The sequence below is a fragment of the Anomaloglossus baeobatrachus genome, chromosome 8 (assembly GCF_048569485.1).
Source record: "Anomaloglossus baeobatrachus isolate aAnoBae1 chromosome 8, aAnoBae1.hap1, whole genome shotgun sequence".
Lineage (NCBI taxonomy): Eukaryota > Metazoa > Chordata > Amphibia > Anura > Aromobatidae > Anomaloglossus > Anomaloglossus baeobatrachus.
In genome coordinates, this window is record NC_134360.1 from 58,347,954 (window position 1) to 58,492,132 (window position 144,179).

General features: G+C 49.1%; 1 protein-coding gene across 4 annotated transcripts; it reads right to left on the reverse strand.

The window, feature by feature from the left end:
- Positions 1–32,611: 32,611 nt before the first annotated feature.
- SEMA3F (semaphorin 3F) lies at positions 32,612–118,296 on the reverse strand. Of its 4 annotated transcripts, none has more exons than XM_075321679.1 (19): positions 118,094–118,296; positions 91,991–92,115; positions 46,790–46,950; positions 45,853–45,915; positions 45,160–45,279; positions 43,323–43,406; positions 41,999–42,092; positions 41,439–41,558; positions 41,203–41,342; positions 40,225–40,339; positions 40,065–40,134; positions 39,843–39,987; positions 37,185–37,407; positions 36,900–36,988; positions 36,569–36,610; positions 35,947–36,104; positions 35,736–35,803; positions 34,943–35,076; positions 32,612–34,293 (listed from the first exon to the last, which is right to left on the reverse strand). In XM_075321679.1, the coding sequence occupies exons 2-19, from the start codon at positions 92,097–92,099 to the stop codon at positions 33,892–33,894; spliced, it is 2,337 nt and encodes a 778-aa protein (XP_075177794.1). In that variant the 5' UTR covers positions 92,100–92,115; positions 118,094–118,296; the 3' UTR covers positions 32,612–33,891. The 4 variants fall into 4 exon arrangements, with proteins under 4 accessions (XP_075177794.1, XP_075177793.1, XP_075177796.1 ...); XM_075321678.1 differs by having other exon boundaries at positions 35,935–36,104; XM_075321681.1 differs by lacking the exon at positions 43,323–43,406.
- Positions 118,297–144,179: the final 25,883 nt, after the last annotated feature.

The following is a 144,179-nucleotide window of genomic DNA, read 5'->3' on the forward strand; positions in this document are numbered from 1 at the left end:
GGTGCAAGCTCCCACTCAGCGTCTGACCTTGCTCTTCGCAGCTCTCCAGGGCAGATCAATCCTGGCAGGTTTATAAGCTATTAGGGCTGAGTATTCTCAGGGAACATTTATCAGGAGGACATTAAGAGGCCTCCATACTTAACCCCAGAAGGGGATCATTACACATCATATTAGGAGCACGCTGCAGCCCATCATCCCATTCTTCTAGGCCACAGGGACTGCATGGAGGAATCTTATTAGAATTTACCTGCAGTGATACATTGCAACAAACTATGAGAACAGGAGAGCTTTGTGTAAGGCCCCCTTCACACGTCTGTGAAAAACATGCACGTGTGTTACGGGCCGTTTTTCGGGTCCGTGTCCCGTTTTTGTGTCCGTTTTTATGGTCCGTGTGGCACCTGTGTGAATTGCGTATGCTAGCCGTGTTTGTGTGCAGAACGTCCGTGTGTGCGTGTGGAATTAACGTGTATGTGTACGTGTAATGTCCGTGTGTGTGATGCACAATGTCGTTTATAAATGTCGGCTGACAGCAGACAGAGTTGCGCGATGAGAATGAACTCGGGTGAACTTCACCCGACTTCATCCTCATACCGCGGCTCTGTCTGTGTCGAGTACTGATTAGCGGTCACCTGTGAAGGATTCACCGGTGACCGCTAATCCCCCGAGTGACTGAAGTTTCCCCCCCTCTCTCATACTCACCGTTCCTCGATCTCCGGCGCAGCGCTGCACGGCATTCACACTGCTGCGGCGGCTTTTACTATTTTGAAAAAGCCGGCCGCTCATTAAACAATCTCCTATTCCCTGCTTTCCCCGCCCACCGGCGCCTATGATTGGTTGCAGTGAGACACGCCCCCACGCTGAGTGACAGGTGTCACACTGCACCCAATCACAGCAGCCGGTGGGCATGTCTATACTGTGCAGTAAAATAAATAAATAAATAATTAAAAAAAAACGGCGTGCGGTTCCCCCCAATTTTAATGCTTACAGCAAGATGGAATTGCAGCTGTATATTGCTCAAGCCAAAAGACTACTACTTCTCCAGCAGGATACAGCTAAACCCCCACTAGGTGGAGGCAACACAGGTGCAGGTGGAGCCATTCACACTCACTTCCAAATATGGAGGAGGTGATGGCTGGATGGTAAAACTGCACACTGGTGGCTTGCATAGAGCACTGTTCACACTAGCAGACGCACAGTCACAAGCCCGCAGCCTATTAGGTGACGCCCATACTATTAGATCAGGCGGGCTGCCAAGCCGTACCCCCACTGCGCGCTACGTAGGGACAGAAACTCTGATAGCAAGGCCTAACAAAAAGGGGCCTGGCTGTATCCTGTACAAAAAAGTTTTTGAGGTTTTTTGTTAGCGTTATGGCCATAAGACGTAAGCCTACAACCCTCGTCACGGGAACCTCATGCTTGTAGGTCCCTACACTATATATAATATATAAAAGCAAAAAAGAAAATATCATTACTTACAGCAAGATGGAATTGCAGCTGTATATTGCTCAAGCCAAAAGACTACTACTTCTCCAGCAGGATACAGCTAAACCCCCACTAGGTGGAGGCAACACAGGTGCAGGTGGAGCCATCCATGCATGGAGGTGACCGGAGCTGCAGAATACACCGCCGCTCCGGTCACCTCCACGCAGGTAATGAAGACAGCCGCGCGATCAGCTGAGTTGTCACTGAGGTTACCTGCTGTCACTGGATCCAGTGACAGCGGGTAACCTCTGTGACAGCTCAGCTGATCGCACGGCTGTCTTCATTAGCTGCGTGGAGGTGACCGGAGCGGCTGTGTCTGCTGCAGCTCCTGTCACCTCCATGCAGCAGCGCTGGATGCGACGCTGGACCATCCTGGAGTACGCCGGACAAGGAGGGCTTTTTCGGGGCTGATTAAAGTGGTGAACCAGGGTATATGTGTGTGTTTTTATTTCTAATAAAGGATTTTTTCGGGCGTGTGTGTGTTTATTTACTGTAATTTACAGATTAATCATGGAGGGTGTCTCATAGACGCCTGACATGATTAAAGGGAACCTGTCATGAGAAATGTCCCCTAAAACCTCACAGATTCCCCCTCTGCAGCTCCTGGGCTGCATTCTATAAAGGTCCCTGTTATGATTGTGGCCACTTTCTGACCTAAAAAAAGTGTTTATAAAGTTGTACCTTTTTTGCTTCTGATTCTGTAAATACGTCCCGGGGGCGGGCTGCCTGATGGCCGTTAGTCTGCCCCCTGGTCCTGTATGCCGCCCCCCTCGCTGATTACAATAATGCTGGACACCGCCCCCTGCTACATCCATCGCCGCGCATGCCCAGTGCCCATCTGTCGGGGATGAGCACTGTGCCTAGCGTCACCGCTGGTGACGTGCACGCAAATCGGGAAGAGCCGGGTACAGCCCCAGAACTGTCGCATATAATGTATGCGGCAATTCTGGGCGGCTGCTGACTGATATTGTTAGGGTGGGGGGCTCCCCATAACGTGGAGCTCCCCATCCTGAGAATACCAGCCTTCAGCCGTATGGCTTTATCTGGCTGGCATTAAAATTGGGGGGAACCGCACGCCGTTTTTTTTTAATTATTTATTTATTTATTTTACTGCACAGTATAGACACGCCCACCGGCTGCTGTGATTGGGTGCAGTGTGACACCTGTCACTCAGCGTGGGGGCGTGTCTCACTGCAACCAATCATAGGCGCCGGTGGGCGGGGAAAGCAGGGAATAGGAGATTGTTTAATGAGCGGCCGGCTTTTTCAAAATAGTAAAAGCCGCCGCAGCAGTGTGAATGCCGTGCTGCGCTGCGCCGGAGATCGGGGAACGGTAAGTATGAGAGAGGGGGGGAAACTGACCGACAGACTGTGAGAGAGGGACAGACAGACAGAGAGACCGACAGAGAGACAGAGAGACTGACCGACGGACTCAGGGAGATTGACCGACATACACAGAAATAGAAAGAATAGCCGACATCACTAGAAATAAAAACACCAAACGGACACGGACTATAGGTAGATGCATACGTGTTTACTAACGTGTGTGCACATACCCATAGACTTTCATTGTGTCCACGTGTGCGTGCTCCGTGCAGATAACGGACATGCATCCGTGCCAAACGCAAACACATACGGATCACGGACACGCACACACGGACATAATGAAATAACGGACGTGTGACCACAATCATAGATTAACATTGGTGCACGTTTGGCCGTGTCTCCGGTATATACGGAAACGGACCAAACACGCACGTGTATCACGGACGTGTGAAGGGGGCCTAAGGCTGTAAGCACATGTTGCATTTTTTGTGAAATTTACACCAAAATCTGGATGCCTATCCTGATGTCAGTAAAGTCTAAGACATTTCTGAAAGGCTGTGCTTTTCTTTTCCCTTGCAGATTTGATGCAGAAAAAAATCTACAGCATGTCATTTGTTGTGGCATTTTTTGCCCTTCCAGCCACTCACTAAAAAAAAGCACCAAAAACGCACTAAAACTGCATGCGTTTTTTTTGTGCGCTTTTCTGAAGAAGGTGCAGATTTAATGCAGAAAATTTCTGCACCAAATCTGCAGTATGTGCACATAGACTAACTGACACAGGATCCAACCGCAACTACAACTTCCAGAATGCGCTGACAGCTACAGTGAAAGTGATTGGCCGGATGGTTATTCAATCCTAGATGTACATAACAGCCTCATTCACTCAAAGCAAACTGATATCTGGGGAGGAAAAAGGTCTCTTAGGCTGAATTCACAGGTCCAGTTATCATCTGTTAGAACAGATCCTGCAGCAATCCATTAGCAAAAAAAGTTCTGCAAAAACGGATCCGTTAGCTGATTGCTAATTAGTCGTCTGTTTTTATTTTGTAAAGGATCCGTTTTTTTGCTTACTGGATCAGTTTCAAATGGAAAATAAACAGCAATCCGTTAGTGGATCCATTTTCCATAGACTACAATGTTGAAAAAAAAAACGGATCCTGCAAAAATCTATTTTTTTCAAAACGGACAAAAAATGTTATTTGCACAACTTTTTTGCCAACAGATCCATTCTAACGGATGATTACTGGACATGTGAAGTCAGCATTAAAAAGTTAAAGAGCATCATGTATATCAGGATATACCAGCCATTTACTTACAGTCTGATAATTTGGATAAATCAGGTGTATATTGGGGTCTCGCTTGCAGTTTTGTGGATTTCTTTTCCATGGAACGTGATCCCTTGTTATTTTTGTAATTCTACAGGGAAAGTAAAGTCTTCACAGCAACCGGACGGTATTATTATGTGAAGCGCTGATGATTACACGGTCAACATTTGTAGGTCGTCTGCTCCCCTTCCTCGGTATTTATGAGCCCCTCGTATTAGTGTCTCATTAAATGTCACATTAACATCGACACTAAAACATTTCCCTGCAATCTGAGTCCGACTTTGCAAACAAATCTACGACCCCTGCCCTCATGTGGCGCTCAGGACAAACGAGGTCCATCTGGGCTAGAGTCAAATAGGGGGTGACCCATCCTGCGGCTCCATGTAATAGCGTGGGCTTCTTCTTGTATCACTGGAGGAGGCAGCTGGGTCTGTGATGACCCTCCATGTAACCTGGTCATGTCCACTCATAAAAACATTGGCAGACCACGGTCACAAAATTCCAAGGTAACTACTAATTAAAAAGGGGCATTTTTAATCTAAACTACCACCTCAGCTGCTGCTGAACATCTTTTTAAAATAGAATTCCCAATTTCATAGATATTGTCAGACATTGCTTGTAAAAACAAACTGTCATGGTTCTAATTTGTGGTGCTCTGCTCTCCTGAAGAGCCAATGCTATGTTGTTATATTGTTCTCTGGTGAACGGGTAGTTCCCAGGCCTTGGGTCCTGCATTAGTGCTGGGAGGGTTCTGTTCACAGGAGCCTCGTTCTGGGTGATTGCTCTGCTTCATTAAGAAGAAACCTCACCTGGAACGCCGACAGTTGTAGTTCCTGTTCTGCGGCAAGTGCTTCTGGCTCCCATAAGTGTACTGGTCTGATCTTGTCTCTCGACCCTGGACCTTAGTTACTCTTCTCTGCCCATGCCCTTGACGTTTCCCCCTGGCTCCTGACCTCCGGCTCGTACCCTGACCTTGGCTCCACTTTCTCCCTGTGTTCCATACGTGACTTCCTGGCTCCTGACCTCCGGCTCATACTCTGACCTGACCTCCGCTTTCTCCCTGGGTTCCATATGTGACTTCCTGGCTCCTGACCTCCGGCTCATACTCTCACCTTGGCTCCCCTTTCTCCCTGGGTTCCATACATGACTTCCTGGCTCTGACCTCCGGCTCATACTCTGACCTCGGCTCCGATTTCTCCCTGGATTACATATGTGACTTCCTAGCTCCTGACCTCCAGCTCATACTCTGACCTCAGCTCCGCTTTCTCCCTGGGCTCCATACGTGACTTCCTGGCTCCTGACCTCCGGCTCGTACCTTGACCTCGGCTCCTCTTACTCCCTGTGTTTCATACGTGACCTCCTGGCTCCTGCTCCCCGGCTTGTTTGACTACTCCTCTACTAGTTGTATTTAGCGACACCTAGTGATTGAGCATAACAAACATTTCTGCAATTTACTGCTTATAAAAATTTGCAGCCATTCTTGAGATATTAACACTTTTCTTTTGTTTCTAGCTCATTTCCTGGGAGACTGACCTTCGATGTTGTAAACACTGCGCTCTAGCTGGCTGGGATTAAAAGGTAACAGTGCTCCAGAAACCCTGGCAGCTTTAAAAGTGTTTACAAACTCAACGGAAAATGGCTTGTAAGCACTGCACATGTTCTACTGTCTGGCAGTGGTGGTCAGTCTCCAAGGCAACAAGATGTAAACAAAATAACTCAAAAACAGCTGAAAAATTTTAATAAGCAGTAAACTGTAAAATTGCTCGTTTCTACAATCACTATTCGACAATGTTAATTTATGTAGATGAGCATAACCTCTTTACGTAACATGAGCTGAGGGGTGTGCAGTATGGTGCTGGTGCAGTCAGACGTCCGGAGAGGCTGACAGCCTGTTATTAGTGCATGCTGGGAGTTGTAGCCTTACAACAGCTGGAGCCTAGTTTTATGTAGAAGTCATAGTCTATTATGTCACATTCAGTGTAGGGTCAGTGGTGCAACAGCTAATCAGCAAAATTCTGAATGCAGCTTGGGATGTGGCTCTAGAATAATATCGCAAAAGATGGTGGACGTAATCGGCCGGTTGCTTTCCTAAGTTACTGCTCGCGTCCAGGAGTTTCTCATTTTCGGAAAATATCTTATCCCTCAGCTGTGGATGTAACATTGGCCTCAGGTTACGTGGATCTGCAGTCAATCTGTGGCTGCTGCGGATTTGATGCTTCCACCTCGTCTCCCGTCACATTTTACTTTTATTGCAGCTTTGATGATGACCTGGTAAATGGGAATCAGGTGCGGCGAACAACAGCGTCCCCTGTCATGAAGATGTCGACCATCAAAATGTTACTTTAAACTTCTCAGTTGGCCACAGTGCCCCCCCCCCTCCCCCCAGGAATGACTGAGGGTCCTACAGCAACAACAGAGGATCACAGCACCCCCATCAAAATGACAAAAGGCCGCCGTGCTCCCACAGCAACGACAGAGGACGACAGCACTCCCTTAAAAATGACAGAAGACTGCAGCACCACCAGAATTACTAAGGGCTGCAGTGCCCCTACAGCGACTGGAGTCAGAATTATGTGGGGGTGGTATAATGGGAGCAGATGAAGGCTCAGTATTGTGAGGGAGCAGCATAATTGGGGGGGGGGTACAGATGAAGGCTCATGATTGTTTTGGGGCAGTATAATGGGAGCAGATGAAAACTTATGATTGTGTGGTGTTAAGTATAATGGAGCAGATGAAGGCTCAGGATTGTGCGTAAGTATAATGGGGGCAGATGAAGGCTCAGGATTGTGTGGGGGCAGTATAATGGGGGCATATGAAGGTACAGGATTGTGTGTGGGGGGTGAGATGAAGGCTAAGGATTATGTACTACAGTGGGGGGGGGAGGGGGCAGATAAAGGATCAGAATTGTTCGAGGGCATTGTAATGGGGGGTATAAAAAGGCTCAGGATTTTTCCAGGAGTTGTATAATGAGGGGCAATTGCAGTATTAGAATTGCGCAGGGGGCAGACGAAAGATCAGGATTGTGCGAGTGGCAGTATAGTGGGGGTAGATGAAGGATCAGGGTTGTGTGGGGGGAGTAGTAGGTTGTGTGAGGGGAAGATGAAGGATCAAGATTGTGTAGTGGGGCAGTATAATTGTGGGCAGGATTGTGTTTGTGAATGGGGGGCAAATAGTGGGGCAGATGTAGACTCATGATTGATTAGGGGTGTGCAGTATAATGGGGACAGATGAAGGACCAGGATTATGTGGGGTAAGAATAATAGGAGCAGATGAAGCATCAGAATTGTCTGGGGGCACTATAATGGGGGCAGATGAAAGCTTATGATTGTGTAGGTGTAAGTATAATGGGGGGGGCAGATGAAGGTTCAGGATAGTGTTGGGTAAGTATAATGGGGGGTAGATTAAGGCTTAGGATTGTAAGGGGGGCAGTATTATGGGGGCAGATAAAAAAATCAGGGTCAGGATTGTGTGTAAGTATAATAGGAGTCAGATGAAGGCTCTGGATTGTGTGTGGGCACAGTATAATGGGCCAGATGAAGGTACAGGATTGTGTGTTTGGGGGGGGGGGGTAATATAATGCACCAGATGAAGGCTAAGGATTATGTGATGGGTAGTACAGTGGGGGCAGATAAAGGATCAGAATTGTTCGGGGGCAGTGTACTGGGTGGTACATGAAGGCTCAGGATTTTCCCAGGAGTAGTATAACAAGGGGCAGATGAAGTATCATAATTGCGTAGGGGGCAGACGAATGATCAGGATCGTGCGAGTGGCAGTATAATGAGGACAGATGAAGGATCAGGATTGTGTGGGGAAGCAGTAGGTTGTGTGAGGGGCAGATGAAGGATCAAGATTGTGAAGTGGGACAGTATAATTGTGGGCAGATGAGCACTCAGGATTGTGTTTGTGAGTGGGGCGAGTATAATGGGGCAGATGAAGGCTCCGGATTGAGTTGGTGTGGGACTCATAATGGGGCAGATGAAGGCTCAGGTTTGTGTGGGGTAAGTATAATGGGGGTAGATTAAGGCTCTGGATAGTAAGGGGGGCAGTATTATGGAGCAGATGAAGGATATGGATTGTGTTGGACATGAATCTTCTTACTTTGATGGTAGATTTCTTCTGGAGCTTTAATTAAACAGTGTGCGGGCGTGGAAGGGGCAAGACATCAAAGGAAGATGCAGGAAGTTTACTGATGGGGGCTGTATACGGTGCGCCTCCATTGTCCTCACATGCACAGCTGTATACCGCATGCTCTGGGCACTCTGTATATTATATACAGATGGTTACCATGTATCGGCAGTATTTACATTAAGACCAAAATGCTCATTAGTGGCTCTAGGGGAGGAGGGGAGTGATACATGGTGCATGAGACGGGGTTAGATTGTGAGCTTCTGAGGAAGAGTAATACACGTGTTCTTACTTGTAAGGATAATGATCGCCTGCCGAAAATAAGGCCCCAAGAACATTCGTCAAAGACAGATGCATGGACGTATATCCACATTTCCCTATAAGAGCAATGTTCTGTGCATGTCAGTCCCAAAGTGCATTGTAAGGCCCCAGGATGCCATGATATCCCATCCAAGATTAGGGGCGCTGATAAATGTGGCCTCCTCCACGGTTAGGCTCCTCTGAGGCGGCTGTCACAGCTGACCATAGCATCTACAAGTATCTTCTACATCTGAGAGAGCAGTCAGTTGCTTTCTTCTCTGACTGGGGAGAACAGAGTGAAATGTCTCCGACAGAGAACTCGCAACTAAACTTCAGTACATCACTAATAGGAAGGGAGGCAGAGATGGATGGTTAGTCTCAGCAGGTTCGGTTGGCTTTAATGTGTTTGAGGGCCTAAAGGTCTAAAAGTGACAATTGGTAAAAGCAGATATCAGACACCAAAAGAAAAAAGGGGAAACTCACCACGATGTTTGTAGTAGTTTCAGTCCATGAGATGGGAAATGGGTGCCAGAGCCTCTGGTACAGAGTCGACCAGAAAGGTAGAAATGAAGGAGTGAAGGAACAGTATCTTCCAAGGAGCGATGAGGAAAATAAAAAAATCTTGAGATTTTTTGATTTTACTCATTGCTCCTTGGAAGATGCCGTTCCTTCACTCCTTTTGATATCAGACACCACTGTATGGTGGAGTCTCCAGCCCTGAGCTTGCTCCATAGGAGTGCAGTACATGTGAATATTGTAAAAAGCTCAAAAATTACCATCATATGGCTCCATAAATGTCCATTGGTCAAGATAGATATCTCTATTCCCTGTCAGCGACATTATTAGCAGTGTATTGGCTTTTAACCCCTGTGTGGCTACCGGTATTGCTTCAGAATTGTCTTTTACTGGTTTTGTTCCCGGCTGCACATCCCTTCCTTCCATCAGCCCTGTACATATGCAGAGGGACCGTCGATCACCTTGGTCAGGGATCTTCCACCTTTTCCTTTGGAATTTATTTTACAATAAAATGTCATATCTTTATACGAACAGGAGACTTTTTAATGGACTTGCGAGTTTAGGCACTAAGTTGCAAAAAGAAAAACATTTAAAGACAAGAAGAAAGACTATTGTTGATTTTGCACCAAATTCGTTTGTGCCATTTTGAAAAATGTGCCGCAAAAACATCAGTGAATGTAACAAGACAAAAAAAGAAAAGTGACTTCAATAATTTGCAAACAATATATCGGAGCCCAAGTGTTTAGAGGAAAAAAAAAACGTTATTTGGAGGCTGCATAACCGCTATAATATCGCCTTTACAGCTTCTGGAGAAATTCTTAAAGACAAAACCCTACGGGTATGGTCACATCTTGTGTTTTTGCTGCAAAAAAAGAGGGATTTTACTGTCCCAGCAAAGTGAATGAAGTCTCCTGCACATGCTGTTTATTTATTCCTTGCAGTTTTATATCCACAGCGTCGATTCTTTCAGTATTTTTGCACCATTTTTCACCTGAAAACCATATAAAAACCCTCCGCAAATGTGCGTAGTTTATGCAGTATTTTTCCTGCAGAAGAGACACCTTTTTGAAGCAGAAAAATCTGCAGAAAATATTTAATGTGTTCACATACCCTAAAACTTTCGGGAGATTGTGACATTTTCTTAAAGGGTATTTGGTACGCTACAAATCGTGGTATTAACAAATACGATCTGTCCTTTAGAAAAGTGGCGGAAATGAAACAAAACCCAAGTGTCTTCGTTCGAGGCTATAGCGCTGCTGTTCCCTGATACACTGCGTCTCTGCGGATAAAGTTACTGCATCTTCATTAGTGTCAATGGCCGATCAATGAGCCGCTGAACATGAGCTCCGGCCCTGAAATTCATCACTGCGCGCCGGTACACAGACACTTGAGTAACAGAGAGCGATCGGCAGCTTCTTCAGGGAGCAGATTGTTAGTGACGAGGAAGACACATGGCCTCGGCCGTACGAGCGTCTCTACATATTCACTGCGCAGAGCAGACATTTGTTCTGCAGAAACAACAGCGGAGAAAATATGTTCCCTTATTTGTAACAGACGCGGATCCCGATCTCCTGGGGAAAAAAATGTAGATTCCTTCATCTCACAGGACCAGAGCCGCCTCCTAAGTGAGAGGTTCGGAAACTAAAATTCATTTTGTATTTCGATCTTCACTGGTTACTGTTATTGAATGTGACCATCTAGAGAGTAAAAACCTGTCCTTATTTTAGTCCTGCTGAAGGAGCGGCTGTTACAATGTATCAGCGGAAACAATTATCAGCTAAATGGGAGCTGCACAATTCTCTTGTCTGTGATACCGCAGCATTATCTGGGCATTGCCCCTTTAAGTCATGCTCCCCATCTGCAGATTTTCCATTTTTGTGTCGCCGTTCTCACGGGTCTGGTCACTGAACTGACGGCCATCCCAGTGATGCTTTCCACGCACAGTGACCTCAATGTCTCACAGTCCATGCCATGGGGAGGAAATCACTGGAGCGCTAATTGAAAATGTCTGCTCAGTTCTCTGAGATCCACTGTCTTCTGGGTGAAGAGCTGCTCGGCTCACGTCCCCATCACAGAACATCCTTTTTCTGTGTTCTGGAAGCTCAGTGTCATCTTAGTGACATTGGTACCTCTACAAGACCTGAAAACGTATAAAATGGGAACGCACGTCATGTGGGTTAACATGAAATATGGCAGACAGCTGGAAATATCAACGGCAGACTGAAGTTTTGAAAATCTTTTCATTATGTTAAACTTTTCAGAGCAAGACTCTTAAAAGGGAGTTGGCCCAGGGTGATGATCGTACACTGCTCTCCAAGAGAACATGTACCACAGGGTGATGACCTTAGGATCTTGCTGCGTTACCGGTAGGAGCTTCGAGATGGTCAGTCGGTGTATGATGGCGCGGGTGGTGGATCTGCAGCCAGCAGAACCACGATCTTCAATGCTGGAGTCCTGGCTCGTGTGGAGACCAGACTCTTTTGCAAGTATTAACCGCAGGATTCCTGGACCTGTCCCTGCATGCCGCCGCTCGTCCCCATTAGAGATAAGCAGCGCCATTAGACTGACACAAAGAAGGGCATTTTGTTTACTTACCGTAAATTCCTTTTCTTCTAGCTCCAATTGGGAGACCCAGACAATTGGGTGTATAGCTACTGCCTCCGGAGGCCACACAAAGTACTACACTTAAAAGTGTAAGGCCCCTCCCCTTCTGGCTATACACCCCCCCGTGGGATCACGGGCTCCTCCTTAGTGCAAAAGCAAGAAGGAGGAAAGCCAATAACTGTTTTAAAGACAAATTCAACCCGAGAAACAACCTCGGAGAACTGAACTGTTCAACATGAACAACATGTGCACCCGAAAAAAACAAACTTCCTAAGAAAACAGGGCGGGTGCTGGGTCTCCCAATTGGAGCTAGAAGAAAAGGAATTTACGGTAAGTAAACAAAATTCCCTTCTTCTTTGTCGCTCCTAATTGGGAGACCCAGACAATTGGGACGTCCAAAAGCAGTCCCTGGGTGGGTAAAAGAATACCTCGTGATAGGGCCGTCAAACGGCCCTTTCCTACAGGTGAGCCACCGCCGCCTGAAGGACTTGTCTACCTAGGCCGGCATCCGCCGAAGCGTAGGTATGCACCTGATAATGCTTGGTAAAAGTGTGCAGACTCGACCAGGTAGCCGCCTGGCACACCTGCTGAGCCGTAGCCTGGTGCCGTAATGCCCAGGACGCACCCACGGCTCTGGTAGAATGGGCCTTCAGTCCTGATGGAATCGGAAGCCCAGCAGAACGGTAGGTGTGAAGAATTGGTTCCTTGATCCACCGCGCAAGGGTGGATTTGGAAGCTTGCGACCCTTTACGCTGACCAGCGACAAGGACCAAGAGTGCATCCGAGCGGCGCAGAGGCGCCGTGCGGGAAATGTAGATCCTGAGTGCTCTCACCAGATCCAATAAATGCAAACCCTTGTCAAATTGGTGAACTGGATGCGGACACAAAGACGGTAAAGTGATATCTTGATTGAGATGAAAGGAAGATACCACCTTGGGAAGAAATTCTGGAATTGGACGCAGAACTACCTTGTCCTGGTGAAACACCAGGAATGGAGATCTGCATGATAACGCCGCCAGCTCGGACACTCTCCGAAGAGACGTGATCGCCACTAGAAAGGCCACTTTCTGTGAAAGACGAGAAAGGGAAACCTCCTTCATAGGCTCGAAAGGCGGCTTCTGGAGAGCAATTAGAACCTTGTTCAGGTCCCAGGGCTCCAACGGCCGCTTGTAAGGGGGGACGATATGACAAACCCCTTGCAGGAACGTGCGTACCTGAGGAAGTCGCGCCAGGCGTTTCTGAAAAAATACGGATAGCGCGGAGACCTGACCCTTAAGGGAGCCAAGCGACAAACCTTTTTCCAACCCAGACTGCAGGAAGGAAAGAAAAGTAGGCAATGCAAAAGGCCAGGGAGAAACTCCCTGAGCAGAGCACCAAGATAGGAATATCCTCCACGTCCTGTGGTAGATCTTGGCGGAGGATGGCTTCCTAGCCTGTCTCATGGTGGCAACCACTTCATGAGATAAACCTGAGGCCGCTAGGATCCAGGACTCAATGGCCACACAGTCAGGTTCAGGGCCGCAGAATTCAGATGGAAAAACGGCCCTTGAGACAGCAAGTCTGGACGGTCTGGTAGTGCCCACGGATGGCCTACCGTGAGGTGCCACAGATCCGGGTACCACGACCTCCTTGGCCAGTCTGGAGCGACGAGAATGGCGCGGCGGCAGTCGGACCTGATTTTGCGGAGCACTCTGGGCAACAATGCCAGAGGTGGGAACACATACGGTAGCCGGAACTGCGACCAATCTTGAACTAAGGCGTCTGCCGCCAGAGCTCGGTGATCATGAGACCGTGCCATGAAAACCGGGACCTTGTTGTTGTGCCGTGACGCCATCAGGTCGACGTCCGGCATCCCCCAGCGGCGACTGATCTCCTGAAACACGTCCGGGTGAAGAGACCATTCCCCTGCGTCCATGCCCTGGCGACTGAGAAAGTCTGCTTCCCAGTTTTCTACGCCTGGGATGTGAACTGCGGATATGGTGGATGCCGTGTCTTCCACCCACGACAGAATCCGCCGGACTTCCCGGAAGGCTTGCCGACTGCGCGTTCCCCCTTGGTGGTTGATGTATGCCACCGCTGTGGAGTTGTCCGACTGAATTCGGATCTGCTTGCCTTCCAGCCACTGTTGGAAGGCTTGTAGGCAAGATAGACTGCTCTGATCTCCAGAACATTGATCTGAAGGGTGAACTCTTTCCGAGTCCACGTACCTTGAGCCCTGTGGTGGAGAAACACTGCTCCCCACCCTGATAGACTCGCATCTGTCGTGACCACCGCCCAGGATGGGGGTAGAAACGACTTTCCTTTTGACAATGAGGTGGGAAGAAGCCACCACTGGAGAGATTCCTTGGCTACCTGAGAGAGGGAGACCTCCCTGTCGAGGGACGTCGACTTCCCGTCCCATTGGCGGAGAATGTCCCATTGTAGTGGACGCAGATGAAACTGCGCAAAAGGAACTGCTTCCATTGCCACTACCATCTTCCCTAGGAAGTGCATGAGGCGCCTCAAGGGGTGCGACTGGCCCTAAGAGAGATTGCACCCCTGTCTGTAGCGAGCACTGTTTGTCCAGTGGAAGTTTCACTATCGCTGAGAGAGTATGAAACTCCATGCCAAGATATGTTAGTGATTGGGTCGGGGTTAGATTTGACTTTGAAAAGTTGATAATCCACCCGAAACTCTGGAGAGTCTTCAGTGCCACGTTCAGGCTGTGTTGGCATGCCTCTTGAGAGGGTGCCTTGATAAGTAGATCGTCCAAATACGGGATCACAGAGTGACCTTGCGAGTGCAGGACTGCTACTACTGCTGCCATGACCTTGGTGAAGACCCGAGGGGCTGTCGACAGCCCGAAAGGTAGAGCTACGAACTGCAGGTGTTCGCTTCCTATAACGAAGCGTAGAAAACGCTGATGCTCTGGCGCAATTGGCACGTGGAGATAAGCATCTTTGATGTCTATTGATGCTAGGAAATCTCCTTGAGACATTGAGGCGATAACGGAGCGGAGAGATTCCATCCGGAACCTCCTGGTTTTTACGTGTTTGTTGAGCAGCTTTAGATCCAGGACGGGACGGAACGACCCGTCTTTCTTTGGCACCACAAACAAAGTGGAGTAAAAACCGTGACCTTGTTCCTGAAGAGGAACGGAAGTCACCACTCCTTCCGCCTTTAGAGCGGACACCGCTTGCAGCAGAGCATCGGCTCGGTCGGGCGGTGGAGAAGTTCTGAAGAAGCGAGTTGGAGGACGAGAGCTGAACTCTATCCTGTACCCGTGAGACAGAATGTCTCTCACCCAACGGTCTTTGACCTGTGACAGCCAAATGTCGCCAAAATGGGAGAGCCTGCCACCGACCGAGGATTCGGAGAGAGGAGGCTGAGAGTCATGAGGAAGCCGTCTTGGTAACGGTTCTTCCGGCTGGCTTTTTTGGGCGTGATTGAGTCCGCCAAGAATCTGAGCCCCTCTGATCCTTTTGAGTCCTTTTGGACGAGTAGAATTGGGACCTGCCTGAGCCTCGAAAGGACCGAAAACCAGACTGTCCCCTCCTCTGTTGGGGTTTGTTTTGTCTGGGCTGAGGTAAGGATGAATCCTTACCCTTGGAGTGTTTAATGATTTCATCCAAACGCTCACCAAACAATCGGTCACGAGAAAACGGCAAACTGGTTAAGCACTTCTTGGAAGAAGAATCTGCCTTCCATTCTCTCAACCACAGGGCTCTGCGTAAAACCACGGAGTTGGCTGACGCCACCGCCGTACGGCTCGTAGAGTCTAGGACAGCATTAATCGCGTAAGACGCGAATGCAGACATTTGAGAGGTCAAGGTTGCCACCTGCGGAGCAGATGTACGTGTGACCGTGTCGACCTGTGTAAGCCCAGCTGAAATAGCTTGGAGTGCCCATACGGCTGCGAATGCTGGCGCCAACGACGCTCCAATAGCTTCATAGATGGATTTTAACCAGAGCTCCATCTGTCTGTCAGTGGCATCTTTAAGTGCCGCCCCATCTTCCACTGCAACTAGAGATCTGGCTGCAAGCCTGGAGATTGGAGGGTCCACCTTGGGACACTGTGTCCAGCCCTTGACCACGTCAGGGGGAAAAGGATAGCGTGTATCTTTAAGCCGTTTGGAAAAACGCTTATCTGGATAAGCGTGGTGTTTCTGGATTGCGTCTCTAAAGTCAGAGTGGTCCAGAAAAGTGCTTAATTTACGCTTGGGATACCTGAAATGGAATTTCTCCTGCTGTGAAGCTGCCTCCTCCGCAGGAGGAGATGGTGGAGAAATATCTAACATCTTATTGATGGACGCTATAAGATCATTCACTATGGCGTCACCATCCGGGGTATCTAGATTGAGAGCGGCCCCAGTATCAGACTCCTGATCAGTTACATCCGCCTCATCACACAGAGAGTCGTCCCGCTGGGACCCTGACCAGTGTGATGAAGTTGAGGGTCGCTCATAGCGAGCCCGCTTAGGTTGTCTGGGACTGTCGTCCGAGTCAGAGCCGTCACCCTGGGGTGCATGTGACACCCCCGGAGCTAGGAAGTGGTCCAGCTGAGGGGGACAAGGGGGCAATGAATCCACAGTGCCCATGGTTCTGAGTTACTGGTCTAGACTGCAATGTTTCAAGAATTTTAGACATAGTCATAGACAATCTGTCAGCAAAAGCTGCAAACTCCGTCCCTGTCACCTGGACAGCATTCACAGGTGGTTCTCCCTGGGTCACCTCTAGCAGCGGCCCCGGCTGAGCAATTGCCACAGGGGCCGAGCACTGCACACAATGTGGGTCAGTGGAACCTGCCGGTAGAGCAGCCCCACATGCGGTACAAGCAGCATATAAAGTCCGTGCCTTGGCACTTTTGCTTTTTGCGGACGACATGCTGTTGTCTCCTTGAGAATCTAAGGAGGGTATATAGCAGAAAATCACCAGCGACTGTACAGTGCAAAGTATTGCCAGCACAAATAGAAAGTACACTATGGCACAAGTGGGGGAGAGCCCTTGAGGGCTGCTTACCGCCCGCTGAAAAGCGGGTGTGAGGTCGTAGAATCCCTTGTCTGGGTCTCCCCGTCTCCCCTCTGCAGCTCAGCGTGCAGGCAGGAATGGCTGCCGGCGTCCTGTGAAGAGGGGCGGACCGTGGGCGTCACCAAACAAAAGTGCGGGAAACTGCGTCCCACTGTGCCTAGTGTGAGGGCTGGAGTATGTAAAAACAGACTCCAGCTCTTAGCGCTGCTGGCCTGTACAGCGTCCCGCCCTCCTCCTGACTGGCAGGTCTGGGGGCGGGAACGATACGAAGTAGGCCGCAAAAGCCGGGGACTGTAGTAATCTAGCGCGGCCGTCATCTATGCACGGCCAGCGCGGAAGTCCCCGGCGCACCACAAATCCCAGCCGCGACCAGTAAACACTGACCCCAGCGGCCGGATCGGCCGATCGTACAAAGTCTCCTCACTCAGCAGAGCTGTAGTGAGTAACGGCACAAGCGCAGCAGCGCTGTTTACCCCGGCGCACTAACACACCCAGCAATGCTGCAGTGTGCGTGCGATAAGCACGGGGACACGGAGTACCTTGATGAAGCAGGGTCCTGTCCCTGAGGAAACTCCGCTCCGTATCCAGCAGATCCTCCAGGGGCTGTGGATGGAGCACGGCCTCAGTGCCCGGAGACCGGTAAAGTCCCACTTCACCCAGAGCCCTAATGGGGATGGGGAAGGAATCAGCATGTGGGCTCCAGCCTCCGTACCCGCAATGGGTACCTCAACCTTAACAAACACCGCCGACAGCAAGTGGGGTGAGAAGGGAGCATGCTGGGGGCCCTCGTATGGGCCCTCTTTTCTTCCATCCGACATAGTCAGCAGCTGCTGCTGACTAAACAGTGGAGCTATGCGTGGATGTCTGGCCTCCTTCGCACAAAGCATAAAACTGAGGAGCCCGTGATCCCACGGGGGGGTGTATAGCCAGAAGGGGAGGGGCCTTACACTTTTAAGTGTAGTACTTTGTGTGGCCTCCGGAGGCAGTAGCTATACACCCAATTGTCTGGGTCTCCCAATTAGGAGCGACAAAGAAAATCCTTTTGAACATAAAAAATAAACATCTGGTAATGATGGATGCTGGGCAGGAGGGGCGGACGCAGCTGACATTGGCCTTCATCCATCTGCAGCTCAATGGATGATACCCAGGACTCAGTCATAACAGGAGCACAACTCCTACCATGCCCTAGTGCCCAGAGGTCAGAGCATTCATCTACTGCACTCCAGAATCCCTGCCCAATCCTCCACGAAGAATCGTCAGCTCTAGGGTTTTTGTCTGGTGAAACAGAGCAGATATTCAGCAACCGGATCCCTCAGAGCTTGACTCACCCTCACACAGTAAAATCACTTTACTCCGGCATAATCCTCTGCAAAACAATGTGGACTCTGCCGGGACCTTACACAGAGATGGCACAGATTATAACTCAGACTACACAGATCTTGTATCACAGGCGTCGTGCAGATTCACAAATAACGGAGTCCAGGCTGATAAAAGGCGCTGACTCAGGAGATGATGATACTCATGAATGCACAGATATGACAATTCTGACAGATCTGACTGACTGTTCTCCTCTGACTGATCGAGGCATCAGTCAGAGGAGAACAAACTCCCCAAAATGTGGAAAATTCTCCCCTAGACTCGTGCAAGCAGAGAAACAGAAAATCTGATCCAAGCAGCAGATTCCAGCGACGAAGAATGGTCGATATAAAAACAAACATAAAATCATTCAGATCGCTGGCCATAATTGTCCTGAAAATAATAAATTATTTGTTACAGAGTCATCCAGGAGAAAATGTGACTATTAAAAGAAACAAACACATAATCCTGTAGATATAATACATGTTATGTGTACAAGATTATACAAATACATAACATACGGTCTGCAGCCATCACTAGGTGGAGCTCTCTGTATACAGGAATACATGATAAATGTAAAGCCTGCCTGGATCCACAGACTCAGATGGGCTGTAATGGGGAGGCTAGAGGGAAGCCACTCACCAAGCAGGACCCCCAGAACCCTGAAACCCTTTAACCCCTCTACAGGGATTTGGAATTACACAGGGAACTGGAGATCACTACCCGTGGAAGGCTGCAGTCCGATGAGAGTAGTAGTCAGGCAGGGTCAAACCAGGAATTGCGGAAAGAAGGGAATTTTGTTACTTACCGTAAATTCCTTTTCTTCTAGCTCCAATTGGGAGACCCAGACGATTGGGTGTATAGCTACTGCCTCCGGAGGCCACACAAAGCATTACACTAAAAAGTGTAAGGCCCCTCCCCTTCTGGCTATACACCCCCCGTGGGATCACGGGCTGCTCAGTTTTAGTGCTAAAGCAAGAAGGAGGAAAGCCAATAACTGGTTTAAACAAATTCAATCCGAAGTAACATCGGAGAACTGAAACCGTTCAACATGAACAACATGTGTACCCGAAAAAAACAAAAATCCCGAAGGAAACAGGGCGGGTGCTGGGTCTCCCAATTGGAGCTAGAAGAAAAGGAATTTACGGTAAGTAACAAAATTCCCTTCTTCTTCGGCGCTCCATTGGGAGACCCAGACGATTGGGACGTCCAAAAGCAGTCCCTGGGTGGGTAAATTAATACCTCAAGTTAGAGCTGCAAAACAGCCCTCCCCTACGAGGAGGCAACCGCCGCCTGCAGGACTCTTCTACCTAGGCTGGCGTCCGCCGAAGCGTAGGTATGCACCTGATAATGTTTGGTGAAAGTGTGCAGACTCGACCAGGTAGCTGCCTGGCACACCTGTTGAGCCGTAGCCTGGTGTCGTAATGCCCAGGACGCACCCACGGCTCTGGTAGAATGGGCCTTCAGCCCTGATGGAACCGGAAGCCCAGCAGAACGGTAGGCTTCAAGAATTGGTTCCTTGATCCATCGAGCCAGGGTGGATTTGGAAGCCTGCGATCCTTTGCGCTTACCAGCGACAAGGACAAAGAGTGCATCCGAGCGGCGCAGGGGCGCCGTGCGGGAAATGTAGATTCTGAGTGCTCTCACGAGATCCAACAAATGCAAATCCTTTTCATACCGATGAACTGGATGAGGACAAAAGGAAGGTAAGGAGATATCCTGATTGAGATGAAAAGAGGATACCACCTTAGGGAGAAACTCCTGAATCGGGCGCAGCACTACCTTGTCCTGGTGAAAAACCAGGAAGGGAGCTTTGGATGACAGCGCTGCCAGCTCGGATACCCTCCGAAGAGACGTGACCGCTACCAGAAAGGCCACTTTCTGTGAGAGTCGAGAAAGTGAAACATCCCTCAGAGGCTCGAAGGGCGGCTTCTGGAGAGCAACTAGTACCCTGTTCAGATCCCATGGATCTAACGGCCGTTTGTACGGAGGGACGATGTGACAAACCCCCTGCAGGAACGTGCGTACCTGAGGAAGTCGTGCTAGACGCTTTTGAAAAAATACCGATAGCGCTGAGACTTGCCCTTTAAGGGAGCCGAGCGATAAGCCTTTTTCCAAACCAGATTGCAGGAAGGAAAGAAAAGTAGGCAATGCAAATGGCCAGGGGGACACTCCCTGTGCCGAGCACCAGGATAAGAAAATCTTCCACGTTCTGTGGTAGATCTTAGCAGACGTGGGCTTCCTAGCCTGTCTCATGGTGGCCACGACCCCTTGAGATAATCCTGAAGATGCTAGTATCCAGGACTCAATGGCCACACAGTCAGGTTCAGGGCCGTAGAATTCAGATGGAAAAACGGCCCTTGTGACAGTAAGTCTGGCCGGTCTGGTAGCGCCCACGGTTGGCCGACCGTGAGATGCCACAGATCCGGATACCACGACTTCCTCGGCCAGTCTGGGGCGACGAGCAGGACGCGGCGGCAATCGGACCTGATCTTGCGTAGCACTCTGGGCAAGAGTGCCAGAGGGGGAAACACATAGGGCAGCTGGAACTGCGACCAATCTTGCACTAAGGCGTCTGCCGCCAGAGCTCTGTGATCGCGAGACCGTGCCATGAAAGTTGGGACCTTGTTGTTGTGCCGGGACGCCATTAGGTCGACGTCCGGCCTTCCCCAGCGGCGACATATTTCCTGAAACACGTCCGGGTGAAGGGACCATTCCCCTGCGTCCATACCCTGGCGACTGAGGAAGTCCGCTTCCCAGTTTTCTACGCCGGGGATGTGAACTGCGGATATGGTGGAGGCCGTGGCTTCCACCCACATCAGAATCCGCCGGACTTCCTGGAAGGCTTGCCGACTGCGTGTCCCGCCTTGGTGGTTGATGTATGCCACCGCTGTGGAGTTGTCCGACTGAATTCGGATCTGCTTTCCTTCCAGCCACTGCTGGAAGGCTTGTAGGGCAAGATACACTGCCCTGATTTCCAGAACATTGATCTGAAGGGTGGACTCCTGCTGAGTCCACGTACCCTGAGCCCTGTGGTGGAGAAAAACTGCTCCCCACCCTGACAGACTCGCGTCTGTCGTGACCACCGCCCAGGATGGGGGTAGGAAGGACCTTCCTTGTGATAATGAGGTGGGAAGAAGCCACCATTGAAGAGAGTCCTTGGCCGTCTGGGAAAGGGAGACTTTCCTGTCTAAGGACGTCGACTTCCCGTCCCATTGGCGGAGAATGTCCCATTGAAGTGGGCGCAGATGAAACTGCGCAAACGGGACTGCCTCCATTGCTGCCACCATCTTCCCCAGGAAGTGCATGAGGCGTCTTAAGGGGTGTGACTGGCCTTGAAGGAGAGAGTGCACCCCTGTCTGTAGTGAACGCTGCTTGTCCATCGGAAGCTTCACTATCGCTGAGAGAGTATGAAACTCCATGCCAAGATATGTTAGTGATTGGGTCGGTGACAGATTTGACTTTGAAAAGTTGATGATCCACCCGAAAGTCTGGAGAGTCTCCAGCGCAACGTTCAGGCTGTGTTGGCATGCCTCTTGAGAGGGTGCCTTGACAAGTAGATCGTCCAAGTAAGGGATCACCGAGTGTCCCTGAGAGTGCAAGACTGCTACCACTGCTGCCATGACCTTGGTGAAAACCCGTGGGGCTGTCGCCAGACCAAATGGCAGGGCTACGAACTGAAGGTGTTCGTCTCCTATAACGAAGCGTAGAAAACGCTGGTGCTCTGGAGCAATCGGCACGTGGAGATAAGCATCCTTGATGTCTATTGATGCTAGGAAATCTCCTTGAGACATTGAGGCAATGACGGAGCGGAGAGATTCCATCCGGAACCGCCTGGTTTTCACGTGCTTGTTGAGCAGTTTTAGGTCCAGAACAGGACGGAAAGAGCCGTCCTTTTTTGGCACCACAAACAGATTGGAGTAAAAACCTTGACCTCGTTCCTGAAGAGGAACAGGGATCACCACTCCTTCTGCCCTTAGAGAGCACACCGCCTGCAGAAGAGCATCGGCTCGGTCGGGATGTGGGGAAGTTCTGAAGAACCGAGGCGGAGGACGAGAACTGAACTCTATCCGGTACCCGTGAGACAAAATGTCTGTTACCCACCGGTCTTTGACCTGTGGCAGCCAAATGCCGCAAAAGCGGGAGAGCCTGCCACCGACCGAGGATGCGGAGAGAGGAGGCCGAAAGTCATGAGGCAGCCGGCTTGGAAGCGGTTCCTCCGGCTGCTTTCTTTGGGCGTGAGTGAGTCCGCCAGGAATCTGAGCTCCTCTGCTCCTTCTGAGTCCTTTTGGACGAGGAGAATTGGGCCCTGCCCGAACCTCGAAAGGACCGAAACCTCGACTGTCCCCTCCACTGTTGAGGTTTGCTTGATCTGGGCTGGGGTAAGGAAGAGTCCTTACCCTTGGACTGTTTAATGATTTCAGCCAATTGCTCCCCAAACAGTCTGTCTTGAGATAATGGCAAACTGGTTAAGCATTTTTTGGAAGCAGAATCTGCTTTCCATTCCTTTAACCATAAGGCTCTGCGTAAAACCACAGAGTTGGCGGACGCCATTGACGTACGGCTGGTAGAGTCCAAGACCGCATTGATAGCGTAAGTCGCAAACGCAGACATTTGCGAGGTCAAGGACGCCACTTGCGGCACTGATGGACGTATGACAGAGTCCACCTGCGCCAGACCAGCTGAAATAGCTTGGAGTGCCCACACGGCTGCGAATGCTGGAGCAAACGACGCGCCGATAGCTTCATAGACAGATTTCAACCAAAGGTCCATCTGTCTGTCATTGGCATCTTTAAGTGAAGCCCCATCTTCCACTGCAACTATGGATCTAGCCGCAAGCCTGGAGATTGGGGGGTCCACCTTTGGACACTGGGTCCAGCGTTTGACCACGTCAGGGGGAAAGGGATAACGTGTATCCTTAAGACGTTTGGAGAAACGCTTATCTGGATAAGCATGGTGTTTCTGGACTGCTTCTCTGAAGTCAGCGTGGTCCAGAAAAGTACTCAATTTACGTTTGGGATACCTGAAATGGAATTTCTCCTGCTGTGCTGCTGCCTCCTCCGCTGGAGGAGAAATATCCAGCAGTCTATTGATGGCCGCTATAAGATCATTCACCATGGCGTCACCATCAGGGGTATCCAGGTTGAGAGCAGTCTCAGGATTAGACTCCTGATCACCTAGCTCTGTCTCATCATACAGAGAATCCTCTCGCTGAGACCCTGACCAGCGTGATGACGCCGAGGGTCTCTCCCAGCGAGCTCGCTTAGGCTGCCTGGGACTGTCGTCCGAGTCAGAGCCTTCAGCCTGTGATGCCTGGGACCCCCTTGGAGCACGGATTAGTTCCAACTGAGGGGGACCGGGGAACATTGAATCAGCAGTGCCCATGGTCTGAGTGACCGGCCTGGACTGCAAAGTTTCTAGAATTTTTGTCATAGTCACAGACATCTTATCAGCAAAAAATGCAAACTCTGTCCCCGTCACCGGGGCAGGTTTCACAGGCGTCTCTGCCTGGGCCACTACTAGCATAGACTCCGGCTGACGAAGTGGCACAGGGACCGAACATTGCACACAATGGGGGTCAGTGGAACCTGCCGGTAGATCAGCCCCACATGCGGTACAGGCAGCATATAAAGCCTGTGCCTTGGCACCCTTGCTTTTTGCGGATGACATGCTGTTGTCTCCTCAGAGCAATATAGGGGTATAAGCCAAGAAGCGACCGTACAGTGCAATATATAGGTACAGACAAAAGTACACAAAACAACACTGTGGCACTAGTGGGGTCAGCACCTAGGTGCTGCTTACCGCCCGCTTAACAGCGGGTGTGTGGTCGCCAGAATCCCCTGTCTGGGTCTCCCAGGGCTATGTCCGTTCTCCAGCTCAGACTGCGTGCAGGAATGGCTGCCGGCGTCCTGTGAAGAGGGGCGGGCCGTGGGCGTGCTGCAGACAAAGAGCGGGAAACTGGGGTCCCACTGTGCCCAGTGAGAGGGCTGGAGTATGTAAATAAGACTCCAGCCCTCGGCGCTGACTATTGTACAGCGTCTCTCCCCTTCCCTGACTGACAGGGCTGGGGGCGGGAACGAAACGTAACTAGGCCGCAGAAGCCGGGGACTAGATTTATAAGCGCTGCCGTCGTAAAAGCACGGTCGGCGCGAAGTCCCCGGCGCACCACAAGTCTCAGCCGCGCCGCAGTCTCCGGGGGCGGCCGGCGCGGTAGTTCCCCACACATAAACTCACTCAGCTAAGCTGCAGTGAGTATAACCCAAGCGCGTAGCGCTACCGTCCCCGGCGCACTAGAACACCCAGCAACGCTGGAGTGTGTCTGTGCCTGTCTGTACGGGGACACAGAGTACCTGAATGTTGCTGGGCCTTGTCCCTGACGGTACCCAGCTCCGTATCCAGCAGGATCTCCGGGTCTGTGGATGGAGCCCGGCCTCAGAGCCTGGAGGCCGGTAAGATCCCACTTCACCAGAGCCCTCAGGGGGATGGGGAAGGAAAACAGCATGTGGGCTCCAGCCTCCGTACCCGCAATGGGTACCTCAACCTTAACAAACACCGCCAACAAGAGTGGGGTGAGAAGGGAGCATGCTGGGGGCCCTTTAGCATGGGCCCTCTTTTCTTCCATCCGATATAGTCAGCAGCTACTGCTGACTAAACAGTGGAGCTATGCGTGGATGTCTGACCTCCTTCGTACAAAGCTTGAAAACTGGGCAGCCCGTGATCCCACGGGGGGTGTATAGCCAGAAGGGGAGGGGCCTTACACTTTTTAGTGTAATGCTTTGTGTGGCCTCCGGAGGCAGTAGCTATACACCCAATCGTCTGGGTCTCCCAATGGAGCGCCGAAGAAAGGGACAGAATCGGCAGGCAATGACGTAGTCAACAAACCTAGCAGAGGTCAAATCCGGATCGGGCAGCGAGGTACAAAAACAGTAGGCAGGAGGGTAGTCAGAAAACAAGCAGTAGTCAACACACAGGAATCACCAAACAGAATAGGACGTAACAGGAGCCAGGAAATCAGAACTATCTCTGGCAGCGGTCATGTGACAGGAGGGGAAATAAGGGTGTGGTGTCTTCCCATTGGCTGTAGCTGAACGCTGGCAACTTCAGCTGGAAGACATGCCACCCACAGTCAGCCAGCGGTACTGCAGATCCCAAGCTAACCCAGCCCAGTGGATGATCAGAGCCTGCGCCCACCGGTGCCGCTGGCATCGACTCCTCTCCCATCACCAGCACCATCCGCGGCAGGAACACTGCGTCGCCTGGCGATTGGAGCAGAAGTCGCTGGAGCAGACTCCGACGGTGACGTAACAATAACAATGTCTGCAGCCACCACTAGGTGGAGCTCTCCGTATACAGGAATACATGATAACAATGTCTGCAGCTACCACTAGGGGGAGCTCCCTGTAAACAGAGATACATGGTAAGATTCTTGTCTGCAGCCACCAGCAGAGGAAGTTCCTTGTACACAGGAATACATGGTAAGATTCTGTCTGCAGCCACCAGTAGGGGGAGTTCCCTGTATACAGAGATACATTGTAAGATTTTGTCTGTAGCTACCACTAGGGAGAGGTCCCTGTATATAGAAGAATATACTGTAAGTGTTGGACTCACCTCTCCTCCTAGCCTAAGGTCCGGGTGTGCACACGGGCCACAGGTGTCTGTTAAGAAGGCAGGTGAATCATGCGGGAGACAAGTAGCAGAGGTACTAGAAGTCGCAGACAGACAAGAGACATCCTGGAGACTGCAGACAGCTGGGCACAGACATACTAGAAATCTTAATACCAAGACACAGGTATGTGTCTTAGTAGGTCTTATATAGGCCTAGGAAACTTAACATGTGGGCGCATGTCGGGCTACTTCCAAAGAATGACGTCGAGAACAAGAAAGATTAGTGCACCAGGGCAATGGGAGCAGAGCCCAGACCTGGGACAGGTGTGTAAAAATAAGATTATGTCTGCACCCACCACTAGGGGGAGCCCCCTGTATACAGAGATATATGATAAGGTTCTGTCTGCAGCCACCACTAGGGGGAGCCCCCTGTATACAGAGATATATGATAAGGTTCTGTCTGCAGCTATCACTAGGGGGAGCTTCCTGAATACAAAGATATATGATAATATTCTGTCTGCAGCCAGCAATAGGGGGAACTCCCTGTATACAGAGATACATGATAAGGTTCTGTCTGCAGCCACCACTAGGGGGAGTTTCCTGAATACAAATATATAATATTCTGCCTGCAGCCACCACTAGGGGGAGCTCCCTGTTTACAGAGATACATGATCAGGTTCTGTTTGCAGCCACCACTAGGGGGAGCGTCCTGTATACAGAGATATATAGGGTTCTGTCTCCACCACCACTAGGGGGAGCTCCTTGTATACAAATTCATACAGTTACATGTAATTAGATTATAATCATATGAGATTTTCAATACTTTTTCTTTCTTCATAATATTGATTGCGGTTTCCTGTCAGTGAAAAGGAACACTTTACATGCATTACCCTCACCTACTGTATCCTCACCCGTCCCGTGTAGACTGAGTCCTTGCTGGCAGGGTCCTCTCTCTCCTCCTATACCAGTCTGGGTCTTTTATTGTTCATGATTATTGTACTTGTTTTTATTATGTATAACCCTTCTCACAAGTAAAGTACCATGGAATGAAGGGAATTTTGTTTACTTACCGTAAATTCCTTTTCTTCTAGCTCCAATTGGGAGACCCAGACAATTGGGTGTATAGCTATGCCTCCGGAGGCCACACAAAGTATTACACTAAAAGTGTAAAGCCCCTCCCCTTCAGCCTATACACCCCCCGTACTGCTACGGGCTCATCAGTTTTGGTGCAAAAGCCAGAAGGAGGAAAAAATTATAAACTGGTTTAAAGTAAATTCAATCCGAAGGAATATCGGAGAACTGAAACCATTTAACATGAACAACATGTGTATACAAAAACAGGGGCGGGTGCTGGGTCTCCCAATTGGAGCTAGAAGAAAAGGAATTTACGGTAAGTAAACAAAGTTCCCTTCTTCTTTGTCGCTCCTAATTGGGAGACCCAGACAATTGGGACGTCCAAAAGCAGTCCCTGGGTGGGTAAATAATACCTCATAATAGAGCCGTAACGGCTCCGTCCTACAGGTGGGCAACTGCCGCCTGAAGGACTCGCCTACCTAGGCTGGCATCTGCCGAAGCATAGGTATGCACCTGATAGTGTTTCGTGAAAGTGTGCAGGCTCGACCAGGTAGCTGCCTGACACACCTGCTGAGCCGTAGCCTGGTGTCGCAAGGCCCAGGACGCTCCCACGGCCCTGGTAGAATGGGCCTTCAGTCCTGAGGGAACCGGAAGCCCCGAGGAACGGTAAGCTTCGAGAATTGGTTCCTTGATCCACCGAGCCAGGGTTGATTTGGAAGCTTGTGTCCCTTTACGCTGGCCAGCGACAAGGACAAAGAGTGCATCGGAGCGGCGCAGGGGCGCCGTACGAGAAATGTAGAGTCTGAGTGCTCTCACCAGATCTAACAAGTGCAAATCCTTTTCACATTGGTGAACTGGATGAGGACAAAACGAGGGTAAGGAGATGTCCTGATTGAGATGAAAAGGGGATACCACCTTAGGGAGGAAATCTTGGCGGACGTTGGTTTCCTAGCCTGTCTCATAGTGGCAATGACCTCTTGAGATAATCCTGAAGACGCTAGGATCCAGGACTCAATGGCCACACAGTCAGGTTGAGGGCCGCAGAATTCAGATGGAAAAACGGCCCTTGAGATAGCAAATCTGGTCGGTCTGGCAGTGCCCACGGTTGGCCGACCGTGAGATGCCACAGATCCGGGTACCACGACCTCCTCGGCCAGTCTGGAGCGACGAGGATGGCGCGGCGGCAGTCGGCCCTTATCTTGCGTAACACTCTGGGCAACAGAGCCAGAGGAGGAAACACATAAGGAAGCTGAAACTGCGACCAATCCTGAACTAAGGCGTCTGCCGCCAGAGCTCTGTGATCTTGAGATCGAGCCATGAATGTTGGGACCTTGTTGTTGTGCCGTGACGCCATTAGGTCGACGTCCGGCATCCCCCAGCGGCAATAGATCTCCTGAAACACGTCCGGGTGAAGGGACCATTCCCCTGCGTCCATGCCCTGGCGACTGAGAAAGTCTGCTTCCCAGTTTTCTACGCCCGGGATGTGAACTGCGGAGATGGTGGATGCTGTGGCTTCCACCCACAGCAGAATCCTCCGGACTTCCTGGAAGGCTTGCCGACTGCGTGTCCCACCTTGGTGGTTGATGTAAGCCACCGCTGTGGAGTTGTCCTACTGAATTCGGATCTGCTTGCCTTCCAGCCACTGCTGGAACGCTTTTAGGGCAAGATACACTGCCCTGATCTCCAGAACATTGATCTGAAGTGAGGACTCTTGCTGAGTCCACGTACCCTGAGCCCTGTGGTGGAGAAAAACTGCTCCCCACCCTGACAGGCTCGCGTCCGTCGTGACCACCGCCCAGGATGGGGGTAGGAAGGATTTTCCTTTCGATAATGAGGTGGGAAGAAGCCACCACCGAAGGGAAGCTTTGGTTGCTTGAGAGAGGGAGACGTTCCTGTCTAGGGACGTCGGCCTCCTGTCCCACTTGCGTAGGATGTCCCATTGAAGAGGACGCAGGTGAAACTGCGCGAAAGGAACTGCTTCCATTGCTGCCACCATCTTCCCCAGGAAGTGCATGAGGCGCCTCAAGGGGTGTGACCGACCTTGAAGGAGAGATTGTACCCCTGTCTGTAGTGAACGCTGTTTGTCCAGCGGAAGCTTCACTATCGCTGGAAGAGTATGAAACTCCATGCCAAGATATGTCAGTGATTGGACCGGTGTCAGATTTGACTTTGGAAAATTGATGATCCACCCGAAACTCTGGAGAATCTCCAGAGTAACGTTGAGGCTGTGTTGGCATGCCTCTTGAGAGGGTGCCTTGACCAGCAGATCGTCTAAGTAAGGTATCACTGAGTGACCCTGAGAGTGGAGGACCGCAACTACTGTAGCCATGACCTTGGTGAAAACCCTTGGGGCTGTCGCCAGGCCGAACGGCAGTGCCGCGAACTGAAGGTGTTCGTCTCCTATGGCGAAGCGCAAGAAGCGCTGATGCTCTGGAGCAATTGGTACGTGGAGATAAGCATCCTTGATATCGATCGATGCTAGGAAATCTCCTTGGGACATTGAGGCGATGACGGAGCGGAGGGATTCCATCCGGAACCGCCTGGTCCTTACGTGTTTGTTGAGCAGTTTTAGGTCCAAAACAGGACGGAAGGACCCGTCCTTCTTTGGAACCACAAACAGGTTGGAGTAGAAACCGTGACCCTGTTGCTGAAGAGGAACCGGGACCACCACTCCTTCTGCCTTCAGAATGCCCACCGCCTGCAGAAGAGCCTCGGCTCGCTCGGGAGGCGGAGATGTTCTGAAGAATCGAGTCGGAGGACGAGAGCTGAACTCTATCCTGTAACCGTGAGACAAAATGTCTCTCACCCAACGGTCTTTTACTTGTGGCAGCCAGGTGTCGCAAAAGCGGGAGAGCCTGCCACCGACCGAGGATGCGGTGTGAGGAGGCCGTAAGTCATGAGGAAGCCGCCTTGGTAGCGGCACCTCCGGCGGTCTTTTTAGGGCGTGATTTAGACCGCCATGCGTCGGAGTTCCTCTGATCCTTCTGAGGCCTTTTGGACGAGGAGAATTGGGACCTGCCCGTACCCCGAAAGGACCGAGACCTCGACTGTCCCCTCCTCTGTTGGGGTGTTTTTGGTTTGGCCTGGGGTAAGGATGTTTCCTTTCCCTTGGATTGTTTGATGATTTCATCCAATCTCTCACCAAACAAACGGTCGCCAGAAAATGACAATCCAGTTAAGCACTTTTTGGAAGCCGAATCTGCCTTCCATTCCCGCAGCCACAAGGCCCTGCGTATTGCCACCGAATTGACGGCTGCAACCGCCGTACGGGTCGCAGAGTCCAGGACAGCATTAATAGCGTAGGACGCAAATGCCGACGTTTGAGAGGTTATGGACGCCACCTGCGGCGCAGACGTACGTGTGAGTGCGTCAATTTGCGCCTGACCAGCTGAGATAGCTTGGAGTGCCCATACGGCTGCGAATGCTGGAGCAAAAGACGCGCCGATAGCTTCATAGATGGATTTCAACCAGAGCTCCATCTGTCTGTCAGTGGCATCCTTGAGTGAAGCTCCATCTTCCACTGCAACTATGGATCTAGCCGCCAGTCTGGAGATTGGAGGATCCACCTTGGGACACTGAGTACAGCCCTTGACCACGTCAGGGGGGAAAGGGTAACGTTCATCCTTAAGGCGCTTGGAAAAACGCTTATCTGGACAAGCTCGGTGTTTCTGGACTGCCTCTCTGAAGTCAGAGTGGTCCAGAAACATACTCCTTGTACGCTTGGGAAACCTGAAACGGAATTTCTCCTGCTGAGAGGCTGACTCCTCCACTGGAGGAGCCGAGGGAGAAAAATCCAACATTTGATGTATGGACGCGATAAGATCATTCACTATGGCGTCACCATCAGGAGTATCAAGGTTGAGAGCGGCCTCAGGATCAGAATCCTGATCAGCTACCTCCGCTTCATCTTCTGAGACCCTGAACAATGTGATGAGGTCGAGGGGATTTCCCAGCGAGCTCGCTTAGTCGGTCTGGGGCTGCGGTCCGTGTCAGAGACCTCACCCTGGGATCCATGGGACACCCCGGGAAGACATTGCTGTTCCCACTGAGGGGAACCAGGGGACAATGATTCCACAGTGCCCCTGGCTTGAGATGCCGGCCTGGACTGCAAGGCTTCTAATATCTTAGCCATAGTCTCAGAAAGTCTTTCAGTAAAAACTGCAAACTCCGTCCCTGTCACCTGGACAGTGTCAACAGGTGGTTCTCCCTGGGCCACCCTTAGCAGAGGCTCTGGCTGAGAAAGTGCCACAGGGGCCGAGCATTGCACACAATGAGGGTCAGTGGAACCTGCCGGCAGTATAGCCGTACATGCTGCACAGGCAGCATAGTAAGTCTGTGCTTTGGCACCCTTGCTATTTGTGGACGACATGCTGTTGTCTCCTCTGAGCAATACAGGAGGGTATATAGCCACAAATCAACAGTGCACCATACAGTGTAAAGTATAGACTATAATCATATAAACTATAAATACACTTCTGCACTAGTGGGGCCAGCACCACAGGTGCTGCTTACCGCCTGCGCAAAGCGTTTGTGTGGGCACCAGAATTCCTGCCTGGGTCTCTTTGAGCTTGTCTCTCCTCTCCAGCGTTAGCAGAGCTGAGAGGAATGGCTGCCAGCGTCCTGGGGAGAGGAGGGAGCCGTGGGCGTGACCCAGAAAAGTGCGGGAACTGGTGCCCCACTGTGCAGAGTGAGGGGGGTGGAGTATGCAAAGCATGCTCCAGCCCTCAGTGCTGCCGACCTGTACAGCGTCCCGCCCTTCCCCTGACTGGCAGGGCTGGGGGCGGGAAGAAAGACACAAACACACTCAGCGACGCTGAAGTGTATAGTGGCACAAATGCAGCCAGCGCTGCTGTCCCCGGTGCACTAGCACACCCAGCAATGCTGGAGTGTTGCTGTGCGCGGTCCCCACGGGGACACAGAGTACCTCCAAGTAGCAGGGCCATGTCCCTGAACGATACTCGGCTCCTATCCAGCAGGGTCCTCAGGAGCTGTGGATGGAGCACGGTCTCCTGTGCCTGGAGACCGATGGGATCCCACTTCACCCAGAGCCCTAATTGAGGGATGGGGAAGGAAAGCAGCATGTGGGCTCCAGCCTCCGTACCCGCAATGGATACCTCAACCTTAACAACACCGCCGAAAAGAGTGGGGTGAGAAGGGAGCATGCTGGGGGCCCTGTTATGGGCCCTCTTTTCTTCCATCCGACATAGTCAGCAGCTGCTGCTGACTAAGCTGTGGAGCTATGCGTGGATGTCTGACCTCCTTCGCACAAAGCATAAAAACTGATGAGCCCGTAGCAGTACGGGGGGTGTATAGGCTGAAGGGGAGGGGCTTTACACTTTTAGTGTAATACTTTGTGTGGCCTCCGGAGGCATAGCTATACACCCAATTGTCTGGGTCTCCCAATTAGGAGCGACAAAGAAAAATAGTAAATATATAAATATAGTTATAATAATAATGATAATAATAATAATAATGATAATGATAATAAGTGGACACCCACTCCTGACATGCTCCAGATAAGGCAGCTTTGTTACAATATTTGGTTCTGGTCTCCAGACTACTAGTTCTTACCTGAATTCAGGGTGATTTGTGTTTTTGCTCACAGAGGATTGTCTACACAGACACGCTGCAACAACACTTCAGCTGTAAGAAGAATTAGGAAGTGAAGGAAAGGTTCATATTCACTGACAAGCAATGACCTTGAAAAATCCCAAGTAAGAAGAGAAAATCAAAGTATATTAGAGAATTGCAGACATTTTCATTACTCTGCACTGGACTGGATAAGGATTATGTTTGCAGTTCTTCAGTCATTGATGTTTTTGGGGGATCCAGTGATGCAGGACTCCATGATTTATAGCGGCACCTATCCCCCATCACAAACTCCCAGTCACATTGTATAAAACAGGCCAGTGTTTATTGTATTGTGTCATCCACAGGAGATAATTCACCGCACGTTTCATAGTTACATTCTCATTTACATCTATTTACAAACAATCAATATCTGCGCAGAGTGAGGAGGGCAGCGCCAGCAATAGAGATCCTCCCCATGCCCGTCATCTGTGGTGACAGCAGGAGGCTCTGGGTGCACCAGACGGCCCAGCACAGGTCCATTATATAATCCACCCCAACCAATACACAAGCTCAGACTTGTAGTTGCTGTGCCCAGGCTTGGCCTGAATCTGTGCAGACGTCTCCTTATTCACGGGCATCAGGGCACAAAACGTCATCTTGTTCCTGTTGTGGATGAGCCACATACAGATGTCAGCACATGGTCGTCCATCTTTATAATCGTACAATACCCCTTGTCACCCTCCAGTGATTGGGGCCCGTCCCTCCTGTACACAATCCTATAAGGTGAGGTTTACATATATGTTTGTGGTACAGATCGCCATTCATCTTTGCCCCTACATTTGGTTCATATATGCCAGGTAATCGTACCAACCAATAACAAAAAGGAAGACTTTAAGGAAGCCAAGTGTGACCCTGCACCCCTGACCACATGATGCTATAGCACAAAGGCCGATCCTGGCAGCTGCGAACACGGATCTGACTGGACACGAATAAAATAATGGAGGCTTGTAAGTCACCAATCAGAGTCACACCATGTGAGGGGCCGTACGGTTCAAAGGCCGCTAAATATATGTACATCAGGAAGGAGGCAGCGGTTGGCGGAGCGGCCGGAGAGTATGTCAAGAGCAGATAGCGGAGCAACGGTCTGCAGAGCAACTAGACCTCACAGGGCAAGGGAGTAATGCTCTGCTCGCCGCGCAGTGGTCATTGGATGAAGCAGGAAACACCACTCTGTGGTCAGATCATGAAAGGTGCAATGTGCTGCAGTGCACCAAGGCCGCAACGTTCTGCAGATCGCCCAACACATGCCGTATAATGAAGTTGTTCACATGCTGAACTGTCAGTAACAAAAATCGCCCAGAGCAAAGCGAACCTCCAAACCGGGAATGTCTGCGTCCCCCAATAAATAAATTCTGAGGGACCCTGAAAGGTGACTCCTCTGACGTCCGTAAATTTATAGATATTTATATATTTATATATTTATAGTTTTTACTTATTAAGAAAAAAAAAAGTTGGGGTAAAAATAAAATAGGGGCCAGTCTGCGGGGAATGCAACGGGGTCAGGAGGCTGGAAGAAAGTCCTACAGCAGCATGTGCCTCCTTCATGTCTGCAGCTCCTCTGTAGGCGGGTGGTTCCGTCGATTCCTCGCTCGTTTCTGGTCTTGAAGGTCTTTTGCGTCACTGTGAGAGGAGCCCGATGGGCGCCAATATCCTTGGCAGTATTGGTTGATAAGTCCCATCTCAGGCTGGGAGAGCAGCTGCACTAAATCATCATAGGCCCCGGGGGGCCCAGCAGGGTGAGAGGACAAAGGAGCCGGTGCATCAGGGTGAAGGAGAGCGGCAGTGACGGCCTCGGCGCTCAGGACGTGGAGTCGGACACGCATTACTGTGTGCTTGAAGTTGTTCTCGGTGGCAGTGCAGTGGTAGACGCCGGTGTCGGAGAGCTGGAGGGACCGGATGAGGAGTCCTTGCTCCGTCTTTAAGAAGCGTCCTTCTGAGCGAAGCTGTGGAACAAGATCATAATTATATCAACACTAATGGGGGCATCCAGGAAACCAATACTGAACAAGAAAAGGTCTCTGCTTGCTGTTATAGAAGAGAAATATTCAAGAGAGGCAGTCAGCAGAAAAGGATTGCCGAAACCGAGTAGAGGTGCTTGGTCCTCATTGTGCAGACTGCACTGCAGTGCGGACCCCGTACGGGTTTACTGTCCCTGAATGCGAACAGGGCTGCTCTCATTCATTAACAGCAAATTAATGTCTTAAGAATAGTTATTAGTGCTGAGCAAAAAAATTCAAAGGACCCTCGTCTAGTGGCCGCAGATCCAGAACCCTGACAGCCACCACCTATCTGTCGGCATGACGTTGTTTTAGGCCTGCTAATCAGCGGAGGTGCCAAGGATGCCAGCGCAGAGGAAGCAGTGGCCTTGGACTTCTGATGTGGCTGCTAGACCAGGATCCTGAGAACATTTTTGCTCAACTCCATTAATAAGGAACTGTAGGACTGGTTTTGTCAGAAAGTATCCATCTTTTTATAATCCAGCACAACTAACCCTATAAGTATTATGTATAGAAAACTGAGAAAGGTGTTAAGATACCGAGCGTACAGTATTCTGAGGAGCGTCAGTAGCATCGTCACTTGTGACCCTATTACCTCTTTCTTTCGCTCAGAGTTGTCTTTCTGCAAGATCCACTTGATTGAGGCCTGAGGAGAGCGTGCTTGACATTCAAGGAAGGCAGAGCTTCCCTCAACCCCATACTGTGCGGCGTCCATGCCGTTCTTATTGGCTGCAAAAGCAAATAACATGGGTTCATATTCCAGAGCTGCGCTCCCTATTCTGCTGGTGCAGTCACTGTGTACATACATTACTTATCCTGTACTGAGCCTGAGTTACATCCTGTATTATACTCCAGAGCTGCACTCCCTATTCTGCTGGTGCAGTCACTGTGTACATACATTACTTATCCTGTACTGAGCCTGAGTTACCTCCTGTATTATACTCCAGAGCTGCACTCACTATTCTGCTGCTGCAGTCCCTGTGTACATTGTGTACATACATTAAATTACCTATCCTGTACTGATCCTGAGCTACATCCTGTATTATACTCCAGAGCTGCACTCACTATTCTGCTGGTGCAGTCACTGTGTACATTGTGTACATAAATTACATTACCTATCCTGTACTGATCCTGAGCTACATCCTGTATTATACTCCAGAGCTACACTCACTATTCTGCTGGTGGAATCACTGTGTACATATACTACTGATTCTATACTGATCCAGAGTTACATCCTGTACTATACTCCAGAGCTACACTCACTATTCTGCTGGTGCAATGTATATACATTGCATTACTCATCCATCCGTGTGTAATACTGATTTAGGGGAGTATTTTTCACAGCAGGCATTATTTGGGTTGATAGGATGATCCGGTTCTGATCTTACCATTGGAGTTGTACCCCCGGCATTGCCTCATAGGGTTCCCATGTCGGACATCTTGTCGTCGGCTTCGCCTGTGAACAATTGCAAAGAGAAATGGAGACAAGAAGAGGAGATGGCAGGGGACAGATGTTAGATGGATGCGCTGTGATGTAGGTTTGCTGTATATGAGAAGGTTTCTTTATTAATTAAGCCCAGGCCTCACCCCTCTGCATACCGCTTGGAGGACGCTGAATAACGTGAACACGTTTTCCCATCCCACGCACAATAAGGGTCTCTGGCCAGGCAGCAGTCGGCACACGCCTCTCCATACACATCACAACGATGGAGGGCAAGATGCGTCACCCCAGACACCGACGAGACATAGAGCTGTTGCTGTAATGAGAATTTATGAGTTATTGATCTGGATACAACAGATCACAAGGAGCGACGTCTGAGACCATCTAAGACCACAGTCCGGGCAGAATCCCCCTCAGAAGTGTCTGTAATGTGGTTGTGTGTGGTGTAGATATGGACTGATGGACACACAGATTCTGCTGATTATTGAGAGGTGACAGATGAGGACAGAACTGACAGCCTATGTGGAAAACTATTATCTCCAGCATCATCATCAATTTGTGATAGAAAAACAAATCCTGACTTAAGCTTCACACATCCAACCACCATGGACGGAGTAGCAATATACGGACTGGTCAGGGGTGTCTTCTTCTGAATTAATCAGGAGCAAACAGCGCAGTCTGCACTCGGATTGTGAATGTTGAGTGAAACTGGCCTCATCTTACATACAGTCATTGCTATCAGAACGGTCGCATGTGAGGATGCCAGAGCCAGACACTTACTCGTTTCGATGAAATTTTCATGGATTTGATTGGTGAAGGGACCTAAGAGAAAAGACAGTGAGTGACACAGGGAAGCAGGAGGAGATGTGGTATATACATATAATGCAGCGGTGTGTCTGGTATGTGTTCCCTAAATGGTGCGTCAAATTAAACATGTCACTCACACCTTGTAAAGCGCGTTTCCAGATTGATGCGCCCCCTTTGACTGTGTGAACTCACAAAGTTATGAAGCAGGAAAAAAAAAGCTCGATAACAAATTCAGCACTGCTACAACTGTATTTGCTGGAATATGCAGAATACAAACAACACCAGCGAGGAAAAGAAGTCTCACCTTGAACACTTCCACCTCTTCCAAGATCAGCTCCTCTGTCTCCAAGTCATCTTTGGGAAGCACAATCACTTTCTGCACTGTGCCCTGATCTGAAAGAAAGCAGGAAGGATTACGGGACCCGGACGTCTAATGGCGACCTATTCATTTTCCTCTTGTACTGTGCTGAAAATTGTAATGTTTCATAAATTTGCCTGTAACATTTGTGACATCCCCCCCGTCACAACTCTCCTTCATACCACTTTATAAACATTATACTGCCCTTTGCCACGATTGTCGCCTCGTTACCTGTGCCCAAGAAGAGAACCTCATATCTTCCATCAGACGCGTCCACTTGATCCACAGCAATGCTGGTGAACCTATAGTTGACATTGGTGCGGACGAGCAATGGCTGACGATGGACGGGGTACACGGCATTGTACATGACCGGGTGAGTCCTCATGAAGTTTATCACCTCGTCTGGGTAATCCTTAGTGGACTTCATGGATGGAGTGAACGTACCTCCTGGACACTGCACACACAAACAAGGAGGCATTATGCATCTGTATACCATTTACTCATGTATATATAGTCATGGGCAATCGTGTTGGCACCCTTGAAATTGTTCCATAAAACAAAGTACTGTATTTCATGCAGAAAATGATTGCAATTACACATATTTTTTTATACACATTTATTTCTTTTGTGTGTATTGGAACAACACAAAAAAACAGAGTAAAAAAGGCAAATCGGACATTATTTCACACAAAACTCCAAAAATGGGCCAAACAAAATTGTTGGCACCCTCAACTTAATTTTTGATGTGCAGCCCTCTGCCCTTGGTTATTAACTTATTATTTGGTTGTGCACTATTTGGAATAAAATCAATCAATAATAATAATAATAATAATAATAATAATCAATAATCAATCGCTTCCTATGACCACCAACAAGCTTCTTCCACCTCGCACCTGGAATCTCGGACTTTTCTTTATAAACTGCTCCAAGTCTCTTATATTTGAAGGCGTCTTCTCCCAACATCAATTTGAAGCTCTCTCCACAGGTGTCAATGGGATTTAGATCCGGACTCATTGCTGCCACTTCAGCTCTCTCCAGAGCTTTGTTTCCATCCATTATTGGGGGCTTCTTGAAGCATGTTTGGGGTCATTGTCCTGCTGGAAGACCCATGACCTACGACGCAAACCCAGAATCTGACACTGAGCACTACATTGTGACCCAAAATCCTTTTGTTATCTTCACATTTCATGACTTTTTCTACCCAGTGCCAGAGGCAGCAAAACAGCCCCAAAACATCTTTGAACCTCCACCATATCTGACTGTAGGTGCTGTGATCTTTTTTTTGTAGGCCTCATTCTGTTTTCAGTAAACAATAGAATGATCTGCTTTACCAAAAAGCTCTATCTTGGTCTCATCTGTCCACAAGACATTTTCCCAGAAGTATTTTGACTTACTCTTGTACATTTTGGCAAACTGCAGTCTATCTCTTCTATGTCTCTGTGTCAACAGTGGGGTCCTCTTGGGTCTCTTCCATAGTGTATAATTTAATCGAAATGTTGACAGATAGGGGGCATCAGTGTCAGCGGAAACTGAGCCTGCAGGACGGCTTGAATTTCTTTGGAACTTGATTTGCGCTGCTTATCCACCATCCGCACTATCCTGTGTTGCAAACTTTCATCAATTTTTCTCTGCTGTCCACATCCAGGGAGATTAGCTACAGTCCCATGGGTTGTAAACTTCTTGATTGTGTTGCACACCGTGGACAAAGGAACATCATGGTCTCTGGAGATGGACTTGTAACCTTGATATTTTTCAACAATTTTGATTCTTAACCCTAGAACGCGCAAGCATAACAATCTACCATAGAAAACAAATGACCTAGCAGGCCTGCGAGGCCCCAGGTATGCGTTCTAGGGTTACGTCCTCTAAAGGGTACTTTACACGCTGCGATATCGGTACCGATATCGCTAGCGAGCGTACCCGACCCCGTTGGTTGTGCGTCACGGCCAAATCGCTGCCCGTGGCGCACATCGCTTACACTCGTCACACGGGCTTACCTTCCCTGCGACGTTGTTGTGACCGGCAATCCGCCTCCTTTCTAAGGGGGCGGTTCGTGCGGCGTCACAGCGACGTCACACGGCAGCCGTCCAATAGCAGAGGAGGGGTGGAGATGAGCGGCCGGAACATGTTGCCCACCTTCTTTCTTCCTTGTTGCCGGTGGATGCAGGTAAGTAGATGTTCGTCGTTCCTGCTGTGTCACACAAAGCGATGTGCGCTGCCGCAGGGACGACAAACAACATCGTACCTGCAGCAACAACGATATTTGGAAAGGAGCGATGTGTCAACGAGCAACGATTTTTCACGTTTTTGCGCTCGTTGATCGTTGCTCCTTGGTGTCACACGCTGCGATGTTGCTAACGGCGCCGGATGTGCGTCACCAACGACGTGACCCCGACGATATATCGTTAGCGATGTCGCAGCGTGTAAAGCACCCTAAACAGTTCTCTTCTTTTTCTGTTCTCCATGCTTAGTGTGGCACACACAGACACACAATGCAGGATTGAGTAAACATCTCCCCTTTTTATCTGGTTTCAGGTGTGATTTTCATACTGCCCACACCTGTTACATGCCACAAGTGAGTCTGAATGAGAATCACATGCTTGAAACAATGTTGTTTACCCACAATTTTGCAAAAGGTGCCAACAATTTTGTCCAACTCATTTTTAGTGTTTTGTGCAAAATTATGTTCAATTTGCCATTTTTCTCCCCCTCAGTTTTGTTGTCTTGTTCCAATGCACTCAAAAAAATAAGCATATGTCTAACAAAACATGTGTAATTGCAATACATTTCTAGGAGAAATACTTCACTCTCTAGAACAGTTTCAAGCGTACCAACACTTTTGGCCATGACTGCATATACTGACTGCGAGGGAAGGAGGGAATGGCTCACCGTTCCAGGGCGTGGATAAGGGATCTTTCCTGTATACGGCATCCACTGGTAGTTGGGTCCCTCCTTGTGAGCAAATGGTCCATTGAACACCATGCGTATGTCGGCCATCGAGTATACGCACACAGCTGAACCTTTAAACACAGAGCTACACAAGGAGGGAGGTTAGAGGTATACACGTAGACACACACTGCGCCATCAACATAGAGGATATGTGAAACTTACCCGGAGGCAGAGAAGACGGCGTAGATGACGGGATTCTTATTATCCTGCGTCTGCTGAATGAAGACGTCCTCTGAAAAGGAACACAAAATGCAGATGATTTATTGACATCGCAGTTCGTCCCTATAAGCCACAGCGCGGACCACCTGACCCAGGTACATACGTAATTCATCAAAATGAGTCTCGATCCCGTCTTCCCCTGGTACGGAGCATATGAGCCGCGCTTTCAGGAATGTGCTCCACTTATTTACCAGGCAGCAGTGACCTCCATCGTCATTCTAGGACAAGCAACATTTGTGTAAATCACGCAGTACAGAGACATGGCAGATTACGTACAGTACGATAATTCTGTGAGATTCAATAAGCTCTTCTATAATAATAATAAAAATATTTATTCACTTATACAGTGCTATTAATTCCATAGCATATTACATACATTGGCAACACTGTCCCCATTGGGGCTCACAATCTAAATTCCCTATCAGTATGTCTTTGGAGTGTGGGAGGAGATCCATGCAGTCACAGGGAGAACATACAAACGCCTTGCAGATGTTGTCCTCAGTGGGATTTTAACCCAGGACCCCAGCGCTGGAAGACTGCAGTGCTAACCACTGAGCTACCGTGCCGCCCATGTATAATGTCACAGGATTGTGGCTGCTTGCAACCAGATCCTCCTAAGGTTTCGATAACAGGCAGTAGTGTACCCCAACGTGGTGCATCTAACCAGATGCCAGAAATGGTGTAGAGCCTCTGGAGATATCTCACAGCACCACAGGACAGGAGTGACTGGGCTTGCCTGACCCTCTATCCTGTTCTCAGTGCGACCTTTGTGCCAGTTCCCCTCCCACATATTATAGTGCCATGAAGCCCAAGCTGCCCCCCATCACCAGGTCGGGGTCCTCCGTGTCAAAGGAGAGACGCTGAACCATTGTAGCAGCTCTGCAGCTTTCTAGTTTGGTTTTGTCTATGTCTAGAAGCTGAAAACATTGTTACAATGTGTCCTGTCTAGCCCATTATCTGTGATCCAAACATCCTAAATTTTGGCCTCATAGAGTGTAACAAACCTTCAGGGCAACCGAAAAATTGCCCCAAATCCCCGATAACGAGTTTTAGCATCAAATGTAAGAAACTCGCTTCTTACCAGGCACACCCTTCCGATGCGGGAATATACGGTTGGGCTGTGTGGGGAATCTGTGGACTTTTCTCGGAAGAAGAAATAAAGTTTATCGTCATTTCGCTCCAAGCTGTCGGGGATGAGTTGTACGTGGACGAACGCTGGGTCTGCGGAGAGAACGGTCATTATCCAGGTGCAGAGAGGAGGAAGGACCATCTGCCCATCATCCTCACACTCTGCACAGTGTATGACTGGAGTCTTACCATTGAGCCAGCGGGAATTGTACTGGTCCGTCCTCATGGCGGCTTGCTTGCCCATCGCTCTGAAAATAGCAGCATCAGTGCCCATGAAATCTATGTATACCCCGGAGTAGAGTTCCTCGTCTGTAAAAATCAAGACAAGTGGGTGTAGACACAATACACTTGTGCCGCCAATCGAGGAATCGGCGTGGAGCAGATCTGTACCGGCCGGAGCAGCGTTACACACAGATGTGCACACAGAAAGACGCTTATCTAGCTGGCTCACAGCCCAGCAGCTGCTCCTGATTAATTAAGAAAGTCTCGACCTCAGATTGTAACGAAAGCCCCTCAGGTGGAGGCCGCAGGGAGGGGGTCACATGGCGCGGCCCTCTCGGGGGGGCAAACGGATTAGCGGGAATGAGATCTGGCAGTCTTGTCTTATTTCCCCCCCAGATGGACCTCCTCTCTGGAACCAGCAGCTGCTCACAAATACCGTCTGTATATTAACCCATCATTCTTCCAAGCAAATGGCGCCGGGTGGGGACGAGTGGCAGCAGACCGGCACAAATGGAGGCTTTACTTACTGATGAGGGCAGAGACGCTGTCTAGTTTGGGGTCGTAAGCACATTTTCCTTTCCCTGACTCCACGCGGTCCGGGTCCAGGTAGAACACATAATCCTGTGGGTGTAGAAGAGGCAGAAGATGAGGAGACCGCTGCAGTCGGCACCTTCATACTGCTCGGCAAGTAAACACTACGGATAATCGGAAGCGGAGATTATAAGCACCGGGACTACAGGGGATGCCTGACCCATGAAGACAAAGAAAGCTCCTTGGAGGAGGTGGAGCGGACACATTATGAAGGCATACCGGTGAAGGAGGACGATGGGACAGTGGACAAGCTGTGCCGTGACACTACTCCTCCAGCACACACAGCGATCACATGAGAGGGGTGAGTAGGCCGCGACATCCTCGCAATACATGATGTGCAACATGGCGTCCTCAACATGGCGCCCAGCAGGCAGGCAGCGAGCCCTGACCTATAGGTCAAAGAACTTACAATCTAACAGGCCGCCCATAACCATGAGTCTGATAGACTTCTACCACTCACCATTCACAAGATCTCTGCTTGCTGCTGGTAATGGAAACATTCAGTGACATCTCCGTCCTGTGCTGGACTGCAGGCCCATAGTACTTACCTGCCCTGATACACTGTAACAAACCCTCAGCTGTGTGACAAGCCTACTTTAAAACTGTTTCTTGACAGAAAGCAGAGATCTTGGAAATGGTGAGGAAATAAAATACAAAAGTCTAATCGACAAAATTACAGGCATTATAGAGAGCTGCTCAGACTGGGCTGGGGGGTCCCTGTCAGGCACGCCATTGGGGGCGCTGGGCCTGGAGCTGCAGACTATCAGGACCACAAAACCTGGGAGACGCGCTGACGTGTCCTGGAGCGATGCACGGGATGTGCTCTACATAACAATAGTGCACATGTGAAAGTGTGAAGAATGGACAGTATGCACGAGACGTCAGGATCTTTAATGTCATGTGACTAAGAGGCAGCAATCTTTGCCAGGCGTCACAAGGGGCCCGGAGACCATAGAGCCCCCCCCATGTTAACAGCCATCTGTGCGGTGACCCCACCATACACGTCCCATGCACTGCTCATTAGTGTAGGGAGTTTGGGGTCTCCTATCCCACAATGAGACGCTTCTCCTATGTGGGGGTCTCATGGATTAGGACCCCGGGTCATGTACTTTGGCAGGGGGGGCCGTGTGCCTGTACAACACTAACCTGTTAGGGGAAACATACAATTGTTTTATGTCACACAGTAAGAAGGGCTATAGATGTCACTGCCCCAGTATCAGGATGGGGAGGGGGCTCCGCGGCCCCTGGGAGTGGCCCCACCTTGTGCTCTGCTGGTGCTGGGCTGGGCGGATAATCTGCTGCTCTGCTCCCTCTTCCTCCTGGGGGCGCTGTGTGATCTGAGGCCTGAAGAGAGGAGCAGGGCGATAAGAGTTAGACCTGAAGGCTGCTCAGGTGACAGGCAGGAAGCGGAACACCGCCAGGAAGGGGTGCGAGACACGACACGGATGGTGAACACACAGGGCACAGATGGAGTCTAGCCCTAGCCCTAGGTGTTAGTTCTGGATGCAGTTCTGTAGACAGGAGATGTGTAGCATGAGCACACGCAGACACGGGACAGATCACAGGGAGGCATGCATACACTGCTACGCTGCGGGCACACATGTGTTACTGGCATGCAGCACCAAGTGGCATGTATGAGATGTTAGAGCACATGGATACGGGACAATCAAAGTCACACGTGATGGATCATGGACGACACAGAACAGAATCATCACATCAAAAATCAGCGCTGAACGTCACTCACCTCCGGGGAACAGCGCTGATACACTGTAACGCCACCACCCTAACAAATCCCCCATATACCCTTTACCATGATGATTAGATGACTGTTCCTAACACCACCTGACGTTCCCTTGTATACCATCTATATACTGATGCTACAGAGAGGTCATGTACAGATTATATAGACGTAATCTGGACCAGCGCTAAACTCTGCCTTTCTCAGGTCTGTACCTTCACTACCAAATATATCAGATGTCTGTAACCTCGAAGTACCCTGCGGTAATTTAAGGATAACTCCACCCAAAACTTCCCAAAGGATCCGTGAGAGGAGCAGATGATGGGAAGAGGTGACTGATAAGGAGGATTTTATTCCACTGCCATCATCTTCAGCACAACCCTTCCCTTGGGTGGGGTTCCTGAGTCTTCATCCTGTTGGCTTAGAGTCTCTTATAATGCCCTGACTCCGAGGTGCAGATGGCGCTGAGCGTGCACTCTGCATGGAGCGTATCCCCTGCGCGCTTCAAACTCTCTCCACGATCGGTCTCAGGAGCATCAGACAGGTCATGTACTCTGTGAGCGGCTCCAGTTGTGAGAACATCGATGGGGAACCATACTGCTACGTTACTCTTCAGAAATGTCCTTTTGCGCTTCGGTGGCTTCCGGTTGTGACAAGTGATCGCTTGACCGTAAGGTGGAAGAGCTACAATTTTTCTCCTGACACATTGCAGAGGATCCATCAGATCGGGTGACGGTAAGACGGGCCTCTCAATGTTCTGACGGTGGCGGCTTCAGGGTGTCTACGTCTGGTTGTCTCACCGTGATCATTTCCACTTCTAATACTGTTCTCCAGGATGCGCTGTGTGCACAGCTGCGTACATCACTACCACCACCATCGTCTACATGAATGAATCAGGTCACATTCATAAATCAGTGCAGGCTTCTGTAATGTGTCACATCAATGATTAGGTGTCATCTCCCCTACCTGGCCTGTAAAACATGGTTAGATCTTTGCCCACCAGCCCTGCCTGGATAACACCTCCTGGAAGTCTTGGTAGTGTATTTTGAGCACAGTGGGTCACGTAGTATTGAATCCAGGATGGCTAGTAATATGGAGACCTCCAATTGTGCCATTTTGCCTTCTCTACCCCCTGGGTAGCTTGCGGTCCTTTACCCCGACACCACCACATGTAATGCAGCATTCTGCATAAAATCAGAGACCGGACATTTCCACCTCCCCAACAAGCGTAAGATGAACGCAGCCTGCAGAGCATCGTCTCAGACCCCAAATACAGAACTATCCCCGGTGATCGCACATCACTTGGCTGCTCTCACATTGTCGCACCTCCGCCCTGTTACAGATCGTTGCTCTCAGTACCTGGGCTTTGCGTCCACGGTTGATGTACGTGCACACAGGATTATACGCTCCTGTCCCGCACGCGTACAGGTGCGTCCTGTTCCAGGGTTGGATAAGTCGGATAAAATTACCGCATTCTCCCTGTGAATAACAGAAGGTTGGAATACAGGGGAGAGAATAGCAAAGAGGTGGAAATCCGGAGGAGGGGAGGAGAGAGAAAATACAAGACACAGAGTTAATGACACAAAATTCTGATCCTCCACCCTTGTCCTCGCCGGATAAATCAGCAGCCGGGGATAGGTCAGTGCAGATATAATGTAATAGCCGGTATAACAACCAGAGTGCTCCTTGAGGATTCACAGTGACTGTGGAGGATTAAAGGGGTTTTCTTGAAAAAAGAAGTTATCACTTGATAATGATGATCGTTAGGGGTCCAAAGGCTGAGACCGGCACCGATGGGCAGAACGGGGCTCTTTTATCCCCACACGGTTGGATCCCGCTCATCTGTCCGACCTGACAATCCGCTTTGTAACAGGGATTGAAGTTTCTTGTCGGGCATAAAAATTCCCCAATCTGCCAATTGGAGCGGGTCACAGGGAGACCCACCGATCAGCTCCTGTCAGGTGATAACCCGTCACCCCCGGACAATCCCTTTAGTATGCTGTTATGTTTGCCCTCAGAGCTGACAGTTCATTGGTGTCTGGTCAGACTCACATTGATATCTTTACCGGATAAGACGCATTCATCAATTCGCTGCTGCTTTGCCGGCCAATGAATCTGCAGGGAGAATCACAAAATAAAGCTGGTTAATGGTGAGACAAAAAAACAAAACAAAACAAAACTGTGAAAACCCCCCAAAAACAAGTAACATCAACCCCCTAAAACCAGAAAAATCACAGTATTTTGTGTGCATGGCCTCCTTGGTGGGTAATGCACAGTGCGCGCTCCTTTCTATACATGAGGAATGTGGTTTTGCTGCCTGCGGCCGTTCTCTCTTCACTGGGATTGTCTCAGACAAATGAACAGCGGACACGTCGCTCATGCAGGAAGATGATGCTCGGAGCGGTGCATGACCCCAGCACGGGCATTACTGTACAGGTATTATGCTGTAGGGCTTTTATGTGATCTACACCTCATACTCTGCTGCATACAGGTGCCTCCACCCTGGAGGACCCCGGAGTAAGGGAAGCTCATCCATCACTATAGGTTTGTGCACCAAATACCAGATACTCCGCAACGCCTCAAAGCGCAGTCATGTGGCATTGGAAGAGACATTACTGGCCGCTATTAGTGAAGGGTGGAGGATTCACCTGTAATCTCACTCACATGCCCCCAGGTCCACTGTCACATGGACCTTTCACGGAGGAGTGGGTGTCAATAGACCAGCAGGGATCAGTGCATATCATGGACGGGTCATCTGCCCATGTAAAAGGATCTGCAGGAAGCAAAATTGACTTCTCAAGTGTGAGTGGGAACCAATGTGAGCAGAAGGAGAGCGCAGACACTTCCAGGAGTTGCGGGCCCCCTGCGGTGGGATTTGTACCAAGGACCCTCAGCAGTGAGGTGGCATTGCTAAGTACTCAGTGCAGTCACTATACTGCAGAGCCACGGGCGCCATCACTAACGTGACACAAGCCTCGGGTGGTCTTACTATGAGAGGCTCCCGGTTGATGTCCTGCAGATCCAGGGACAGGATGTAGTCTTTGCTGCCCACGTACATCCGGTCGTGATCTTCATCTTTCAGCAGAATCCGATAATCCGTCGTGTTCAGCAGAAAGTGCAGGAAATGTGCGGTGCTCGAAGCCTTTAGCTCTGCAAGGAGACAAATGAATTATCAAAGACACGAACACAAGGAACCACAAGTCCCAGCATGCTGTACCCGGAGCTGCATCATTGCAAAGCAGCAGGAGAGCCACAAAATGCTTAATCCTGCGCTACTAGAAATGCAGACACCGGCCAAGAGAAAAAGAAAGCAGCTTTCAGAGTGACCGATGAACTGAAAGTCCCTGATATCTCGGGCCGACATGTAATATACAAAGAATCATCAATCACAGAGATCCATGATCAGGACTAAGAACAGGCAGCACAGGGTTAAAGGAGATTGCAGGAGAGAGATTAACGTGGACTGTGACCAGAGCCCCCTGCAGGTGCACCAGAGGATTTTGGGTTAATTAAATGTTTAAAGCCTTAAAGAGTGACCCTGAGGCCGGGACATGACTAATTACATCAGCTAACTGGGCTCAAGAGCATTTCAGTAATAAGTCACGGAGCTCGGCCGACACCTCACATCACAAACCTCTAGGACACTACAGTAACACATGGGAACCGGGAAATATCTGACAACGAAGACCCAAATCCCATCCACACATTACAGGACACTTCTAGCATCAGCCTCTATATACAGCAGAGTCACAGTGTACAAACACTACTGATCCTGTATTAGCCTCCAGAGCTGCGCTCACTATTCTGCTGGAGTCACTGTGTACATACATGTCACGCTCCCCGGGTCCTCACCCCCGTTCCCCGGCTCACCTGCCACGCTCTCCGCTCCCCAGTCACCGGATTCCGCCCGTCCCAGGGCCCCGGGCCCCCGATCCCGGCGCCCGACAGCTTCCCTGGTCCGGGCCGGCTCCCCTGCGTCCTCCTCGCAGCCTCCTTCCCTGGCTTCTGGCACCCGGGCGGCGCGCATGCGCATTAGGGCGCGCGCGCGGTCACTGACCCTTTCTTAAAGGGCCAGCGTCCATTAACAGGAAATGAGGTTGCACAGGTACAGGGTATATAAGGGGTCATTGTCCAAGGGGGCGGGGCCTGATCTTCGTGTTCCCTGAGCTAGGAGTCAGGTCTCCTGGTGTTACTGTGCTCGTACTCACCTATCTCTCTTTGTAGAGCCGTGCCTGCTTCGCCATCCAGTCTGCCGTGTCCTGATCCCCGCACGCTGTCCGTCTGCCATCTGACAGTCCGTACCATCCCGGATCCCTGCGGTGACCCGTCATCTTGCTCCAGAGGTTCCGGACCCCGCCTGATATCACCTCGGCCTCCGAACCGGAGCTACGTCACCAAGACCACCTTCTGTGACTCCGTGGTCCCTGGGACTCCTCCGCTGCCTTCACTTGCACGGACTGTTCTACTGCCCATCAGTGCTTCAGCTGCCGGACTCCCTACCACCATCTCAGAGAGTTCGGTCCAGTGGATCCACCTCCTGGGTCTGCCCGACCGCCCGGCCGTGACAGTAAGATCAGGCCATGGATCCCGCTGCAGCACTATTGGCCCTGCAAGAGGAACTCCAACGCCAGCGTGAAGTCCAGACCCGCATGCTGCAATTTATGACCTCCGTGGACACCCGCCTGTACACGTTACAAGCATCCATGACGCCTGCGGCACCCAGGTCCTCCAATGGACAATCCACGGCTCCCGCACCAGTGGCAGCCTCGTCGGGTGCTTCCCAACTCCGGTTGGCTTCACCACCTCGTTATTCTGGAGATCCCAAGACCTGCAGGGGCTTCCTCAACCAATGTTCCCTTCATTTCACGCAGCTGCCACATCTATTCGCCTCCGACCAAGCCAAGGTCGCCTTTATAATGTCCCACCTAGAGGGCGAGGCACTGGCGTGGATGAACCCCTTGTGGGAGAAGGAGGACCCTGTGACCAAGAACCTTCGAGAGTTCCTGCAGGCCTTTCGCAGTACCTTTGACGAGCCGGGACGCGCCTCTGCGTCTGCTTCATCACTTCTCCGCCTACGTCAAGGAACACTGACGGTGGGCCAATACGCCATCCGTTTCCGCACTTTGGCTTCTGAACTCGGGTGGAATAATGAGGCCCTGACAGCCGCCTTCTGGGAGGGACTCTCGAGTCGCATCAAAGATGAGTTGGCGGGTCGTGACTTGCCCTCCACCCTAGATGCCCTGATTGCCCTGGCTACTCGAGTGGACATTCGTTTTCAGGAGCGCTCTAAAGAGCTGTCTCGTGAGAGACGACCGGTACGGCATTCCTCACCTCCCCAGAAGCCCTCCGCACCTCAGTCATCAACAGCTGGGATTCCCGTCCACGAGCCCATGCAGATTGACCGAGTACGACAGTCTGAACAGCGTCGAGCAGAGCGGCTCGCCAAGGGCCTCTGCTTTTACTGCGGAGAGGGCACACACCTGCTACGCGCCTGTCCAGAGAGGCCGGGAAACTCCAAAGCCTAGGGTTGGTAGGAGAGGCCACCCTAGGTGCTGGGACTCTCTCAGACCCGGTTATGTGGACTGTGCAAGTGTCAACGGGAGAGACACGGTTCACGGCTGAGGCATACCTCGATTCCGGGGCAGCAGGCAATTTCATTCAGCAGGCCACGGTGGACAAGTACCAGCTGCCTGTTACTCCACTTGACAAACCCCTCGTGATAGCCTCTGTGGATGGGAGACCCCTCTCTGATACCATCTCCTGGGTCACCAGACCGGTCGAACTACGTATCGGTGCCCTGCACACCGAGAACATCTCTCTCTACGTCCTTCCACACATGTCCCATCAAATCCTGCTGGGACTTCCCTGGTTGCGGACACACGAACCCTCAGTCAGCTGGGGTACTGGCGAAATCACCCGATGGGGTCCTTCTTGTCATGAGAAGTGTCTGAAGTCCATACCACACATCCGACGACCTCCGGTTCCAGAGAACCTACCGGAACTGCCCTCGGCCTATTGGTCCTTCGCAGACGTTTTCGACAAGAAGGAGTCTGAGGTACTTCCGCCACACCGTCCCTACGATTGTGCCATCGACCTGCTCCCAGGAACAACACCACCTCGAGGACGGATATATCCGTTGTCCCCAGCCGAAACCAGGGCCATGTCTACCTACATCACAGAGAGCCTGGCTAAGGGATTCATCCGGAGATCCTCCTCTCCTGCGGGAGCGGGCTTCTTCTTCGTTAAGAAGAAAGAGGGTGACCTACGCCCCTGCATCGACTACCGGGGTCTGAATCAGATCACCGTAAAGAACAAGTATCCTCTGCCGCTCATCCCCGAATTGTTCGACCGGCTCAGAGGAGCCCGTGTGTTCACCAAACTGGATCTTCGGGGTGCTTACAACCTAGTTCGTATCCGCTCTGGGGACGAATGGAAGACCGCGTTTAATACTCGCGATGGGCACTATGAATACTGCGTGATGCCCTTCGGCCTATGTAATGCACCAGCAGTCTTCCAAGAATTGGTGAACGACATCTTCCGGGACCTCCTCTACGTCTGTGTAGTAGTGTATCTGGATGACATCCTTATCTACTCTCCGGACCTCCAGACCCACAGAGAGAACGTCCAGCTGGTCCTACAACGACTGAGAGAGAATCGTCTATACGCCAAATATGAGAAGTGTGTCTTTGAGCAGTCTTCTCTCCCTTTCCTGGGATACATCATCTCGGGTACTGGACTGCAAATGGATCCTAAGAAGGTGTCCTCCATACTCAACTGGCCTCCCCCTTCTGGACTAAAGGCAATCCAACGGTTCCTGGGATTTGCCAACTACTACCGCCAGTTCATCCCTCACTTCTCTGCCCTGACTGCTCCTCTCTCCGCTTTGACCAAAAAGGAGGCTAATCCAAAGGACTGGTCACCTGCGGCCGACGCCGCGTTTTGCTCACTGAAGCGAGCATTTGCCTCCGCTCCTGTACTCCACCGTCCGGAGTTAAACCGCCAGTTCACCTTGGAGGTGGATGCCTCCTCCTCGGGAGCCGGAGCAGTGCTCATGCAAAAGTCCTCCTCCGGGAAGATGGTTACATGCGGTTTCTTCTCCAAGAGCTTCTCTGCACCTGAACGTAATTACACCATCGGTGACCGAGAACTATTGGCGGTCAAACTGGCTCTGGAGGAATGGCGCTACCTCCTGGAAGGAGCAGTGTACCCCGTGATTATCTACACGGACCACAAGAACCTGGAATACCTACGGTCCGCTCAGCGACTGAACCCACGGCAAGCCAGGTGGTCCTTATTCTTTGCCAGGTTCGACTTCCAGCTCCATTTCCGACCCGCAGACAAGAATGTACGTGCGGATGCCTTGTCTAGGTCTTTCATGCCCATGGAGCAGGAGGAAGAGACTACCCAGCCTATCATCCCTCCTAGCAAGATTATTCCGGTGGCCCCTGTCACCCTGGCCCAGATACCGCCCGGAAAGACCTATGTCTCTGAGACTGACAGGCAAAAGGTGTTACACTGGGGTCATGCCTCGAAAACAGCCGGTCATGCAGGCCAGAAGAGAACATGGGGTGCAATTGTACGCCATTATTGGTGGCCATCCCTTCGCACGGACGTCGCTGCTTTTGTCTCTGCCTGCTCCTCTTGTGCCAGGAACAAGACGCCCAAACACCTGCCCTATGGCCGTCTTCTGCCTCTGCCGATACCCACAATTCCGTGGCAACACATAGCGATGGATTTTATTACGGACTTGCCATTATCCTCTGGACACACAGTCATATGGGTCGTGGTGGACCGGTTCTCCAAAATGGCTCACTTCGTCCCTATGGCTGGACTGCCCTCTGCTCAGGAACTCGCGGAAGCCTATATACATCACGTCTTCCGCTTGCATGGTTTCCCATCCCACATCGTGTCCGACCGAGGAACTCAGTTTACCTCCCGCTTCTGGAGGGCGCTCTGCAAACATCTGGGTGTGACTCTGGACTTTTCTTCTGCTTACCATCCTCAGTCTAATGGCCAAGTGGAGAGGGTCAATCAAATCTTGACCTCCTTCTTACGTCACTACGTCAACGCCCATCACGACGACTGGTCCACGCTTCTACCTTGGGCTGAATTCTCACATAACCACCACATCAGTGAGTCGTCCTCCAAATCTCCCTTCCATGTAGTTTACGGACTTCAACCCTCCGTCCCGTTGCCTATATCCCCTTCATCGGATGTTCCGGCTGCTGATACTGCAGTTCGTGACTTTGCTACCATTTGGGACTCTGTCAAAGCGTCTCTTGGGCGCGCTTCCCAGCGGATGAAGAAACACGCTGACAAGAGACGTCTGGATCCTCCGTGTTTCTCTCCTGGTGACCTGGTCTGGCTTGCTTCCCAGTACATCCGATTGAAGATACCTTCCTACAAGCTGGGCCCTCGCTACATCGGGCCGTTTAAGGTCCTCAGCAAGATCAATGAGGTATCCTACAAGCTACAGCTCCCGGCCACGATGAGGATACCCAACTCCTTCCACGTCTCTCTGCTCAAGCCGGTTGTCCTTGGCCCCTTCTCCGCTGCTGCCAGTCCGGCCCCTCCTCCTATTGCCGATGATGACATCTATGCGGTAAGGGATATCGTGGCCATGAAGACCGTACGAGGTCGACAGTTCTTCCTGGTGGACTGGGAAGGGTATGGTCCTGAGGATAGGTCTTGGGAGCCCAGGGAGAACGTGGGCACTCCCCTTATCCGTGCCTTCATGTCCCGGTTGCGGGGAGGGGGGCGTGGGGGGGGGGGTACTGTCACGCTCCCCGGGTCCTCACCCCCGTTCCCCGGCTCACCTGCCACGCTCTCCGCTCCCCAGTCACCGGATTCCGCCCGTCCCAGGGCCCCGGGCCCCCGATCCCGGCGCCCGACAGCTTCCCTGGTCCGGGCCGGCTCCCCTGCGTCCTCCTCGCAGCCTCCTTCCCTGGCTTCTGGCACCCGGGCGGCGCGCATGCGCATTAGGGCGCGCGCGCGGTCACTGACCCTTTCTTAAAGGGCCAGCGTCCATTAACAGGAAATGAGGTTGCACAGGTACAGGGTATATAAGGGGTCATTGTCCAAGGGGGCGGGGCCTGATCTTCGTGTTCCCTGAGCTAGGAGTCAGGTCTCCTGGTGTTACTGTGCTCGTACTCACCTATCTCTCTTTGTAGAGCCGTGCCTGCTTCGCCATCCAGTCTGCCGTGTCCTGATCCCCGCACGCTGTCCGTCTGCCATCTGACAGTCCGTACCATCCCGGATCCCTGCGGTGACCCGTCATCTTGCTCCAGAGGTTCCGGACCCCGCCTGATATCACCTCGGCCTCCGAACCGGAGCTACGTCACCAAGACCACCTTCTGTGACTCCGTGGTCCCTGGGACTCCTCCGCTGCCTTCACTTGCACGGACTGTTCTACTGCCCATCAGTGCTTCAGCTGCCGGACTCCCTACCACCATCTCAGAGAGTTCGGTCCAGTGGATCCACCTCCTGGGTCTGCCCGACCGCCCGGCCGTGACAATACATTACATTACTTATCCTGCACTGATCCGGAGTTACCTCCTGTATTATACTCCAGAGTTGCACACACTATTCTGCTGGTGCTGTGATTGTGTACATACATTACTTATCCTGTACTGATCCTGAGTTATATCCTGTATTATACTCCAGAGCTGTGCTCATTCTTCTGGAGTTACTGTGTACATACATTACATTACTTATCCTGTACTGATCCTGAGTTACCTCCTGTATTATACTCCAGAGCTGCACTCACTATTCTGCTGGAGTCATTGTGTACATACATTACCTATCCTTTACTGATCCTGAGTTATATCCTGTCTTATACTCCAGAGCTGCACTCACTATTCTGTTGGTGCAGTCACTGTGTACATGCATTACATTACTGATCCTGAGTTACATCCTGTATTATACTCCAGAGCTGCACTCAATCTATTCTATAAACTCTGGAACTAAAATCTTCCCAGTTCTGCAGCTCTGGAGTATAAGGGCTCGTGCGCACGTTGCGTAATTGCATGCATTTGCGCTGCATATTACACTGCGTCCTGCGTCCCCTGCACAATCTATGTAGATTGGGCATGAGACGTGCACACGATGCTTTTATGAACGCAGCGATTTCTATGCCAAAATTTTGACCGAAATCCGTGCGTTCATAAAATGGGCCTGTCAATTATTCCGGGCGCTCTAGATGCAGCTCCTGCTCTGTCTATGGCGGGGGCAGCAGCCATAGCGCATGAAATGTGCTTTTTTTGTACAAATAAACTGCATCCATTATGCAGTGTTTCTGCAATGATTTGAAGCGCACATGTGCTGTCAAATCGCTGCAGATTATTCAGCAATTACGTGCGCATGAGCCCTAAGGCTGCGACCGCACTTTGCGTTCTCCTACTTGCAGTTTTAAACGCACGTTTTGTGCTTAATTGATTTGACCAAAGTTGCCTTTTTCAGAAATTTAGCGCTGAAAACGCATGTGTATTTACCGCGTTTTTGATGCGTTTTCAGCGCTTTGTACATGATTTTCCACCTGCGTTTTGACAAATGCGTTTTGTAAATCAAAACACTGCTAATTAAAGGTTAAACATTCAAATATATTGAAAAAAGATAAAAAAAAAAAAAGATTAAATACATAAGTGCAGAAATTAAAAAGAAAATAGAAATATATAATGAAATGATAGCGGTAATATAGTTTTTATTAGAAAAATAGCAGTAAATTTAACATTTTCTTTAATTTAATTGTCGGATTATGTGTGTGTGTAAAGGGACATATGAAATCATTAATTTAATGTGCAAAAAGCATGCGTTTTGTAAGTTCAAAACGCATGTTTTCTGCACAGAAAAAGCAGGGAAAACGCAGGAATTTGTAGGAAACTTGGTTTTTGACATTTCTCATTGACTCCAATGTTAGCAAAACGCACCCAAAATGGCAAAAACAACTGACATGCTGCTTCTTTGAACGCATGGTTTTTGCCACAAAATATGCAAATTAAACGCAGCGTTTAGAAACGCAAAGTGCGGACTAGAAATCCCAATTTGCCATAGACTTTGCTGTGAAATCAAAACGCATGCCTTTTGGCATGAAAAAGGTGCTTCTCAAAACGGACCTAAAAAGCACCTGAAACGCAAAGTGCGGTCGCAGCCTTATACAAGCTGAAACACAGGGCAAGTACAGCTATTCCTAAATTAGATGCATCTGACACCTAGAAACTGCATTAAATGTACCACCCTATGTGGTGTGGCTCTTTATCCCCCCAATATCCAAACATTTATGTTCGCCTATGTATAATGACATTCTTTTACTGTTTCTTGCACTGGATTTTGTATAATACATTTTCTACTTTGAATATCATAATTTGTGATTCCAGAGTATTTTGTGGGTTGTACCCAGAAATCCTCACTCTGGTTCTGTCTCAGAAGTCTATGAATTTCCAGGTCTTGGGATGTTGGGGGACACAGCTACACGACAGCTGGAGCCTCCAGTGTTAGACCGGTTCAGGAGACAAATCGGTGTAGTATAGACGGCAGTTCATCCGGACAACAGAGCCCAGCAGCCCCGCAGCACAAGACCCCCTTCATTAATGAGACTTTTATATCATGGCTGTAGCGGGGATTGTGGAGCTTCTCACCTCCAGGACCGGGCTGTAGAACCCCACTGGTAGCTGTAACCTCAGCCCTCTCAGGGGGACGCGAGACATCCCAAACATCTTCATTAGACGTGTGAAGGGGCCGCGAGCCCACGACAGCTGCGCCGGGGTGATGTCATGCAGACGTGGCGGGCAATGATACCACCAATTCCTCTAATCCCAGTCTTAAAAGTATAATTAATTTACAGGGTAGCGTTACATTACAGGTGGAGCTGGGTGGTGGAGAGCGCTCACAACCGGGTCTTAAACACGGAAAATATCAGCCAGGTTATGCACCGCTCCACTCGTGTCAGTCACGATATACAGTGTGTACTCAGCCCCATCAGGATGCACAGTCTGCCGCCCGAGCTCGGCCCCACCGCGATGCACAGTCTGCCACCCGAGCTCGGCCCCACCGCGATGCACAGTCTGCCACCCGAGCTCGGCCCCACCGCGATACACAGTCTGCCACCCGAGCTCGGCCCCACCACGATGCACAGTCTGCCACCCGAGCTCGGCCCCACCGCGACGCACAGTCTGCCACCCGAGCTCGGCCCCACCGCGACGCACAGTCTGCTGCCCGAGCTCGGCCCCACCGCGATGCACAGTCTGCCACCCGAGCTCGGCCCCACCGCGATGCACAGTCTGCCACCCGATCTCGGCCCCACCGCAATACACAGTCTGCCACCCGAGCTCGGCCCCACCACGATGCACAGTCTGCCACCCGAGCTCGGCCCCACCACGATGCACAGTCTGCCACCCGAGCTCGGCCCCACCGCGACACACAGTCTGCAGCCCGAGCTCGGCCCTATCACGATACACAGTCTGCCGACCGAGCTCGGCCCTATCACGATACACAGTCTGCAGCCCGAGCTCTGCCCGATCACGATACACAGTCTGCAGCCCGAGCTCGGCCCTATCACGATACACAGTCTGCAGCCCGAGCTCGGCCCTATCACGATACACAGTCTGCAGCCCGAGCTCAGCCCCACCGCGACGCACAGTCTGCTGCCCGAGCTCGGCCCCACCGCGATGCACAGTCTGCCACCCGAGTTCGGCCCCACCGCAATACACAGTCTGCCACCCGAGCTCGGCCCCACCGCGATGCAGAGTCTGACGCCCGAGCTCGGCCCTATCACGATACACAGTCTGCAGCCCGAGCTCGGCCCTATCACGATACACAGTCTGCAGCCCAAGCTCGGCCCGATCACGATACACAGTCTGCAGCCCGAGCTCGGCCCTATCACGATACACAGTCTGCCGACCGAGCTCAGCCCTATCACGATACACAGTCTGCAGCCCGAGCTCTGCCCGATCACGATACACAGTCTGCAGCCCGAGCTCGGCCCCACCACGATGCACAGTCTGCCTCCTGTGCTCAGCCCCACCACGATGCACAGTCTGCCTCCTGTGCTCAGCACCACTGTGATGCACAGTCTGTCGCCCGAGCTCAACCCCACGGCGATGCAGTCTGCCATGTGATCTTGGCCCCACCACGATGCATAGTCGGCTCATACTTGACCCCCCCACAATGCACAGTGTCCTGCCCGGGCTCGACCCCACCACAATGCACTGTGCCCTGCCTGAGCTCTGCTCTACTGTGATGCAGCCTGTCGCCTGCAATTGGCCCCTTCTGCAATGCAGTGTATGCCGCCCGCGGGGGCCCCTTTATGATGCACAGTATGCTGTCTTGGGCTCTGTCCAATCAATGTACAGTATGCTGCCTTGTGCTTTGCCCAATTGCGATGCACAGTATGCTGCCTTGCGCTCTGCCCAATCGCAATGCACAGTATGCTGCCTTGCACTCTGCCCAATCACGATGCACAGCTTGGCACTCGCGCTAAGCCTCATCACGACGTACAGTATACTGCCTTGCGCTCGGCCCCATCAAGATGCACAGTATGCCGCTTGCGCTCGACCCCATTGAGATGCACAGTATGCCGCTTGCGCTCGACCCCATTGAGATGCACAGTATGCCGCTTGCGCTCGACTCCATTGAGATGCACAGTATGCCGCTTGCGCTCGACCCCATTGAGATGCACAGTATGCCGCTTGCGCTCGACCCCATTGAGATGCACAGTATGCCGCTAGCGCTCGACCCCATTGAGATGCACTGTATGCCGCTAGCGCTCGACCCCATGGAGATGCACAGTATGCCGCTAGCGCTCGACCCCATTGAGATGCACAGTATGCCGCTAGCGCTGGACCCCATTGAGATGCACAGTATGCCGCTTGCGCTCAGCCCTATCACAATACACTGTATGCTGCCTGCGCTCAGCCCCATGGCGATGCACAGTACATGACATAGAATCCAACAATGGGAAAACACAGAGCCTATGTACAATTCCAGTATGTATGTGTCTTATTTTCCAGTATGTGTAGCTGGTTTCCATCAAGGATTTCACAATCGGGGCGCAGTGACTTCAGCTCCGTGGATCTGGGATTATTTTGCTTGTTGATGAGAAACAATAGTTGGTAAAATGGAGCAGATGAGTGAATGTTTGTCCCGCTGCGAGGCTTTCATGTCTGCTTTGATGTGTGCGCAATGTTACATCCCGGGAGCAGTAAACAGTAGCCAATGATTTACAGTAGATCATGTATGTAGCTGGGCACATAGAAAGGATCACATATGTGACGGATAATACAGCAGGACGCTCAGAGCGTAGAAGGTCGGAAGATCCAGGGGAGCTGCACAATTACTCAGCAATCCAGGGCTGATATACAGAACGGTTACACAAGATCTATAGGCAAGCACAGCCTGAAAACATGTCCTGCCTTGAAAAATCACATCTTTATGATCTATAGAATTAGGATTGCTAGTGAAAACCAATCCATAATCTGGCATGTTCTCTCCGATCACCGAGCCTTAATGACTTCACTTGTTCAGCACATATCAGTTATCTGCAATCATCTCATTATCATCACAGGCAGGATTACACCAGTACAGTATATATAGATACAGCACGGGATCTACTATTCACAAAAGATGTTCACAACTCACCTCTTCCCCCTCCCTGCACAATGACCTATGCAGAGATCACTCAGAAAAGCCACAAGCTTCTCCCATAGAGGTCAATAGGTGACTGTTGTAGATAGGGCATCTACTGGATTCCATGCTTCTTATTCAGGATGCTACAGGTATGTGATCAGTGTGTGTGAGCGGGAAAGCAAGACTCACAGGCTCATCCTATGATCAGGATGAGGAAGCAGGGCGCACAGGTTCACCCTATGAGCAGGTGGAAGAAGCAGGACTCACAGGTTCAACCTATAAGTGCGAAGGAAAGCAGGACTCACAATCTCATCCTATAAGTGCGAAGGGAAGGAGGACTCACAGGCTCACCCTATGAGCAGGTGGAGGAAGAAGGACTAACAGGCTCACCCTATGAGCAGGTGGAGGAAGAAGGACTCACAGGATCACCCTATGAGCAGGTGCGGAAGAGAGGACTCACAGGCTCACCCAATGAGCATGTGGAGGAAGCAGGACTCACAGGCTCACCCTATGACCAGGTGTGGGAAGGAGGCCTCACAGGCTTACCCTATAAGTGGGAAGGGAAGCAGGACTCACAGACTCACCCAATAAGTGCGAAGGGAAGGAGGACTCACAGGCTCACCCTATGAGCAGGTGGAGGAAGAAGGACTCAAAGGCTCACCCAATAAGTGCGAAGGGAAGCAGGACTCACAGGCTCACCCTATGAGCAAGTGGAGGAAGAAGGACTCACAGGATCACCCTATGAGCAGGTGCGGAAGAGAGGACTCACAGGCTCACCCAATGAGTATGTGGAGGAAGCAGGACTCACAGGCTCACCCTATGACCAGGTGTGGGAAGGAGGCCTCACAGGCTTACCCTATAAGTGGGAAGGGAAGCAGGACTCACAGGCTTTCCCAATGAGCAGGCAGGGGAAGCAGGACTCACAGGCTCTCCCCATAAATGTGCAGGGAACCAAGACGCACAGGCTCTCTTGAAGTAGTAGTATACAGTTTGCTTTTAAATTTGATAACATTGAGTGAGGTAATTGAAATCTATATGTCCCATAGCTCAGCATCTGCTTCTAGTTTATGCTGCCTTTAGATAAGAGCATGTGAGATCTTCTAGATCAGCTTTTGGAACTGGCCTCTCATAGCATTCCCTGCTTGTTCAGTGTCTGCACAATGCTTGTTCTGGGTAGTGTCTTTACACCAGGCTCCACTACATATCACAGAGCTGTGTGGCGGCTCGGCACCAGTCTCTTCGGTAATGCGGTTTCCAGGGAAGGATCGTTGCAGGATAGTTAGTGTTGGAGTGAATTTTCATGAATTTGTGAAGTGCAAGCAGGTTCCTTGGTATGAGAAAGAGGATCCGTCGTAGTGCGAGCTGCCACCAGGCCAACTATAAGCATCAGAAAAACTATGGCGATGCTGATCCATGCTTCATGAAGCAGAAAGGGGTACAGTGCGAATGTAACGTCACAGGATAACGCTGCACAGAATCTCCAGAGCTGCAATCCCACATATGGGGCATAATAATAACCCTGCAGATGAGGCGCCGGCCGAGTCCACTGCAGTCGCATGCATAGGAGCGCCTTACTGCAGTATGGACTCCACATGGTCTCGCCTCTTGTGTCTTTTATATTATTCCTAATTTCACCCCCAGCGCTAAAGAAACACTTTCAGAATTTCAGGCATTTTGGGAGTAGAGACGATAAGGTCTCCAGAACACGAACCAGAGGTTATTAACCCCTGCATAACTGATAGCGGCCGGGACCAGACTACGGGTTAGTGGCTACAAAGCAGGTCAAATTCCAGGAGGAGACAAGCCGTCTGAAACCAGGGGGACGAAACTGAGAAGCACGGGGGAGACGTCTGCTCACTGAGATACAAAGACGGCAAAACCACGGTGATACCAGAACATGACACATGGAGAAAAACGTCTGCTGCTGGGGCGCCATAGGACCGGGTGGGGGAATGGAAAAAGCGCCACAGAGGACACTGAAGAGCGATGCCCTGGACATGAATGAGAGACGGGCGCCATTTTTGTCTCTGATCTAATACATATATGAAGGAGGAAAAAAAGACACAGGAAAGGGGCGTGCGTACACGTGTGATGCTTGAGCCAATAAATTGTGGCCTAATTTCCCGACAAACATTGGCCATACCTGAACCTCCATTATTCAACATGTAGGTATGTTATGTACTGTGCGCCATTCATGCTGCGCACCCTCCTTACATTATTAAAATCTGTTCCCACCTGGACAAGAGAAAACAATATGCTCCTACTGTCAAATTATACATTTCTAAATAGTTTGAGGTCTCTGGAAAATTTAGAAATCGATAGAGAGAAATAAAGTCATGAAATGAGATGAGCCCCAACTTTTCTACAGCAGCCAAGTTTCACTACTACTATCCATCACGGACTGAAACCCCACCGGGCACGGCACCATCCTATACCGCACAGTGCCGCTTATGATTTTCCTCCTTAGAGAGAAATAAAGTCATAAATATAAATTGAGCCCCAACTCTTCTACAGCAGTCATGAGGCGGCGTATGGAGAAATGAGCCCGTGTCGGTGCAGAATATACAACCCACCAACCTTCATTGTATCTGACTGCACCAATGATAGACGCCACCCCCACACTGGTAATGGAGGCCCTCCACCACCCTACATTTGTGATGGATGACCACCCCCACATCAGTGATTAGCAGACCCCGGTGCCACTTTACACCAGTGATTGACGCACGCCCCACCCCCCCACACCGGTGATGGATGACCCACCTCTCCCTCCTACACCGGTGATGGACAACACCCCCATCGGTCTACACCAGTGATGGAAGACGCCCGCCACCCTGCACCAGTGATGGACGACCCCCGCCACCCTACGCCAGTGATGGACGACCCCCGCCACACTATGCCAGTGATGGATGCCACCCTCCCCACCCTACATCAGTGATGGATGCACTCCACCTGCCACCCTACACCGGTGATGGATGTACCCCCACCTGCAACCCTACACTCCCCCACTAGCCTATACTGGTGATGAACGCACATTCTCCCACCTCCCACCCTACACCATGGATGAACAGACCAAAGCCCTCCACACTATACCCCCTGCAACCCTACACTGGTGGTTGACAGACACTTCTCCCCTGCACTAGTGATGACAGCGCCCCCCCCCCCCTGCGCAGGTGATAAACACAACTATTTAGCATATGATTAGTTATGTAGATTGTTGTCATGTCACTGCATTATTACTGTTTTGCTTCTACAAATTAAATTTTAATATTTATTATTTTGTTAGTATTTTGCAAATCCACTTTTGGCCTTCAGTACTGCCTGAATCCTTCAGGGCATGCTCTCCATCAGGTTCAAGCATGTCCCGACTGAAATCTGATCCCTGGTCTCTTCTACACGCTCCCACTGTTGGTGCATACTGGTCGACTCACTTGGGCATGTACACAGCTTTTTCTTCAACTCTACCCATAAGTGTTCAATTGGGTTGAGGTCTGGAGACTGTCGGGGCCAATCCAGCTCCTTTACCTCATTGTCATTGAACCATTTCTTCCCCAAACTCATATGCTTCAGGCCGTTGTCCTGCTGGGACACTATGTCATCATTTCATACCCATAGTACCCAAGTGTACGAAGTAACTCGTCTGGAAGGACACTCACATATAGCTCAGCATTCAGATCACCATGGATCTTGGTGAAATATTCAATACCTTTGGCTGTAAAACAACCAAATTTCATCAGGCTTCCTCCACCGAACTTGACGGTTCTTTCAAATTCTCGATCTGTTAGTCCCTTTTTCCCCTTGTTCCTTCCAGACACATTTGCACCCATCAGAGCAGTCTATTGACTTTCATCTCATCTCTCCAATCACCCATTTCCAATCTTGTACTGTCTGTCCACTTTTCGTACTTCTTTGCAAACTTGAGAATTGCTTCTAATGATATTATTGAAGTTGAGGCTTCAGCTTTTTTCGGGACAACATTCTAGATTTGTGTAATGTGCATTGCACAGTGCTTGCATGGACGTCTGTGATCTCACTATTATGAAGCATACGAGCCGCCTCCACTGCCGGGTTGGTCGCACCAGAACTGATAGACCTTGTGATGAGCCGACTTTTGCCTGGACGTCACCTCTTGGCTTTTAAGTGGATGGACGGACTTCATTTTGTATTCTACCAACTATCATCGCAGTCACAAAATGCAGTTTGTCAATTTTCTTTGTCGAGAGACCGCTATTGATGAGCTGGATGATGCGGTTTCTCTCTTGGGAAATCTTCATGGCTGCTCCTCGATTTGAAGCAGTGACCTTTTTGCTTGGGAATCAACCTAATAAAATACTGAGCTATTAGGAAATATGAGGAAAGGTTGTAAATTTGCAGAATACAGGAAGATTTTTTTTTTCTTTTTCAAACATTAGCAAAACAGTAACAATGTAGTACCAAGACAAGAATGTGCATAACTAATCATATGCTATATAGCTGCAAGTCAAATATACAGTATGTATAAGATAGCCAAGATGATTGTGTATAAAATGAATGTCGTCTCATACTCAAAACTTTAGTGGATGGTGAGATATGGAGCCTGAAAGTCAAAAGTTCTAAACATTGTTACTGTTTTGCTCCTCACTGCAATTGCCCTATTACCACCCTGCACTAGTGATGAAGTGTCTCCCCATGTGACGGTTTGCAGCCCTGTTCTTCTGCAGCACATTTACAGGTGACCGTCGCGCTAAAGTCCTCACATTGGTGAAAGGACACATTAACAATTAGTGTGAGGACGGCAAAAGAAGCGTCTTGTGCAAGACTGCGCCGCTCTTTGAAGATCTTTCTGCTCGCTGACCCCCAGATGTAATTACAAAGCTCAGACCAGCGATCACTAATTGGACATGGAAAGGAGATTCCTGGCATGGGAGGAAAGATGAGCAACTGGTGGAGGGGCGCAGCACATTAATATGACCTTCCATCACTAACCCAGCAGGGTGCCGCCTCGTACCCAGAAGATGATCAGCGCTCAATGGTGCAGAACGCAGAAACTGAACACTGCTGCGTAGCTTGATAATATGTCTTCCCTCCATGTACACTACAGTTCAAAGCTTTGGGGTCACTGTGTACATACTGTATATGTATGTCCCGATAATGTGTCCTGCCTCCGTGTGAGTCTGTATAGATATACATAAAAACTGTTACGTCTCAATCAGAGACAGGTCCTGCAACTTCTGCTTCGGTCACCAGGCGCCGCCGTATTCCCGCCGTGGGCAGTGCTGGAGATAGGGGAGGAGTCAGTGCCAGTGGCTCTGGTGGGCGCAGGCTCTGCCCATACACTAAGCTGGGTTTGACTGTGACTTGTAGTACCACTGGCTGACTGTGGTGATGTCTGCCTTCCAGTTGAGGTTATCATCTTTCAGCTACGGCCAATGGGAAGGCCCCACACCCTTCTTATTCCTCCTCCAGTCTGCTGGTCGCCACCAGATATAGCCTTTGTATATTCACTGCAGCGGCCCTGGTTCCTTGTCCGTGTACTATTGCTACCTATGTTTTTACCTCTGCCTAATTTCTGACTATTCACCTGCCTGCCGTTTTTGTAGGTTGCTGCCATCTCCAGTTTGACCTTAAAGCCTTGGTTCCACTTGTGTTTTGCAGGGGAGAGTGCAATTCAACAAAAGATCGGATTGCACTCGCACCAGTGCAAAATTATGGGGCTGTGTCCATCTGCGATTGATATCTCATGCCATATAGGCGTTTGGCAGAGAGTCTCGGTTCAGACGCACCCATACAAGTCTGTAGGGTGTTTTACACGCTGCGACATCACTGGCGATAGCACCCGCCCCCGTCGTTCATGCGACATTTGGTGATTGCTGCCGAAGCAAACATTATCGCTACGGCAGCGTCACACGCACATACCTTGTCACTGACGTCGCTGTGACCGCCGAACAATCCCTCCTTCAAGAGGTAGGTGCGTTCGGCGTCATAGCAACGTCACTGCGGCGTCACTAAGCGGCCGCCCAATAGCAGAGGAGGGGCGGAGACGAGCGGCCGGAACATGCCGCCCACCTTCTTCCTTCCTTCTCATTGCTGGTGGACGCAGGTAAGGAGATGTTCCTCGTTCCTGCGGTGTCACACACAGCGATGTGTGATGCCGCAGGAACGCCGAACAACATCGTACCTGCAGCAGCAACGATATTATGGAAAGGAGCGACGTGTCAACGATCAGCGATTTTTGACAGTTTTGCGATCGTTGATCGTCGCTCCTTGGTGTCACACACTGCGATGTCGCTAACGGCGCCGGATGTGCGTCACTAATGACGTGACCCCGACGATATATCGTTAGCGATGTTGCAGCGTGTAAAGCAGCCTTATGGGTGTGAGTGAAACTTCGCACTGCACTCGGATGTCATCCAACCGCAACGCGATATAAACAGATACAGGCCGGGGAGGATACGGGGAGAAAGTTTTCCCTTCCTCTTATCTGCAGCTGTGATCCGATCACAAGATTGGATCACAGTTGCATAACCCTCCCAGCAGAAGGTCATTAGCATATTGCTTCAGATGCGCTCGCATCGGAAGATGTGCGCAAGTGGAACCGTACCCCAAGCCTGATTTACTGACCACCCTTTTGCCTGCTGATTTTGCCTCTTCTGTACCTCCTGGTTTTGACCCTGCCTAACTACTATTCTTCTCTGGATTGCAGCCTTTCCATAGGCAGCAATCTCTTGGATCTGGTTGTAATTCCAGATCCCTGTACAGGGTTTAAAGAGTTTCGGGGATCACGGGATCCTGCCAAGTGGGCGCCTTGCCTCTAGTCTGTCTGTGACAGCCATCCTGAGACTGGTGTCCTGGGCAGACATCACACAAACAGAACGATTGACACATAGCACTAGAGCCCCCACATATACTCTGTATAAGACTATTGCCGAGCACTACAGGTCCCACATACACAGGCCGAGCACTTATGGCTGCGGATATTGGCTCCAGTCGGTAACTAGATGGATCCACAGAAATGCCAGCTCCAGCTTTCATATTTCTAGGGACTGAATCACTTCTATTATTATGTGGTTACAGTTGGTGGAGTGCACTCTCCCAATCCCTGGTCACTCGGCCACTGTGACCTTGTACATATAAAGGTCTCTGTGACCCGTGTACAGCTGGACACGTGTAGAGAACACGTCAGGCCCAAATGGCCTGGATTACAGTGAGAGCGCCTGGGCACACCTGGACATGGGCGCAAACCATGCTGCTGCCTAACCAAAGTCATCATTGTGCACTGGAGACCACACACACGCAGCGAGAGTGTTTCCTTAACCTCCCCGGGGGGTCACAGCAGCGCACACAAGCCTCATTCATAGCAGCCCGGGCCTGTTACAAATCATACACACACATCCTAACCGCAGACCTGGAGACGGGAAACGCTGCACGCCGCAGCCTTAATGGCAGACCCACCGACCCTGCAGAATAGCAAACAGGCAAGACCTTGCAAGAACCGCGCCACAAGTTGCAATTCTTCTCCTCATGGTACCTGACACCCGATCAGCACCATTTAACTGATGATCATTGATACCTTCAGGAAAAATGGTGGCGGTCACAACGATGGAGCACGAAGATCGGGTTAAGCTGGACGTGACAAGATGCGCAGTCACAATACGGAGGGGGCACTTACTTCTGGGAAGCTGCCAGAGCTCAGGCGGAAATGAACAATAAATGGGCTGACTCATAGGAAGATTTTATTTTTAATAAGGAGCAGAAGGAAACAAGGCTTAAAAAGTGACAGCCGCTTCGCACTTACGTCAGCACCGCCAAGAATAACACGGGCATCCCAGCAGTATTGTGCGCTGGCAGGTTACGTTACATGGGGGAGGGGGCAGGTGAAGGGGCGGCCGAGCATCAGACCTGAGCACACGTCTGACCGAAAAGTTACACACAAAGCCCCGCGTCTATCATGGTGCATGTACAAATCGTGCTCCCCAGACACTCACCTTCTCTATCTCTACGCAGGAACACAGCAAAGATGAGCGGGCGATCTGCCGAGGGCACAACAATCGCATCCGCTCACCTATCAGACATATTAATCCTCTAAGGATGCATTTACATAGGCCGATAATTGGGAACCAGCGCTCCTAGGAAAGGGCAGTGTACACAGGCCGCCTCTCACCCCCCAAGTGAGCAAAATGCTTGTGTGTTGGGTGAAAGGATTTTTCAGCTTGCTTGATAATCATTCTCGGCAGCAGATTGCCCAGTGTAAACAGGAGGCAGATTGTCATTGTTCTCGGCAGCACATATTATGCACAGAGCAATCTATTACCAATCTTTTCTGGGTGCGTTGTTAAACAATTGATAATACTCAACCTCAAGCAAGAAGCCTTTCATTGGTCCTTTATCCACATTTGTAAGGATCCATTCACTTCCGACGACATACCGTATTTTTCCAAAAATAAGACACTGTCTTATATTTTTTTTGCCACTCCCAAAAAAAAAGCACTAGGGCTTACTTTTGGAGGAGGTCTTATTCTTGGAGAAACACGGTTGGGGGTAAGTTTACCCCACAAAAAAGCAGAGACCCCCCACTTCCCAGGAGACTCATACTCACCAGACCCAGACGTCTGCGTGGTTCCCAGGTCCTCCTGTGATCTCTGGTGGGTGCTGCATGCCGTCCTCCCCTGCTGCTGGCTGACACACACACACACACACACACACCCGATCACACGCGCGCACACACACACGCGCGCGCACACACACGCACACACACAATCGTGCACACACAAACACACACCAGATCGCGCGCACGCACACATCCCATCCCATGATGGGAGGAAGTCACGTGTCCGGCCGTAGGTCCTGTTCTGCAGGTCCTTGCGCTCCACCGCACTGTCTCTCAGGATTCTGCCGGCGAGAAGAGATCGGTGTCGCTGGATGTGGTGAGTATGTATGCGATCCGATGTGTGTGTGTGCGATCCGATGTGTGTGTGCGCGCGATCTGATTGTGTGTGTGAGATCTGATGTGTGCGGGTGTGCGATCACTGCAGGTCTTCTGCTCTGCTTCTGTGAGTGTGAGTGTGATTACGGGGTGCCCGCTGTCTATAATTAAGTTTCCTGCAGTATCTGTATCTTTTTTTAGCTGCACGGACACTTGATTATTGATCCACGACTAGAGCTTATTTTCAGGGGAGGGCTTATATTTAAGCCTTGCCCTGAAAATCCCTGATAGGGCTTATTTTTGGGGGAAGGTCTTATTTTTGGAAAAACACGGTAAGTGTCAAACATGACCCCAATAGGTGGCATATCCTTCCTCACTGAAGAGACAATTTAAACATGACCCCATGTAGTGCGCCGGTATCTGTCAACGCAACTTCTCTGATGGGAATAAATAACCTACACAGTCAGGGTATACACCCAATATCTAACCCTAGGAGCTCACAATCTAACCTCCTTGTGTCCCACACACTACATCACTCCCATCAGCTGGCCAGGTTCACTCCAAACACAGGTCCCATAGAGAATCTGGGGGCATAGAAAGAGTTAATGCATCACATGGAGAACACACTGGTGGACTGGTATTTACATCCACAGGCTGTGAACTGGTTCTGACATAATCCAGTTCTCTTGCTGGTGCCTCGTTACACTGTATCAAAGCAGACAATCGTCTCGGATCGCTCTTACGCTTTCAGTGGATATGAACGGTTAATAACCCGGATTCGGAGCCTCCAGCACCAAATACGTGCAGAGAAATGGCGCCTGCCTCTCGTGTAATTGGAGCACCGTATAACAAAGGATTCGTCGTTGTCATCAGCTTTTCCAGCTGCTTTTTTTTATTTGTTCTTCCATCAATTGTGCAAAACAACAAAACAAAGTAAGAAAAACGAAGCGAGGCTCACGGCGGCACCAGGGGAGCGCTCCGGAACAATGCTGCAGAAATTGTCTGTACAAGAGAGGAAAAATGCTTGCCTCCTGCGCCGCACGTGACTGGCGATGAGCTGCAGCGCCGCACTCCGACCAGAGACATGAGGGGCGCTGTGTCCAGCTACAATATGCCCCATGAGAAGCTCCTCAATATTCACTCCAATCCACCACTATTGTCAAGATCTCTGATTGCTGATGTTGAACAGGAGCACTCTTGTTTACATTTAGAGGCTGGCTTGTTACACTGTATCAGAGCAGCTTGCAGGGACTGATAGAAGAGACGAGTTTCGCTCACAGAGGATCGTACCCATCTTTAAGCTGTGTAAGCAGGACTAGTCCGGGAAGATTTTACGACTCGCGATATCTCAGATATACATTTCCAATTACACAAAGGAAACTGGGGGAAAAAATAAGTAAAAGATGATATCTTTTAAGAAAGTTGCAGAGATGTCCACTCCGCAGAGGTGAAGTCATCTCCATCCCAAGGCCCTTTATGCCACGTGCACAAGTTGAGTATTTGGTGATTTTTTTTTTTATCCAAGTATTTGTAAGCCAAAATCAGGAGTGGGTGAGAAATGCAGAAGTGGCGCCTGTGTTTCTACTGTACTTTAAAAAAAATGCTTTTTATTTTTACCTTTAATATATCTTTTGCAACTTTTTGTGCATAAAGTCACATGTTCCACTAAAATGTCACAAAATAGGTGCAGAAGTTCCAGGGGTACATAAGATCACTAAGGGTGGACTTGAGAGCACATTGTCAGCCAAAATTTTGAGACTTTATTTTTATAACCTGCAATTGATGGATCAGCTGAAAACATCTGGAAAATCACGTCCAAAACGACAAACGTAAAACAGCTGAACACATAAAATACACTTCAAAAAAGGTGCAAATTAAAAGAAGAATAAGGTGCAAATGAAAAACAGGCGAAAAAAACACAAAAAAGAAAAAAAGGTGCAAATGAAATAATGAATCCGACCCCTCGTTTTACTCTGTGGGACTGAGGTGAAATCTCCGCGCCGCTCTCCTGTAGGGAGAGGATGTCAGCGGTGACACAAAATGAAGGTCTATATGTGATCATCATTCTGTCCGGTCAGAGAAGACCCATCGAGGGGGACACGATCCATGGACGTCATCCTCTCCACTTGCACGGGGCGGTGATCAAGGCTCTAACCATCGTCCCGTGTGATCCAGAGGTGCAATTGTGCGATTACTGAGAATTCAATTATTTGTCGTTGACTGAATCCTTTATAAATGACCTAACAATGCTCAATTACCAGTGTGGTATCTCCGCACGTGAACTGGTGTCTACCAAAGAACACCGGAGGCAAAGCGAAGGAAGTCAGAAGTGACAAATGATGAAACCCAACCAATCCTTTATGTAAATCTGCGCCCAACATTAATTACTCCCAATCTCACAACTCATAAGATATTATACAGAGCTGCATATTCACCGGCATTGTCTCTGGAGCAGAAGAGCTTACACTCTACATCTGGGTCACATACAACCTGTCTCCTCCCTACATCTGTGACCTAGTCTCCCGGTACCTACCTGCACGCAACCTTAGATCCTCACAAGATCTCCTTCTCTGCTCCTCTCTTATCTCCTCTTCCCACAATCGTGTACAAGATTTCTCCCGTGCCTCCCCCATACTCTGGAACGCTCTACCTCAGCACATCAGACTCTCCACTACCATGGAAAGCTTCAAGAGGAACCTCAAGACCCACCTCTTCCAACAAGCCTACAACCTACAATAGCCCTCAGTCCAGTAGACCACTGCACAACCAGCTCTGTCCTCACCTATTGTACCATCACCCATTCCCTGTAGACTGAGCCCTCGCGGGCAGGGTCCTCTCTCCTCCTATACCAGTCTGTCTTGTACTGTTAATGATTGTTGTACGTATACCCTCTTTCACTTGTAAAGCGCCATGGAATAAATGGCGCTATAATAATAAATAATAATAATAATAATAATACAGACAAAATATCATTTAGTCAAGGAATTTGAGCTCCATCACTACAGCCCAGCGGAGAGAGAAGGATTCCCAGACTATGGGACCCTGAAATTCCTTGCGTGCACAAACTGGCAATATTTCCTGTAAATTGTATCCGATCGGAAGCTGCAGAGGACGAGACGGACACTTCACATAGTCCCGAGTGCGACACTTCAGCCACATCCCGCGCCCCGACTTCCTTATTGTCTCCTATAGGATGATCCTGGAAAACACAGAGCAGCTAAACATCACAGGATGAGGGTTATCGAGCCACTTGGGCCAACGATACTGGGTCAAGAAGACAAATAGTGTCAGGAAAGAACAAGTAAAGCTGTGATGAGGGTGGAAGGAATCAGAACCCACTATTGGACATGGGGGGACATGTCAGAACACAAAAGAGTTCCGCTTTTAGTCCAAGACGTCATCCGTGTAGTTGGCGTCAGTACAGCATCTCTCCAATGTCAGAGCTCCACATGACCCCTCACCTCTATTTGGGGTAATGGGGTGAACACTACCCCTCGGGGGTCTCTCTCCCCGGAATACTTAAAGCAAACAATGTTGGTGTCAGAAGTGGATTCCTCAGATGAGGAGATTTACAGGTTTTATGTAGAGATCAGAGGGTGCTGCTAATCCCAGGAATAATCCACCTAAGTGGACAATACATAGAAAAGGTCAGCGGCCCCAGGAGACCTTACAGGAAGCCCCTGCCTGCAAACTTAAGGCCCCCACACACAAGACAAAAGGCAGACTGCTAAATGGACAACAGGTATTTGTCAGAGGTGAAAAGCACCAACACCATATTGCCAATATCAGAGGATCTCAGAAGATGGTGCAGCCAGTGCTCATCACCTCCCCCAAAAAATACAACTACCCCAACCCCGTGTTTTGAGTGATAATGAACGTTCGTCAGTCGTGCGGTGGCTGAAAAAAAGAATAGTTTATTTCATTGAAACAGCTGACAATCCGCTTTTAGGGTCGAAACCGACCAATTAATATGACTTCCCTCATTGCTAAGGGGCCCTTACACCTGTTCCCCTCTCCCCAAAATCTCATAGAAAGTGACTATAGCTGGTGAGGGAAGGGTGGAGCTCGCTGCTCAGCTCAGCGGATAGTATCACGCATGGGCTCGCATATGTGGCTCAGCAGAAGGTATCACAGAGGGGCTCACATACACAGCTCAGCAGACAGTATCACAGATGGGATGGGATACATGGCTCAGTAGATGGTATGATGGATGGGCTTGGATACAAGATTCCACAGATGATATCATGGGTGGGCTCTGATACACAGCTCAGCAGACAGGATCACGAATGGCCTCAGATACACGGCTTAGCAGACAGTACCACTGAAGGGCTCAATAGATGCACAGATATTATATTTTAAGAAGTGATAAATCATCAGTGATCAAGTGTTCTCTGGAAGAGGAAATCCTGCCTAGGTTCTGTGAATTGGGCGGTATCCCGGGAAGCGCCGTGTCCTCCACACCTTAATCCTCAAGTGCAGGAAATGAGAGCGGCTTGTGGTCACCAGGAGACATGGACAATCAGAAGGACACTCTGTATACCCAGGCGCCGGTCATGTGCAGTATGATACATCGGGTGTAGCAGGAGTGGTGATGATGAACTGTGCGATGTGTCTGTCTGGGATATAGGAGGATACAGCAGAATATACCTTATACACGGATCGCAACAAACTACTGCACATATGGACAAAGTTAAAGAAACATAGGGCCGATATAAAAGGCACTGTACAAGTAATACTTCATGAATTTTCTGGAGACCATGGAGCCTGTCACAGGGGAATATATATAAAATCATCAGAAATAAGTTACTTCTCAAAGTTTTATGTGCTGGAAGCAAAAACAATGGGCAGGCACAAAGGCCGGAGCAACTGGAAAAAGGCCAAAGTGTGATGTCTAGACACCGGTTCATCGTGAAAACAGCTAGTCTTGTGGGCCCGTCCCAGCACAGGCACAGTCTCGACGCCCTGGTCCCAGCACACGCACGGTCTCGCCAGCCAGTCCCAGCACACGCACGGTCTTGCCGCCCCAGTCCCAGCACACGCACGGTCTTGCACCTATGTTTGGGAAGGTCTGGGATTTGGGGTGGGCATCCCCAAAAGAAGGCAAACAAACAATGTATCTAAAAAGACACATCTGCATGTTTTTCTCATGATCTGACATGAAATCAGAATAAACCTTTTTTCCTATTTTAGGCCAATTAGGAACCGACATTATTTATATTTACCAAATGCCAGAATAACGAGAGAGAGAGAGAGAGAGAGAGAGAGAGAGAGAGAGAGAGAGAGAATGTTTTAAAGGGAACCTGTCACCAGATTTGGGGCCTATAAGCTGCGCCCACCACCACCGGGTTCTTATATACAGCATTCTAACATACAGTATATAAGAGCCCAGGCCGCAGTGAGAACATAAAAAACACTTTATAATACTTACCTAACGGTCGTGCGGTTGGCCATATGGGTATCTCCATTCTCCAGTGCCGCCTCTTTCGGCCATCTTCGTCCTCTTTCTGAAGCCTGGGTGCATGACGCGTCATGCACCGCAGCTAGAGAAGGAAGAGGACAAAGATGGCCGAAAGAGGCGGCACCGGAGAATGGAGATACCCATATGGCCAACCGCACGACCGTTAGGTAAGTATTATAAAATGTTTTTTATGTTCTCACAGCGGCCTGGGCTCTTATATACAGCATTCTAACATGCAGTATATAAGAGCCCGGTGGTGGTGGGCGCAGCTTATAGGCCAAAAAACTGGTGACATGTTCCCTTTAAGGCATTTTTATAACTTTCTGCAAACTTATAAGTTTACATACACTAAGAGTACTATGCCTTTAAACAATATTGGACAGCCCATATGATAATGTCATGTCTTTGGAAACTTCTGATAGGTTTATTAGCAACATCTGACTAAGAGACACACCTGTGTATTTTAATGCACATCTGAAACACACTGCTTCTTTGTGTTGCAACATGTGAAAGTGAAAAGAAATCAGCCAAGTGGACTTGCATAAGTCTGGTTCATCCTTGGGTGCAGTTTCCAGAGACCTGAAGGTGCCTCGTTCATCTGTACAAACAATTATACGCAAGTACAAACAAGATGGGAATGTCCAGCAATCATACCACTCAGGAAGGAGACGTGTTCTTTATACCAGAGATGAACGTGTTTTGGTCAGACATGTGCATATCCACTCAAGAACAAAAACAAAAGACCTTGTGAAGATGCTGGCGGAAGCTGGTAAGATTGTGTGTCATTATCCACAGTGAAACAAGTACTATATCAACATGGGCTGAAAAACCACTGTCAGGAAGAAGCTATTACTCCAAAAGAAACATAAAAATCCAGATTAATGTTTACAAATGCACACAGGAAGACAAGCCTTAATTGTTAGTCATGTCCTGTGGTCTGACAAAACTAAAATTGAACTGTTTGGCCATAATGACCATTGTTACGTTTGGAGGAAAAAGGGAGAAGCTTTGAAGCCGAAGAACACCATCCCAACTGTGAAACACGGGGGTGGCAGCATCATGTTGTGGGGTTGTTTTGCTGCAGGAGGGACTGGTGCACTTCACAAAATAGATGGCATCATGAGGACAGAAGATTGTGGCAATACTGAAGCAACATCTCAAGACATTAGCCAGGACCTTAAAACTTGGGCGGAAATGGGTCTTCTAAATGGACAATGACCCGAAGCGTACTGCCAAACTGGTTGCAAAGTGGCTTAAGGATAACAAAGTCAATGTTTTGGAGTGGCCATCACAAAGCCCTGATCTCTAACCTATTGAAAATTTATGGGCAAAGCTGAAAAGGCCGGTGCGAGCGGTGACCCACAAACATGGCACAGTTACATTAGTTCTGTCAGGAGGAATTGGCCCAAATTCCTACCAACGATTGTGAGAAGCTTGTGGAAGGAGATCCAGAATGTTTCACCCAAGTCATACAGTGTAAGGGCAATTGTACCAAATTCTAATGACATGGAGGGAAACGTTTGACTGCTTAAAACATTCACTCTCTCTCTCATTATTCTGACATTTGGCAAATATAAATAATTTTGGTTCCTAATTGACCTAAAATGGGAAAGGTTTATTCTGATTTCATATCAGACAGTGAGAAAAACCTGCTGTATCTTTTTAGATAGTGGATGGAAACTTCTAGTTTCAACTGTATATGTATTCACAGTGTTAAGCATAAATGAGTACACCCCGTTTGAAAAGTAAGATTTTTATGAGTAGCTACCTAAACACAAGAACAATTTCCACAATTTTTGACTAACCAAGTTTCAACTTTCTAAATTGTTTTTTTCTAAATGCCTGATGCCTACACTGAGCCCTAATGGTGTCCAAGTCCTTATGTGGGGTACATGAGCACTGCTGGTGTTCGGGGCTACTTGTCATTCATGGGATCATGAATTCATAGGTGTACTGCTCTATAGTGACAGAGAAGATGCCGTCATCACTCCTTGCACTTCTCCAATATGACAATGGTAGAAAACACGCATCTAAAGCCACGGCTGCATTTCTGAAAAAGAACAGGGTGACAGTGATTCAGTGGCCCAATGTCTCCAGATCTGACCCCAACCGAGCACCTATGGGGGGTCCTGAAGAGACAAGTTGTCATCAATCTACATCCAGCCTCTAAAAAGTTCTGGAGGAATAAAATGTTTATTTGATAAGTTATTTGTTGAACATTCTAAAATAAAGAATTTACAAAAATAAGTTAATAAAATAAATAAATAAAAAGATACATCTGCAATAGGTCACCAACTTCTTCATTTCAGGCCTAGACGACTTGGTGCTGTCCTTAAACATCATGGATGGAAGTCATGCAAAATACTAGATATAGGAGTTTTTGATGTGCGGTTTATTTATCAGCTAAATTGAGTAAATCTGAAGATTGTGTAATGAATGTTACATTAAAGTTCCTGTCATGTTATGGGTTAAAAAATGTTCTATGAAACTCAGAATTGTCAAAAAGTTAGAAACGGTTATTGTGTGATATTGGTTGAATTCTTACTTTTCCAAGGGGGTGTACTCATTTTTTCTGAGCACTGTATATACAGAAAGTGAAATAGTTATTGAACACATGACTAATTTTTTAAGTAAATATATTTATAATAGTGCTATTGATATGCCTTTCTCACCAGATGGCGGTAACAACCCATCCAATCCACACAGGCAAAGAAATCAAACCATAGATGTCCATAAATTTAGTGATTTGTAATAATGAAAAGAAAAAAAAAAAGAGGTAAAATGGATGAACACGTGATTGGTTCTGCACTGCTGTACAAGTTGATCTGTGGAAAGGAGTTCAGGACACACAGGTAGAAGAAATGTTGTTTATTTTATGCGTTTCGAAGCTATCCAGCTTTGCTAGCTAACAAAATAATTAGAGGCTCCCACTCCTGAGTGGTGTCCACTCTAATAAAGGCAAGTGCCGAAACGCGCGTCAGGGTGGACGCCACTCAGGAGTGGGAGTCTCTAATAATTCTGTTAGCCAACAAAACTGGATAGCTTTGAAAAGAATCAAATATACAGCATTTCTTCAACCTATGTGTCCTGGACTCTTTTCCACAGATCAACTTCTACAACAGAGCAGAACAAAACACGTATTCTCTATTTTTACTCTTTATCTCAACATAAACTTACAGCAGCCGTTATAACAAGCCTATATATTGTTGTTTGTCACATAACAAGAAGGATGCACCTGGTATGGTTATCAGTTAACACCCTACTGTGCCTTTTGCTCAATAGTTGTTGTTAATAATGAGAAATGACACAGGAAAAAAGTATTGAAACACCTGAGGAAACAGTGCGAAAAGCCACGAAAGTCATGACAACAGCTGAAATCTATCAGTAAGTAGAAACAATCCTGCCACTTAGTGAGAAATATTATCAGCTGCTTCAACTGATAGCCTATAAAAAAGTTTCATTACCAAGGTACCACACAAGGAACATCTCGTAATGGGTAAAATCAGTGAGCTGTCTCCAGACCTTCGCAACCTTATTGTTGCAAAACTACTGATAATACTGATGGCATTGGTTAGAGAATAATTTCTAAACTACTGAAGGGTCCAGTGAGCACTTTTCGGGCCATAATCAGGGATTGGAAAGAATACCATTTCACAATAAACTGGCCACGCCCAGGTGCTCCTCGCAAGATTTCAGACAGAATAGTGAAAAGAATTATCAGAAGAGTTGTCCAAGAGCAAAGGACGACCAACGGAGAGCTACAGTAAGACCTGGAATCAGCACGTACAGTGGTTTAATAGAATACAACAAGTAATGCACTCAACCCTCATTACCTGTATGCACGCTTACCATGCAAAAAACTCCATTGCTGAACAAAAAGCATGTTCAACGTGTTCAGTTTGCTCAACAACATTTAGACAAACCTGTGAAATACTGGGAGGCCAAAACTGAACTATTTGGATGCCATAATACACATTATGTAGGAAGCCAAAAAGCACTGCTGATCATACCAACAGTGAAGATTAGAGATGTGAATATCATAGTGTGGGGCTGTTTTTTAGCATATGGCACTGACAAACTACATACTGTATAATTGAAGGAAGGATGAATGTACAAATATTCTTTCTTGATAAATATAGGCTGCGATCTACCAGGATGAAACGAGGGTGGACTTTTCAGCAAGACAATGATCCCAAACACACGGCCAAGGAAACTCTTGACAGGTTTCAGAGAAAGAAAATAAAGCTGCTAGAATGGCTGAGCCGATCACCGGAGCTGAATCCAATAGAAAATTTATGGAAGAAACTAAAAGTTCAGAGTTTATAGAAGGATAACACGGAACCTTCTCGGATTCTAAGAGCGGCTTTGCACGTTGCAACATCGCACGTGCGATGTCGATGGGGTCAAATCGAAAGCGACACACATCCGGCGTCACTTTCGACATCGTAGTGTGTAAATCCTAGATGATACGATGAACGAGTGCAAAAGCGTCGTTATCGTATCATCGGTGTATTCTCCGACATTTCCATAATGCCGGTGCCGAGACAGGTACGATGTTGTTCCTCGTTCCTGCGGCAGCACACATCGCTGTGTGTGAAGCCGCAGGAGCGAGCAACATCACCTTACCTGCTGCCGGCGGCTATACGGAAGGAAGGAGGTGGGTGGGATGTTTACATCCTGCTCATCTCCACCCCTCCGCCGCTATTGGCCGCCTGCCGTCGCTATTACGCCGCACGACCCGCCCCCTTAGGAAGGAGGCGGGTCGCCGGCCAGAGCGACGGTCGCAGGGCAGGTGAGTGCATGTGAAGCTGGCGTAGAGATAATTTTCGCTACGCCAGCTATCACAAGATATTGTACCTGCGAAGAAGGCGGGGGACTATCGCACTCGACATCGCAGCTTCGGCTTGCGATGTCGTAATGTGCAAAGCCCGCTGTCACAAACCACCGGGGGGTCACTCAAAAATCCCCCGCGCTGGCTACCAGTACGTCACAATCGGGGGGTAACAAGTGGGGGTCACCCCTACTTTATACCTCCCGACCGACAGACAGAGCACGTGACGCGCTCTCTAGCGCCCCTCTTATAGTCAGGCCAATTATGGAATTGCCCGACAATAAGCAAGGAGGCCGCTATACTACTTATGCCGATTATTGAAGGGTCCCCGGTGAGAGTAAGGTATATATTCCCCCGACCTCCGCGGGCGGAATATATAATATCTTCCCGAATCTCACTGGCCTCCCCACAATAATCCTTGGCACAACTCGCTGCCACCAACCGATTTACGGTAACTATTAGCCGAACACACAGACGTGGGATTCAAGATCGAGATAACAGAACAGCCCAAGATTAATTATATACTTTAATCAGCCTAAAGCACACTAGAACTACAATATATACAATAGGGAATCTACAGAATATACAGTTATGTCAGAGTACAGTTACAGTCAAAGCATGGGTTACAAACAGGCATACACAGTTCCAGCAGTTACCTTGTTGCGTCTGGCCACAGGGGGGCGCTGTAGACCAGGTTTCCAGGAACTCCCACAGATGTTTCCTGCACGTGCCCCCAGCGAGAAGAACCTTGGAAAATGGCCGAAGCAGGGTTATCAACCTGGGCAAATCCAGGTCTCCTCCTACCTTAGTGACCTCACGGGGAAGCACTGCCACTCCCCCTGCATGGATCAGAATTATCCAGAAAAGGGGATTTTGGCCATAACTGTGCCTGGGAGCGTCGTAGACGGACGCCAATGCTCTCATTGTGACAGTTATGAATTTAGCTGCAGAACGAGGGGACTCATGACCTGTCTACGAGTTCCCATATGGCTGATATCACGTTTGGTGTGTTTCCCAATGTCCTACTTCCATAAAAAGGGTGTGCCAGCATCGTCCACATGCGGAGACACCATTGTTATGGTTGCCATATTTATCGGAGATATGGCTTGCGAGATATGAACCATTTTTTACTGGAGTCGTTCTGTCTGGCTATTTCCATAGCCTTGCTAACTAGCTAGCAGCTCCTACTACAGGGTGACGGCAGGGAGTCATCCTGTATCCATTGTCCTAAAGCCACCTAATTTCCATATCACAGGACATGGCCATGGATTTGTTGCTAAACCAGTTGTGTGAAGGGAAGGGGGTAGTGACACCAGGAGAGGGCTTCCTGACATGACTTGAATGTCATGATTTATCGTCATATCTCCGGATTTACCTCACACCTCCCCCCTTTTGAGGGCGCTAGGGGGCAGCACACTCCGGTGTTCCCCCGTGCGCCCGTCCGCGACCTCTCCTTGTCGGGACAGCCCGTCTGCGTTACCGTGGTCACGGCCCCTTTTGTGGCGAATGGTGAAGTTGTATTGCTGGAGCGCAAGGCTCCATCGCAACAATCGCCCATTCGTCCCAGAGACGGTGTGCAACCAGCTGAGGGGATTGTGGTCCGTCTCCACGATGAAGTGGCGCCCGTATAGATAGGGTTGCAGACGCTGCAGGGCCCACACTATGGCCAGGCACTCCTTCTCCATTGTAGAATAGGCCACTTCCCTTGGTAACAGCTTCCTGCTCAGGTACAAGACTGGGTGCTCTTGGCTCGCAGAGTCCACCTGGCTGAGCACCGCACCGAGGCCGAAGTCACTGGCGTCGGTCTGTACTACAAACGGCCGCGTGAAGTCGGCTGCCTGTAGCACGGGCGGGCTGGACAGGGCGTCCTTTAGGGCCCGGAAGGCTGTCTCGCAGTCCACTGTCCAATCGACTGCAGAGGGCAGCTTCTTCTTGGTGAGGTCCGTCAAGGGCTTTGCCAGGCTACTATAGCATGGAACAAACCTCCTATAGTACCCAGCGGTCCCCAAGAAGGACATCACCTGCTTCTTGGTCCTGGGGGTGGGCCAGGATGCGATGGCCTCCACTTTCTCAGGCTCGGGCTTCAGCGTTCCCCCACCTACCCGGTGACCGAGGTACTGGACCTCGCTCATGGCCAGCTGACACTTTCCCGGCTTGATGGTCAAACCTGCCCGGTGGATCCGCCTGAGCACCTGTGCTAGATGCTCTAGGTGGTCCTCCCAGGTGGGACTGAAGACGGCAATGTCATCCAGGTACGCGGCCGCGTACCCTTCAAGTCCCTTGAGCAGGGTGTTGACCATCCGCTGGAAAGTGGCAGGGGCATTCCTCATCCCGAATGGCATCACCGTGGACTCGTACAGTCCAAATGGGGTAATAAAGGCAGAGCGTTCCCTGGCCTTGCGAGTCAGGGGGATCTGCCAATATCCCCGGCTCAGGTCCATGATGGTCAGGTACTGAGCCCCGGCCAACTGATCGAGCAGGTCATCGATGCGTGGCATTGGGTACGCATCGGCGACCGTGACAGCATTGAGCCCCCTGTAGTCCACGCAGAACCGAGTGGTTCGGTCCTTCTTAGGGACGAGGACTACAGGCGAGGCCCAAGCGCTGTTGGATGCCTGGATCACCCCCAGCTCCAGCATCTCGTCAATCTCCTGGCGCATGTGTTGCTGCACCTCCAGGGAGACCCGATATGCTGAACGCCGGATCGGGGGATGATCCCCAGTGTCCACGTGATGGACAGCCAAGTCAGTCCTTCCGGGCTGGTTGGTAAACAACCCCCGTAAGGGGTGTAGGGTGGCCCACAGCTGGGACCGTTGGTCCTCCAAGAGCTGGTGGCCAACCTCCACATCCTCAATGGATCCGCCTGCCCTAACCTGGGCTAGCATATCCAAGAGGGTTTCCGCTTCTCCCTCCTCGGGCAGGTTGCACACGGGGAGCGCACATGCCTCCCGCTCATGATGTGCCTTCATCATGTTCACATGGAAGGGCTTCCGCCTTCCACGGGCAGGGTCCAGGGTGACCAGGTACGTCACAGGGTTGAGCTGCTGGTACACGAGGTATGGGCCTTCCCAGGCTGCCTGAAGCTTGTCCTGTGGTACGGGGACCAGTACCCACACCTCTTGACCCACTTGGTAGGTCCTCTCACAAGCGTTCTGGTCGTACCAACGCTTCTGATCGGCCTGGGCTTGAGCCATATTGTCGTGTACCAGTTGCGTCAAGGCCTGCATTTTGTCCCGGAAGCGCATGACATACTCGATAACCGACACTCCAGGGGTGGCCAAATCCCCTTCCCAAGCCTCTTTCACCAGAGCCAGGGGGCCCCGCACACGTCGCCCGTACAGGAGCTCAAACGGTGAGAATCCTGTTGAGGCCTGTGGAACCTCCCGGTAAGCAAATAACAGGTGTGGGAGATACCGCTCCCAGTCACGCCCATGGGAGTCGACCAACATCTTAAGCATCTGCTTTAAGGTGCCATTGAACCGCTCGCACAGGCCATTAGTCTGTGGATGGTACGGGCTGGCCACCAGATGTCGCACCTGGACTTGCTTACAGAGGGTCTCCATCAGCTGGGACATGAATTGGGTCCCCCGGTCAGTGAGCATTTCCTGGGGAAAACCCACTCGGGAGAAAATCTCCAGCAATGCGGTGGCCACCTTGTCAGCCCGAATGGACGACAAGGCCACTGCTTCTGGGTACCGGGTGGCATAGTCCACTACCGTCAGTATGAAGCGTTTCCCGGAGCTGCTGGGGATGGCCAGCGGGCCGACCAGATCCACAGCCACCCTCCTGAAAGGCTCATCGATGATTGGCAGAGATACTAGTGGGGCTTTGGGGTGTGGCCCCGCCTTCCCCACTCTCTGACAGGTTTCACACGAACGGCAGTAGGCAGCCACATCGGCCCCCATTTTTGGCCAGTAGAAATGCTGGTTTAACCTGGCCTTGGTCTTAGCGATCCCTAGGTGTCCGGCCATCGGAATCTCATGTGCGATCCGCAACAACTCCGTCCGGAACGGATAGGGTACCACCAACTGTCGGTCCCTGGGCCACGCCTCCGGTGAACCCTGCTGGACCGTGGCCCGGTACAGCCGTCCTTGGTCCCAGACCACTCGCTCCGGGTCCGAGTCCGAGGGAGGCTGTGCCGCCTGCTCCTTTAGAGCTTTCAGGCTGTCGTCAGCTTCTAACGCTGCCTGAAACCCCTGACCAGATGTGGCCAGAATCGACGAGACTGTCACATCTTCGGTCAGTACCCCGGGACCTGTGTCCTGGCCTCCACCTGACTCGGCTGCCACTTGGTCAGAAGGGGAAGAGCTATCGGACCTCCGGGAGGCCCCTTGGCTTCCAGCACTCCCACTGCGGGTGACAGCGGCCACAGCCGCTGCGACCGTGGGTCGTGCCTGCTCCTCCTCCGTTCCTGACCAAGTCGCCGGTTCAGGCAGATCTACCTGGCTTCCTGACACCCCGGTTGTGGGGGAACCCTGCACCGAGATCTTACCTGGGAGCACTTCCGCTCCTGGACCGGCCCCAATCTCACCTGCCTGTTCCCCTCCTGCAGCAACAGAACCCCGGTGTGAAATCTCTGGGGACCCCACATTTGCTGTGGTAGCCCCCACCCCACACACTGGTCCTCCCCCTGCAGCACCCTGCTCTCTGCTTATCCCTGCAGAGGGCAACAGATCCCAGCTCACAGGCTGGTTACTTGTAGAGGCATTGTCACACCTGTCTCTGACCCCCTCCCCTCCTGTCACAGCTGCAGCTGCGTGTGTGTCTATGGTGTCTGTGCAAGCAGAAATATCGGAGTTCACTCCCTCCTCCCTTACATCATTCATAGATAACACATTAACATTGTCAGGAGTCATGTCAGTACTGGCTGAAGGTTCAGCCTTTGGGGCGGGGCCAAACTGGGAGGTTATTTGCCCCAAATCTGTCCCAAGTAGCACGTTTGCAGGGATCCGATCAGTTACCCCCACCTCCCTCACCCCTCGCCCTGCGCCCCAGTCCACATAAATGTCAGCAACAGGCAGCGCCGGGTCAATGCCTCCAATCCCGGAGACAGCGAGGGTTTTTCCAGGGATCAAGTCTTGGGGGGACACCATCTCAGGCCGCACCAGAGTCACTTCCGAGGCGCTGTCTCGCAGTCCTATGGTCACAGACTGGCCGACGGTGACAGGTTGGAAGCTGTCCAGGGACCTACCACCACCCCCACCCACACAATACACCTTGGGCGGCCCTTGGGACGGGGACGGAGCCGGGGCCTTGGGACGCTGAGGGCACATGGCCTTGAAGTGTCCAGGTAGGTTGCACTGGTGGCACCGTCTTGGTTCCGCCACGGGCCTGGAGAGGGGAGTTGAGGGGGACACCCCCTGCAGTCTAGGGGCAGGTGGGGCAGTCGCAGAATTCATCTTACCCCCTCTCCAGGTGCTGCTGGTGGCCGCTCTCCTGGCCTCAGGGGCCCGGTTGTTGGTGTAGTCATCGGCAAGGGCAGCTGTAGCCGTGGATCCCTTTGGCTTCTGGTCTCGGATGAACTGGCGGAGATCCTCAGGGCAGTTCCACAAGAGTTGCTCCGTGATGAACAAGTCCAGGATCTCCGGTCCGGTGGAAAGCTGCAGGCCTTGGGTCCAGTGGTCGGCAGCTCGGGCAAGTGCCCGCCGGTGGTCAGCCCAGGAGTCCTTTGGTCCCTTCTGTAGGCTCCGGAACTTCTTGCGGTAGGACTCCGGGGTGAGGTTGTACTGTTGGATCAGGGCCCGCTTGATGGTGTCGTAGCCCTGATCTGCCTCAGCAGGCAAGTCCCCAAGGATATCCAGGGCCTTACCCCTTAAACGGGGGGTCAGGTATTTGGCCCACTGGTCCTTGTTCAGATGGTGCTGCAAGCAAGTCCGCTCAAAAGCAGTCAAGAAAGAGTCCAAGTCTCCATCCTTCTCCAGCACTGGGAAGTCCTCAACACGGACCTTTGGAAGTTTGGTGTCTTGAAGGTCACGTGTGGCTGATGAGGGCCGGAGCTGAGCTAGCTGCAGCTGGTAGTCACGCTCTGCCTGGCGCTCTTCACGCGCTGCCTGCCGCTCTGCCCTGCGCTCTGCCATGAGTATCTCGTAGGTATCCCGGTCTCCAGCCTGGAGAAGGGCCATAGCCATTTGAAGAAGGCTATCCGAGCCTCCCAGGCTCGGTGGAATGGCACGTGGTGATCTGCGGCCCGCTGCGGAGCCTGGTGCTTCACTGTCCATTGCAGAGCGGAGGGCTGGCATCTGGCTCGTTGAGGAACCTTGGGCGAGCTCCTCCTCATCTTGTCCAGCAGTCCCAGGTTGTGCGATGTCCTCTGCAGAGCTGTTCTCTGGCGTCGGGCTCCTGGAGGGCTCGTGGACAACCTCCTCATCGTCTCTGGCCTGAGCATCGGCCATTCCTTTGGCTTTGCTCCTGGTGCTATCAGCCATTGTTGCAGACTTTGGTCACTGACACAGAACTGACACCTGATGCCTCCACACACCTTACAGTATCTGCACTCTGACACTCTAGTGTTGAGCTGGTCTGAAGACCCCAGCAGCCACAGCTGCTGCAGGCAGTCTTTAGTGTCTGGGAGTATGGGTCTCACACTCACACACACTATTATCTCGATCCCACCGCTTGCCACCAATATGTCACAAACCACCGGGGGGTCACTCAAAAATCCCCCGCGCTGGCTACCAGTACGTCACAATCGGGGGGTAACAAGTGGGGGTCACCCCTACTTTATACCTCCCGACCGACAGACAGAGCACGTGACGCGCTCTCTAGCGCCCCTCTTATAGTCAGGCCAATTATGGAATTGCCCGACAATAAGCAAGGAGGCCGCTATACTACTTATGCCGATTATTGAAGGGTCCCCGGTGAGAGTAAGGTATATATTCCCCCGACCTCCGCGGGCGGAATATATAATATCTTCCCGAATCTCACTGGCCTCCCCACAATAATCCTTGGCACAACTCGCTGCCACCAACCGATTTACGGTAACTATTAGCCGAACACACAGACGTGGGATTCAAGATCGAGATAACAGAACAGCCCAAGATTAATTATATACTTTAATCAGCCTAAAGCACACTAGAACTACAATATATACAATAGGGAATCTACAGAATATACAGTTATGTCAGAGTACAGTTACAGTCAAAGCATGGGTTACAAACAGGCATACACAGTTCCAGCAGTTACCTTGTTGCGTCTGGCCACAGGGGGGCGCTGTAGACCAGGTTTCCAGGAACTCCCACAGATGTTTCCTGCACGTGCCCCCAGCGAGAAGAACCTTGGAAAATGGCCGAAGCAGGGTTATCAACCTGGGCAAATCCAGGTCTCCTCCTACCTTAGTGACCTCACGGGGAAGCACTGCCACTCCCCCTGCATGGATCAGAATTATCCAGAAAAGGGGATTTTGGCCATAACTGTGCCTGGGAGCGTCGTAGACGGACGCCAATGCTCTCATTGTGACAGTTATGAATTTAGCTGCAGAACGAGGGGACTCATGACCTGTCTACGAGTTCCCATATGGCTGATATCACGTTTGGTGTGTTTCCCAATGTCCTACTTCCATAAAAAGGGTGTGCCAGCATCGTCCACATGCGGAGACACCATTGTTATGGTTGCCATATTTATCGGAGATATGGCTTGCGAGATATGAACCATTTTTTACTGGAGTCGTTCTGTCTGGCTATTTCCATAGCCTTGCTAACTAGCTAGCAGCTCCTACTACAGGGTGACGGCAGGGAGTCATCCTGTATCCATTGTCCTAAAGCCACCTAATTTCCATATCACAGGACATGGCCATGGATTTGTTGCTAAACCAGTTGTGTGAAGGGAAGGGGGTAGTGACACCAGGAGAGGGCTTCCTGACATGACTTGAATGTCATGATTTATCGTCATATCTCCGGATTTACCTCACACCCGCCTAAGAGGGTTTGTGTGGAAGAATGGGCCAAAATCCCACCTGAGCAATACATGCAACTACTTTCTTCCTACAGGAGGCATCTTGAAGGTGTTATCACCAAGAAAGGCTTTTGTATGAAGTATTAAATAAATTTCATTAAGAGAGTTCAATACTTTTTCCCTGTGTTATTTCTCATTATACACATCACTAAGTTTATGGACATCTGTGGTTTGATTTCTTTACCTGTGTGGATTGGATGAGTTGTTACCGACATCTGGTGAGAAATTCATATCAATAGCACCGGACAAAATATATTTGTTTAGAAAATTGGTGACGTGTTCAATACTTATTTCACCTGCTACACACAGTTTCCAGCAGCCAGCCCAGGCTCAATCACACATAGATTAACACACTCATGCTTGCTTGCACACACAAACAGGATCTCTCCTGGCAGGTAATTATCTTTTCAGGGCAAACTCAGAGATAATCAGCTCATGCTGAGGAGACGGGAAATATGCAGCACAAGAAAAACAGCTCGGGAAGCCGCACATCAACCAGGAACCAAAGATGGAGGAATGGCGGATCCATGACACCTGTACGGGGTTTTAGTGTGTAAAGTTTGTGCACCCCCACCTTTGGAGTCACATCTTACATGGAGCTTTTTATTTTTAATCATTTGTAGGTGATCCACCATGGGGGACAGCGACTAGTGACCATTACTGGGATATAGTCACAGGTGTGAACGAATCCCTGATAGTCTGTATGGACGTTCACCCAGATGTCCACAGCCCACCTGCACTGTCACTAGGATGCCCCTGTCCTGTGGTTTTGGTAGTCAGTGGGATCTCTGTAGTTCTCACATCACGGTTTGTTTTCAGTCTTTTTTTCCCACATTTGCACAGAACTTCTAAACGTGCCTTTTTTTAGGTTTTGACCTGAATTATGGGGACTCATTGAAAACAAAATCGCCCATCTTCCCCTGCAGTTTCGGAAATTATACTAAGGCTCAGCCCAATATAGGTTGCGTTTGCCCCCCCGACACTGCAGCGCAGCAATGTGACCTTACACAGCGGGAGAGGGAGCCTGGGCCTAGACGACAGCGCTGGATAAACATCATCATTTATCCACCGCGGAGCACCGCCAGCAGCTGAGATTTCACTTACTAGATCAGTATCCACAAATGTGGGGGCGCTGGAATGTGGTCATCACGTTTCACCCCTCATATTACCAGCACTCTGCATGGTCCACACTGGGCAACTATTTCACTAGAGGGATCATCGCTGCCTCATGGGGACCTATTACACTTGTTGGCTCACTGCTGCGCCCGGGTAACTATTACATTTGTGGGGTCATCGTTGCCCCCAGTAACTTTTAGGTTACCATTACACTAGTGGGGTTACTGTTGCCCCCGGGTAACTATTACACTAGTGGGGTCACTGCTTTATTTGTGTAACTATTACACTTGTGGGGGTCACCCCTATACTTGGGTACCCATTACACTTGTGGGGTCACTGCTGCCCCCCGGTAACTATTACACTTGTGGGGTCACTACTGCCCCAAGGTAACTTTTACACTTGTGGGGGTCACCATTAATTATTACAATGGAGTTACACTCGTACACGACACATTTGACGTGGGGACTCGCTCAAGAAGCTGTGGGAGGTTATTCGGAGCTATACCCAATATCCGGACCGAGCGCTCGCTGCATTACACCTTATTAATTCGCTGGCTTGCATTTTCCCTTTGTGTCTTTTGCCACTATAGGGGATGTTTGTGCTGCGGTCGGGGGTTACTGAAGCGGCAGAGAATACATTAGAGCGTCGTCCCCTCCGAACCGGAGTCATATGCTAATTTTATTCTAAAGAAGATTACCTAGCACTTCATCACTTCTGACCTGAATGGCCTCCGAAGAGGGGGTCATTCACTAACTCACATCCATATCCCACCTACTCTAACTCGCAGGCCTCCGCTGTAAGCCGGGGCATAATGTGGGTGACGGGCTGACAGATGGGTGACACCCACTCGCTTAACCCTTCCTCATGGTTCGCCCCTTTGATGTGACACAATGCAGAGTCTGATCGGCTGGAGGGTGATTGGCGGCTGTCACTCCCACTGCAATCGTTACAGAGCCAAGGTCCAGTGCACGGGGATTAAGTAGGATGATGGACGTCAGATAAAGCCAAATTGTGACCTGTGACCTCGCCCAGGTGCTAGTCCGCCCCAGGCACAAAACCAGGCGAGATGTGCAGCAGCGTCCACGGGGCAGAAGCCCTGACAAATTGCAGCTTGTTAAATATCTGTGTTATTTATTACATGTTATCACGTCCTGTCCGGCCATAAACAGGACATCCTCGCGCCTCTACGAATATAGATCTGTATTTACACTGCAGAGATTCGCCCGTCCTCGACATTTTCTGCCATCTCATTGCAATCATTGAATAATCCGACCGCGAACATCGGTTATCAATAACCACGGGGCAATGAGTCACCCGGACTGGGCACCATCTGTGCTGCTGGCCGCCATATTTAGTGGAAAGGGATGGACGCACAAAGTAAATATACAAGGGAATGAGAAATGTATGGGGCCAGTTGTCTGAAAGGGGATCGTGAAAAGTGGCTTATTAATTCCTCGAATTACTGCAGGGCATAGTCGTTCTGGCTGACCTTGGTAGTAAAGGGTTAACAGGTAACGCAGCTCGTGACGTGAACTGGTTAAGAAGCATCGGGGAGTCGCACGCTCCTCATCCCGCTGGTACCCATAGGAAATCAGTGCCAGGAAAACCCATTACCATCCTTGTCTGTGTCAATTAGCTTCTAATTATGGTCTTGTGATGCTCGGGAGATAATTAACATGTAAATGACATTACAGTGTTTATAGTCAATAATCCCGCGCTGGGGCTTCTTCTGGAGGCAGCGGTACCTGGCTGCGGCTCGTGTGGCACCGAATGGCAGCGCATGGCTGGCATCCAGAGAAAGCAATAAAAGGCTGCGCGTGCCCCGCACCCACCTCCGCTGCCATTACTACAGAGGTAAAAAGAAAATCATAAAATGCACAATCCAAGAAAAATAAAACCAAGACAGAGTAAAGCTAGATATGTGAAAGTGTGCACAAGTAGGATTAATACGGCACGCCCCATTGTGGGGAAAGGGTTAATGGGGTTTAGGGCACAGAGGGGCCTAATGTACAGTGAAAGCAGGAGAGGAGACAAGAGTCCACTCAACCTGAAACCACAGACTTTCCGAGACGCAGGGTCCTCCCCCCGTGGCTGTGCGGACTCTCTATAGGGATATCGTCCATATGCATCCTATTACTGCAGCATATGTGGAACCGTATAGCTACGCCCGTTCCTCCGCTCCGCTGGCAGAGCCGACACCACATGCAGAGTATTAGGACAAGTATCCCCGAGTAGTATCTCCAGCATTATCACGGCACATGTGGAATGTTACTTCTAAGAATATGACAGCATATGTGCAGCATTTCCTAAAGGGATATTACGGCATATGCAGAAAATTACCTCTCCACATCCAGCCATATGCCTGGGATTACCCGTAGGAATATCACACCCTGTACCGCATACACACACACACACGTGTGGCGCCATATGTGGAGTGTTACCTGGGGACACACAGGACTTCACCCGTGGATATAACAAGTACACAGCCCCTCCAGGAGCAGCCAGGGCTCGTTTTATTAGGATGGAAGTATGGGGGTGGGGAATAGGTAAAACACAGGAGGGAGGAAGCAAAGCCACGATTTAGGGGGAAGAGAAGAGAAGGGGGTGATGGGGAGTACAGGCAGCGGGAAGAAGGAGGCTCTGAAATCACACAGTCCTGCAGAGATGGAGACTTACCAGGAATTTTGGAAAAGGACCAAGTGAGCAGAAACATTTGTGGGGTGGAGCGCAGTTTGTGTGTGTGAGGCGAACACTGAAAACCGCCAGGACACATATATACACCGCAGTATATGGGGCCACATGTATAATGCACCACCTTCATTAACGAGCTGCTGTATCACACAGCGAACTGCGCTATCCGTGGCCACAGGACCGATAAGAACCAGCGTACAGATTCCAGTAATTGCCTCCAACTGAGAGAGAAGACGACGCTTGTAGGAATCGGAGCCATTTACCTGGACTGCACGCTGCAGATGTGGAAGAGACGGCGCAGGGAGGGGGGCTTCATTTGCTTAATATCAGGTTGGGGAGGTTGGTGAGCCACAAGCAGCTCTTAGAGGGAGAGAAAGCCCAGAGATTGGCAGATAATTATACCTGCTTGTACTGCGGCTGTCAGGGGACCCCCTACACTCAGTCATTACAGGAGCGGGAGGGAAGGGAGGTGGAGAAGAGCATGCTGAAAGACGAGGAAGCGGGGGGTAAGGAGGAGACGCGACTGGGAGAGGAGGGGGACACGCTGGAAACCCAGGCAGCGGACCCCAATTCATAGAACAGGAGCCCCATTTTTTAAAGCAAAAGGGAAGGAGCAGACAGTGGAAACGTAACAGAGACAGAACCAAAGGATTAATTATACGATATCAGCCAGGAGCGAGATGAGTCACGGGGACTACGCTGGAGAAAGCGCTGCACCGGGGCAGATAATGGAGATCCGGGGACTTTTCTGTAGCTTGTACACATAAATGAAAGTTATTATATCATGATGACTGGAGGCAGATGAGAAACCATAACGTGAGCTCGCTACATTATCGGATGTCAGCGAGTATTGTCCAAACTAGAGGGAGTGTAGATCAGAAGGGGTCGCTGCAAAGCTCTACAATCTGGTGGAGGTCAGTCCCTTCTTTCCTCCGTTCCTCTATCCCCACTCACTACATTCAGGCTTCTACCTTTCAGCAGAGCGGAAAATCCAGCAGAGATTAAATCAAATGAGGCCCTTGGACTAGTCCCCCGTCCCCTCCCATTCTGGCGAGAAGGTCAAAGTCATGGTTGGTGACACAACGCCATCAGGAGCAGGTAATAAGGGAACGGTACAGCAATATGGCATTTTAGGCTATTTACTATCTCCACTCACTGAGCTGTTGTGACTGACAGTCTCTTATAGAATAAGTGCATGTACACACAGGGAGGATCGGCCGCGCCATCTACAGCGCATTACAGCAGCACAAAATCGGATTACACAATTTCATCCACTCAAAAAAAACCACAAAAAATTGCAGCGGAGATTCACAAGCGCTGCGGACTTTAAATGCAGCGCAAGGGGTGAGATGTGCGGCAAATCTGCAGCAGCTACACAACGATATCCACTTCTGCTGCTGTGTATTTCCCACTTTTGCGCACACACCTGGACAACAAATTCACAGAAACTTCCATTACATTCATGGAAGACGTGTGCTTGATGTAGAAACAAATCCACTAAGATGAATGGGATGGACACAGACATGGAATAAGTCTGTAGATCCACCATCTCCCTCCATAATGTTGCACACGGGGAAGGCTACTGGTCCTTTATAGAAAGGCTGCACAACATTGAAGGCCACTTTACACACAGAGATAAATCTGCGGCAGATCTGTGGTTGCAGTGAAATTGTGGACAATCAGTGCCAGGTTTGTGGCTGTGTACAAATGGAACAATATGTCCATGATTTCACTGCAACCACAGATCTGCCAAAGATTTATCTCTGTGTGTGACGGGGCCTTAAGATTAAGGGCCGTTTCACACATCCGGCACTTCGCCGGATTGCTGGATCCGGCACACTTCAGTACAGTGTAATACTGTACAATGGCATCGACAAGGACAATGACAGCATGTGACCGGAGGTTGCTGCAATGCCATTGTACTGTATTACACTGTACTGGAGTGTGCCGGATCCAGCGAAATGCCGGATGTGTGAAACGGCACTAAGGCAGCTTTTGCTGTGCCACACTTCAAAAACAGGGTCCGATTTGTTGGGACTGCCTTGTTGCGGTACCCTTGGGTTCGGTTCGGGCTGCTGTTGTGGGCAAAGTCACAAAGTAGCCCTAGCATTGGGGTACGATCTTATCTATACGCTGACATTTTTCACTTGCTGGATATAACATGTGAAGTCATCACAGATTTCCTCACCGCTACATTAGTGGTGAAATGTGCGTCAGAACTCAGAACAAGAATGACGCCGCATGTGAAAGACATCGGTAAAATCTCCCCCACTCGCAGATTTTACCTCCATAAATCCACATGTGAATTCTGCATACAATCTGCCATGTGCGAATTCACGCTTACAAGGAATAAGTAGATGCAACATGTGCACAGTAATATTAGCGCTAGGCTATGCCATGAGCCTAACCTAGATGTGCTGCTACCTGGCACACAAGGTGTTAACGCCAATAGGCACTCGACATGACAGACAGGTCTCTCCTGATTTCATAACCTGCATTGATTGCACTGACCCTCCCTCCTATAATCGCCCCTCTCCTCCCGGAAAAGCTCCCGCAGAGCGGCTGAGAAATGATCATAACAAATGGAGGATTAACCTCTTCAGCGCTGGAAAAGATTCGGTCTTACCTCGGAAGGAGAGCTGCACTCGGGGGGTCGGAGGGGTAATATCCTTTGCAACGGTGTGGTAAAAACTCAGCAGGATCCAGGAGAGTATCAGCGGGTCCAGAGGGTGCATGGCGCAAAGCGGGATCCTGTCAAAAGAAAACACAAAAAGAAATGAACCCATGAAATAACCAAAGACGTGGCGGCTGCGCCCGTCTCATCACAGTCACTCCATTCACTCTTATCTGCGAGGTCTCCTGCAGGAGAAATCTAATAAACTTCGGCTCATCCATTACACCGCGCTGACACCGCTGGTGCAGAACATGCCCCGCTCCGGACTGCACATATTTGGGAGGGGTGTGATGGTTCTTACACCTGGGGCAAATATTAAACTAGATTCAATTGTATTCACATCAAAAACTACAGGAGGCTCTTAGAAATATGTGACAGACACCTCTGGGTAATACCTGACCCTGACAACTGCTGTTCAGCGCAAGAAAGAACGAGGACAGAAAGAGAAAACACAAAAAACAGGCGAGATTCAGTTGCGTGAAGTAAAGTCACTAATACCCTATATACACCTGGCGTAATGCTCAGTGCCGACAACAGGACATGCCGGCTGGTTGTCAATAATGGGGGACGCTTCTCCAGAGCTGATCTGCAGTATAGGCACGGCGGGGGCACTCTAGCTTACGGGCGGCGTTACCCTTTGTCACTATGAAGGCTGTATGCTGGAGGGTTGTTCACGATCTATATTAATAAAGTGTAGAATGAAGTCCTGATGACATCTCCTCCGGGTAAAATGCTTCATAATTGGATGAGTGAACACCTGTCGTCTTCTTCACATCAACCTTTCCAATCATCGCTTCCCTCTCAATCAGGAAGATTGGAGCACACGGTGCGAGGGTTTACAAGAGCAAACAGCCAGCTCTGACATGGCCACACCGGGGTGTGCCGAAGACATTAGATGGCGGAAATTAGCCAAACTCTTCTCAAAAGTAACCATGTAATTAAAAGCTTAGAAGCAACACAAGAGTCATGAATGACACAGGGCCTGGAATCGCTGCTGACTTGTCTGATCAGCACTCCAGGACCCGACAAGAGGTAATCCCGAATATAAAGGTGTGTGGAGCAAGAATGCAGGTCCCTAACTGTGCCCTCGAGGGCATCAGGAGAACTCCAGTCAGGGGGACAATTGAGGACAACTTGCTTTGGCCAGGGCAGTGAACCAACCTTTGCCTGAATATAGGAAAACTCAGCTTGGGCTTAAAACTTGCCAACCTGTTGCCGATAACCAGCGATAAGGCGATCGGTGGTCAGGTAATAGGTAGGGATGATCGAATACCTCCGAATAGGTCGACAATATGCGAATATTCGATATGCAATGTAAGTCTATAGGAAGCCCGAATAATTCTGAATAGTTGTTATTTGGGTTTCTCATAGACTTACATTGCGCATCGAATATTCACAAATAGTCAAATAGCGGCGACCTATTCGGAAAATATTTGCGAAGCCGAATATTTGAGGTATTCGATCATCCTAGTAATAGCCTGTTCGCACACTGATCGCACATTCCTTAGTAACCTGTCCTGTGTACTGTATATAGAATATCACTGGGCTTGGTGCAGCTCTCGAATACAATGTGCTGGTGAGAACTATTATTTTTAGGGCACTCACACTGGCGTATAAAAACCCTCCAAAAAATGTCCCATCTTCATCCAGAAAAGTGAGATGAGTGGAATCTGTTTGATATTCCGTGGTGATTTTTCTCTCGCCTAACTTCCGTATGCCATGAGTCTTTTTCTCAGCAGCTATTATGATCATTTACAGGACCATTTACAGTGTCCTATGCTACCGAATGGTAATGTTTCCGTAAAAAACAAACGCCACAAAAAAACACGCGCAAGTCGACTGCTCTTTTCCTTGCACCCATTAACGAGTCGTGTCCTATAGATGAGTTCCAGTCCGATTTGAGTTGAGAACTAACAGAGTTAAATAGATGGGTAGAGTGCTCAAAAAGGGACTAACATGTAATCTCAACCCTATTTTAAAATGTGCAATTTTTATTAATATTCATTAAAATGTACCCACAAACAGACACACAAACATATAAATGAGAATGGGAACTCATATATATTGTACTGTGCAAGCACCACTATAGGGCTTTCCATCTCATCCCTATATCAGGGTCAGGTAGAGGGAGAGCCGACGTGGAACGGGGACGCCCGGTAACTTATGGTGTCATACCCTCCGTTGTTAGGTAGGGATACACTACCCTTATAGGGCTATATTAGTTTCCCTTCCCTTTCCTAAAGTGAGTGTGTATATAAAACTCCTTGGTTATTTACAAGGATAACGTGATCCATTCTCATTTATATGTTTGTGTGTCTGTTTGTGGGTACATTTTAATGAATATTAATAAAAATTGCACATTTTAAAATAGGGTTGAGATTAAGTTAGTCCCGATTTGAGTTGAGGACAAACTTGCAGATCTGCTCTGCCTCATTCTCTAACATTGGTCCGAGTGCAATTAATTTTTTTTTCACAATGCGGTTATTTCCTCACATTGCACTCGTCCATTTTATACGCTAGAGTACCCTCACGCAAAGGTCAAAATCATTGCACACAAATATTTTGCAACTAGCAGCCTGTTCAGACACGCCAATTTACCAAGAACGCTCGGTCCTGACTGCCGTCCAATGTAAGTGCACCCAAGTTATTGTTCTGCACTGCGTCAGTCCTGGGTGACCACACAGATAAGTCAGCTGAAGGGAAGATTTGTTTAGGTTTTTTTTCTAAAAGCCTGAACAACCCCTTTAAGCACACTGCCTCTTCTGCAGTTCTCTCATGCATCAGCTAGATCAGGATGAATAGAGTCATGCAGGTGCAGCGAGACCCTGTAAATGAATGAGTGGTGATATAATAGATGACTGGATATCCAATAATGTTGCGGCAGCTGTAGAGCTGTTCCTAGGTGGACAAACGGCCTCTCTAAAGTCCCATGTACAGTTCAGACAATGAGGGGTCCGGGTGATGGAGAGCTGCTCTCTGACTGACTCGGACCCTTTGTGGTGTGTGACCTCTGTTACTATTGGGGGAAGAGTTCAGGGTCAGTGCCATATTTTTTAGACTTTTATTTGGTTTGTGAGGGGCGACACGCTCAGTCCCCCGGCCGCTAGCACCTCAATTGTCTCTGGGTAAGTCCCACTTATCACTGCCACACAAGTGGCGCTTGCTTCCTGCCCGGCTATTAGTCTTGGTTCACGCTATCCTATATTGGTGGGGATTTCTGTTACTATTAAAGCCAATTGCAAATTAACTGAAAAATGTATTGAAGCATTGATGCATTTCGAACCACGTTCTCCTGAACTAGAGTCCAATTTGCTTCTTTATGAGTTGGAAGGCATAGTATTCCCCGGGCAATGGCGGCCTCACATCTGGCCTGGCTCCCGCGGGCTCGCTATCCTCACTGTTTGGTTTGGCTTCGCTGAGAATCGGCCACGCGGTGACTATAGAGTGACAGAAATGAGCAGATGCATAAATAAACACGACCGTCTTCTCAGTGTCCCTTCATCAAGCTTCCTCCATTGACTTCCTCTTGTCTTCTCATCTCCAACATAACAATTCCCTACTGAGTGTGTAAAACACATAAGCTTCATAGCGGGAATGTTTGTTTAATGCTGCCGGTGCTGCCCGGTAACCTCACACCGCTGGCCGCTTAACCCCGCGCCTGCCGGAGCGGTGATCCCTGCTGCTCGTGTGTAACAGGTCTGCTATTAAGCAAAAAGGCTAATGCGTTTTCAAGGAAATAAAAAAAAAGTTCCATAAAAGATTTTCTTACAACTCAGCGCCGCGCTGGGTTCACAAAGGAACCATTTTTTATTGTAGCTGCCGGTTAATTGATATTTTGAACGAGGTTCTTTATAATAGGCAACAGCGAGAAGGGAGGAGGATGGACGGGAAGCGGCTGAGAAGAAAGAACGAGCGAAAGAGAGCGCCGGCACAGTCTGACGCCGCAGGAACGTGACAGACGGCGGACGTGACTGCTGATGGAAAACAGACAAGGTGCAACCAGGTGAAAATCCACACAGAACAGTAACAGCCAGAGTAGATGTCAGAGCCACTGGATGTGTGGTCCCCGGGGTCCCGCTGTGTGTCTTGGCTCAAAACCCACCTCATCAAGCTCCGTACGTTATGGAAGACCAGTAGTTTAGAGACGTCTGTGGTCAGCTCTACACACTGATGCTAATAGTCTTAGATCAGTAACGAGTGACAACCAAAATCAAGCAACTTCATATGATGATGGTGGCCAAAGATCTTCACCGCCATTCACGATATGGACAGGTCTACGTGGCCACAAGCAGTGGGTAAAAAGCGTAAAACAAGTCTCTACTATTGCTTCATTATAATCTAATATATAAAGCTCAGGGTATGTATGTGTATGCATGCACGCGCGCGTGTCCGCTAAAGGAATTTGCACCATCGCGTGTACAATCACGAAATTTTGCACAGACACTCCATGTGACTCAGGGAACGTCATAGACTATGTTTTGACGGGAAAATTTAACCTCGCGCTTTACAGTTGCTCTCCAAAATCCTACCTCCATTAAACCGAATGGAGGTGGGAGCTACAGGCTATTAATAGCAACTGTCAGTGGTTGCTTTAAGAACAAAATAAACTGTTAGTATAAGAAGCTTATGTGTGACGTAATATGATGTCGGTGGGGAGACGGATAGAGAGAGACAGACAGGCAAAGAGACAGACAGACAGAGAAAGAGAGAGACACAGAGATAGAGAGAGACAGACAGAGAGACTGATACAGACACAGACAGACAGACAGACAAACTCGAAGAGAGACAGTTACTATCCCGGGCAACGCCCTGGTACTACAGCGAGTTTGTTATACAGGCATACAGAAACCTGACGTGTTTCGAGCCTGTCTCACTTACATAAAGTAGAGGAAACCCACTTGACGGGTGATGCCTCAACATCAGTCAGAAAGCAGTGGCGACCTCGATAGAAGAGGCAACGTGAGCTAACAATGGTGGGCATTGGAGCAATCATGTCCTACATCCAGAGCTTTATTGGGGGATTAAATTACAAAAACGATTAAAATAATATATAGAAAGGAAAAAGTAGGAGAAAATGTGCTTACACTGGTTATACTGTCCACGCTAGGAGATAGTCTTCACATCCATCATACCATTCACACCAACACAATACATTAATGATGATAGCGGGGTCATCTAGGCACTTAGTGGTGATATATCTTGTCATTTGCTGTAAATACTGGAGCAGCTTAGCCATATGGAGATTAAACCAGTGGATTAAACAATTAGGTTTCATTTTATGGGTTGAAACGGAACACCCTATGTCTGATGCTTATTATGCACAATACAGTGCCTACAAGTAGTATTCAACCCCCTGCAGATTTAGCAGGTTTGATAAGATGCAAATAAGTTAGAGCCTGCAAACTTCAAACAAGAGCAGGATTTATTAACAGATGCATAAATCTTACAAACCAACAAGTTATGTTGCTCAGTTAAATTTTAATAAATTTTCAACATAAAAGTGTGGGTCAATTATTATTCAACCCCTAGGTTTAATATTTTGTGGAATAACCCTTGTTTGCAATTACAGCTAATAATCGTCTTTTATAAGACCTGATCAGGCCGGCACAGGTCTCTGGAGTTATCTTGGCCCACTCCTCCATGCAGATCTTCTCCAAGTTATCTAGGTTCTTTGGGTGTCTCATGTGGACTTTAATCTTGAGCTCCTTCCACAAGTTTTCAATTGGGTTAAGGTCAGGAGACTGACTAGGCCACTGCAACACCTTGATTTTTTTCCCGCTTGAACCAGGCCTTGGTTTTCTTGGCTGTGTGCTTTGGGTTGTTGTCTTGTTGGAAGATGAAATGACGACTCATCTTAAGATCCTTGATGGAGGAGCGGAGGTTCTTGGCCAAAATCTCCAGGTAGGCCGTGCTATCCATCTTCCCATGGATGCGGACCAGATGGCCAGGCCCCTTGGCTGAGAAACAGCCCCACAGCATGATGCTGCCACCACCATGCTTGACTGTAGGGATGGTATTCTTGGGGTCGTATGCAGTGCCATCCAGTCTCCAAACGTCACGTGTGTGGTTGGCACCAAAGATCTCGATCTTGGTCTCATCAGACCAGAGAACCTTGAACCAGTCTGTCTCAGAGTCCTCCAAGTGATCATGAGCAAACTGTTGACGAGCCTTGACATGACGCTTTGAAAGTAAAAAGGTACCTTACGGGCTTCTCTGGAACGGAGACCATTGCGGTGGAGTACGTTACTTATGGTATTGACTGAAACCAATGTCCCCACTGCCATGAGATCTTCCCGGAGCTCCTTCCTTGTTGTCCTTGGGTTAGCCTTGACTCTTCGGACAAGCCTGGCCTCGGCACGGGTGGAAACTTTCAAAGGCTGTCCAGGCTGTGGAAGGCTAACAGTAGTTCCATAAGCCTTCCACTTCCGGATGATGCTCCCAACAGTGGAGACAGGTAGGCCCAACTCCTTGGAAAGGGTTTTGTACCCCTTGCCAGCCTTGTGACCCTCCACGATCTTGTCTCTGATGGCCTTGGAATGCTCCTTTGTCTTTCCCATGTTGACCAAGTATGAGTGCTGTTCACAAGTTTGGGGAGGGTCTTAATTAGTCAGAAAAGGCTGGAAAAATAGATAATTAATCCAAACATGTGAAGTTCATTGTTCTTTGTGCCTGAAATACTTCTTAATACTTTAGGGGAACCAAAACAGAATTCTGGTGGTTTGAGGGGTTGAATAATAAATGACCCTCTGAATAAAACCTTTTCACAAATTTAAAAAAAAAAAAGAAATAACATTCTTTTTTGCTGCAGTGCATTTCACACTTCCAGGCTGATCTACAGTCCAAATGTCACAATGCCAAGTTAATTCCGAATGTGTAAACCTGCTAAATCTGCAGGGGGTTGAATACTACTTGTAGGCACTGTATATGAGCAAAACGCATGAAATAGCACTGTGGCGCCCTCAAGCTTGGGACAGCAGTTGTGTGACAACATGGCAGTGATCACTGTACAATTTATAAAATACCGAAGTATCAAGATGAGCAGGTTTTGCAAGTCTATTCACATTAAGACTTTTGTTTTTTATATCTATGACATAATTTACACTGAAGCTAAAAATATCCCGTGTTTCATCAAAAGTAAAACAGAGTCTAAAATTAATTCTTGAACAAAAAAAAAATATCAACATTTATTCAAAATTAAATCATGTCTTCACATTCTGGAACATCAACATTTTGTGCTATTTCTATTACTGGGTCAGATGAACATTTTCTTATCTGCTCTACTATTCTTGTGGTGCAAAAAACCAGTCCTATAGTGGTGGTGGGTACAGACCATATTTACAAAGGATTAAATGACGTGCTTAACATTATTATTCTCTATCTACTGCAAAGTGTACCCCCAAAAGAAAGCAGACACCCCCTAAAAGAATTGCAGTTACCAGATCCCAAACAAATTAGAGATAGCAAGTGAATGGTCTCTCACATACAAATCTGTGTTGCTGTCAGGACCCCCTGTGTTCTACAGCGTTTGGCTCCCCCTGGTGACTGGAAGCAGTATACCTCTCGCGGAGTGATACTGGTATCTGATCTGTTTGTGAGAGCTGCAGCTGCAATGCAGCTGGAACAGCGAGGGACCTGACAGCGACGCAGATCTCTGTGTGAGGGCCCATCCACCATCAGCACTTGCCAACTGCAATTGTTTGGGATCTGTTTCTTTTGGGGAGGTATGCTTCCTGCGATGAAGAATCCCGCTGTATTCTTTAACTTTTTTAGCTGCTTGGATACTTAATTATGGAACTACAACTAGTGCTATTTTTTGGAGAAGGGCTTATATGTTAAGCATACATAAAAAAAAAAATCCTGCAGGGGCTTACAGTTAGGTCCAGAAATATTTGGACAGTGACACAATTTGGTGGAGTTGGGCTCTGCATGCCACCACATTCGATTTGAAATGAAACCTCTACAACAGAATTCAAGTGCAGATTGTAACGTTTAATTTGAAGGTTTGAACAAAAATATCTGATAGAAATTGTAGGAATTGTACACATTTCTTTACAAACACTCCACATTTTTGGAGGTCAAAAGTAATTGGACAAATAAACCAAATCCAAACAAAATATTTTTATTTTCAATATTTTGTTGCGAATTCTTTGGAGGCAATCACTGCCTTAAGTCTGGAACCCATGGACATCACCAAACGCTGGGTTTCCTCCTTCTTAATGCTTTTCCAGGCCTTTACAGCCGCAGCCTTCAGGTCTTGCTTGTTTGTGGGTCTTTCCGTCTTAAGTCTGGATTTGAGCAAGTGAAATGCATGCTCAATTGGGTTAAGATCTGGTGATTGACTTGGCCATTGCAGAATGTTCCACTTTTTTGCACTCATGAACTCCTGGGTAGCTTTGGCTGTATGCTTGGGGTCATTGTCCATCTGTACTATGAAGCGCCGTCCGATCAACTTTGCGGCATTTGGCTGAATCTGGGCTGAAAGTATATCCCGGTACACTTCAGAATTCATCCGGCTACTCTTGTCTGCTGTTTTGTCATCAATAAACACAAGTGACCCAGTGCCATTGAAAGCCATGCATGCCCATGCCATCACGTTGCCTCCACCATGTTTTACAGAGGATGTGGTGTGCCTTGGATCATGTGCCGTTCCCTTTCTTCTCCAAACTTTTTTCTTCCCATCATTCTGGTACAGGTTGATCTTTGTCTCATCTGTCCATAGAATACTTTTCCAGGACTGAGCTGGCTTCATGAGGTGTTTTTCAGCAAATTTAACTCTGGCCTGTCTATTTTTGGAATTGATGAATGGTTTGCATCTAGATGTGAACCCTTTGTATTTACTTTTATGGAGTCTTCTCTTTACTGTTGACTTAGAGACAGATACACCTACTTCACTGAGAGTGTTCTGGACTTCAGTTGATGTTGTGAACGGGTTCTTCTTCACCAAAGAAAGTATGCGGCGATCAGCCACCACTGTTGTCATCCGTGGACGCCCAGGCCTTTTTGAGTTCCCAAGCTCACCAGTCAATTCCTTTTTTCTCAGGATGTACCCGACTGTTGATTTTGCTACTCCAAGCATGTCTGCTATCTCTCTGATGGATTTTTTCTTTTTTTTCAGCCTCAGGATGTTCTGCTTTACCTCAATTGAGAGTTCCTTAAACCACATGTTGTCTGGTCACAGCAACAGCTTCCAAATGCAAAACCACACACCTGTAATCAACCCCAGACCTTTTAACTACTTCATTGATTACAGGTTAACGAGGGAGACGCCTTCAGAGTTAATTGCAGCCCTTAGAGTCCCTTGTCCAATTACTTTTGGTCCCTTGAAAAAGAGGAGGCTATGCATTACAGAGCTATGATTCCTAAACCCTTTCTCCGATTTGGATGTGAAAACTCTCATATTGCAGCTGGGAGTGTGCACTTTCAGCCCATATTATATATATAATTGTATTTCTAAACATGTTTTTGTAAACAGCTAAAATAACAAAACTTATGTCACTGTCCAAATATTTCTGGACCTAACTGTATTTTCAGGGTAGGTCTTATTTTTAGGGGAAACCGTGTGGGTGTATATAATATATATATACACACAAATTATTTTTAAAGAAAGAGTTTGGTCAAATACATTTGTGATTAGTAGCATAAATGTGCATCCGGCACCAATTAAGGTTTTATATTGTATGGATGTCTGTCTTCAGTTACGTGCAGCACAAATCAGTGAACCAGAATTATGTGCATGAGATGGGCATTTTGCGTATTATACTGAAGTGTAATCTACCAATACAACATTTATTCTCTATTTTCCCAAGGGACACTTCACTTCGCTCAATTGTGGTCTCCACTCCAGCCTGACTAATTCTGAGGCTTTACCTTTCACGTGTGATTAATATCACGTGGTCAGTTTATCAGGCGGAAAGTTTCTACACTTGTGGATCATCCACTTTTTATGTATCTATGAGTAAGAGTCACACAGACTCGAAACGCGTCAGAAATGTTATTTGTATGCCTATCTAGCATATTTTATTTAAAGCAGTAAAATATTTTTCTATTTATTTTTTTTAAATCTAGTGCTGGATGGGAAACCTAATCACCATGGCTTCATGTCTCACAAGTTTGCTCTGTGCCCAGGAACATGGATGAACTACAGGCTGGAACAAACCTATCTCTTAGGCTGCTTTCACACATCCGGTTTTAGCAGTGCGGCTAAATCCGGCTCTAAAACCTATGCAACGGATGCGGCGAAAAAAAAAAGCATCCTTTGCATAAGTTTTTACATGCGGCCCGTCCGGTTTTTGCCGGTTGCGGCACACTACAGAGCATGCGCAGTGCAAAAAAACGCATGCGGCAGCCGGATGCGTTTTTTGCTGCATCGCGCCGCATCCGGCGTTCATAGGAATGCATTGGGAAAAAAAAAAAAAACGCTGCATCGGACAGGTGCGGCACGATGCAGTTTTTTTCGCCGGACAAAAAAAAAATGCCAGGCAACGTTCCATCCGGCCGCCGCCGCATTGTAACGCACAGCAAAAACCGGATGTGTGAAAGCAGCCTTAGGGATGAGCTGAATCAACAAACTGTTTTGTGTTTTTTTTGTAATATAGAAAAGTAAAAAAAGTGAGCAGCCGAAACTCTTAGAACATTATAAAGTTGGCAGGAAGAAGACAACACAAAGTTTTACGACTGCACAAATCAGCCAAAAGGAAGTAACCAGAGATGTATCATTATGTGATGACCGGTCATGTTATCCAAAACTGAAGATTCACAGCTTGTGGATTATGAGAACCCGGTGGTAGGTGGTTTACAAACAAGAACATTCACAACTACAATTTTGTCCACGTTTTCACTGAAAATAAGTGGTAAATATGGAGTACTTTTGCAGCAACCACTGATTTCCAGCACAAGTATTTCTTTACACTGATGCCATATTCTATAAAATGTAAAAAGATGGTGGGGCAGATTTACTAAAATTCTCACCATAAGTCCTGGTGCCTACACTGCAAGAACAGGTATTAAGTATTTTACACACTTTTTCAACCTTACTCAACAAAGAACATGGATTTGCATTAGTGTGGGCCACAATGCAGCCAAAGATTGGTCTAATGTAAGCCAACTAAGAGGTTGACTAATGCTGGGGTTGTGCCGAATGTATCGTTCTCCATCAGCTACTTTTCTCAGCTACGGACACGAAGGCTCGGGGAAGTACCAAGCGAACAGCGAAAGGGAAAGGAGACCCTATGTCTAGGGAAGGAGGAGATGGTGACCCCTGACCAAGCCTATCGCTGGGCCCTGGCTTTCGTCATCATTCTAGATAGGTTCCACACCTATGCACAGAGCAGGATACATGGCCCTAGGCTGACCCCTATCTAGTCTCTAGGTAGGAAAAGGATGGGTTGAGCTCTTCGTCAACCTCACTAAGAGCTAAAGGACGCACAGGGATAACAAACAAGGGAAAATAAACAACTTATCTCCAAGAAGATTCAGGGAAAGAGACTGCAACACGCAAGAAGATACACCACGTGAATGCAAGCCGACTGCTTGCACTCAGGATCTGTAGGAAGTTAGAGCTATCACCAGCACAGACCAGAAGGGAATGAGAGAATTTAAGGAGATAAAGGGAAGTGCTGATGAAGACAGCTAAAAGTGTGAGGAACTCCACAGGGTCCTAAAGGGAAAGGTATGAACCCCAAGCAGAGGAGATACATAAGATAGCATATATCTGTAGATTGTGAGCCTTCGTGGGCAGGTTGCTCTCTCCTCCGGTACCAGTCTGTTTTTGTATTGTTCATGATTATTGTACTTTTTCTTTTTTTTCTATATATACACCCTTTTACCATGGAATAAATGCCATAATAATAATAATAATAATATACACCAAACAGGAATAATAGACGGTAAGGGAGCAGTTTGTGCAGCCAAATGCTGCGACCTTCTAAAGCTGGACACCACAGGACTGTCTGTCACCTGTGACACACACGTGGCAGCTATAACAAACGAAGACCGTATTGATAAATCTGTACCAATATGTCCCCGCTCCCGGGTTTCTTGGCCGGAGGGTGTGGCTCAGCTCCAGCTGGTCTTATTACGACTCGCTAATACCACATGTATTTGCAGTTGTGTGCCGTCATTCAGAAACCATGTCCTGGTGAGACTGACAGGACAAACAAGTCATTAACAGGAGACGTCCGGCAGCTCGTCTCTCCAGACAGGTGATCACCCATCGCCTCATGTTGCGCTGCCGCCATCTTAAGTCAGTCCAATCGTTTGAGCTCCCCCACTTCTTCACACCCTTTCATATTTTGTTTCACATGCAGGATTTTGTAGCTAAAATAAACAACCCTCTGACGAGAGAAAGTGACGAGCTGGGGGGGGATGGCGAAGCTGGAAACCATGAGTCAAACTGGAGGAAACTGAAGGTCAAACATTACCATGGCGTAAGATCTGTAGTGACAAGAAAGATTAGAAGGATACCAGATAGGTTATTAGACTGGAGATTGCATCCGAGCTGCGATGTGCTGCAGACTTCGTCCCTTGAGTTTGCTATGTAATATTTTCTTTTCCAGCGTCCTAGGAGGCCTGAGAAAGTGAAAAATGGGAAAATGGGAAGAGCGAGGATGATGCACAGCAAGAAGAATCTGCAGCGACTTATGTTAAACGCAAGTGAATAGCACATGGGCCCCAAACCCTTCCACATGTATCATCCAGGATGATTTTATGTGACATATTTTACTCACTGCAATGTAAATGATCAATTGTGCCTCTGAGCATACCCGAACATTCACAACTAGCAGAAGCAGATTTTGGAAAAAGTCTGCTGTGTGGACATAGCCCTAGTAACAATATAAAGCAGCGTACGATACATGAGAAGAGGACACGAAGCCGCCATCAGCGAGTGGGAACACAAAACACACACACAGGTATCCCAGGGCTGAAATTACAACCATTATCTACGGCTGTCTCGCTTCTCCTGAATTATTTAGTGCAGAGTTGGGGGGGGATCACCTTTCAGTAAGGGGGAGTGCAGACTGAGTATTAGGAGGCCTGGATACCGTACACATTACATGTGGCACTTAACCCCTTCTCCTGCCACTTAAATCAAGAGTACCACACAGCACACGGGCGATATACGATCCTGAGGATCAAGCTGCATGCAAGGGGCATCATTATCCACAGAAAAATACAGCATTTCCACTTTAAGAACAGAGACGCACACTTTATAAAGAGACGGATGCTGTATTAGGCTAGTTTCACACTTGCGTTTTTTTCCTTCAGCCGCAATCCGCAGTTTTGGAAAACAGCGGAATCCATTAACAGATTCCGCTGCTTCCCATAGACTTGTATGGACGACGGATTGCGACTGATGGACCTGCGTTGCTTCCACTGGCCGACGCTGCGTTGCTTCCGCCGGGCGGAAGGAACGCAGCATGTAACGTTCTTTGAGCAGCGGAATCCTTTATTTTTTCACTGCGCATGTTCATTTTTTTTTTTAAATCACAGAAACTTTGTTTTGTCTCTCGGTGGCCAAACGATCAGCTGATTGCCCGGCAGCCGACTTTTGAGAGCACTCACCTGATCGCCCGGCGACCGGCTTTTGAGAGCGCTCAGCTGATCGCCCGGCGACCGGCTTTTGAGAGCGCTCAGCTGATCGCCCAGCGGCTTTTGAGAGCGCTCAGCTGATCGCCCAGCGGCTTTTGAGAGCGCTCAGCTGATCGCCCAGCGGCTTTTGAGAGCGCTCAGCTGATCGCCCAGCGGCCGGCTTTTGAGAGCGCTCAGCTGATCGCCCAGCGGCCGGCTTTTGAGAGCGCTCAGCTTAATCGCCCGTCAGCCAGCTTTTGAGAGCGATAGCTGATCGCCTGTCGGCCGGCTTTTGAGAATGATCAGCTGATCGCCCGGCAGCCGGGTGATCAGCTGATCGTTCACAATAGTCTGCCGCCGGTAAAACTGTGAAAAAAAAAAAAGCAGATTCCGTTTTGTACGATCCGTTGTGCCACTATATGCAACACATCCGTTGCATCCGTCACACAATGCAATGGATGCAACCGTTGCCGTTCACCGCAAGTGTGAAACTAGCCTAAAAAATGCAGGAGCTACGGTATATAAAGAGCCGGCACTAGAGCGCCTCATCAGAGATCACCTCAGCGGATAATACAATCAGCAACAAACAGGAGTATTAGACCCAACCTGAGCATTACATTTCCCACAATGCCCCCGGGACCCTCGCCCCATACTGGACACATACCACTCGCCCCTTGTTCTATCCGACCCCAGACAGGATTATCCAAGCTAATTGGATTATCAGTTATGTTGAATTTCTGCTTTATGGTGGGGAATGTGCAAGGCTGAAGACGGTTCAAGAGCACCGAATTCACAAGCAAAGTAAAGTACTTTACTCGTAAAGTAAAAAAAAAAAAAAAAAGATATATATTATATATATATATATATATATATGTCTCTGGCAGAATTCCTGCACAGACTTGATTGTGTTGTGACATTTGTAATCTTCCATTATCACCAGCGTTTAAAAGCCTTTTGGCTTAAGCCAATAATTTCCTTCAGTTTGATCATGGCCCGGATGTCATCAGGGAACCCATCACTGTAATTGGAGCTTATCTATACGTTATTGTGATGGAGATTACAGAAAGCAGAAGGATCTGCCACAGACTGAACATGACAGTGCGGTGTAACTGCGCCATTCATGCCCGCCCCTAGTAGTGTAAGCCATGGGGACAGTGTCTTTATGCATTTTTTTTTTTTACCTTCTCAGGAATTAAAAAATTCTATCCTATTGATAAAACCAGGCGCATGGCTGAGGCACAGTAACCGTCACCTTCGATGCATTGAGCTGCCGTAATTATGCAAGTTCACAAAACATATGACTATTCACGGCTCGTCTGCCGCTGTCTGACAGTTACCACTGCCGACACATGTGATGGGGCGAGCAACACTCAAAACGTGCGCCATAAGATGCACACGTCACCTTCATCCTCATATCTATTCCTGGTGTCCCAGTTATACAAGACTACAAAGCAGAAAATGTATAGATTTATGCAAACGCCGGTCTGGAGGCTCCGAGCCGAGCCGTATAGAACCACATCAAAGATTAGAGCAGATCAGACAAGAATCTAAAGCAGACGCCACAATCACATGAAGACGGCAACGCGCTTTGCATTGCTGAGTGGATTATGGTCGTCAGCAGGGATGTATGTGCCATAGAATAAGCTAGGCAGTTTATACCAGTCACTGCTTAAAGGGCCAGAGAAAAGAACCTGCATCCTTGTAAAGAATACCTTTCACCGGACACACCAGACAATGCTCATCAGAATGTGGTCCACAGACTACAGAAGTCATCCATCCCATCCCGGACGTTCACGGCACAGGGCCCAAAATCAACCATCCTGGAGGTTTATGGCACGGGGTTCAAAATCAGCCATCTAGGAGGATCACTGCACAGGGCTCAAAATCCGCCATCTCAGAAGGTCGCAGCACGGACCCAAACATCAGCCATCCTTGAAGGTCACGGCACAGGGCTCAAAATCAGCCATCCTTGAAGTTCATGGTACAGAGTCCAGTAGGAGGCATCCCAAAGAGTCACGGCATGAGGCCCATAATCAGCCATCCCAGAGATTCACTCTCACGACGCCCAAGATCAGCCATTTTGGAGGTTCCTGGCACGAAGCCCAATATCAGACATCTTGGAAGACGAGGCCCAAAAATCAGCCATCCCCGAGGTTCACATTGTACTTAGTGATTAGAACTTGTGTGCCCCAGATAATCCATTACAAGCAGAACTTTCTGGCCTACTCCAGGTGACATGATGCCTTTAAGAGTTTCCATGAGCAAACTTAAAACCAAATCCAGTATGGCTTTTGCACCTTCATGTAACACTAGGTCTGCACAAAACAGCAACATAGAATTGTACATTTCCACACAGCTCTCCACCCAACAAGTCAGCTCTATATGAAGAGGTGCGAATATAAATGCAAGCTGTATAACTATTGTACCAAATGAACAAGGGTCCTGAGGCTCTAAAAAAAACAATGCCCTCAACTGGACCCAAATACTATAGCAGTGGGTTAATCAGATCTGCACTTGTGCCTTTATTTATGGCGTCTGCCGGTGGAGTCAGTTACACAAAACTTCCTTTAATTTGCCTTTAGAACAATGAATAATGTAGCGTAATCCGCAGTCTGACACTGCGCCGTATAGAAGAGCGGCGCTCACGACCAGCTCTAAGCACAGCGTTTCTACAAAGCACACGTGTGAGCATTTACAGCAGGCATGTCATCCAGAAATTAACCTCCAGCGTCATCTGTTATCGTCTCCAGCGTCTGAATCAAGAGCCGGCATCCTAAACATATTCTAATTAAAGCCTTATTTTTTCTGATGGCAGAAAGCAACAAACCGATTGCTCAATCAGAGAGTCCATTGAGCGACGTCTCGGTTGATTTAACGTAGCGAACCAAAAAGCCCTAATCAAAATGTCTTCTGGAAAATTATTCACAAAATCGCATCCCCAAGCTGGAAATCTGAGAATAAAGGAGGGATTCTCGGGTCCGCACATCCCATAATACACTGGGACAACGGAAATAACCAGAATAAGGCTCGAAATCCAAGATATTTGCTCAGAGGAAGGATGGAGTTACATAGATCATAAATTATATAGAAAGTCCGGAACCTGAGGGATTGGTACGGACACTCGGACTATACAGGCCACGCTGATCACTGCTGCATCTACGGCCACAAAACGCTGTTCAGAGAAAATTACCATCGTTGAGTTTAACAAGAGCTGAATGACAATTACCCGAAACGCGGCCGTCCAGATTAATCGACTTAATATTCCAAGAGGATCAGAGCGAGAAGTCAGTTGCAGATATATCTACTGATTGGGGTGGGGGTAGGGCTTCTTAGCCTGTTGCTTTGCTCCTCTGTGTCCTGTTGCCCTTCAGTGCCGGTAACGATAAAACTTGTGAAATTCAGATGGTCAGCACTTAGAAGCTTTTGTTTTGCACGAGAGGATTATCACATAAATTAGCTGTTCAGACTGAAAGGGTCAATAAGGAGATTATGGGACACAGACAAAACCAATGGTTATATGGGCTGCCCCAGGTGGAGGGGGATAACGACATCTTGATGGACTGTAAAGATCCGCTTACAGACAATGAGCGATCAATACAAGTATCTGTCATCGGCGGTGAAGATTGATGTAGTCCTGAAATGGCACATGTAAGCAGCCACCCTCCGATTACACAGCTCTGTACGACCGCTACCACCACAGATAGGAAGGAAACCAAAGATCACATTAATGCCATAGTGAAGGTGCATACTAACACCGGCAGAAAGTCGCCGATCACCGAGGCCCAGTGTCCGCAATGTATAAGGGAGAGCCGTGTATAGGAACTGACAATCATTAACGAGGGAATGAGGAAGAAGATCAAAAAGAACCTTTCTTGGACGTGTCTGTGCGGGCTTCAAACAAGGACACGGCCTAAACACCGGCAACTGTCCACAACCGGTCACAAACTCTCAGCGCAAACGCATTTATACAACAGAGCGGAAATACATAGGGGGAAAAAATCTCAATCACCACCTCTCTCCATTTTTGTTCCCTGTCACCCATTAGACAGTGTTCACACAAGTGGTTTTTGACCGCCTCTAAAAACAGTTTTTCAAGAGGAAAAAGATTCAGGAGAGTTTTCTATTCCTTAAAAGTAACCAGATTTGGGGCCTAAAAGCTGCGGCCACCACCAATGGGTTCTTATATACAGCATTCTAACAAGCTGTATATAAGAGCCCAGGCCGCTGTTTAGAACGTAAAAATCACTTTATAATACTCCCGAGGGGCGGGATGGAACAGACTGGTCGGATGGGTGTCTCTGTTCTTCGGTAGCGGCGCCTCCTCTTTCGGCCATCTCTGTCCTCCTCCTTCTGAAATCTGGGTCCTGCGCAGGCGCACTTTGATCTGCCCTGAGTAAGGCAGATCAAAGTATTGTAGTGCACCTGCGCAGGACCTCAATGCCAGCTAGTGTGGAAGACGTAGGACACGTCATGCACCCAGACTTCAGAAGAAGGAGGACAGAGATGGCCGAAAGAGGAGGCGCCGGTACCGGAGACACCCATCCGACCAGTCTGAACCGCCCCATCCCTTAGGTATTATGATTTTTAAGTTCTATACAGCGGCCTGGGCTCTCATATACAGTATGTTAGAACGCTGTATATAAGAGCCCACTGCTGGTGGCTGCAGCTTATAGTCACCAAATCTGGTGACAGGTTCCCTTTAAGCGGTTTTGAAGATTTATTTTTTTCCCTAAGACTCGCTTTTGATTTGACAGTGCCTAATGTGCACAGGTTTACTTCCTACAAAGAAGTAAAGAAGTTACCAGCAGAATTCTTTTTTTTTATATTTTTTTTAAAGAAAAAAAACTCATGCAAATTGGATTTCCCATAGAAATGAAAAGTCTTCCCAGTTTCCGAAGCAAATTTTGAAGCATACATGTATATATACCTCATTTTTTGTGGGGGAGGGGGGTAAATGGTCTACAGAGCTCAGGAGATCAAGCCACTACCGTAGCAGTCGTTCATGGAGGTGACAGTCACTCATTGGATGAGAGGAAAGTCGCTCCCGGCACCTCACAATCCCCCATGCTCATCGTCCGAGCGTATATCTTTTTTTCTGTTGTGAAGCTGCAACTCATTTGCTTCCAGAACTTGCTGCAGATTTTCTGGGCTACAATTTGTGAGAACATTTCGTCACAGATTCTCTTTATTATTATTTTAGGCGCTAAGCCGAGAGATAAAAATATTCATCTGCCCAGAGTGAAAGGCGACGATGTCGAAGAGGGACCGCAGCTTCATCTGTTTGATGGAAACTTTTGTTTTTCTTTTTTTGCTTTTATTTTGGAAACGAAGGGAGAAGAATCCTTCACAGATCAGGCTTCATCTAAGTTCACATTGCATTTCTGGCATCTGACTAACAAATACGCCATGGAAGCATCCGTCATTAATAGACTATGATAGTGACAGATATGTCATTAACAATCCACTGACAAGCCCCCATGATGTATAGGACTGGTGCTCACATGTCCAATGTAAGCTCTGCTCTATAGTTTATTAACTGGACTTTGTGGATTAAAATGGCACAGGACTACTCCACTCTATGCCTTTAAAGGGTACTTTACACGCTGTGATATCGGTACCGATATTGCTAGCGATCGTACCCGCCCCCCGTCGGTTGTGCGTCACGGGCAAATCGCTGCCCGTGGCACACAACATCACTAACACCCGTCACACGAACTTACCTTCCCTGCAACGTCGCTCTGGCCGGCGATCCGTCTCCTTTCTAAGGGGGCGGTTCGTGCGGCGTCACACGGCAGCCGTCCAATAGCAGAGGAGGGGCGGAGATGAGCGTCCGGAACATGCCTCCCACCTCCTTCCTTCCTCATTGCCGGTGGACGCAGGTAAGGAGATGTTCATCGTTCCTGCGTTGTCACACACAGCGATGTGCGCTGCCGCAGGAACGACGAATAACATCGTACCTGCAGCTGCAACGATATTTGGAAAAGGAGCGACGTGTCAACGAGCAACGATTTTTCACGTGTCACACGCTGTGATGACGCTAACGGCGCCGGATGTGCGTCACTAACGACGTGACCCCGACGATATATCGTTAACGATGTCGCAGCGTGTAAAGCACCCTTTAGTGTTCTACAGGTAGAGACCCGTCCAGCAGAGCCTCACAGACATTTTTAGAGGGTATCTCCAAGGCATCGGAGACTGGAAAGAACAAAAGATGGAGTTTTCACCTTTCTCCAATGCTTTGGACGTAGTTTCTTCAGCAGGGAGGAAGGTCGAGCCAAGTTTGCACAGAATTCTTCTTGTGCTGCATAGGACTTTTCTCAAAATACATGTTTAGCGTGGATGTCGGAAACTCGGGCAGTGGAAGAGTCAGAAGAAACTTACTAACTCCACCTTCAAAATCAAAGTATAACACATTGTATCAATTAATAAATGCAAAGATTTTTCTATACTTTACTACAATAAATTTATTACCAATTCTTATACATAAACCATTCATGATGGAGCTGGACGTCTGGCACAGAGCAGCCACCAGGATCATGGCATTAATAACTCTACAGGGTTACAGACAAACATACAGGATCAAGGAAACCTGAAGAGGAGACTCCCTTTCTGTTTTTAGTATTAAACGTCCATAGTCTATGTACATAAATGGCGCCACTGCTGACAGATAAGACGATTATACCGCTGTCATTACATGCTCCGATATAAAATACTCGTCTGTCACTTTGTTCCAATGACTCGCTTGCCGCCTGTAACTGACACCAACTTCATCAATTAATTAACATAACTTAGTAATTGCAAGAGGGATAGAAAAAGAAAATCCCAAGAGCATCATCACTTCTAATGGGAAAATCCTATGAGACTGACGGGGCAGACAAGAAGAGGACTGCCAGGTTCCGTCATGCCTGATCCTGCCGGAGAATCTTAGGCAGCACGGTGGCTCAGTGGTTAGCACTGCAGTCTTGCAGCACCGTGGTCCTGTATTCAAAGGACACCATCTGCAAGGAGTTCGTATGTTCTCCTCATGTTTGTGTGGGTTTCCTCCAGGTTCTCCAGTTTCCTCCTACACTCCAAAAAAACCATACTGATAAGGACTTTAGATTGTGAGCCCCAATGGGGACAGTGTTGCCATTGTATGTAAAGCGCAGTGGCATTAATAGCGCTATATAAATGAATAAATATGATTATAGTTACATTACAGCTTAGGAGTCACAACTAGTCTAGCACCCTCAAAACAGTCTCGATTAGAGATGAGCGAACCAGAACTGTAAAGTTCAGGGTTTGTACCGGACGGGGATTTCACAAAAAAAAATTAAAAATCAGTGTTTGAGTTTGGGTGCTTTACGTATGCAAACTACTGGATAGAGCATTGCTGTGCTCAGGTACGCTCGGTGCTCGATCCAGTTTTGAGCCTTTTGCAGTTTCTAAATGGCTTTCACTGGGGGTAAAAACAATGTTTTCGGTTGTAGTGTAAAAAATAGCAAAAAAACACCCTCTCTCCCCCAGAAATAGGCTGTTTATGGCTGGCTGTACGTGAGCGGAGAGCCGAACTGCCCAATCAGTGACTTCTAATAGCGTTAGGGCTCTAGGATCAAGTTCAGATCAAGCCCAGATCCTGAACGGAACTTTATCTAAAGACTGGCTGAGCCCAAACATCCACGAGTCCGCTCATGTCTAGTCACGATAAAATGGAGCATCAACGTGTTAAGGGAGGATTTCTGGTCTATAAAGTCGTCAGCTGCTGTCTCTTATTAAAAAAAAAAAAAAAAACAAAAAACAAAATAATATTGGTGCCTACTACATCCAGGACTGCTCATGCCACACACTGCACTGATGAGACTTCCTATAGAGCTGCCCTGCGTTATGTCCACTGTTCCCCAGGAAAGCAGAGACTCTGAGAATGGAGACTAATCCATACGGGGTTTAGAGATAGAACTTCAATTTTTTCATCTTATATTCAGTCCTGAATTAAGTCAATGACCTGAGCCAATGCCACAAGGTAACACATCCCTTCTGAACTCCAAATCACCATTTATATACAGAACTTAGACAATCAGCTGAGTCATTCTACAAAAACATTATACACACATTGTTTATTACACTCCAGAGCTGCACTCACTATTCTGCTGGTGCAGTCACTGTGTACATACATTACATTACTTATCCTGTACTGATCCTGAGTTACAGCCTGTATTATACTCCAGAGCTGCACTCACTATTCTGTTGGTGCAGTCACAGTGTACATACATTACATTACTTATCCTGTACTGATCCTGAGTTACCTCCTGTATTATACTCCAGAGCTGCACTCACTATTCTGCTGGTGCAGTCACTGTGTACATACATTACATTACTTATCCTGTACTGATCCTGAGTTACCTCCTGTATTATACTCCAGAGCTGCACTCACTATTCTGTTGGTGCAGTCACAGTGTACATACATTACATTACTTATCCTGTACTGATCCTGAGTTACCTCCTGTATTGTACTCCAGAGCTGCACTCACTATTCTGCTGGTGCAGTCACTGTGTACATACATTACATTACTTATCCTGTACTGATCCTGAGTTACCTCCTGTATTATACTCCAGAGCTGCACTCACTATTCTGCTGGTGCAGTCACTGTGTACATACATTACATTACTTATTCTGTACTGATCCTGAGTTACCTCCTGTATTATACTCCAGAGCTGCACTCACTATTCTGTTGGTGCAGTCACTGTGTACATACATTACATTACTTATCCTGTACTGATCCTGAGTTACAGCCTGTATTTTACTCCAGAGCTGCACTCTATGCTGCTGGTGAAATTATTGTGTTTCTGGCTCCCAAACACTCCTTGGATTAAAGGCTACTTTACACACTGCGATATCGGTCCAGATATCGCTAGTGTGCGTACCCGCCCCCATCTGTTGCGCGACACGGGCATATCGCTGCCCGTGGCGCACAACATCGCCCAGAGCCGTCACACATACTTACCTGTCCGGCGACGTCGCTGTGACCGGCGAACCGCCTCCTTTCTAAGGGGGCGGTCCGTGCGGCGTCACAGCGACGTCACTGAACCGCCGCCCAATCGCAGCGGAGGGGCGGAGATGAGCGGGACGTAACATCCCGCCCACCTCCTTCCTTCCTCATAGCGGCCGGGAGGCAGGTAGGGAGACGTTCCTCGCTCCTGCGGCGTCACACGTACCGATGTGTGCTGCCGCAGGAACGAGGAACAACCTCGTTACTGCTGAAGTAACGATAATTGGGAATGGACCCCCGTGTCGCCGATTAGCGATTTTTCACTGTTTTGCAACGATGCAAAATCGCTAATCGATGTCACACGCAACGGCATCGCTAATGCGGCCGGATGTGCGTCACGAATTCCGTGACCCCAACGACTCCGCATTAGCGATGTCGTAGCGTGTAAAGCCCGCTTAAGACTCCTATCAACTGAAAGTGAAACCATCTTACATAGTGATTAGTCATAAAGGTTTCTGAAAATTGACAATTTCAACCAAAATTATATTTTGCTTGGTGATAATGGCCAGTCCAAGAACCAATGTCCACCCCCCCTCCCCCCATGTAATTCCACAGTCTTCCGAGAATAGAATTGCATTACACATGAATTGGAGAAGCAGTGTTATCATCAGGGTAAAGTCTGATTATGTAGGTACTCAGTCTGGTACATGGGTGGCAGTATGATAACAAGGGTACAGTATGGCACATGGGGTGCAGTATGATTATAGTCGTACAGTCTGATACAAGGGGAGCAGTGGAATTACATGGGTACAGTACAGCACATTGGGGTATAAGGGGTCCATTATAGGATACAGTCAGGTACACGGGTTGGGTGGTTTATCTTCTACAGGACACACACACATAGGACCTTCTGGATGGATCCTTTAGGATCTCCAGAGACTGACTTGAATCTGCCATGTTCACATTTGAGCTCTGGAAGTGAGATTCACCTTCCTTGGTAACATCTCCAGGTGTGAACCCTGAACAGTGCCCTGACTTGTGCGGAGTGCATGGGGCTGAGTCTTGTATCTACGTAGTAACAGGTCTGCTAATGGTCCCTCAGCCCCTGACACAAGAGGACTATTGGGCAGGTGCTCCCAGGAGGGGACTCTAATAATAATTAATAATAATAATAATTTTATTCATTTATATAGCGCTATTAATTCCATAGCACTTTACATACATTGGCAACACTGTCCCCATTGGGGCTCACAATCTAGAGTCCCTATCTGTATGTCTTTGGAGTGTGGGAGGAAACCGGAGTACCCGGAGGAAACCCACGCAAACACGGGGAGAACATACAAACTCCTTTCAGATAGTGTCCTTGGTGGGATTTGAACCCAGGACCCCAGCGCTGCAAGACTGCAGTGCTAACCACTGAGCCACCGTGCCGCCTCTGCGGGGAAAGGTACAGCAAGCACAGCTCAGACCCTACAAAATACTCCAAACCAGTATCACTACAGATCGGTTCAGACAGGGAAGTGCAACACATATCAGAAGGGATGGAGAGTACGGGCGAGTGTGAGGGCAGCGAGCCTGAGGGAGCTGGGGGTGTAAAATAGTGTGGGTAATACACAACAGTGAGCCTGAAGCGTGAAGGAAATGTATGATCACGGTAAAGGCCTTCATGCCCAGCACCCACGTAATACACACAGACGCAGCGTGCGCACACACACGGAATATACACCGAGGTACACACAATATACACAGAGGTCCGCACACACACATTATACACAGAGGTCCACACACACACATTATACACAGAGGTCCACACACAGATATGTGACATACACGAGTGCGCACGCACGCGCACACACACACTCACACACGTAATATACACCGAGGTACACACAATATACACAGAGGTCCGCACACACACATTATACACAGAGGTCCACACACACACATTATACACAGAGGTCCACACACAGATATGTGACATACACCAGAGTGCGCACGCACGCGCACACACACACACTCACACACGCAATATACACCAAGGCCCACAAAAAAAAAAAAACATGTAATATACACCATAATATACACCGCACACACGCGCAATATACACTGAGATCCGCACACACACGTAATATACACAGGGTCCAAACACACACACACACACACGTGTTATATACACAGAGGCCCCCGCACACGTAATATACACTGGGGTCTGCACAGACACACACAGACACATACGTCATATATATGGGTCTGGAAACAAATGTAATATACACCAGGGCCCACACACTGCACACATAATATACACCGGCGTCAACACACGGCACAATCGTAATATACACTGGGGTCAGATCACTGCACACACACAAACACTGTACTCCAAGGTCCATACACAAAATATACAATGAGGCCCATACACACAAAATACACAACAATGTCTGGAAACACAGAATATACTCACACAGGGGTGCTTACACACACAATATACACCGGGATCCACACACACACACACACAATATACACCAAGGTCTGCACGCACACGTAATATACACTGGGGTCTGCGCGCACACACACACACACTATACACCTGGGTCCACATGCTGCACACACGTAATAATATACACCGGGGTCAGATCACTACACACACACACTCAATATACATAGAAGCCCATACACACACACAAAATATACTCCGAGGTCTGTACACATACAACATATGCGTGTACATATATGTACTGAGGTCTGAAACATAATACACACAGAGGTCCACAAACTGCGCACACACTGGGGTCCACACACACACCGGAATCCACACGCACTGAATATACAACAGGGTCAAGCCGTGTGCACACACACCCACCCAGAGGTCCACGCGCACACGCACATACATACATCAGGGTATACACACACACACACACGCACAATATACACTGGGCTCCAAGCAAACACAATATATATATATATATATATATATATATATATATATATATATATATAATATAAATCAGGATCCACATAGAAAATATACACTGGGGTCCATGTGCAGATGCAATATATACACCAGGGTCCACACACACACACACACACACACACACACACACACACACACACACACTTCCATCCTGCCCGACATCCCCTCCTACCTGTCCCTCTAGGGGACTCCTCTGCCCCCTCTTTCCTCCTGGACTGCTCCTCAGCTCCGATCCCTTTGTGTATCCTGGGGATCATATAGAGCTGGATTCACCCCCCCTCCTCATCAGAGGCTGCTGCCTGCACACAGGTGACTGCCCCCCATCATCACAGGTAGCACAGACCCCTCCTCATACATGTTATATGTCCTCAGCACAAAGGCGCAGCAGGCAGCGGCGGATACAAAGTAACAAGTGTTCCTGACAGCGGAGCCGGTACAACGTGACAGCCCATTCCGGTACAGTGTGACAGCCCGCACCGGTACAGTGTGACAGCCCGCACCGGTACAGTGTGACAGCCCGCACCGGTACAGTGTGACAGGGCAGCGCTCACTCACCTAACACGACCCCGGCGATCCGGCTATGTCCTGCAGAGAGCGGCGCCCGGGCAATGCAAATATCCACACGGTCCAGAGCGCACGGAGCACCGGGAACATCAGCGCGTCCGGGGGTTACTGTAATCCAAGGGGAGGTGAGATCCCGGAGGCAGAGGCGCTCGGCAGCCGCTGCTTATACTGTTCTCGCTGGAACTGAGCAGCTTCTAGCGAAGAAAGTCACAGGAACTTGAGACATTTACATAAACCAACCTCCTCCACCCTGCGCCAACCTCCAGCCTCCCGGGGAGCCCGCCCCCTACACGGCTCCGCTCACCTGGACTGCCCGGACACCGAGGATCCTTCCCCTCCATCTGCACAGCAACACCACCGAGTACCACTCCACCTGTACAGGAACACCACCAAGCACTCTCCACTTGCACAGCAACACCACCCAGGACCCATTCATCTGCACAGCAAAACCACAGAGGACCCCTCCACCTGCACCGCAACACCACAGAGGACCCCTCCACCTGCACCGCAACACCACAGAGGACCCCTCCACCTGTACAGGAACACCACCAAGCACTCTCCACTTGCACAGCAACACCACCCAGGACCCATTCATCTGCACAGCAACACCACAGAGGACCCCTCCACCTGCACCGCAAAACCACACAGGACCCCTCCACCTGTACAGGAACACCACCGAGTACCACTCCACCTGTACAGGAACACCACCAAGCACTCTCCACTTGCACAGCAACACCACCCAGGACCCATTCATCTGCACAGCAACACCACAGAGGACCCCTCCACCTGCACCGCAACACCACAGAGGACCCCTCCACCTGCACCGCAACACCGCAGAGGACCCCTCCACCTGCACGGCAACACCACAGAGGACCCCTCCACCTGTACAGGAACACCACCGAGTACCACTCCACCTGTACAGGAACACCACCAAGCACTCTCCACCTGCACAGCAACACCACCCAGGACCCATTCATCTGCACAGCAAAACCACAGAGGACCCCTCCACCTGCACAGCAAAACCACCCAGGACCCCTCCACCTGCACCGCAACACCGCAGAGGACCCCTCCACCTGCACGGCAACACCACAGAGGACCCCTCCACCTGTACAGGAACACCACCGAGTACCACTCCACCTGTACAGGAACACCACCAAGCACTCTCCACCTGCACAGCAACACCACCCAGGACCCCTCCACCTGCACCGCAACACCGCAGAGGACCCCTCCACCTGCACGGCAACACCACAGAGGACCACTCCACCTGCACAGCAACACCACCCAGGACCCATTCATCTGCACAGCAAAACCACACAGTACCCCTCCACCTGCACCGCAACACCGCAGAGGACCCCTCCACCTGCACGGCAACACCACCGAGTACCACTCCACCTGTACAGGAACACCACCAAGCACTCTCCACTTGCACAGCAACACCACCCAGGACCCATTCATCTGCACAGCAAAACCACACAGGACCCCTCCACCTGCACCGCAACACCACAGAGGACCCCTCCACCTGCACCGCAACACCACAGAGGACCCCTCCACCTGCACAGCAAAACCACCCAGGACCCCTCCACCGCAACACCGCAGAGGACCCCTCCACCTGCACAGCAACACCACAGAGGACCCCTCCACCTGCACGGCAACACCACAGAGGACCCCTCCACCTGTACAGGAACACCACCGAGTACCACTCCACCTGTACAGGAACACCACCAAGCACTCTCCACTTGCACAGCAACACCACCCAGGACCCATTCATCTGCACAGCAAAACCACAGAGGACCCCTCCACCTGCACAGCAACACCGCAGAGGACCCCTCCACCTGCACGGCAACACCACAGAGGACCCCTCCACCTGCACCGCAACACCGCAGAGGACCCCTCCACCTGCACCGCAACACCGCAGAGGACCCCTCCACCTGCACGGCAACACCACAGAGGACCCCTCCACCTGCACGGCAACACCACAGAGGACCCCTCCACCTGCACGGCAACACCACAGAGGACCCCTCCACCTGCACGGCAACACCACAGAGGACCCCTCCACCTGCACGGCAACACCACAGAGGACCCCTCCACCTGCACGGCAACACCACAGAGGACCCCTCCACCTGCACGGCAACACCACAGAGGACCCCTCCACCTGCACCGCAACACCACAGAGGACCCCTCCACCTGCACGGCAACACCACAGAGGACCCCTCCACCTGCACGGCAACACCGCAGAGGACCCCTCTACCTGCACCGCAACACCACAGAGGACCCCTCCACCTGCACGGCAACACCACAGAGGACCCCTCCACCTGCACGGCAACACCACAGAGGACCCCTCCACCTGCACGGCAACACCACAGAGGACCCCTCCACCTGCCCAGCAACACCACAGAGGACCCCTCCACCTGCACAGCAACACCACAGAGGACCCCTCCACCTGCACAGCAACACCACAGAGGACCCCTCCACCTGCACAGCAACACCACAGAGGACCCCTCTACCTGCACAGCAACACCACAGAGGACCCCTCCACCTGCACAGCAACACCACAGAGGACCCCTCCACCTGCACGGCAACACCACAGAGGACCCCTCCACCTGCACGGCAACACCACAGAGGACCCCTCCACCTGCACGGCAACACCACAGAGGACCCCTCCACCTGCACGGCAACACCACAGAGGACCCCTCCACCTGCCCAGCAACACCACAGAGGACCCCTCCACCTGCACAGCAACACCACAGAGGACCCCTCCACCTGCACAGCAACACCACAGAGGACCCCTCTACCTGCACAGCAACACCACAGAGGACCCCTCCACCTGCACCGCAACACCACAGAGGACCCCTCCACCTGCACAGCAACACCACAGAGGACCCCTCCACCTGCACAGCAACACCACAGAGGACCCCTCTACCTGCACGGCAACACCACAGAGGACCCCTCCACCTGCACAGCAACACCACAGAGGACCCCTCCACCTGCACAGCAACACCACAGAGGACCCCTCCACCTGCACAGCAACACCACAGAGGACCCCTCCACCTGCACGGCAACACCACAGAGGACCCCTCCACCTGCACGGCAACACCACAGAGGACCCCTCCACCTGCCCAGCAACACCACAGAGGACCCCTCCACCTGCACAGCAACACCACAGAGGACCCCTCCACCTGCACAGCAACACCACAGAGGACCCCTCCACCTGCACAGCAACACCACAGAGGACCCCTCTACCTGCACCGCAACACCACAGAGGACCCCTCCACCTGCACAGCAACACCACAGAGGACCCCTCCACCTGCACAGCAACACCACAGAGGACCCCTCTACCTGCACGGCAACACCACAGAGGACCCCTCCACCTGCACAGCAACACCACAGAGGACCCCTCCACCTGCACAGCAACACCACAGAGGACCCCTCCACCTGCACAGCAACACCAGAGGACCCCTCCACCTGCACGGCAACACCACAGAGGACCCCTCCACCTGCACAGCAACACCACAGAGGACCCCTCCACCTGCACAGCAACACCACAGAGGACCCCTCCACCTGCACGGCAACACCACAGAGGACCCCTCCACCTGCACAGCAACACCACAGAGGACCCCTCCACCTGCACGGCAACACCACAGAGGACCCCTCCACCTGCCCAGCAATACCAACATAGTCCTCTCCACATGCACAGCAACACCAAAGACTACAAATCAAGGACACTGAGGACCCCTCCACAGCAACACCAAAGACCCCCCCACACCTGACCATAAACGTCAAAGACCCCTCCACCTGACAGGGCAACAACACCAAAGACCCCTCCATCTGCAAATCAACGACGTTAAGGACCCCTCCATACCACCAAGGTCTCTACCACCTGCACTGCAACACCACGGAGGACAGCTGCACCGAAGGGGCACAACAGGACTGACAGCAAACACCATAGCCGCTGACATTGCGCTACATACTGCAGCCCTTACACCATGTTTGTGCCCACAACTCATTAATCTTGATTTTTTTTCCTGTAATTACTTTCTTCTGTCACACAGGTGAGGATATTCCCACCTCACAAGTGACAAGAAGGTGGAGAGTATTGTACAGATGTGGCCGCGCTCTCCTCACCGGCGTCTTCTCGCACAGTGGCAGCCCTGCCCCCGCCTGTCACGCTGCGGTCACACACACCTCCAGGTAGTGATGTGTCGTTCGCGAACGAGCCGATTCTTTGAGCCGGCTCTTTGAAGTGAACGATATGAGCCGAATCATCAAAGTGAACGAGCCATAAAGAGCCGCTTTTTTTTTTTTTTTTTCACTGCTTCAGGGGGAAGCAGGAGATAAGGAGAAGAGTAAAGTAAACACAAGCTCTGGGCAGGAGCTGACACTTAAAGCTATACACACATAGTGGTTCTTCCTTTCAGTGCCGGAGGCAGGAGGTAATGACCTGGGGTACGGCGGCCGGGCTGCCCCTCCACAGCGGGGCTGTATACTGTGAGCTGGTGCTGTATACTGTGAGCTGGTGCTGTTTGGTACTGTATACTTACTGTGAGCTGGTGCTGTATACTGTGAGCTGGTGCTGTATACTGTGAGCTGGTGCTGTATACTGTGAGCTGGTGCTGTTTGGTACTGTATACTTACTGTGAGCTGGTGCTGTATACTGTGAGCTGGTGCTGTATACTGTGAGCTGGTGCTGTTTGGTACTGTATATACTGTGAGCCGGGGCTGTATACTGTGAGCCGGGGCTGTATACTATGAGCCGGGGCTGTATACTGTGAGCCGGGGCTGTATACTGTGAGCCGGGGCTGTATACTGTGTTCAGTCCCTTTTTTCTATTTCTGTTAACAAATCCTGGTATTTTTAGATGTAAATAGATCTGACATCTGCACACAACCTCTATACATTTGTTTTATGTGCAATACTACCTCAATGACATTTATTGTCACTTAACTGTTAAAAAAGTTGGTATGTAACTAGTGTTGCATTGCCATATTGTGATCCACTTGCTGGAATTTGTAGTGCTGTGCACCACCAGCAGAGGTTGGACCCATGCTATGTTAGCATTTAAACATTTCTGTTCCAGGTTGTGTTGAAATAAACTGATTTTGCTATTCAGTATCCTATGCTTCCATATTTTGGTGTGCGTACAGTATGTGTGTACAATGTGTGTATGTGTGTGTGTCCTTTGTGTTCAGTATGTACAGTATGTGTACAATGTGTGTATGTATGTGTGTCCTTTGTGTTCAGTATGTACAGTGTTTGTGTACAATGTGTGTATGTATGTGTGTCCTTTGTGTTCAGTATGTACAGTATGTGTGTACAATGTGTGTATGTATGTGTGTCCTTTGTGTTCAGTATGTACAGTATGTATGTATGTCCTTTGTGTTCAGTATGTACAGTGTGTGTGTACAATGTGTGTATGTGTGTCCTTTGTGTTCAGTATGTACAGTGTTTGTGTACAATGTATGTATGTGTGTCCTTTGTGTTCAGTATGTACAGTGTGTGTGTACAATGTGTGTATGTATGTGTGTCCTTTGTGTTCAGTATGTACAGTATGTGTGTACAATGTGTGTATGTATGTGTGTCCTTTGTGTTCAGTATGTACAGTGTGTGTACAATGTGTGTATGTATGTGTGTCCTTTGTGTTCAGTATGTACAGTATGTGTGTACAATGTGTGTATGTATGTGTGTCCTTTGTGTTCAGTATGTACAGTGTGTGTACAATGTGTGTATGTATGTGTGTCCTTTGTGTTCAGTATGTACAGTATGTGTGTACAATGTGTGTACAATGTGTGTATGTATGTGTGTCCTTTGTGTTCAGTATGTACAGTGTGTGTACAATGTGTGTATGTATGTGTGTCCAGTATGTACAGTGTGTGTGTACAATGTGTGTATGTGTGTCCTTTGTGTTCAGTATGTACAGTGTGTGTACAATGTGTGTATGTATGTGTGTCCTTTGTGTTCAGTATGTACAGTATGTGTGTACAATGTGTGTACAATGTGTGTATGTATGTGTGTCCTTTGTGTTCAGTATGTACAGTGTGTGTACAATGTGTGTATGTATGTGTGTCCAGTATGTACAGTGTGTGTGTACAATGTGTGTCCTTTGTGTTCAGTATGTACAGTGTGTGTACAATGTGTGTATGTATGTGTGTCCTTTGTGTTCAGTATGTCCAGTGTGTGTACAATGTGTGTATGTATGTGTGTCCTTTGTGTTCAGTATGTACAGTGTGTGTACAATGTGTGTATGTATGTGTGTCCAGTATGTACAGTGTGTGTACAATGTGTGTATGTATGTGTGTCCTTTGTGTTCAGTATGTACAGTATGTGTACAATGTGTGTATGTGTGTATGTATGTGTGTCCAGTATGTACAGTGTGTGTGTGTACAATGTGTGTATGTATGTGTGTCCTTTGTGTTCAGTATGTACAGTGTGTGTGTACAATGTGTGTATGTATGTGTGTCCTTTGTGTTCAGTATGTACAGTGTGTGTGTACAATGTGTGTATGTATGTGTGTCCTTTGTGTTCAGTATGTACAGTATGTGTGTACAATGTGTGTATGTATGTGTCCTTTGTGTTCAGTATGTACAGTGTGTGTGTACAATGTGTGTATGTGTGTCCTTTGTGTTCAGTATGTACAGTGTGTGTGTACAATGTGTGTATGTATGTGTGTCCTTTGTGTTCAGTATGTCCAGTGTGTGTACAATGTGTGTATGTATGTGTGTCCTTTGTGTTCAGTATGTACAGTGTGTGTACAATGTGTGTACAATGTGTGTATGTATGTGTGTCCTTTGTGTTCAGTATGTACAGTGTGTGTACAATGTGTGTATGTATGTGTGTCCTTTGTGTTCAGTATGTACAGTGTGTGTACAATGTGTGTATGTATGTGTGTCCAGTATGTACAGTGTGTGTGTACAATGTGTGTATGTATGTGTCCTTTGTGTTCAGTATGTACAGTGTGTGTGTACAATGTGTGTATGTATGTGTGTCCTTTGTGTTCAGTATGTCCAGTGTGTGTACAATGTGTGTATGTATGTGTGTCCTTTGTGTTCAGTATGTACAGTGTGTGTACAATGTGTGTATGTATGTGTGTCCAGTATGTACAGTGTGTGTGTACAATGTGTGTATGTATGTGTGTCCTTTGTGTTCAGTATGTCCAGTGTGTGTACAATGTGTGTATGTATGTGTGTCCTTTGTGTTCAGTATGTACAGTGTGTGTACAATGTGTGTATGTATGTGTGTCCAGTATGTACAGTGTGTGTACAATGTGTGTATGTATGTGTGTCCTTTGTGTTCAGTATGTACAGTATGTGTACAATGTGTGTATGTGTGTATGTATGTGTGTCCAGTATGTACAGTGTGTGTGTACAATGTGTGTATGTATGTGTGTCCTTTGTGTTCAGTATGTACAGTGTGTGTGTACAATGTGTGTATGTATGTGTGTCCTTTGTGTTCAGTATGTACAGTGTGTGTGTACAATGTGTGTATGTATGTGTGTCCTTTGTGTTCAGTATGTACAGTATGTGTGTACAATGTGTGTATGTATGTGTCCTTTGTGTTCAGTATGTACAGTGTGTGTGTACAATGTGTGTATGTGTGTCCTTTGTGTTCAGTATGTACAGTGTGTGTGTACAATGTGTGTATGTATGTGTGTCCTTTGTGTTCAGTATGTCCAGTGTGTGTACAATGTGTGTATGTATGTGTGTCCTTTGTGTTCAGTATGTACAGTGTGTGTACAATGTGTGTACAATGTGTGTATGTATGTGTGTCCTTTGTGTTCAGTATGTACAGTGTGTGTACAATGTGTGTATGTATGTGTGTCCTTTGTGTTCAGTATGTACAGTGTGTGTACAATGTGTGTATGTATGTGTGTCCAGTATGTACAGTGTGTGTGTACAATGTGTGTATGTATGTGTCCTTTGTGTTCAGTATGTACAGTGTGTGTGTACAATGTGTGTATGTATGTGTGTCCTTTGTGTTCAGTATGTCCAGTGTGTGTACAATGTGTGTATGTATGTGTGTCCTTTGTGTTCAGTATGTACAGTGTGTGTGTACAATGTGTGTATGTATGTGTGTCCTTTGTGTTCAGTATGTCCAGTGTGTGTACAATGTGTGTATGTATGTGTGTCCTTTGTGTTCAGTATGTCCAGTGTGTGTACAATGTGTGTATGTATGTGTGTCCTTTGTGTTCAGTATGTACAGTGTGTGTACAATGTGTGTATGTATGTGTGTCCAGTATGTACAGTGTGTGTACAATGTGTGTATGTGTGTCCTTTGTGTTCAGTATGTACAGTGTGTGTGTACAATGTGTGTATGTATGTGTCCTTTGTGTTCAGTATGTACAGTGTGTGTGTACAATGTGTGTATGTATGTGTGTCCTTTGTGTTCAGTATGTACAGTGTGTGTGTACAATGTGTGTATGTATGTGTGTCCTTTGTGTTCAGTATGTACAGTGTGTGTGTTGCACATATAGTGACAGGCAGCACAGTAATTGCAACTCGCCTTTATTTTCAGGAATTATAATCTTTTGTAGGAGCGACACATATCAGAGCACTGACTAATGTAGAAAGGACATGTACAAAAAACACCACATAAAAGAGGAGCGAGGGCCCTGTCCAGAAGAGCTGACAATCTGAGGAAACGGAAACAATAATGCTAAAAACTGTTTTTACTGCTTCACTAGATACATACAAGGGTGTAGAATGAGGTTCCCAATGTACAGGGGAGGTTCTGTATCATCACAAGGTGCAGCAGAGGTTTTTTTTAAAAAAAAGAGCCGTTTTTTGAGCCGAAAGAGCCGATTCTTTTTGGTGAGCCGAGCCGAATGAGCCGGCTCATCAAAAAGAGCCGGACTGCCCATCACTACCTCCAGGACTCGCAGTCAGCCTCTCTCATTGCGTTATATATTCCCAGTGTATCCCTCCGCTGGGGCGTCCTGTCCGGTATAAAGCAGGAACAGAAAAAGGCGGGAATCCCTTGTAGCCAATCAAATTCTTTCATCCTTTATCGCTAACGCAAATAAGTGATCTGATTGGTTGCCATGGACGAGTGCTCCGTACTTTCGGCTCCATGTAACCCTCCGCTGCGGGGCAGCTTCTCGCTGTTTGCTGCGACCTTCCGCTCTTGTGGCGCGGTAGTATATTATTTCGCGGCTGTAGCTGCGCGGTGGTCGCAGTCTGTCCCTAGTACGGCGGACAGTGTCCTCAGAGGACGAGCCAGTCCGCCATGCTGGGCACCTCAGATGACTTTGGGTGATATAGTCTCCTGTTCTGAAGGTTTGTAATAATGAGGTACTTGGTAGCGCTGATAGCAGACCAGACCCTCAGCTGTGAGAAGTCAGGTCTCAGAGAGGGGTTGTTCCTGTTCACTATCGGCAATTTGTGTTACTGACAATGGTGCATGAGTCCAGTATTGTGGAGTCCTGCAGAGCTGGGGTAAATAAGTGCATATTGTAGTATCCTGCTCAGCGGGGGTGAATCAGTGCATGAGCCCAGTATTGTATTATCCTGCTGAGCAGGGGTGAATCAGTGCATGAGCCCAGCATTGTAGGGTCCTGCTGAGCTGGGGGTAAATTAGTGCATGAGCCCAGTATTGTGGAGTCCTGCTGAGCGGGGCGGGTAAATCAATGAATGAGCCCAGCATTATGGGGTCCTGCTGAGCTGGGGTTAATCCGTGCATATTGTAGTGTCCTGCTGAGTGGGGGTGAATCAGTGCATGAGCCCAGAATTGTAGGGTCCTGCTGAGCTGGGGGTAAATCAGTGCATGAGCCCAGCATTGTAGGGTCCTGCTGAGCTGGGGGTGAATCAGTGCATGAGCCCAGTATTGTATAATCCTGCTAAGCAGGGGTGAATCAGTGCATGAGCCCAGCATTATGGGGTCCTGCTGAGCTGGGGGTGAATCAGTGCATGAGCCCAGTATTGTATTATCCTGCTGAGCAGGGGTGAATCAGTTCATGAGCCCAGCATTGTAGGGTCCTGCTGCGCTGGGGGTAAATTAGTGCATGAGCCCAGTATTGTGGAGTCCTGCTGAGCGGGGCGGGTAAATCAATGAATGAGCCCAGCATTATGGGGTCCTGCTGAGCTGGGGTTAATCCGTGCATATTGTAGTGTCCTGCTGAATGGGTGTGAATCAGTGCATGAGCCCAGCATTGTAGGGTCCTGCTGATCGGGGGCGAATCAGTGCATGAGCCCAGTATTATATTATCCTGCTGAGCAGGGGTGAATCAGTGCATGAGCCCAGCATTGTAGGGTCCTGCTGAGCTGGGGGTAAATTAGTGCATGAGCCCAGTATTGTGGAGTCCTGCTGAGCGGGGCGGGTAAATCAATGAATGAGCCCAGCATTATGGGGTCCTGCTGAGCTGGGGTTAATCCGTGCATATTGTAGTGTCCTGCTGAGTGGGGGTGAATCAGTGCATGAGCCCAGCATTGTAGGGTCCTGCTGAGCTGGGGGTAAATCAGTGCATGAGCCCAGCATTATGGGGTCCTGCTGAGCTGGGGGTAAATCAGTGCATCAGCCCAGCATTATGGGGTCCTGCTGAGCTGGGGGTAAATCAGTGCATGAGCCCAGCATTGTAGGGTCCTGCTGATCGGGGGCGAATCAGTGCATGAGCCCAGTATTATGGGGTCCTTCTGAGCGGGGGTAAATCAGTGCATGAGCCCAGCATTGTAGGGTCCTGCTGAGCAGGGGTGAATCAGTGCATAATCCCGTCATTTTAGGGTCCTTCTGAGTGGGGGCGAATCAGTGCATGAGTCCAGCATTGTAGGGTCCTGCTGAGCGGGGGTCAACTTTTCTCTGCTCTGCTTTCCTTATGTACCAGGGCTCTCCCTACCAATGTGTATTGGGCAATCCTGCCACCCAAGGTGAGGGGGGTGTGGAGAAGCCACCAGGGACCGCCTCTTGGACTAATCCCCTGAGCAGTCTGCTCCTCAGACGGCCTGTAAACAAGTATTTCGCTGCAGCATTTCAGAGTAAATCATACCTGGCGCTGCAATAACAGAACTGCACTCTGATGGGCTTCAGCACTCATCTGTCGGGTTCCCCTTAAAGGGAATCTGTCCACAGGTTTTTTGTATGCAATCTGAAGACAACATGCTGTAAGGGTTGAAACATAGAATTCAGCAGTGTCTCTTGTCAAGGTCCAATTTGTTTTCCTGGAATGTTTCTTTCAGCAGAAGGACTTCTCGTTGCTCAGACTACAATATCACAAGCACGGCAGTCTGAAGTGAGCACTAATATATATATATATGAGTGCAAGCCAAAAATACATACTATATATAAGAATAAGGCTGCACATCAAACTTAGATAATGGTATAATGCCTCAAGCATATGGAAAAATATTGGAATATACAATGAAAAATGCTACTTGCTAATTTGAACATGTGAATAATGAATTGCATACCTGCCATGAATATTAGGAAAAAGGAGATATTTAGCAATCGCATTGATCAATGTAACTGAGCCCCAAGGCCTCGTCAAGGCATATCTCTATATTGGGGTCCCTAGCTCTGTGACCCTAACTGTGTGTCATCTCATTGCAATTAAAAACTGCTATGGGTGGAGAGGGGTAACTAAGGACTTTCTTATATAGGAGATGGAAAAAACATGGCCGAAAGGGGCGGAGCTGTGTTCACATTCAGAAAAAAACTACATAAAACTGTATAGGATAACTGAAGTGAGCACTAATATATATATATATGAGTGCAAGCCAAAAATACATACTATATATAAGAATAAGGCTGCACATCAAACTTAGATAATGGTATAATGCCTCAAGCATATGGAAAAATATTGGAATATACAATGAAAAATGCTACTTGCTAATTTGAACATGTGAATAATGAATTGCATACCTGCCATGAATATTAGGAAAAAGGAGATATTTAGCAATCGCATTGATCAATGTAACTGAGCCCCAAGGCCTCGTCAAGGCATATCTCTATATTGGGGTCCCTAGCTCTGTGACCCTAACTGTGTGTCATCTCATTGCAATTAAAAACTGCTATGGGTGGAGAGGGGTAACTAAGGACTTTCTTATATAGGAGATGGAAAAAACATGGCCGAAAGGGGCGGAGCTGTGTTCACATTCAGAAAAAAAAACTACATATAACTGAATAGGATAATCTCCTATATAAGAAAGTCCTTAGTTACCCCTCTCCACCCATAGCAGTTTTTAATTGCAATGAGATGACACACAGTTAGGGTCACAGAGCTAGGGACCCCAATATAGAGATATGCCTTGACGAGGCCTTGGGGCTCAGTTACATTGATCAATGCGATTGCTAAATATCTCCTTTTTCCTAATATTCATGGCAGGTATGCAATTCATTATTCACATGTTCAAATTAGCAAGTAGCATTTTTCATTGTATATTCCAATATTTTTCCATATGCTTGAGGCATTATACCATTATCTAAGTTTGATGTGCAGCCTTATTCTTATATAAAGCACGGCAGTCTGTCACCCACTCCTCTGACAGCTCACTGTCAATGTACAATGTCTATAGAGAGCCTGGTGTGGGCGGGGGCAGCTCTCAGCTCTGCTGAATGGCTAAATGTAAAAATACTGATTGTCTCAGAACAGCTGAACTCAGTGATACACCGTTGGATTCAGGGTCTCTGCCCCTACATTATGCTGCTGGGAGGAGGCGGCGGGATGGGGTGTGGCTACATCTGCTCGGCAAATTCTTTAAACTTGACGGTGTACCTCATGCCAGGAATGTTACTCCATTCCTTGATGCCACTGACAAGGTGCGCCAAATTAATTAAGTGGCATGCACTTCCTTATGAATTTGGTGCATCTTATTCCGGCACACCCCTCATTCAGATTGGCGTACAAAACGCCTATATAAATGAAACGGGACCTACAGTGCAAAACACAGTGGAAATGATTTGGTGCATGTGGCTATCATGCCTCACACAACTAGTTTCAGCCGACAACATGCAAAATACCGTATTTTCGGATTATAAGATGCACTTTCCCCCAAAATAATTTGGGAGGAAAGTGAGGGGTGCGTCTTATGATCTGAATGTAGCTTACAGGGGTCGCAAGGGGTTGGGGTAATGCTGCGGCGGCTGTGGTGGCTGGGCTGGTGCAGGGTCTGCGGTAGCTGGTGCTGGGGTAGTTGTGCAGTGAAAGCAGCTGCAGTGCGCGGTCTCCAGCTGCTGCAGCGACTGTACGGGGTCTCCAGCGGCTGTACGGGGTCTGCGCGTGGTCTACACGCTGATGCTGGGGCTGCGGGTTGGGCAGTGAGGACTTCAAATAATGCCGCCCGGAGTCGGAGCGTGTGCAGTTGGAGCTCTCGGCTCAAGCTCTCATCTGTTCAGACGCCGCATACGGCCCATTGATCTCCCTTCAGCAGACATTAGGAAAATGGCGCCCTGAGGTTGTGCTTGTGCAGATGAGATCTCGGCTTGCCTTTGAGCCTAGAGCTCAATCTGCGCTGACTCCGGGTGCCATTTCTTTGAAGCCCTCACCTCGCAGCCCAAGCCCCAGCACAGCTGCCCTAGCATGGCAGCACCAGCCTCCACCGCAACCTGAGCCCCAGCCTCCGCCACAGCAGCAGCCGCCGCAGCCCAAGCACAGCTGCCCCAGCATGGCAGCCCGAGCCTCCGCCACAGCAGCAGCCCAAGCACAGCTGCCTTAGTCTCCATCGGAGCCTCTGCCTCAACCTCTGCCGCATCCCCAGCCTCCACTGCTGCACCAGCACAGCCTCCTCCACCACCCCTACTGCCCCCTCCGGTAAGACACCACCAGAGTACAAGACGGACCCCATTTTTTTTCCACCTGTACTTGCTCTGAATTTGGGGTGTGTCTTATAATCCGGTGCGTCTTATAAAACGAAAAATACAGTATTCAAACATGATTACATTGTCAGCAGACGAAAGATGCAGATAATCATTTGCATAAATTGCTAATAGTTTTCAGGCTGAGAGGTGAAGTTTGCTGTTCTGTGATGGATGATTTACATAGCAGGTTGTACTGCCTCATGTGCAGTGATCGTGGGGGCTACCGTTCACCACACCAAGAGCAGAGAACAAGGCCATGTGCGCACGTCTGCGTTCTGCCGTGACAAATATTCTGCAGCGTTTTGGATGTATTTTGAGTGCAGAATGGATGCAGAATTCGTGCGTTCTGGATGCTTGCTCTGCCATAGACAGAGTGGGCAAAGCATCCAAAACGCACAAAAGAAGTGACATGCTGCTTTTTTTAACGCAGCGATTCGGCCACAAATTTCAGCATGCAAATCGATGCGTTCTAAAACGCAACGTGCGCATGGAATTTGCAGAAGTTACATAGACTTTGCTGGGGACGCAGAACGCATGCGTTTACGCTGCAGTGCAAAACGCACACGTGCGCATATGGCCCAAAAGGGGTCAAGAGATGAATATGTCGCGGGTGGAGGCGACGCGCTCGCCACGCTCGGGTCCGGGGCTTCTGCTGCTGCTGCTGCTGCTCGGTGGCTCGAGCGGTGGACCGGACCCGGGGACTCGAGCAGCGCTCCTCACCCGTGAGTGAAAGGGGGATGGTTTGGTTAGGGAGATTGTTCGTGACGCCACCCACGGGTCGTGGTGATAATGGCACCACCGCTGCTGGTAACGGGGATCCCGGGAGAGATGTTGTCCCCTCCGTGGGCAGGGGTTGGTGATCCCGGGGCCCGATAGTGTAACGGGGAGGCTGGATGGCAGGGTTGCAGGGACAGTGCGGAGCGGTGCCTGACGGCACTGGTGTAGTCACTCAGACAATCACTGACAAAGTCTCTGGTAAACCAAAACGGCCGGATGGATGGGTCCAAACGGCCGGATGGACGGGTCCCGCAGCCGGCTGCAGTGTTGTGCTCTCCCCGGACGGCTGATGGTGGCTGTCTTTCCCTGCACCTTTTAGAATGTTCTTGACTCCTGTGGTTGCCCACCGGTAGTCCGCTCCCCGGCGTATAGGTGCCGTAGGAGCCCGTTTTGCCCGCAGGCGCTGGCCCTTGGATCTCTAGCCTGTGGCGGTGGCTGTATATCCTCTCTGGGTGGACGGTTGCCTTCAATCAGGACTTTAGTAGTTGAGAAACCCCTGGGGTTCCTGTCACATTCGGATTTAACTATTGACGGCGGCTCCAAGCCTGGTCGGGGTCCGATGGCCCTGCCTGTGTGCTTAGCTTCACTCCGTTCCCCGGTCCGGTACCGGCGGGCCGACGCCCGACCCCGGTCCTTACGGCTCTGCGGAGTTCCACTAACTCCTGCAGACGGCCACCACCGTCTGCCAACCTTGCTGTCAGTGTCTGGGCTCCAACCCAGACACCTCAAGTGTTCACTCCTCTCACTTCCTCCTCCAAAACTAGACTGACACTTTTCCCGCCTCCAGGCCTGTGAACTCTGCGGTGGTGGGGCCAACCGCCTGGCTCCGCCCCACCTGATGTGGACATGAGACTCTGGAGGGAGGCAACAAGGGTTTTGTGTTTGGCTGAGGTAACTGCCTAGGGTGGGGGTGTGTGTGTTGGTATGTCTGTGACTACCTGGCTAGTCCAGGGCGTCACAAATACTCGGCAGGAAAGTCCAGTCCATGTTGGGTCGGCACCAGCATCTCGTCTCCTGGACTATTGGATATGTGCTGCCTCAGCAAGTGCCAGCTCTGGTTGTTCACAAAAGTGCACAGATCCAGAGTTGTCACCCGCATCTGGAAAATCTCCTGTATAAAAATGAAATAAAAAAAAAAGACACCTCTTAAAGGAAACTGTGGATCAATTTATATTTCATATATTTATATCCTAAAAGAAAGTGCCTATGAGGCCTTAAAGGCCTAGTGCCTGTCTCCAGCAGCCTCCTCCACTGCTTTTCTCCTCACTTTCCCATGCTCAGCGTGGACTTTTTCTAACATTCCTGATAATTTCACTTCAGCTTTTGAATTTACTGCCTGTAAATCAGCATTTGTTAACCCTCTCAACGCCCCACAGGAGGCCGGATCATAAAACCGCAGATCCTACAGTGACCCATTATCTTCGCAGCCAAAGCCATGAAGAGGTTAAAGAAGTCAAACATGTCGGTGACAGGTAGCTCCTGGGTCTCCAGGCATCTGCAGAGCATTGCTCCCACAACCCTGGTAATTGGGGCTGTAGTTGAGCTCCCGCTTCCTTGGTTGAATATCACAGAAGGAAATAAAAGGCGTTTTAATTATGGTCAACTAGAAGTCTTCACAACATGGATATCGTTATTTTCTTTTAAGTAGTTGCATCAAAATGTTTCGCAAAGTACTGTCTATACCCCGTTCTATATACATGATGGGTGGCGGTGACAGCGTAGCAATTACCCAATGACATGCGCCATAATGGACACATAACCACATTCTCAGCTGTAGCTCTTAGAAGGAGGTGACGAGACCCTCCTAATCTGAGACACCAGATGTCATAATAATGCCAACACACAAATAATCCATGATATGTACAGTACAGACCAAAAGTTTGGACACACCTTCTCATTCAAAGAGTTTTCTTTATTTTCATTGCGTTTAGCTGAACCATCATTTCTTTTTCAACAGGACAATTACCCCAAAAACACCTCCAGGCTGTGTAAGGGCTATGTGACTAAGAAGGAGAGTGATGGGGTGCTACGGCAGATGACCTGTTCTCCACAGTCACCAGACCTGAACCCAATCGAGATGGTTTGGTCCGCAGAGTGAAGGCAAAGGACCACCAAGTGCTAAGCATCTCTGGGAACTCCTTCAAGACTGTTGGAAAACCATTTCCAGTGACTACCTCTTGAAGCTCATCAAGAGAATGCCAAGAGTGTGCAAAGCAGTAATCAAAGCAAAAGGTGGCTACTTTGAAGAACCTAGAATATAAGACTTATTTTCAGTTGTTTCACACTTTTTTGTTAAGTATTTCATTCCACATGTGTTAATTCATAGTTTTGGTGCCTTCAATGTGAATCTACAATTTTCAGAGTCCTGAAAATAAAGAAAACTCTTTGAATCAGGTGTGTCCAAACTTTTGGTCTGTACTGTATGATCCTCCGGCTCCTGTGTTGTCAGTGTCTCCAGTCATTACTCCTCATTTCTTATTGAATGCAGAGTCTATGAATATTATAAGATATGCGGTCATAAGTCCAGATCTACTCAACAATGTAGTAAACTATTTGTTACCCTCCTTCGTTTGCAGGCGTTTTATGAGAAATCAATGCTGAAGATACCACACTGAGAGGTCCAGAGTTGGAGACCCTCCATGCAGCCGCATCGTACCCCAATGACATTAACAGGCCCCAAAAGGACAGATGTTAGGATGCGTCTTAAGTCAATAATCCGTCTTAAATGGCAGGACATGGCACAGCTTCTAGTAGTAGTGATCTCTTTCATAACTTGATCATGAGTAGTCTTTTCTACTGATCGACGCAACTCTATAATGTTTTCATCAATGTCTCCACTTCCATGTCTGGCTACAAACGGAAGCAAATGACCGAAGTCTGAAGTGACTCCAGCGCTGACATAAAGGACAATGGAAGGTAAGGTGCTGCTGATGTAATTTACAATTGAAGAGTACCATGTATGCATCTCAAAGGGAAGCTCCATTGTGCGATGCCATAAACCATGTCCCATGGAGCAGGGCAAATCTCTGCATAATCCCCCGCCTAAATATAAACTGGATTCTGAAGTTTTCCGCAAGTTGTTAAACAATGAGAAAGTTTTATTCGAGTTGCTAAGGAAAAAAAAAATAACAAACCTTAGCATCAAACTATATTTTATTTGGTGATCGGAGGTCATGCGGTGAATTCTGCAATGTGGATTCCACCAGAGGCGATGTTCTGCTAATACCGAGGCCCCTGCAGGGAATCATTAGCTGGACTGAACCCAGGACCTTCCTGCAGGCAATAAAATAACTACCTGGCCAGAAAATGCGAAGAACACAAGTCGGCGCGTCAACCTGTCAGCGCCCATATGCTTCACACAGAGGACTGTATCACCTGGCAGATGGGGTTTAGGCACATAATCACTAGCCAGATCTCTTTTATTGACCCTTTGTCCACCAGCTGCTTGGCGATATTCACTAAATCTGCTCTTTTAGTTATAGTCCTAAGCCCTCTGGTTACTTGCAAGTTATCCGGATAAACTCGTTCCTTCAGAATAGATGATCGGTTTCATTAGGTCACAGGGATGGACCCGAACCCCACACCTCAGTGTTAACTCTAGTAATTAGGCATTAGTCGCCTCGTTTGTCTTGGTTTATTATCGTGGTACTTGAGCTTTACTGGAAATGAACTGCAAATCTCTGACATGTTATTATATAATTAGGTGTTTAAGGAGGCAGAAGGCGAGCATAAAGGAGCAGAGCAACGGGGCAGATACAAGGACATACTATACAGTGAAGGAAATAAGTATTTGATCCCTTGCTGATTTTGTAAGTTTTCCCACTGAAAAAGACATGAACAGTCTATAATTTTAAGGATAGGTTAAATTTAACAGTGCATTTTGCAGAGAGAAATAAGTATTTGATCCCTCTGGCAAACAGGACTTATTCCTTGTGGCAAAACGCTTGTTGGCAGCACAGCAGTCAGACGTTTTTTTGTAGTTGATGATGAGGTTTGCGCACGTCAGGAGGAATTTTGCTCCACTCCTGTTTGCAAATCATCTATAAATCATTAAGATTTTGAGGCTGTCACTTGGCAACTTGGAGCTCCCTCCATAAGTGTTCTATAGAATTAAAGTCTAGAGACTGTCTAGGCCACTCCATGACCTTAATTTGCTTCTTTTTGAGCCACTCCTTTGTTGCCTTGGCTGTATGTTTTGGGTCATTGTCGTGCTGGAAGACCCAGCCACAATCCATTTTTTCCCGGCAGAGGGAAGAAGGTTGTCACTCAGGATTTTATGGTACATGGCTCCATCCATTGTCACATTGATGTGGTGAAGTACTCCTGTGCCCTTAGCAGAGAAATACCCCCAAAACAATGTTTCCACCTCCATGCTTGACAGTTGGGATGGTGTTCTTTGGGTCATAGGCAGCATTTCTCTTCCTCCAAACACAGCGAGTTGAGTTAAGGCCAAAGAGCTAAATTTTTGTCTTATCTGACCACAGCACCTTCTGCCAATCACTCTCAGAATCATCCAGGTGTTCACTGGCAATCTTCAGAGGGGCCGGCAGCACATGGGCCTTCTTCAGACGGGCCGGCAGCACATGGGCCTTCTTCAGACGGGTTGGCTGCACATGGGCCTTCTTCTGAGGGGTTGGCTGCACATGGGCCTTCTTCTGAGGGGTTGGCTGCACATGGGCCTTCTTCTGACGGGTTGGCTGCACATGGGCCTTCTTAAGCAGTGGGACTTTGCAGGCACTGCAGGATTTTAAGCCATTATGGTGTAATGTGTTACCAATGGTTTTCTTGGTGACAGTTGTCCCAGTTACCTTGAGATCATTAACAAATTTCCCCCCGAGTAGTTTTAAGCTGATCTCTCACCTTCCTCATGATCCTGGATACCCCACAAGGTGAGATTTTGTATGGAGCCCCTGATCGACGTCCTCATTTTGTATTTCTTCCATTTTCTTACTATTGCACCAATAGTTGTCTCTTTCTCACCCAGCGTCTTACTTATGGTTTTGTAGCCCTTTCCAGCCTTGTTCAGGTCTATGATCTTGTCCCTGACATCCTTAGAGAGCTCTTTGGTCTTGCCCATGTTGTAGAGGTTAGAGTCCGACTGATTAATGGAGTCTGTGGATAGGAGTCTTTTATACAGGTGACAATGTAAGACAGCTGTCTTTATTGCAGGTAACGAGCTGGTTAGGGGCGTCTAAAGGTGGCTTTACACACTGCAACATCGCAAACGACATCGCTGTAACGTCACCGGTTTTGTGAAGTTATAGCGACCTCCCCAGCGACATTGCAGTGTGTGAAACACATCAGCGACCTGGCCCCTGCTGTGAAGTTGTGATCGCTACAAATCGTTCAGGACCATTCTTTGGTCCTTTGTTTCCCGCTGTGCAGCAAAGTTTTAGTGTGTAAAGGGGACTTTACAGCGACTTCGTTAGCGACTTCCCTTTCAAAAAGCTGCTTTACAACGTCCCCAATGACTAGCTAGGTCGCTCTGCAGGTCCGGATCGCTGTTGCGTCGTTGGCCAGGTTTGCCTGTTTGACAGCTCACCAGAGACTTTGTAGCGATCCCGGCCAGGTTGGGATCGCTGGTGGGATCGCTAGAAAGTTTCAGTGTGTAAAGGGGCCTTAAGTGTCTGTAGGAGCCAGAACTCTTAATGGTTGGTAGGGGATCAAATACTTATTTCTCTCTCCAAAATGCAAATAAATTAATATAATTTATACAATGTAATTTTCTGCATTTTATTTTGGGTATTCTATCTCTACTGTTAAAATGAACCTACCCTTAAAACTATAGACTGTTCATGTATTTGTCTGTGGGCAAACTTACAAAATCAGCAAGGGATCAAATAATTAATTTGTTCACTGTAAGAAGGCTAGATAGAAAAAAATGGCAGCTTTTGGGGTCGTTTAATTGGAAATTATATAGTGTCTATAGGTTCAATGTACGCAGCACTATTACACAGTATTTACTAACTGCACAAAAATCACGAAGCAAAATTCCCGCAAAAAAATGAAATGCAAAAACTGCTGTAGTGCTTCAGTCTTGTCAGCCACGTCATGCAGTGCCCTCTTGGTGGGATGTACCTTCTTACGGGTACTTTGCACACTACGACATCGCAGGTGCGATGTCGGTGGGGTAAAATCGAAAGTGACGCACATCCGGCGTCGCTGTCGATATCGTAGTGTGCAAATCCTTTTACACACAATAAACGAGCACAAAAGCATCATTATCGTATGATCGGTGTAGGGTCCGACATTTCCATAATTTAGCAGCAGCGACGATACGATGTTGTTCCTCGTTCCTGCGGTAGCACACATCGCTGTGTATGAAGCCGCAGGAGCGAGGATCATCTCCTTACCTGCGTCCCGTCTGCAATGCGGAAGGAAGAAGGTGGGCGGGATGTTTACGTCCCGGTCATCTCCGCTCCTATTGGCCGCCTGCCGTGTGACGTCGCTGTGACGCCGTACGACCCGCCGCCTTAGGAAGGAGGCGGTTCGCCGTCCAGAGCGACGTTGCAGGGCAGGTGAGTGCATGTGAAGCTGGCGTAGCGATAATGTTCGCTACGCCAGTAATCACAAGATATCGCTACTGCGACGGGGGCGGGGACTATCGCGCTCAGCATCGCAAGCATCGGCTTGCAGTGTCGTAGCGTGCAAAGTTTCCCTTAGCCCTTAGGAAGGGGGTGATTGGAGAACCCGGAGCAGATCTCTGGCGGTCTTGTCTAGTCGGTGTGCGCCATGCTGTATTGTAGTAAAACATTTCACACTGTGTCTGTCCTCTATAGTGAGTGGAGACATGAGGAGGTAACGCACCCCCCTCCACCCTCCTCATTGGCTCATGTAAGGAATGCAATTAGTGACAATTATTCTGTCAATATTTACATCTCTGCCAATGTTTAATCTGGCCTCCACTGCTCACTTAACCCCCGCCCTGCCGTGCATGCAGCACAGGTGACAGGCCATTAGTTGGCTGTGCCCGCTATGGATACACAGTTTAGGAATATTTAGGGATTTTTTTTTTCACCAGTGTTGAAGTCTGCTCGTAAATCTGTGTCTATTGTTCCAGACACAGCATTGATGTTTGTGTCTATACAGCTGCTTTATTGTAATAATGATGACTTGATGAAGGATTGTTAGAGACGCTATCAGATTTAAGGGGGCCATACATGAATGTCGTGTGGACCCACCCATCTCGGCTACATTGGCTGACCAGTCTGAAATGCGTGACCAAGAAATCTGGATAGCAGTCTAGGCTAATGAGTATAGCTCTTGGCCTAGGAATCTAGCAGAGGAAAAAGGAGTTTTGAGGGAATAAAGGGGGACAGAGGTTTGGATGAGACAAAGGAGGTGGGGAAAAAATGGTTTGGAGGAGAGGGAAAAGAGGAGTCTTGAAATGTACAGCGGAGTCTAATAGCAAAGGACAGATGAGTCTGTAGGAAAGGGACAGAGGAGGATAAAGGAGTCTAGAGGACAAGGACAGGATTCTTGAGGGAGGAGGACCTAAATTCATGGAGGGAGGAGGACAGAGATATCTGGGGGGAGAAGGACAGGATTCTGGTTGGAGGAGGACAGATATTTGGATTGAGGAGGAGGACAGGATTCTGGACGGAAGTGGACAGAGGCATCTAGAGCAAGAGAACAGATGAGTGTGCAGGCGAGAGACAGGAGTCTGGAGGAGGACAAAGGGGTTGGAGGAAGAGGACAGAAGAGTCTAGGGAGGAGGAGGACAGGATTCTTGTGTGATGACTACAGATGTTTGGCATGGAAGGAAGAGAACAGAGGGGTCTAGAGAGGTGGAGGTCAGAGGGGTCTGGAGAGAAGGAGTGGAAGAGCAGGATACGAAAGGAGGTCAGTAAGGTTTTGAGGGCCAGCTTATTCCTGTCTCCCTATTGAGAACACGTTGATTTTTGTCACAGCACAACATGCACGTGTATACAGAGGTTAGGTTATGTATGGAGAAGTTATGTTGCCCTATTACCTGCTCCAGAGACCCTATTCTCTCTCATATCTTCTTCCCTCTCGTCGACTATCACCACCCACCTAACTACAATATTTACACTTTCTATTTAATCCGGAATCTTTCCCTCCTCTTTAAACATGCACCCATTACTTAAAAAAAACAGTCCCTGTAACGTCACCGGTTTTGTGACGTAATAGCGACCTCCCCAGCGACATTGCAGTGTGTGAAACACATCAGCGACCTGGCCCCTGCTGTGAAGTTGCTGATCGCTACAAATCGTTCAGGACCATTCTTTGGTCCTTTGTTTCCCGCTGTGCAGCAAAGTCTCAGTGTGTAAAGGGGACTTTACAGCGACTTCGTTAGCGACTTCCCTTTCAAAAAGCTGCTTTAGGCCTGCAACACACATCCGTTTAAAACGTGCGTGTTTGGTCCGTTTCCGTACATACCGGAGATACGACCAAACGTGCACATATGTTTTTTTATGTTTAAAGGCACACGTGCGTGTTATTTGATCTTCCGAGAAATGTCCGTGTGTGATGCAAAATGTCGGTACTACATGTCGGAAGACAGAGTAGCGGGATGAGAATGAACTCGGGTGAACTTGTTCATTGTCATGCTGCGGCTCTGTCTGTGTGCCGTGTACTGATTAGCGGTCACCTGTGAAGGATTCACCGGTGACCTCTAATCCCCCGAGTGACTGAAGTGTCCCCCCCTCTCTCATACTCACCGATCCCCGATCACCGGCGCTGCACGGCGTTCACACTGCTCTGGCGGCTTTTTCTAATTTGAAAAAGCCGGACGCTCATTAAACAATCTCGTATTCCCTGCTTTCCCCCGCCCACCGGCGCCTATGATTGGTTGCAGTGAGACACGCCCCCACGCTGAGTGACAAGTGTCTCACTGCACCCAATCACAGCAGCCGGTGGGCGTGTCACTATGGAGTATAGAAATAAATAAATAAATAATTAAAAAAAAACGGCGTGCGGTTCACCCAAAATTTAATACCAGCCAGATAAAGCCATACGGCTGAAGGCTGGTATTCTCAGGATGGGGAGCTCCACGTTATGGGGAACCACTTTAATCAGCCCCAAAAAGTCCTCCATGCCCGGCGTAATCCAGGATGGTCCAGCGTCGCATCCAGCTCTGCTGCATGGAGGTGACCGGAGCTGCAGAGGACACAGCCGCTCCTGTCACCTCCACGCAGCAAATGAAGAGAGCCGCGTGATCGGCTGAGCTGTCACTGAGGTTACCTGGATCCAGCGGTGGCCGCGAGTAACCTCAGTGACAGCTCAGCTGATCGCGATACTAACCTCAGTTGCTGCGTGGAGCTGACCGGAGCGGCGGTGAGTAGCGCGATCAGCTGAGCTGTCACTGAGGTTACCCGCGGCCACCGCTGCATCCACCGCTGGATCCAGGTAACCTCAGTGACAGCTCAGCCGATCACGCGGCTCTCTTCATTTGCTGCGTGGAGGTGACAGGAGCGGCGGTGTCTTCAGCAGCTTCGGTCACCTCCATGCAGCAGAGCTGGAAGCGACGCTGGACCATCCTGGATTACGCCGGGCATGGAGGGCTTTTTGGGGCTGATTAAAGTGGTGAACCAGGGAATGTGTTTGTGTTTTTTATTTCTAATAAAGGATTGTTCGGGTGTGTGTGTTTATTTACTGTAATTTACAGATTAATCATGGAAGGTATCTCGGGGAGACGCCTGACATGATTAATCTAGGACTTATTGGCAGCTATGGGCTGCCAATAACTCCTTATTACCCCGATTTGCCAACGCACCAGGGCAAATCGGGAAGAGCCGGGTACAGTCCCAGAACAGTCGCATCTAATGTATGCGGCCATTCTGGGCGGCTGCTGACTGATATTGTTAGGCTGGGGGGCTCCCCATAACGTGGAGCTCCCCATCCTGAGAATACCAGCCTTCAGCCGTATGGCTTTATCTGGCTGGTATTAAATTTGGGGGGAACCGCACGCCGTTTTTTTTAATTATTTATTTCTATACTCCATAGTGACACGCCCACCAACTGCTGTGATTGGGTGCAGTGAGACACCTGTTACTCAGCGTGGGGGCGTGTCTCACTGCAACCAATCATAGGCGCCGGTGGGCGGGGAAAGCAGGGAATACGAGATTGTTTAATGAGCGTCCGGCTTTTTCAAATTAGAAAAAGCCGCCGGAGCAGTGTGAACGCCTTGCAGCGCCGGGGATCGGTGAGTATGAGAGAGGGGGGACACTTCAGTCACTCGGGGGATTAGCGGTCACCGGTGAATCCTTCACAGGTGACCGCTAATCAGTACACGGCACACAGACAGAGCCGCGGCATGACAATGAAGTCGGGTGAAGTTCTGCCGACAGTTTTCACGGTGGTTTTCACGGTTTTCACGCATGTGTGTTTTAGGTCTGACAACGTCCCCAATGACTAGCTAGGTCGTTCTGCAGGTCCGGATCGCTGTTGCGTCGTTGGCCAGGTCTGCCTGTTTGACAGCTCACCAGAGACTTTGTAGCGATCCCGGCCAGGTTGGCATCGCTGGTGGGATCGCTAGAAAGTCTCAGTGTGTAAAGGGGCCTTAAAGTCTTGGAGTGCTCAGTCCAATCTCGTCTAATCTGTTACTTTTCAGATCACATTTTTCTTCACCTTTTAAAATCCTGTTTCTGTTCTTTTTATTTAAAAAAACTGGCGTCACTAAAGTCTCTAACAGTCTACTAACAGCTAAAGGCTGCTTTACACGCTACGACATCGCTAATGTGATGTTGTTGGGGTCACGGAATTTGTGGCACACATCCAGCCGCATTAGCGATGTCGTTGCGTGTGACACCTATGAGCGATTTTGAATCGTCGCAAAAACGTTCAAAATCGCTCATTGGTGACATGGGGGTCACTTCTCAAATATCGTTGCTGCTGCGTGTACGATGTAGTTCGTCGCTCCTGCGGCAGCACACATCGCTATGTGTGACACCGCAGGAACGAGGAACCTCACCTTACCTGCGGCCGCCCGCAATGCGGAATGAAGGAGGTGGGTGGGATGTTACGTCCCGCTCATCTCCGCCCCTCCGCTTTGATTGGACGGCCGCTTAGTGACGTCGCTGTGACGCCGCACGGACCGCCCCCTTAGAAAGGAAGCGGTTCGCCGGTCACAGCGATGTCACAGGGTAGGTAAGTAGTGTTACGGGTCTGGGCGATGTTGTGCGCCACGGGCAGCGATTTGCCCGTGTCGCACAACCGATGGGGGCTAGTACCCACGCTAGCGATATCGGTACCGATATCGCAGCGTGTAAAGTACCCTTAAGTCTATTTTTGATGTGTTTTTGCCGTGGTGCGTTTTTGGTGACAAAATCACTGCATCTTTGTGGTAAAAAAAAGATGCCCTTTGTGAACATAGCCTAATGGTCACTACTCCTTGCGGAGTCTCCTGGATCTCCCTGCTGCACCTGACAATATGGATCACCAGCTCCTCACTATGTTCTGCTCTTTTGGCCTCAAGGACACCGCTCTTTTTGTTCTCCTACATCTCTGATTGCTCCTTCACTGTATCATTTTCCTGCTCTTCTTCTTGTCTTCCCCTGTTAGG

What these genes read in the sequence shown, in the direction of transcription:
- SEMA3F (XM_075321678.1), bottom strand. Translation starts at nt 92,099, where the DNA reads ATGCACCCTCTGGACCCGCTGATACTCTCCTGGATCCTGCTGAGTTTT. An exon ending in GCATCGGAAGGGTGTGCCTG is followed by an intron (nt 40,340 to 41,202) that starts GTAAGAAGCGAG and finishes TGCTTGTCCTAG; the next exon opens with AATGACGATGGAGGTCACTG. An exon ending in CCGGGGGTACAACTCCAATG is followed by an intron (nt 35,077 to 35,735) that starts GTAAGATCAGAA and finishes TTGCTTTTGCAG; the next exon opens with CCAATAAGAACGGCATGGAC.